The sequence below is a fragment of the Taurulus bubalis genome, assembly GCF_910589615.1.
Source record: "Taurulus bubalis genome assembly, chromosome: 1".
In the NCBI taxonomy this organism is placed as follows: Eukaryota; Metazoa; Chordata; class Actinopteri; order Perciformes; family Cottidae; genus Taurulus; species Taurulus bubalis.
In genome coordinates, this window is record NC_136589.1 from 30,559,683 (window position 1) to 30,703,861 (window position 144,179).

Consider the following 144,179-nt stretch of genomic DNA (forward strand, 5'->3'; position numbering starts at 1 on the left):
TTTTGACTTTTTGAAAATGTAATGTACTGGTGCTGATTTTTTATCTTCACTGTTTTGAGTATTTTGAAATAGTTCATTTTTCAATATTTTTCAATATTTTACCCTTAGAGGATTCATCCCTGCATCTTCTCCTTGAGCGAGGTTCAACCAGTGAAGCTGAACATCTTATCCTGTTTGTTCCTGGAGGAACTTATTCTGCTGGTATAGAGTATGAACCAGTTTCTGAAATATACAAAGGCAGGTAGGGGGCACAAGATAGAATATTATTCAAGTAATTGTTCCAATCTCAAATCCTGCACACTTAAAACGATTTGTAGGTTTGGATACCAGGGAGTTTTTTTTCCCCCTTTAAAGAAACGCTTTAGAAACATACCTCATGTCAGTTTTGATAATAATTATTAGTGTGCAGTAATGTAGTGCAGCAACTTCTAGATTGCACTAAGAAGTAGAGTTTCATAAGCCTTCCAGTTTAGTTTTAAAGTTCTCTTGTCAACTGGTTTGTCATCTGTTACTCTTAAAAGCCACGATAAATATTCTTTATTTACCTGAAGTCTGTGCATTACCTTTTTCAGCAGAGTGCTAAACTACGACTTACTGCAGCGAGCGAGTGAATAAAGTTCATCTTTTGTGCAAACAGGACATCAGTATATTTACAAATGAAATCAACACATAATATGAATACACATCTTTATTACGCCGTATTCACAACAACAACTCTCAATTCAAACTTTTTTTCCCCCACTGGTTGGAAAATTCCAGAGAAAAAAAAAAATAAATCGTCCAATAGCAAATGTTATTCAGAGTCAAGGTACAAAACAACCCCCATTCAAATCCCCAAAGAAGCATAAATAATCTAAAATGATCACATATAATTGTGTGATTGGTTTGCATATCAACCAATATAAAAGACTTATTCACTGACAAGAGAATCCAGTATTCTTGCTTGGAATGTTCAAAACCTCCCGTGTGTTATTTTAACCCCTCCCCCACCATCTTTATTCCAAAGGAAACAAGCTTTACTTCAGTTTGACTGGTTATGCAAACAGAGGAAATATTTCCTCCGTTAAAAAAAAAGAGAGAAAGAAATAAGTGAAAAAAAATGAAGACAATATATATATATATATATATATATATATATTGTTCCCTCATCTGTCTGAACAACCAAAAGTGTTCACTACTGTATGTATATGACCAATACTGAGGGACTGAAGAAGGTACTGAAGTAACAAACATGTTTACATTATCATTCACAGGAATTATGTCATTTATACAGATACAACAAGCATGGGTGTTTTGATCAAAACAGGATGTACGTTAACACTTAGTTTCTGTTGCTCTTACAAAAACCTAGGCATCTCCCTTTATGCAACTAATGAGTCAGCAAAAAGCAACCGAGAAATAAAGAATAGTAGGGCTTTGGCACATTAATAAGAATCCCTGGGATATAAAACTAGCAAAGCCAAAAATATTGGCTTTTGTGGTCACTTTAAATACAAAAACTCACAGAAATACAGTTTATCATGATATGTGTAACATGGTTTTGCACAAACAGGGGTAAGAAAACAATTTCATACTAAAAAAAGGATATGACCAAAAAAATAAGTGCAACATCCTGTGAGACTTGAGGGATTCCTTCTGCAGAACATGCCTCCTTTAGACAGACGTCTCTTTCCCTTCCTCCTTACTTCTAGTAATCTGTCCCATCTTCTTGGCACACCTGCTCTTCTTCATGGTAACCTTGGTAACCCTCATCTTGGAAATCCGGGATATAGTCACAGGCGACGCCTGCCCCGTTTTGAGCCTCTGCAACCTCTCCAGCTTGAGGACAGTACTTGGCGTCATAGATCTGCCGACCCAGGCCAAAGTTCTGGCCGCTCTGGTTTGCTCCCTGGCTGTAGCCCATCTGTAGAGACATGGTGCTGTTGTCGCACTTGTCTGTGCCCAGCTTCTGGTCGTAAATGGCACGTCTTGTCCCTGGAGCAGTCATCCCAGCCTGTGGTAGTAACAGGGGACAACGAAAATAAGGACCACAACAACATTTATATACATTTTCTCCCTTTACATATGCCTTAAATGGCTCCAAACAAGAGCAGATTTCACAGAGCTGACATGAGTCATAGAATTGTGATTTCATGAGAAGTTGGCAATAGGTTGCAGTACCTGGCTTGCCCCCTTGTTGGTTCCCATCTGCAGGCTGATGGTGGTGTTGTCCATGGGGGGCTGGATTTGAACTTTGGGGTCATACAAGTGCCTCCTGGTGCCATATGCGTTCATACCTGCCTGACTGGCGCACTTGTTGGTCCCCATCTAAAGACAGAAGCGCCACAAGAAATGGTCGTAAAGACTTTATAACAAAAACAATCCACTTGTACAATAACTGTGGTAAAAGCTTGCATAACAACAAGAACTTGAGTGACACTTAGGAAAGCAATTCAACTTGGCAAACATAACATTTTAGGTTTCAGGCAGCTGTCGAGTATGCCTACACCATACTCAAATGCTGTATTGCAAGTTTTCCCTCACTGACAAGGTATCCCTCGTGGCGACACAATAACAAAAACAGAGTTGTAACAATGAGCAGCATTTATTCTGAAGTATGCCGCACGTGACAGGCGCTCATGACAGGTTTTAAATAGTTTCGACACAAGCAGCAATAGGGGTGGGAAAAAATACATTCTTAGATGCATTGCCATTCTCTCTTGAACGATCATGACTCAGAATTCTCAACGTTATGATGGTCTGTAACAATTCTGTGACACCTGGCTGTCCGTTCCTTAACGCTGCCCCTGAACGTAACAAACATGAGTCTTGTTTACGCTCCAAGCTTGGCTACATAGTAGCAGAGATCTGGCGAGTACGGCTGAGCTTTAGCAGCCGAATATGGATTCAAGCTGACCGGCACCACCTGGTTTAAAAGCGTTTTGCTTCTTCTCCTGCCAAGAATCTGGAAGGGCGAAGCAAATCACAAAGTGCATTGCAACGTTCATTGCCACAGACTGGATATAAAAGCCAATTGTCTGTTTGGCATTGCAAATAAATGAGAAGTGGTTTAAATAAAGGAATGCGATAGTTTAGTTTCAGATCTAAAGCTGAACTGCTGCCACCTCTTACATTTTAAACCCTGCTGCTCGCCCAGGAATCTTAAAAAAAAAACTAAAACACCATACCTGGAGGCCGATTACGCACTGCCCAGCCTTCATCTTATTCTCGTCAAACAGCCTCTCCTGCTTGTCAGCGTACTTCACTCCAATGTCCACCCGTGACTGGCAGCCCCGGGTCTTGGCCTGTGAGAAAGACAGACGGTTGTCATGGTGGCTATACCTAAATCAAATCAGTCACCATAATAATAATAATAATAATAATAACTCAGCTTTCAATGACAGATGAAAGTAAGACGTCAGTCCCACCACTATTGTCAGAGGACTCACCATGCTAGCGAGTGCGAGCAGTGTTGTCTGGACCTGCGTCATGTTGCCGTTCTCAAACAGGTCATTGGCTTCGAAGAGATCATGAGGCTTCAGGCCGAACTGTATGGTGGCTCTGCTGAAGTGAGTCAGGTTTTCCAGCTAAGACCACACCAAGTTAAAACAAGATCAATAACAATGTGTGTGCACGGTTTAGAATGATGGAGGTGTGATTAGATCCGCTTGCACATTTCCTCATTAACAAAAAGCAGTCTTGTGGCTGTAAAAACAGTCAGCCAGTCTCAAATGAGGGAGTGTGTTTACTGTGACCAGCTGCACCTTAGTAAAGAAAGACAATTTCACAAGCAGCTCTAAGTGGTGGCTGTAAAGGCGAAAGAAGCTGCTGCTTTCAACAAACAAGTATCACCATGACCGAGCACGATTCAGTCTCGACAGCCTAAACACTCGAAGCACAGGGACGATACAAAAATAAGTCTCTAACTGCGTGTAACTTAATCACAAGGTTTAATGAGTCGCTGCAATCAAAAAGACACAAAGTTTGCCACTCCCTTAACTGGTTAAAAAGCGTGTCATCTAATAACTCACCTGATGCCAGTTCAGCGTCGACTGGTTGATCTTTTTCACAGAGCCTGGGGCAAGATGGTTGATGAGGCTGCGAGGAGAAAAAAGGCAAACGCTCTCGTTTACCATCCAAACCACTGGACATAATAATAAGATGATCACGGCGTTAACCGACATCCGATCTCTGCTTACTTGCACAAAATGACTCCACTCTTCAGGCCTTTCTGGAAGTCCGGGCCGATGGAAGCACCTGTGAGTTCTTCGATCCAGACCCTTAGCTCCTCCTCTTTCTGAACGTCATACTTCTGTGCGATCTTGTTGAGCAGAGAGGTCAAAGGTCACATGTGGTCCATAAGCAGCAATAATAGCCAGTAGGTGATTTGTTAAACAGTAAATGCATTCAGGAGAATTTGTCACAGGCTTCTTTGTTACCAGATTTAAAATATATATATTTATTAAATCTTTAGGATTCATAAGTTATTGATATCCACAACAGGTTAATATTGTATCCTCTAAAGTTTATTTTGACTGCATGTGTTCAGGTTCATGGTCACCCCTGAATTTCACTGACTCTACAGAGGGGCTTTGTCCTTTGTGGCAGTTATGAATAAAAGGTGACAAAACGACCCAACACACGGATATCCTGTTTGGTAAACTGCTAGTCACCACTGAAACACAGGAAGGCAGGGAGCGTTTCAAGGGGCATCATTGTTAAGGTGTTAAGATTTATTTGAGCAACATGCCACGCTAGCTCTGAAAGAAGCCATTCAGGAAGACCTTTATGGTCACGTGAAACAGTCAAGTGTGTTGTGTGAAACTGGAAAGCAGAAATGGGAGAAAAAAAAAAAAAATATAGAAGTGACTGAATTATGTATAGATTTCATTCTCCGCCAGTAAAGGATAAGGTGTTGACTGAGCTCCGTGCAAACCCACAATCAGCAAACACTCCGTCTTTGTCCCCGGGGCCAAGAGAAGCTGAGCCAGAGTTTAACCTACAACATAGAAGCTGGCTGCACTCGACTCACAGCTGGTTGTACTCTTAAGGAATGTCTGCCTTCTAATTACATTTTCCGTCAGTCAATTAGTATCCCCATATATATTTATATACAGTCACACCATACTGTAGTGCAGCCATTTTAATTACCCACAAAGAGTCAAGCTGAACACAAGGAATTTACCCCACAGTTGTTGGACAAGAGAACTGGATGAAGCAACGAGGAGAGATAAATGTGTTGGTCCATGAATTAATACAGAAAGTTGATTATTGCAAATGGTTAACTTTGAGTTTTCTGCGTCACATTTCACGGAGGAGGCTACATCACTGACAGGAAATGACACCCAAGTGTGTGTGTGTGTGTGTGTGTGTGTATATATAAATATAAGACGGTCAAGTCCCCTCAAATCTCCACAAGACAACAAGTAAAAACTCTAGATTTCCTCTGTCTGTTACCAGTGGTGTCCTTGAAGGGGGAGGGTGGGATGATGACTTGGATGGCATTTCCTGTCATCGGTGATGTAGCCGCCTCCGTGAAATGCGAGGCAAAAACCTCTTGGGCCTCCCTTAACTTTTGCTTGAAACTAATGTAAAATACAAAAAGTTGACCATTTGCAATAATCAACGTTATGTATTCATTCATTGGACCAACACATTTCTCTCTCCTCGTTGCTTCATTCAGCTCTCTTGTCCAACAACTGTGGGGTAAATTCCTTGCATTCAGTTTGACTCTTTGTGGTTAATTAAAATGGCTGGACTATAGTGTGTGTGATATATATATATACACACACACACACACACACACACACACACACACACACACACACACACACACACACACACACACACACACACACACACACTTGAACAGAAGCGGAAAAAAAACGTTATCTTTGAAAGATTAGCTTGATTTTTATCAATGGGCAAGAAAATGATGCTTCAGACAGCCGTCAGTCCCCTCGTGCATTACTTGTAGGCCTAAATAAAAAAGGAATGCGCGTATTAAGGAGTAACGCCACAGTATTAAAGGGTTATACAGCAGCTCAGTGCGAGACACAACAACTTGGTGAGGAAAGTAATCTCCAGCATCAGTCCTGGTATGTTAAGTGGATCCGGGTGCGCAGGCAGGTCCAAATAAACAAGGTGCTTCCTCATCAAGGCCGCACTCAAACAATGACACATACTAGAGTGGGGTCATGCTGGAGTCAGCACAAGGATTTATTATGCACGGTGACAACTAACGAGAAAACATGCTGCATGACGTGAGACAGAGAAGCAGCACGACACCTATCCACACAAAAAAAAGCGGGGGCGCTGTTCATGCAGTTAAAAATTTGCAATAAAAAGGACACAGGGAATGTTGAATCATCAGGATGGATGACATTCAAACCAGGGACTAATAGACTAATGCGGGTCACAGCGACGGGCAACAAGCTGCACGAGAATTAGAAAATGCTGGAAACGGGGATAACATTTTTGCCACAACGACACTTCTTTGCCAAGAGGGACAACGCCCATAGTGAGTTTTTAACTTTGTCTCCTGCAAAAGAAGAAAAAAAAAGAAAAAAAAAGAAATATTCTAGTTTAAGACGTAAAACTCGTGAGGAATATACACTTTGCAAAGTGCTCACACTTTTTGCAAAAGGTATAAAGCCAGTTTATCCCGTAAAACACTTTTAAATCTCTTCAGACTTATTTTTTTCCTACTACTTCTAAATACTTGACATCGGCACGCATATCAAAATGGAGGCCAGGTGACTCCGACGCACTATGAGTGAATGATGGGAAGAGAAGTTCAGTGAAACTTACTTTTTAGAAAATTATAAAAGAAGAATATTTACACCTACCTTGTTTTTGATTTCCGCTGATAATCCGAAGGAAGGACCTTTGTTAAAAGACATTGTCAAAGAGTTGCGAGTTTCCTATTCAAGTAAAACAAAAACAGACAGCTACTTGAGGATAAACACGGCACTGAATAATCTCCGTGTTTCTCTGCCAATGAAACCTCGAAGTGAACTAAATACTAACTTTCTCTTTACAGCCGCCAATTAGAGCGATCCCACGGTTTCCACCAAAGAGCGTCCACTCAAGAGTCAAGAGCGTTCCCTGCTGCTAGTTTACAAGAGGAACGCCTACAGGCTTATGAGTGGGGAACATATATTAACTTAAATTGCTTATTATATTTTAGTGGATTTGATTGGATCTCTTAATTTGTGTCCTGTGCCAATTTTATTGTCTTTAGCAACCTGGAGAAACTAATAATGTTCACTTTAAAACATTGAAAATACACATCATGTGTACGTTTTGGACAGAATATATTTACATTAGACTATTTATTTGTCCAATAAGGGTTAAGAAAAAGGGTTCATTTCTCCCTCTTCATATTTTATATTTCTGGTAAAGGTGATAAATAAGGCTTTAAAACAGTAGCTTGTTGGTAAATACAATTCAATACAGACAGCTACTTGAGGATGAGTAGAAAATTACAAATACAAACATTAATTCAAGTGCATCACACACCAACTGCCTCGTGGAAAGTAGTGGCCTTTGTCTCACACGAATGTATGTCCACGTCAGGCAGGCAACGGATGTGTAATGAAGATGAAGCAGGATGTGTCACAACCACAACTTAATAACTGCATATTAATTCACAGTATAAACGTGTACATTATACTTTTATCAATCCCGGAAGTACACAGACGAGCCTCCTCTCGTTTCTCCTGTAAACTCTTTGATTGTACGCTTCGTTCATCGATACTAGACTCCACCTTTCCCCTTCTCTTCCTTAGATCGCGATTGACATCAAAAACTCCTTATATGGAAGGAAACTTCCCAAATTCCTGAATGGTGGGAGTGATCCACTGGTCCCTCCCTGCATACCAGACTAGACACATTGTCGCACTTTTTTGAGTCACTCTCGAAAAGGGAAAAAAGTTTATTAGCTACTGGGGTGACGTAATGTCGGAGCTATGGGGGTTTTAGAGAACAGATACAGCTTTTCTCTTTTCACGCCAGGATTTTCTAAATCTGCTCTAGAGTAATGTCTGCTCAACTCAATAACAGCTCACTCGGCAGTATTGCTTCCTTCTTTACATATTAATGACGCAGTGAGTAATTTAACTGGTCTGAGAGTTGCGTTGAGTTTTTTTAAGTCACACTGTCTTTTTCTTTCTCTTCTTTCAGTTCCACAAAGAAGCAGAAAGTCTGCACACATCTACTTTTTCTGTAATTAAAAAGTAAATGGAACAGCACTTTAAAATACATTTCCTGGTACAATAATATACTGTTAAACTTGAATGTTACAGGTGAAAACACATTTTTCTTTTGAAATAAAGTTAAAGATGTAATTTTACACTGCAGCCTGAATGCAACCACAGTCTATTACAATGGATTATTACATTATAGATTGTAGCTGGAGAAAACATAACACGTATCACATACCAAGTTGTTTTCCCAGACCAGCCATAATCTAGTTATGGACAACAGGGCCATTGGTAGAAAGGGAGCCAGTGACTATTGGTCAGTCGGGAAAATTAAATTGGCAAAAGATGCAGCTGGTTACCTTAAAATGTACATTTGCTCCAACTCTGGTTCCATGGTGCATTTAGTTACTTTTCTGACACGTGAATTAGTTAGTGTTAAGTTTGTGGATGAACCAGAATGAACCACGTGTCCTACATACCAAAGCACACGTGTATCGTCTCATCTACAAAGCGCTGAATTACAGAACAAAGTGAAAAGCATTGTTGTGGTCTGCAGACAGAAGTGTGCTGTATTTACCAAAGCAGAAATGATTAGTTGTTTAATTAATTGACAAAATTAAATCAGCACTTTTTCAAATATTTTTTTTCAGGCATTTTTCAAGCAAAACAAAAATCATTAGATGGAGTTCTTCAAACTTGAGATTCTGATGCTTTCCTTTGTCATATATGATAGTGAAATTATTATCTTTGGGTTTTGTATTGTTGGTCAGATCCCCCAAAAAAGGCAATTGAAAACATCATATAGAGCTATTCTTTGAAATCTTACAGGTAAAACAAAAATAAGCCTCAACATCAACCAATCATGACCTAACTTAGAGTTCTTGGAATTGCACAACCTGACGTAATGTTGCCTACCTCTCATCAACTTCAAGACAAGATGCATCATTTTGGAAACTAATAATGACGAGAGCCCAGGTGTCTGTCCTCAGTCTCACTACAGCTGCATGCGGCAGGTGATTACATCATACAGGTGTGCACACGACTGATTCAGAGTAAACACACAAAGGGGGAGCAGTTACTCATCCTGATATGTGATGAAATTACATCAGCTGTCTGAGTCACGGCAGTGACGTAGTTATGATACCCTCGAGTCTGTCAAGTAATATTTAGTATTATTCTTTTATTTAAAAATAGAGGGACATATATTATTTGTAGGCCTTGAAAAACGAGAAGTCTGATCAATAAATTCCCACTGAACTGAAGTTACTCATACCATCCCACACTGATGCAGACAAAGGAGACAAATGGACAATGCGCACCCTCACATGGATGAACTGTGCAATTACAGCATCATGAAACTTTAACAGTGAAGTTCAAAACAAAAAGGCAGAAGTATACAGAGCTCAGACTGACCATTTAGTTGTAATGGGGCAACATGTTCCAAGGTTGTTGAACACAATGGCACCGCAAAAGACCCACGAGTCAGTCGACCGAGCTGAAGATTTAGATCATTTTATTTTCAAACAATGGAGAGATGTTAAACACTGAACAAATAAAGATGCCCCAGTCAAAACTCCAGAAAACAGATTCTTAATCAACCAGTTGTAGCACTTTTCCTTTATTGCCAGCTGCGTTGTTGTGCAGTTTCTCATTATCTGCAGCTTCACCCTCTCTGGATCAGTGTGTACAAAAAGTAACAGAAACGGTGCATATACCAGCGTCATATTGATCCTGCGACTTGCAATTCTCACAACTCCACGGACAGGCGTGATTTATGCGGAATCAAATCCAGAATTACCATTTACCAAGGCACATTGGTAGGGATGAATGACTGAAAGAATGAAAAGACAGAGGCTGCGCAGAAGCCAATCTTAATTTACATCATGTGAGAAAAATTGGTAGTGACTGATGAGTATAAGGGGAAATCAAAAGTAAGTATTAGTTGGTACATGGAAAATGCCAAAAATATCTGATGCACACAGCTTTCTCTCGCTCCCCATTTTATGTTTTCTGTATTGGAAACAGGATGCAAAAAGAAATGTTCCTCAAACAGCATTCTAAATGTTTTCTAAACTCTAAAACAGCTGCAAAAACATTAAATGCGTCTTAAACTCTGAATAAACTGTGGGCACATACATTGTGGGAGCATCAGTCACTACTCACATTTGAATTCAGTCAGTGATGAAATGACCAACAAGCTGTCAACTTATGAACAAGTGCATAAGAGGTGTCAATCCCGTACATTCACTAAGGCCGTTTAACTCACAAAAATATTGTGATGAAAATTCAGAAGGCAAACGATATCTCAAGGAAAGGAACAACGCAAGTCGCAGTATTCAAATATCTCTATCTTGATTTCGTCTCTAAATGCAATTATTGATCAGCACTGATTTGACATGACCGAATATCTTAAGCTTGGGGAAGAATTTGTGTAGAATTTTTAGAGTAATTCATTTTAAATAAACACCGCACTATGATTAAACCACTTTGAACCAAATAATTTTTCTGAATACATTTATTTTTGAGAGCCGAGATGGGCAGACAGGAGCTGTGTGTTGAGACGGAGAGAAAGAGGGTGGAGTATGGAATGTTAATGACCGAATGCATTGGCCAGTCTTAAAGAAAGACCATGCAAAAACATTTGTATGCCCATTAACATTGAAGATTAGACTGACAGGAAAAAAAATTAAATCAAATAACAGATCTACTGGTTTCTGAACGTCTGTTTGGATGAATGTCCCATAAATGAACTAGTCAAAAATAAATAGATGTATACATAAGAAATTTATAATTTACTCTTTATATCTCACATAAAGCTTCTTGTACCTGCCCAATATGATCCCGTATTTCATACTCTGGATTTTGCATTTTCGGCTCTACCTGTACTATGAACTCTATCAATGCCTTACTGGGCACCAACATGGCAGCATGGACAGGACAGCTAAACCCCAGCCTTTCCTCAAATGCAACCCTAGAATGTAATTCCTTATAAGAAACTAGACAAGTTTTTAAAAAAAAGGAAAAAAGAAAAACGGTATCATCCCAGTGAGACTGAAATAGAGGTACGATTCAGAACATCAAAAATTCACATCATAACACCATTTCCGGTTGCCTAGGATAATTCTATCCTCTCTTTCTTGCCTTCAGTGTTCGGATAAGCACACTGCAACTAGGGCCTCATCATTCCTGTGGCTTTCAGTTTGAAAAATAAAACAGAAACAGCCCTTGGTATTACAAACTTAACTATTCTTTTAATCTTGACTTATTTTTTTAATACCAAAATGTAATTAGATTATCACAGAAAGAGGAGGCGGCATGGGGAGGGAGTTTAGCAGACCTGGCTTTTGCCAAACTCACAGTGGGCAAACAAAATTCACAAAGTATCTCGTGTCTCTTTGGGGAGACAAAGAAAGGAGTGGAAAAAGACAGCAACCTTCCCAAGCCCCTCAGTCTAGGCAAACATATGGCAGGATGTTTAATTTGCTTTCATCCCCATGCGGGTCCAATGATATGCACTCTGTCCAATCATACCAGGTGCCCTCGGTGTCAAGACAACCATTTACCCCCGGCCAGTGCTGTGTGTGTACCCTGTCCAGTTCCCTGTCCGTCACCTCCCGACTCAAGCCCGGTAATTCCCCTACTGAGTTGTCCATCTGCAGAACATGTCTCGTCCGTGAGTCCTTGATGTCCTGTTCTTCCCTTTTCAGATACTCTGACATGAAAAAGTGTGCACTAGGGGCCCGGACCCCAGAAGAGGTGAGCACATTACTCTGAAGGTTCAAGTAGGACTGGATGATTTCATTTCTGGACAGTTCCTTCCAGTTTGTTTGATGGAAAGGGTTAGGGCTGGGACCTGGGGCTGGAACCGGGGTTGGAACTGGGGCTGGGACTGGGGTCGGAGCAGCAGGCTGTTGTACAGTGCTTTCAGTTCTCTGCCTAGACTCAGCAAGGGCAGGAGTGGAGACTTCCTCTGTTTGAGAAGGCTCTCGATGTACCAGAGGTTTGATCTGACCTGTTACAGGATCAAATGTTAATCTGCGTTCTTTTAACCGTACAGGTTTAGTTGTGTCCTCTATTTTCTGACCATCTAGGTTGACAGCGTAGTCTCTTGACCTGTACTTCCTCCTTTTATGCTCGGAGTTGGGAACTGTTGGCCCATCCGTGTCATCAGACACAGGCATTGCCCCCTCAGGTGTTGGTCTATGTAGTTCTGAGTTGTGTTGTGGATGAGATGCTAAAAGGGAAACTGATGGGGATTCCAGTGTTGAAGATATGTCTTGCGGTGGACAATGAGAGGGGACTTCTGACGAACTGGTCCAGTGCATTGAAGACCTATGAGAAGAGTTTGGCAATTTGTCAGCAGATGACGCTTGGGCTGGGGAGGATACAGGCTGGGACAAAGACAAGGGAGAGTCCATAGAAGAAGGGCTTGGGATAGGTGTTCCTTTTGGTGCATATGCCGAAGAGCGCTTGTTCACCGTTTCCTGCTTCATGCTCCTTGGACTGGAAGTGAGTCCACGGGGACTTTTGGCTTGATAATAACCCCCTCCACCTCCTTCATCCAATCTGGTCTGCTGCTGCATCACAGCAACTTTAATCATAGAGGAAGTGCTAGGTAGTTTCGCCACTCCAGGCGAGCTAGGACGAGGCTTGACAGCATTAACCGGAATTCTGTTGATTTTATCATTATCAAGGTGCTCTATCCGAGATCTGTCAGGAGACGAGACAACTTGCTGGTCAGGCGGGGCATCAGGACTGCCTGCAATCCCATTTGTGGCTGGTAGGGAAACGGACACATCAAACGAAGACATCTTGGAGATTTTTTCTGGTAAGTGCACTCCACTGTCCCTGTGCTCTGCTTGTCGTTTGCGGCTGCTTGATTTTCCAGCTTTTGGAGAATATGTGTTGTGAACATCGTTTCTGATTTTGACTTCAGGGACACCCTTCCCAGACACCGAAATGTCAGGAGGAGAGGCCTCTGTTCTACAGGGATGAGAACTGCCATTGGTAGAGCCAGGAGCACTGGCAGCCACAGCTGGCCCAGGTTCAATCAGCTTTTGCCATGTCCTTAAGAGTTTCTTCGCACGCTTCGCAAGATCTTCATTCTTGGTCTGCTTCCTTATATCATTGATCAATTTTCCGAGTCGAGTTTCCTACATAAATAAATGCTTGAGAATTAGAAACAAATGTAGCAATATAATTCAACATGAAATAGAAGTTCACATATAATCAACTGTCTTACCTCAAGTGCTTCTTTGGTGATAGGAAACTTTTCAAGACCGGAAATTACCTCCATTACAGCCACCATATTGCATATCTGCAGGAAGGACAAACAAACAAACATTGTGTATCACTTCACCTGCACACTAACCTGCACAGTTAGTGGTAGCATAATATCACCATTAACAGTTACTGATGAATGAAAATATTATTCACAGTCCTGATGAAGTCAACGCAAATGACAGATGCTCACATGATGAACAAAGTCTCATGTATTAATGTCATGGCTAGAAACGCAATTGAACCGAGCCTGCAACGTGTGTGAGTCGGGGTGCAAGTTAGCTTAGGAAACATTAGCTTGTCTGAATGCCTCAAATCGACGTTGAAAAGTAACGATGACAAAGTGTCAACTCAGAAAAACTACATTATTGCAAACACTTAAACAAAAGTGAGCAAAAACTTGAAGCAAAAAGCGATACACTTTAATTAGAGCTAGTTTCTTATTCTGTCAAAAAGTCAACCAGCGGATCAGTGTCGGCAATGTGTCCACCGCTAGCACCAGGGCTAACTGAAGGAAGGGTCTGACTATTTCCTAAAGCCTAACATAGCTATTTGAGCTAAGAGCTACTCAGCTACCACCCACACTTCAGGGACAATAAAGTAATGGCGTGAGACGGTCTACAGCCAAACCCCGGCCCATGAGCAGGAAACAGAGGATTTCAGACTAAAGGGTGAGACACACGTTTACATTGTATCATTTCAAGCCTCTCAAGCCGCTTTAGCCTCTCGGCTAGCAGCTAACGTGCTACATGCGCCAACTTGGTGTCTGACCGAGCTTCTGCTAAGTTAGCCTGCAAGCTGTCAAACCGTGAGCTCAGCAGCTCTCCACCTTCCGCAGTCACGTCGACGGGTCAGTGCCAACCCGAACGTGTAAATAACGCGTTTCCTAAAACAACGAAACAGTTAATTGACAGCTAACTTTTGACATGGCTTGTGTGGTTCAGGTAAACAAGCTAACGTTAGCGTCCTAGCCGGCTAGCTTCACTTACATTGCTGTGGCTGTCGATGGCCCGCAGCAGCCGGTCCCTCATCTGCTGCGGGGTAGCCGAGCCCGTTGTCATTGCCCGTTCGGTGAGATCCGGAGGATGGAGGGAGGAATCCTCCGAAATGAAAACCCGGTGACAATGTCGACTCAGAAGCCGCTGCGGTAACACGCCAGGCGGCCGAGCGGCATATTCTTCTGTCGCCTGTGAGGTGGACGGCTCGGGGTTTCTCACATGGAAACGTGTGCTCAGTGTTGCCCGTTGGCTGCTGCCTGCCAAGTGCTGGATCTCTCAACGGCCTCCTGCTGCATGCTGGGATATGGTGTGTGCGCTTTGACGTCTGCGCGTAACCAAGTAAACATCCCTGCCGTTCACCTCCACTCCGGGGTGATACCCACCGATGTGTTATGGGCGTATTCCACGGTTAACGTCCAGCTGATCCGCTGATATATACACTACTATTTCATATGTCGGTGGTATGAAGCGGAATTTTAAGCAGCTCATGAAAGAAAGAAAAATGCAATGTAAAAGTCCATAACACATTTTCAAACGTGTTATTTAGTCAGACAAATAGTCCAGAAACCAAGGTGTTCATTGTACGATGGTATAAAAAGCATGATAACAGCAAATCCTCATATTTTAAAAGTTGGGTCCACATACTGTTTGACATTTTTGCTTGATATATGACTTACACAATTCATAAGTTATGAAATTGTTGGTGATTAACTTTGTTAAATGTCATGTCAATGTATGGATGAGTAGACTAAGCGTTTCAGGTCTAAACTGAACAACAGACACAAGGAATGGAAAACAGGTAAGCGACATGCTAAACTCAAGAGAAATAGCAATGCTCAGATCACACATTTGTCAATCATCAATCAGTTCGAGGCCCACAGGTTTCCCTCCTCCTAGAGGACTGAATCATGTCAAAATCTGTTGAGTTATCTGTGGATCCATTTTGGCCAACGTGTCCCAAACACACAGCTTGCAAAATCTGTCAGCTATTATACATTGATTTTGGAAACTTACTAAAGGTCACTTTAGTGGCAGATATTCAAATTAAATTTGGATCTGGATGTTTTTTCCCACAACGTGCAAATTGTATGATTTATCAATATTGATGACTTTATAGTGCAGCATCCCACCAGCAGATGGAGTCATTCAGTTTCCAAAAGAGGATAAAACGGCTAAAGGAGAAGGACCAGATGGGTTGTTAGACACTATTGAGCCATTTGAGGGCATCAGCAATGGGGAAGCCCGGCAACTTGGCCTCTAAATTTGAATCACTGAGATGCTGATTCTTTGGGGGGGATCAGTCAGGCTTAGTTTTTGTGTATTCCGATATTTTTTGCAAGGTTTTCAAGTGGCTTAAGAAGAGTACATTTGTCATATTATTTGCTGGGGTAAAAGTCACTGGCTGTATGAGTATTGCCAATGAAGCAAAAAGGGCATAAAAAGACATAATAGGATGTGTCTGTTGTAATATATATGGCATAACACCCTCATGAACCCCAGTGTAGAAAAGACTGAAAACTTACTTCCAGTCCTTTTGGTTATTACTTTTGTCATACCCATCCCACATGCAAAATGTCCAGTGTCAACTCAGTAAAATTGTTACTGTGGACAGAGTGGGAGAGGCAGGGAAAATGCTGGGCGGGAAGCTGTGCAGTGGGTGTGAAAGTCTGAGTTATGCCAATTATGGGGGCTGTTGTCATCATCATCATCATCATCATCATCATCATGTAGATACTGTTTTAGTTTGTTGTTTTCTATTGCTTTTGGTACTCCACCTAATGACAAAATAAGATTAAAGAAACATCTTTTCTTAGTCAGGTATATTTATTTTTATTTAATTTACAAATAATAATGCAAAGATACAAAGACAGAAGCCTTCACACAAGAAAATACATCAGGTACAGTTCAAACAGAAGCTTAATTCATCTTTTATATAGCACACATTTACAGCCAACTTGGATTCTTTTGGTCCGATTTGACAGTTTAAATAGAAAACATACAATTTGAAGAACAAGGTTTGAACCACGTAATTTTTAAAGGGTTAGGTCAAAAAAGTACCAACTTGCCAAGCTGTGCTGCAGAATGCTAGATTTTGCATATTCTATGAGCATAATGTTTCCTGTTGCTGCGGGCGTATAGGAGGGTAGTGCACCCCTTCACGGCAGTAAAATGCATGTGCAGTGTTTGGAATAGTATCACTGTTCTCAGAAACAAAAAACATTGTATAACAATTTAGCTGCCATTGTATGAGGCTTGAACCAGCAGCGGGCCATCCCCAAAATGCACACAAAAGATTCATAGAGTGGGGAACCCACTGAGTGACTGCGCACTACTATTACTTTGTTTCTTCTTCCTGATTTAGTTTGTGTTTTAACATATTGTGTCACAAAGTCAATCTATAGATATATATATATATATATATATATATATATATATATATATATATATATATCTATAGATATATATATCTATATATAGATATATATAGCCTGACTGTACAGTATTTTTATCTGATATTTCTTATTTTATTTCTTACTCTATCTGTCATTTATCCGACAATATACATATAGTAATATTCACTACAAAATAGTGTTTGACAGCAGATTAATCAAACAAAGCAAAACTAAATACTTAATTTAAAGCAAAATACAATATGTCAGGGTATTTTCTGAGATATTTTGGAATTCAGCATCATGCCGAAAAGAGCTTCCCCAGGTAGTGGGTAGGATATGTCAGTCGCATCTCTTTAAATTATGCTGAAAGAATTTCTGTAATAATGTTCAATGTAAACAATGAATTGATACGTTCATAGTTGATCTATGAAATAACTTGTACCCAAATACAATATTTTGAAAAAAATGGTAGTATTCTCTTATTTATGGCTGTTTTGTACTTTGGCTTTCTGGTTCAACTGTTGATTAATACTAAAAGAGAGAAGAGTATACAGTGCTAATGACAGATTTACTATGAAACTAAATTGAACAAAATCCAAATATTACCTACTCTGTTAAAAAACAAAACAACTTTTGATGGCACGTAGCTGCTCAATGTAAGTAGATAAGAAGTGGAATTTCTGAGAAATGAAAATCTGTAATTTAAATAAAAAGTGCTTTCAGGGCCTTGAAATGCTTATGAATGAAGAACAAAGAAAATATAATTAATTCACATGACTTCAAAATCTAATGAAATCTATTATTTAGGGCATAGTATTGAAATTACATTACTGATTACTGATTCACCTTAAATAGCAACATAAGTTTGCTATTCTACACTGCAAGTTTATATGTAGTCTGTCATTCCCGATACAGTATTCAATGAACATTTTTTTATGGAGAGTAGAACAAACATTGCTCCGTTGTAAACTCTTGTCTCTGTAAACACTGGTATATTACCAATGGATGCCTGAACGTTGATGCAAAAAAGGTGGTAGTAACAGGCGACACATCAGAGCTATCTACATGAGCACAAATAAAAAGCAAAACAGAAAATGGACCTATAGATTTCAGGCTCTCTATAAAGTCTGAGGTCCAGCAGAGAATATCGAGCCACAATGACATTGCAGCGCAGCATTTCTCAGTGCATTTTCTCACTTTGACATCATATCACATAAAGCACGAAAAACATTAGTCCTACCATACAGCAATATACAAAGCTAGTCTAGATTTACCATGACATAATAAAACTCTGTTGGTATTGCACAGAAAATAAGCACATACAGTATATTGCAGTGTAAAACATAGTACCAAACAAAAGCTCCTACTTGTGCATAAAAGGCTGATTACCATATTTCTGATGCTTTTAGACTTCACTTAGCAGATACAATAGCCTCCACATGACGCTGAATTAAGATAGAACAAAGGACAACATTACCAAATAAGAAAAACAAAACACTGACAAACAAAGTCGACTCCACCCTTGAAAGAAAATAAAACCCAAGATGTAAAGGGGAAAAGGTGTAGTTATTCATGCCGTCACAACATTGTTAAAAAGGGGGAGGAGGAAAGAAAAGATCAAAATTCAGAAATGTGATTCATCTAAAAAAAAAAAGGGGGGGGGGGGAGAAATCTTCAAGCTCAACAACTTAGTGTTAACAGATTTGTTAACTGCCGTTTTTTAATGTACATTTACATTATGTGAGAATAATGGTGGGTTATGCTGGCACTAGAGGACCTTGACATACATCAACATAAATAATGTTGCAGCTACAGAATTACCTTTTTCATAGTGTGGAAGATTCATGAAAATCAACTTAGATTGGGCTTTTTAGAAATAATTATATCTGGACTGAATTAAAACATGTTTATCCTATCTGGCACAATATTGTGATAAAATGCAAATTTAAAATATACTCTTCTGAGAAATAACACTCTACTGTACTTGCATACATATTTTAATAATAAACGTTTCATTTGCAAATCAGTAATTAATTACACGTGTTGTTTTAGATCTATTTTCTCAAACCTGCTATCAATAGCAGAAGGAGCTGCAGCAACGTGATTGACACACCTCTGATCACCACTCTTCCAAAATACAAAATACAGGAAAACTGCAACAGTAGACCGCTAACAAAATACTCACTGATTAAGTAAAAACTCAAATTTCAAATCTGTATATGACTTTTCAAAAATAACTATAATTTAATTGAGCTTTTTTCATATTTCTTTCATATTTTTTTTACAAGAAGGCAAGTTTAATCAAAGACAGGGCAAACAGGTCCAGTGCACTTAACAGTCACGGGGGGGTATATAAACTCTCATAAATCAATCAGTGTTTTAAATGAATACATAAAGTGCAATATGAGAAATGAGACAGTTATGATCCACTCACAAACACAGAGGGGTTTTTAAAGCGCAAATGCTTAAAACCATATAAATGCAGAACCAACGGCCGGAGAAACATGGAACAGATCGTTAAAGGGTACAGACAACACGAGCATGACCAGGAAACAAATATTCAGTGTCAGTGAAGTGCCTAGGAAACAACAAAAGTCATATATAAAACAGTATGCCACATCCAAAAAATAACAGGTGAAAAATATTTGGTCCTACAGTACATAAAGGCTAGATATAAGAGGCAATGAGGATGACAAGATGGCAACAACACAGCTGTATAGATGTGACCTAAATACATTCTCATTGCATCAACAATGCTGTTCTATTACAGAGGCAGTTCAATTGTCTGGAAAAATATATATATTTCAACTACACTGAGGTCACATCTTTGGGAGTAATCTAGGAGAGCTTCTACTGTATGACACATGCACTGAGCATTTTTCTCTACACCGTACGAGTCTGAAAGAAAAATTTAAAGAGTTTCAAAAGTATCAAAAGAAATAAAACATGGCACCATCACTGTGCATTCTGTAATAAACCTTGCACATTGGCTTCCTTTTGAAATGGTTCCTTTTATCTTTTTCATTTTACAGTCCTAAACCAATCGCTGTAGTTTTGCATAGATACCATTACGCAAAATCTAATTATATTCTGTACATGTAAAATATCAAACGAAACAAGCATGTAAACATTTATTTCATAACCAAGAACTCATTAATCCTTTTAGATTTGACTGATGCATGAAAAATGATATGGCAGTGACAATGGATGAAGTAATGGACAAAGATCAGCGCACCTCAAAAGTACAATGCAGCTGTGAATTATGTAGGCCAAACCACTTGTAAAACAGTAACAATGACTTGACAATTTAATTTTTTTTCCTCATTTACATATTAGTCATCTTTGCATGAAAACCAAAATGTCAAGCTATTAAGGCAAAACAAGTATGCACAGTGATTTGTGATTTCATGCATAACCGATGGCTGCTATTTACTATGATAAAAATAAAAATTCAGCATCTCCTGAAAATAACTTAGTGGCAAAATAGTGACTCATTGTCACTCAAAACTTTGGAGGAAATTTGGGTAAAATCCAACCAGGCCTGAAATTGGTTTCTATGATAAACTACACAGGGATTAGCACTAAACTGATAGCCAAACTGAAAGTTCTGCTGAGAGCTATCAGCTCGGCACAAAGGGAGGTTACACTTGTGTTTCTTCTTCTTCTGAGTCATCAAGCTACTCAGTGTTAACAGGTGTAGGATACTGTAGATCGTTAAGGGTTTGCTCTGCAGACGTGGTTTAGTCAGTCATTGATGGAGAATATTGGACCAGGTTCCCTCTGCCCTCATGATATTTCCATCAAGCTCCCTCGAATGAAAACTAAACATCTAAATAAATCAAAATTCAAAGTGTCATTTGTAGTGACACAACCATGAAGATCATTCATTCCATAACTTGTCATCAGTCGTAAACCATCTTTCCAGTTTTCAAGGTTTCTGGTCTCCCATAACATTTGAATGCATGATGTTGCTTTTAAATGCTCTCTTTTGGGGTTTGATTGAGTTAGTTGGTGTGAAATCGATGCTCTGCCCAGACGAGGTCTTGACTAGCACACTCCAGAAAGCTGCTACTCTTGGTTCTCATCCTCTCAGATGCAAAGTCCCCCCCTCTCCCTCAGGACAGCAACATTCACACACCTGGGCATGAGGTGGTCCGGTAGTTAGAGCCGGTCGAGGCGAAAGGCGTCCTCTGTGGCGGGGTCAGCAAGGACCATGTCCGGATCATTTAGCATGTGAAGGCCATCAAGCGTCAGCGGGTCTATTTTAAGATCATCCAGCGGGAACTGGGAGTCAACATCGAAGCTGATATCTGTGGACAACGAGTCGGTCAGGTCCTTGGGCAAGCTGGGGGGAGACTCCCCGCTCACTGAGCAGAGGAAAGACAGACAATTAAAAGAATTATTATTATTATTATTATTATTATATTGATCTCTTTGAGGGATTTCAAGGGGTAGAGGGAAGATATGATTGGCAGCAAGAAGAGACTGAATGTCTTGTACTTTCTGTACCAAGAGCCATGACATCTTAATTACACATTTTCGTTAACAGGCTGCTACTTTTCACAAACAACTGAAAGGAAAAATCCTGTTGCATACAATTTGAATAGGTTTATTATTAATAGGTTTATAATTTGTTGTATACTTATGAAGGTAATTGTGGATTCACTGAAAGCTCGGTCAGGATGGTACATGTGCAAGCTGGTGAAGTGTGGGATATGTCGGTATCACAGCTATTTAGAGATTACCTGCAAATATATTACTCTCCCATTGCAGAAAAGGCAGATTAACAACAATGGCAAACAATTTAAAGCCAGTTTATTGTATATAACGGTACAATCCCATGTATTTGTAAGTCCTGCAATAAATTAGTGTGAGAGAAACTGTCACTATATTAAGATATACAAGCGAATACGAAGCACAAACTTTATTCTGAGTTGGGATTTTGGGAATCTCTACAAATGTTTTTTTAACACAGCTAAACCACTTGCTGTAAGACTTAAGTGAGCGACATCAAATGTCAAAGCAGCACCTGTGAGAATGATGTTGGGGATGTTGCCATGGCTACTGTAGCTCAGCTGCTGCTGGTCCTGAAGGTTGCAATGGCCACCAGTCAAACCCATCATAAGCGCCTGGGAGTAGTTGAGGGTGGAGGTCTGGTTATAGAGGCTGTCAGAGCTGATGGGGGTTTCCATCATGTTGAACTGCTCCAACTGGCAATCACAACATGAAGAAATATCATCACTGTCGCTGCTCCACATGTAAAAGCTCCAAAGCAAGAGCAGGCTGAGAGAAGAACTAAACATTTAGGCGTTTCCTGACACAGACAGTCTGTACCTGTTGTGAGAGAGCACTGGCCTGAATGGACGGGAGCTGCTGGTCGTAGAAGTCTGCAAACACGCTGCCCAGTATGGAGTTATGCTGCAACAACAAACACGCCAAATCTGTTTATTTAGACCCTGATAAAAAAACAAAAAGAAATCTCCCAGTGTGGAGCATCAACTATGAACATACTTCACCCAGGCTGCAGGAGTTATACACGTAACATAAATTGTGCAATATGAAAAAGACACATTCAAAGCAGCAACATTGCTGGAACAACAAATATCACCTCACAGCATCTGGAAATGGAATTCTTTGGGTTGAGTAACTTGAGTTCACCAATTCACAGCCTTCCGTTTGTGTATGATGCAATATTTGTGTGTATTTTGTAGAGAGGAAAAAGCTGTTCAAAGGGTAAAACGGCTTGAATATAAAATGATGGCACACAATCAGAAGAAGCAGTTAACAGTCATGTAATAAACACATAATTCAACTGCTTCCTTTTCAATGAAAGTATGGTGGTTAAAGTAAGAGACAGACACCAAACAGGTGGAAACCCATTGAGGAATTTGAAGCCAGCTGTTTCAATAATAAATGCAAACTAAATCAGTCCCTGCAATATTTGCAAACCATGCAGTATTTACAAAGTTTGCTGTGATATCCGCAGGCATCCACTAGCACAAGAAGTAATGCATGAATATTTCATAAAGAGAGCTACTTACAAGACAATTGTCACGTTGACAGTATTTTCTCTCAACACTTAAATATCGTATGAATATTATTGAAAACCTGCAAAAGAATGATTTTTTTGGCGGGTACTAACTAACTAAATAATTGACTAAACTAATGAATAGGAAAACGAATAAATAAGTAGGGGACTTGATTAATTATGTGAATAAGAACCATTCCATACCACCATCCCAAAGGTCACAACCGACCACCAAATGTCAAAGATCAGTCTGACTTTGAAAAGCGAACTCTTTCCATATGAGCTTCCTTTGCTGCCTGCTAGTCTTGGTGTTTTAATTAATAAAATCCAAATGGAGAGAAAATATAATCCCCTTTGTGACTTTATTCTGCCTTCACTGACTCATCCAGTGCAAGCTAATTCTCTTCAAGTTCCTCATTTGAATGTCCTCATTGAACCAGCGACAGAAATTCTCCTATTTCATCGTGGCCTCTTAATGTATAAGTAATTGGATCATATTCTCAGCCCGTGCTCCTCCTAGTTCAAAACCAAATTATCTGTGTGTGCTGCAGATGTCCCCACAGGGCAGAGCAGGATAATAGAGCATACAGCCTGTCAGCTGTGGTTTAGCCCGTGGATAACCTCAGCACTATGAGTGAGCTACTTTAGCTCAGGTTAGAACTGAACTGGGTAAGCAAACAACAGGACAAACATGTAAAAACAAATGCACACACTCAAGCAAACTCACCTGCCACACAAAGTCACACTTCAGTAAAAGCAAATGCTTATTTAAAATGCTAGCTAAGTCTTTGGTTGAGCACTGAATCTAAATCTCCCCATGATATATATTTTAACATGTAATTCAAGGTTTTATTTGGGGAATATTTTCCACAAACACTTCTGCAGTTAACAAGTTACAATGCCAGGGTTTCAAATCTCAAAATTCTTACACTGAGTCTGACACAGATTAACAACCCTGATCCATGTTTACCTTGGGTGTGTTTAGTTTATTTTAAAGCACCACCCTGCAAGCAAGGTTCAGTTTGTAGATTCAACCACAAGAATGATGAGTAGATTTTCCTAAAAATGCTTCAAAGGGGTTGGATTACCATCGCCCCTCCCATACTACCTTAAATCCCCAAGCTGATACAAAAACACAAAGATCTGATGAACATAAAAAAACAAACTCCGGTATGAGTCTTATATAGCAAGACTGGGGAGGAAACAGTGGAGATGCAACGCAAATACCACAAAAGCAGCAGAAAAGGAAGGTCGGGGACACAGCTACAGAACAACACATCAATGACACTGAGTGCTTAAAGAGACTGGGGGTCAGATCTGGGCAAAATAGGGACTACCTCATGTCTATAACATTTCTCTAATCATAGTCATGACATGGTTTTAAAAAATACAAAATTGTGATATATTATGTTTCTATTCTTTCCTTATCTCCAAGAATTTTTCCTTGCATTCTCGACAATTTAAAGCTTTACGTCCTTTCATCGTAGTGTAACTAATAACAATAATTATGTTGTTGTGTATGGTGCGAAACTCCCACTTAAAAAAAAAACCTGTGAATTACCTGCTGTGACACGTTCAAATGTCAGCTGTGAAAATGGTTGTTGGACCCTCTTGTTCACAAGATTTGTTTTATCTTTGTTTTGCCTTCCATATTTCTAGAAGTAAAGTAAGTAATTAAACAATTGCCTGTTTTGATTTGCTCAAGTACTTAAAATAAACTGACATATTACATGTTTTTCTTTGCCCAGATCTGCTAATGTCAACACAATACAAGCAGCTGTAGGGGGCAGCCACAGAGTCCTGCTTGGCAACGATAACCACAGGACTACGATGCAGGGGACGGTGACGTTTATACAGAGCGAGCCAGCAGCTCACTGGTTCACACGCCCTTACTTGAGGCGAACCTCCAGGTGAGAAGCCTTGATTGGAGACGGGGGAGGTTGGAGACTGATTGGCAGAGGATCCGACCCTACTGCGGTACTGTTGAAGGGACGAGGCCTGATACAAGAGGATACGGTGGAGTTATTCAGAGTGGCGTCTGTGTGTGTCCATGTCCTCATGCTGGGTATGGAGCTTTGCTTGTACTTCTGTAGGTTATCCAGTTTTCCTTTGAACCAGCCTGACCTGAGGAATCACTCATATACTGATTCACTGTTTTTAATGGTTGTAACCCAGCATACTGGAATTGAATGCTGAAATACAGCATCATTCAAATGTAAACAGTAATGACCACTATGTACCACATGTCACATCAATGCATTAATGATACTGAAAAATATATGGGAGACACACAGAACGCTATAGAGGATTAATTAGAGGAAAAATATTGCCAGCAATCCAAGTTAAACAAGTGAAGATTGTAAAACTGAAGGATCAGAGAGAACCAACTCTCTTTTGTCCCGTTCTTATGTCTGCTCTTTTCAACCTACTCATCCAACAAAATCAAAAGAAGAATATTTGCACATACTAAAAAAAGCAAAACAATTTCTATTCTGATCACAATATCAACTTGACTTAAGAAATACACAACCATAACTGTGCAAAGAAAAGAAAGTTATTATCATAGCAAATAACAGATAAACTTTCAAGTCACTCAGATTTAGAGGTGCACCAAATGATTAATAATCTCTAATCACTAAAAAGCCAACAGGAGTTCAGATCTCCACATTCCTAATCAATTAATAGACAGATAAGATATTCAAATATTGGTAGCATGAGATAGAGAAATAATAAAGCTGTTCAAGGTCCCTCGATACAGATATAAACTAATGTAATTATCATTTATGGAGCAGACCGGTTTGAACTCTCATGAAACCGAAAGATGTATTTTCCATTATCTTGCTGTGACTGGATTTGCTTCAGACCTCAAAACTACAGCTTAGAAATGTTGAAAAACCACTAAAGCGCCTCTGAAAACCAAGTGGTACATAATATAGGCTGAAGAGTGTAGTATTTGTGGTAAAATGAACAGAAAGTTAGATCTAAGGTGGTGTCTTGCTGCGTGTCCTCACAATGTTTCACTTGACCCCACGCTGCAATAAGTGAGACCAAGAGAGAGTCGGCCACTTCATTATTTCTGCAGTAATCCAAACACATTCCCACTGCAGCAGATGAAGAGCAGCAAGAGCCAAGATCTGAAGGACGTGCAGTGCCTTGCAAAAGCATTTTGATTCCTTGATGTTTTGCCCATTTTGTTGTGCTTTTATTTAATTAATTTGTACTTTTGACTTAGTACTGCGCAAACAAATGCAACGTAAAGAAATATATGCTTTCCATGATAAATGCACTCTGGAACAAATGCATATTGCAACAAAATGTGCACAGTGTCAAGGAGCCTGAATATTTTGACAGGTCAGTGTGTATCTTCAGGACCAATGCATTGATGCCAGCTGAAGACACAATTTCATGAAGGGAATTTGAATGCGCCCGCTGCTCACCGTGTTCATGTCCATGGTCATGTTGGCTTGTGAGGATGTCTGGTTGTCTGAAGTGGAGCAGGAGTTCATGGAGGACTGCAGCTGGACCAGACCTGTCTGCTGGAAGACAAAGAGCCGGGTTATAGATGCAGACATCGTGTAGTCGTCAAGTCTTGACTTTAGAGATTCATCTAATAAAAAATTAAGTACATCACTATCTGCTTTGATAATGTGTTGGCAGACATTTAAAACAAATTAGCGATATATAAAATGGCTACAGGCTGCATTATTATGTATACTATGAACTTACAGGGATGTTCCCGTGTTTTACTTTCAAATCTTTCAATATACATACATACTGTTGTTGACAATTTAATGTTATCAGTAAACCGTCAATATCCTAAATATCTTGGCCATGGGTTAAAACCGACTACATTGCTTTCATGAATAGATTTGAGGAATCCTCTTGTTTACATTAAGTGTTTGTCAACGTAAATGTCACGACTAGAATTTTTTTAAAGCTCAAATATTGATAACTATCACGAGAACACGACATTACGCAGAATAAAACATCATTGAGGCTTCATGCTTTAACTCCTGACCAAATCATGTTTTGAATCATTATTTTATTATTCATGAACTGCTGCTACTGTACTTCAGAGCAAATCTTCATCAAAGGTTTTTTTTTCAGGAAGTGTTGATCCGAGAACAGTTAGGCGCTTCCACATTGCAAATTGATGGATTTTAGAGCTACATCTTAATGAGCAGATTTATTTTTGCTTGTACTTTTTACATCAATGTTTTCTGGAACTCTGCATATCGTACAGACAGTGAGAGAGACTGTAACACTGTAGTATACCATCGGCTCTCTGTCTGCATATGCAGATATCAGTTTATAGAGATTATGTCTGCTGAGGTTCAACCAGGCCTCAACAATAACCTCTCAACAAGACACAAGACAGAAGCCTTTGCCCATAAAATGGTCCTTTTCTTCACGTAAATACGACTATTCCAACAGAAAAAAATACTCAATAGCGAGATTATGAGACAGCAGGGATTCAAATCAAGCTTTCCAAAGTAACTACAATGCATAAATAGTGCAATTAGATGACATTTTTGCATGTCATTTACAGTGTAGTTTAACTGAATAGTTGAGATTGCAAGAATGAAGGAACTGAGTGCTGGAGAGAAACTCACTTGCTGGCTCTGGTGGGTCTGGGGCGACGGCTGCTGGTTGAAGAAGGCGTACTGGGACAGCTGCTGCTCAAGGTCCATGGCGTTGATGGCCGCCTGGGGGAGCACAGCAACGTATAAGATGTGCTCAGTGGAGTGATTTCCCCCTTTATAAGCTAAAATGTCTCTTTAAAATCAATTATTTTATCTATACCTTGTGAAAAAAAATGCTCATTCTTGGCATTTTTACACCACAAACTGAACTTCATAACCCTAACAGAAAACAATCAATGTGACTATGAATTGCCATGAACTGTCTAAACTAAATGGTATCAACAATCCATTAAACGTGCATGATTGGTTGTCTTAGAAGAGCCGAGGTCATGGCACAGAGCACTGAGCTGTACCTGAGAGAGAGTGAGAGGCGGAGATGTTGGGGAGAGCTGCAGGTTCTGATGCTGGTGGGAGTCTCCTGCATTCAGGATGAGAGGAACCATGTCGTCCTGCCCAGGCTGCATTTCCATGGTTACTGTGGGCTGAGAGGTGTTCACTCCTACCCAGCACACAGAAAGAGATTTTTCAAAAGCACACATAGAGTCATAAAGAAATTGGCACCAGAGTGTGCTAAATGTTTCAACAAAAAGAAATCAACATCTTGTACATATCTTTGGGGAAATGCAAAGTTGTCTAGCTAAATGTTAGCAGACCACCGTCAGTGGTGTTACCTTGCGTGTTAGCCAGACTCTGTGTGTTGTTGGAGGAGCTGAATGAGGCGCCCACTGCATCATCTGAGTCGAGCGGGGTGGGCAGCGGAGGAGGAAACTGGATGTTGGTTAGGTCAGGGAGAGAACCGCCAGTGTTGTGGACTGCTGGTTTTAGTGAAGTGTTCAGCTGGTCCGGAGACGGGAATATGCTGCAGAAAACAGATGGGTGCCGTGAATTTGTTGGTGAAGACAAGCCTGATACACCCAGCTGGCTGATGTCAACAACCACACAGAAACCTAAACACTGAGCATCTTATTACTGTGCAACACTTGGAAATGTTTTCCAATACTAACAACTCCAGATATATTTGGAAATAGTGCATTTGGCCAGTGGTACTTTTGCAAATGTTTTGTACGCAAGCTCTTATTGCTTTGGCGGAGTGAATTAAAATGATGTTTAGTTACAGTCAGATGGCTTCTATTTAAAGCTATTTTGTATTCAAAGGTTTGCGTTTATCGGATGTGAGTAAATGTGCACTTAATTTGACGCAGCCTTTGCATACTTAAATACCATTTACACTTCATCATCCAAGATTAGGATTTAGGAAAACATTTCCTCACACCAGTTCCAAAAAAGGGAAAACAGTCAAATACTCACTGTATCCCTGGAACTTTGCAGGTCTCGGACCTTGAAATGTTCTATAGAGAAAAACAATTTAGGATTGTGATAAACACAAATGAAAGCTCATAGAGAAAAAAAACGTATGTGCATGTAGAAGAATCACCTTTTTGCACTCCCAGTTCTGGTTTTGTCCATCTTCATCGGTCTCTTGTTTAATTGCCTCAGCTCCTGGTACGGTGAGCAGGAGAACTGGCGAGATGGAAAAATAACAACAGAAATCTCCTTAGTCTCTTGGGTTTACAGATGTCGAGATGATTCAAGCTTATAATAATCACAGCCCACATATCCTCGGTTAATATGATCCAAGATAAAAAGCACAAAGAAGAAACGAAAGGAAAAAACTGAAAAGAGACAAGAACGTGACATTAGGAGAGCAAAAAGATATATATTTTCTTAATGGGCTAAACCAAAAAATGTCTCCAAGGAGATTTATACAAAGTCAATCAAATTGCTCCTGAAATTGAAATAATCACTAATTCACAGTTAAATTATTCAGACTCCTTTTCCTCCTCTGCTTTCAAAGCCACATTCAGACCCTGTCATCACAAACGGTAGTACACTCGACTGAACCACTAGAGAAAGCAGAAAAATACCACAATAAACAAACAGGCTGACAACAAAACAGCCCCACCCACCAGCAGCTCCTGCAGATCATAAGAGAAAAAGACCTGATCAGCCTGGTTGAGACCTGGCTTTGTAGAAGCAGACCTGACTACCGGCTTGGTTCTTACAGTCAATATGTTTTAACTGAATACTATTGAGCTTATAGTAATACAGTGTTCAATTTATCGCAACCTACTGGTCAACATTTCACCAATTTCATGTTACTGAGCATGTACTTATATATCCAGACTTCCTGGAATTTTAATTGACAACTTTAGCATGTAAACTCATTGAGAAAATGCGTACCTCTTTTTGGCTGGAGCTCCTGTGATCCTCCAGTGAAAGAGGCCTGCTGGGCAGGAGTTAATGTGCTCTGGTGCAGAGCTGAGTCAGAGTTTGTCCTGCAGCACAAGAATAAAAAAAAATAAAAATAAAAATCACAAAGTAGAATATAGTAGAATCTAAGAACAAAATACTGTCTGTTGTGAAGCACAGAAACGATTCATGACTCTCATAGAGACATGAATAGCACATCTTCAAAACTATCTTATGAGTTCAAGCTCTAAACCAGGTAGAACATAGAACTCCAAGAAATAGTCGACTAATCAATTAGTTGATTGACAGTAAATAATCACCAACTGCCTTGTTTATTGGTCAATTCATTTTTACTGTTTTAAGCCCCTCAAATATGGAGATTTCCTGTTTTTCACTGATTTATATCATATTAAACTGAATATCTTTGGACTGATCAAATTGGGATGGAAACTACATTTTTTTAACATGGCATTAAGTTTGAAGATGATCAGCAGATTAATTGATAGATTAGATTTGTGTAGAAAATAAATAAAAAATATAGAAGGAAACTCACCACAATAAGCATTATAATCAACAAAAGTAAACAAACAAGCAAATATAAAAGCAAACATACGGTAAACACCAATCAAGCAGAAACATAATAAATAATGAAAATAATTGTAAGCAGCAGCCCTCGTATAAACCAACAATTATCAACACAAGTCATGCAGATTTTTAAGGTCATGTAGTGCATAATGTGCAGCTGTCCCAAGAAAATCAAATATGTTTGAATGTGATCCTGTATCTTATCTTATCTTATAATGGTGTATGACACAAATCTAAAAGCAGCATTTTGTCCACGACAGCAATCTGTGAAAGTAAGTGTGTGATTATGCACCATGTTTCCATAAATCAGTTAGGATTATTATCATTATATTCCCAGTTTGTCTTGTATTGACCTGACCTTGCATCTTCTACCATCCAGGAAATAATACAATGTCAATAGTGTAAAGCAATCAGAATTATTAAGTTTAAATAAGATCATAAATAGTAGTAAACACTGAGATATACGTTTTTCCTTATCCAATGTGAGGGTTTAAGGACAGAAGATGTTGTACATATTGTAAAAACACATGAGACACATTTGTGATATTGAGCTGTATGAATAACATTTAATTGAATAGGGCCCGTGCTTCATCCCTAGAGGCTGTCTTACCTCCTCCAGCTGGTATCAGGTGGTGGTGACAGATATACTGAACCATATGGACAGCTGTCAATGTGAGAGCGCAGGTTAAGAAAATACAGCTGGAGACTGGAAGTCTTGGCACATTCAATGCATTCACACAAGCAGATGAAATCAAAAAGCACAGTGCTGGTGGTATGTCAAATAAACCAGCAGTACGTGATACAAGTGAGGCATAATGAGCAGTGAGCTTAACGTCACGCTCTGATATTTGTCAAGGCTTAATCTATAATACTGACCGGCTCATGCTTATTACGAACACTGTCATAATTTTGCTTTAATTCATTGCAAGCTGAAGTTGCTTACAAGCATGCAAAAAAAAAATTTCAATATTCTGCAGCTATATAAACACCTGTAACATCCATGAGCAACATTTAGGCTTTATACATTTTTATAATCTCTAATAAATTATTTCACATCAGCCCAGTGAGCCGATAAAGAAACAAGGAGCACCTGCTCAGTAACATAATTTTACATAATTAATCCACAGACAAAATCTAAATATTTAAATTATGGTTCTGATATCAATATTTGGATATTCATATGAGTTTGTTACCTAGTTTTACAGTTATGAGATGAAGCCTGCACACATCCACACAGCTATTTTCACTTATGTTGCCTGATTGCATCTCTTTTAGTATCTTCGAGTATCTTTCCGTCTCCTTAAAGATGATTTTAGGTGAGAACAACTTACAACTTTGTTATTTTTACTGCGAGAAAGAGTCTATTCAACCAGAATAATGGGAACACCTAATCTCTGTCTACCCTCAGAAGCTCCATAAACAGCATAATAAACGGACAGTATTAAAGGATATCTGGCGTCCATGCTTGTCAACAGAGAGGGGTTTTTGGTGGGGCGATGTGATGCGGCTCCGGTCCCGGTACACTCTGTCCACCAGCCCGTGGTGTCGCGTCGGTCTGTTCGTGTCCAGCCCTGAATTCTGACAAACAAAGAAAGAAAAAATTAACCAAACTGCATTACATTGCAGTTCCAAGTCACCTTTTTATTGTGTGTAAGGGCATCATGAGTCCGCTGCATTGGACAGTGCTGAATATAAAATCAAATGCAACTAAGTCCTTCCATAAGTTTTGAAGTCATTCATTTAAATAAAAATGTGTAGAAGTTCATGTAGACGATCTCCATAACACTGTCCTCGAAAATAAACCTGGGATCTGAGCTCTTGCATCAAATGAGCTGCATGTAGAACACGGATGAAAGTCAGTGGAGACAGAAAATTGGAAAATGCAGATGAAACCCCAAATGCCATTCTATTCACATGAGTAATAATTGCATGGGACATCATTCATCAGCTGATTCATGGAGGAAATGAGCCTTGATGGGGACACAATAGTGCCAACTCCCACCATCCTCCGTCTGTAAAAACATCAAGTATTTCCTCTACTTGAGTTGTGGGTTGTCATTGTAAGGGTCTCAGTCAGATTTACCTTTGTATCTAAGTCCCCGCAGCATAGTATCAAGCTTATACATTTTATGCCATCAAAGTCTACTTAGTGTAAGTCTTTTGCATCTTTCCACACATGTCATGACATTTTTCCAAGGATGGCAATGGAAACATGAAGATATAGGACAAAGGTTTTCTGGTGCGCTGCAGTACTAGATCAGCTTTTCTGTTGAAGTTTAGAAATTCCATATCTGGGTGTTAAGCTTCAATATCTTTGGATGCCTGGAGCAAGAGATTGTTGTTCTAATGCATTTTGGGAAAAGAAAGAAAAATGGAGAAGCTCTTCTCTCACAGACTTTATAGGGTTGACAGCATTGCCAAAATCCCACAGACCCTTACCCTAACACAAATTAAAGTTAGTTTGGTTATCAGCACTGGAAATAATGTGTGGAATGTGAGTTTATTGATTTAAACTGGCTCAACCACGTTTTCCACAATTTGGGTTGGACATATATTAACATTAGAAAACATGTGGAAATTATGCAGCGACACTATACCAAGGATTTAATGAGGAAAAGCAGTTTGCATATTTTTTTTTTACCAAATGAAATAAGATCATTCTTGTCATTCATTATCTGCAACCTTGAAATCCTTCTTTTTTTCATTTTTAGAATATTAATTATTACGCAATTTCAGAAATTTCCCCCACATGTGAATTTGCCATTTTAACTTCACAACCTTATTATTTCACTTTATAAACTAAATAAAAATATGTTTTGCGAACAGTTCCTTCTGTCTTTGAAACTTCTACAAAAACAACAACTCGAATTTCTATTAACTTAACTGCTATGTTTGTTCATATAATGCGTCTTAGAGACAATGAAGACAAGCACAAACCTCTGGCTCCTTCCACAGAAAATATTTACTTTTGGAGTTAAAAAAACACGCTTTATATCATACATATTAATACCAGCATCATGCATGATGATATGTGGAAGCAATATATGAGGTTCATAGTTATGGTTCAATTCTCTTTCTCAAGACTTTAGAGACAATATTTATAAAACAAAATGCACTATTATTTTGACATAGAGCTCTATTGTAGAACAGACACATAATGTAGACTGTGGGTTGGTATATTTACTCTGCCTTCTGCCATTTATTCTTAACAAAGTACTCTTGTTGCTTACATATGTAAACATGTGGAGTATTTAACCCAGGAAACAAGGATCTCATCAACCAGCTGTTTAAAAAAGCAAATGTAAACATTTTTATAGAGTGGCCACGAGTTGAATAGATATAGCAGGATATTACTTAGCCGCAGAGATGGGCAAAATGGATATTCATTTGTATGAAACAGCTGTGGATGATTACTGTAAAACAAATCCTGGCACATGTTCATTTGACAACATTCAATGCAGATGTAATACTCTGCATCTACGAAATTGTAGACAAACAAACACAGATAGTCCCTCACCTGAAAAGGCATATCCATAGTGCTGTTTCCAATCTGATTGACATTTGGCAAAGATCCTCCATAGTACTGCCCACGGTTCGGTCCCAGCTGCAAGTACTGAGTTTTCTGAAACTGCAGCTGGAAGCAGAGCAACACCGGGTAAGACGAGAGAGAGGCCACCATGTGAACTTTATAAAAGGAATAGATGGCTGTCTCTCAGTCAGGGGAAGTTCAGGCTCCAGTGACAGAAAAACAACATGTCATTCATAATGACATTTATACACCTGTAAAGTAATCCATCCTCAATCGCATGTCTTAGAATTGTGTGATAGTGTTTTACAGACGGCAAAACTGAAATGTAATATATTTTACATGTGAGAAACTTGAGGCGGGAGCAAAGCTCGTCAGAGATAATTCAACATGGAACGAACTCGCACATGGCTGAATTTCCAAAGGCAAAATGCCTTACAACATTGTTCTTATCCTAAAGCAACCTCCAGTTCCATTTCCGAACCAATAACCGGTCGATTACACTTTTTTCATGAAAGCCCACTGCTCACTGTTGGCAGAGCCAAAAAGCAAATAATAGCAATGACTATACGCTTCTGTGTGCTAATGGCTTCTGTGAAAACGACTCAGTGGAAGAGTTTTTTTGTTGTTATAAATTTGCAGTTTTGATAATAATAAATAATTCTGTAGCAGCAATATGTCATAGGATAACAACAATATTGTGCTGCACAGTCTTCTCGGTTATATATTTAAAACCATCCAACAAGCAACTGCAGTAGCTTCATGTTTGCTGTGTCGTTATAATCTGTCTCCCCATCATGCTTCCACCCAGCAGCTAGTCAGTACTGAATCCCTGCCTCCGAAGGATTTATTTTGGAGGCCTGTACTGTATGTGGCTTAAATTTCGACATAATCTGCTAGCTTCATGTTTGGTGTAAATGTCTATCGTCACGTTGCAGTGCACACAGGCCTGAAGACCTGTCAGACAGGTTTACAAAGCCACGGCGCAGACACACTTCGCCATGTATCGCTACCATCCCTCGCGCATACACTACGGAGTATTTAGCGTCACAAAATAGATGTACATTTCTATTACAGCGGGGAACATCTTTTTGATTAATCCCCTTTTCTCTGAAAGCACGAGACGAGGAGAAAATCATCGCTGCAGTTGGACGCGCGCTGTCAAATACGCATGCACGCCCCTTTGCTTTCCACTTGCGTGGGACAACAACAACAAAAATGTAATAACTTTTTCGGAAGAGGGACCCGTTCATATCTGCATCACAGGACTGTCGCCTCCTGCCAGCTCGGTTGGTCGGCTGTTGTGGGAGAAAAAGGGCTACAGCTGTCAGGAAGCGTCGTTTGTTATTGTTTACCTCCGCTGCCCGGGCTGCGTGCGACTCGCGCTACAAATGCATATTTGACAGCTCGATGAAAACAAACGAAGAAGAGGTGGGAGACAGAATAAAACAAGACGCGGCGTCGTTACCCTCGCTGCCCGAGTAATGCTGAGGTCTTTCATCACTTCTTCAAACGCCGCTGTCTCCTCTGCCTGCTTCTGGTTATGCAAAGCGATTTTCTCGCTGAATTTCCGCGGATTGTTCGAAGTCGCCATGTTTCGCTCTTCTGCTCCGTTTTCCTTCAATGGTCACTGACGAGAGACACGCAGTGAGGACACACCACTTCCGGTTAGAGAGGTTGCAATAATAATAAAAAACAGCACAGGGTAATTGCAATTTAAAGTTGTGTTCAGGTTTTTGACCACCAGAGAGGGACAAACAGTGCCACTGTCAGACTATTAGATTGTTGGGACTAAAATGCTGCTGCAAACATTCACCTGCCTTGTCTTCGATCTGTTTTGGTCTTCCCCAACTCCTGAACTCTCAACTCAACTCACTCCTAATTGATATTGCAACTTTCACATAAAAACGCAGAGTAAAACAACAGACTAAAAATCGAAAAAAGACAACAATACATACAATGTTGAAAACTACAACAATAAAATGTTGAAAGTAGTAAAAAGAATAAAATAAACACCAGGGATAAAGATTTTTAAAACTCAAAAAAATAATATCATATAATATAATATTGCTCGAAATTAAAAGCCATATATATATATATATATATATATATATATATATATATATAATTAACAACTATATATATATGTATATATACGTATATATATATATATATATATATATATATATATATATATATATATATATATATATATATATATATATATATATATATAGTCGTTAATTCCCTTGTAAGAGACAGTTTGTCATAGCCAGAGAGTGTTTTCCTAGTTTAGTTGCATAAAAACAGAATGTATTCTCCCCGGTAGTCCTTCTTTTAAGGGACAAATATATGTTTAGCTTGCTCATGAGCAACCTTCACCCCTTCACAACACTTAATAGGAAAGCTGTAGATGCAGGTATTGATACAATATTGAACTATCGAGGCCTATCAACGCTCCACCTGATCAGTTGACTGATGACTGCGTTATTATTTAGTCAACTAATAGCTAATAGAATTTGTTGCCAGACTAAAACTGAACAATTACCTTTTCTTTGCGACATGGCATTATTTTATTTTGAAGGCCAAATCGTCTACTTTCTTGTATCTGCTCGGTTGTCTCTGGTCGACTTGACGCAGCTGCCTCGGCTTTGCATACTCACGTCGCTGCGCGGGGGTGTAGTGGAGGCGCTCTGCACATCTGGACTGCAGAACAACCGCAAATTTCACTTTTTAACAGGAATTTGTTATAATAATAATAATCATCATCACCATTATTATATAATCAGTTTTATATTTTAATTATTATTGGTAGTAGCATTTCAGCAGAATGTATGTTTAGGCACTGAGGTATCTAACGTGCTTAGTGTCACCAGATGGAACATTCTGTCGAACTTTTTCACACCTAAAGGGGGTTGTGAGGAACTTGGGGAAGTGTTTAAGTAATAACCTAAATTCAGCTTACTTGCCTTTATATTTTTGGAAAAGAATGTACCTTCCTTGTCAGGTTTGGCCTAAATGTTTGTGACATTATGTCTCAAGACAGAAAGTGGCAATGTCTGCCTTGTATGTTGTATGTGCACCACTGAAGATCAAAACTGTCACAACAGTGTCTCCCTCTGCTTTCCAGATGAACAGATTCCAAAGGTGGTGAATGGACTGTCTATTGGAGACTTATAGGCACTAATTAACTCTGAGATGACTGAGAAAGAGGTATTTCTGTCACATATTTGTTCAGCATTTCCCTCAATCAATTACATGATAAATCAATTGGGAGAAAAAGACCTTTGTGTGTCCGTTCTTCTTTCCTCACTGCAGTAAGAATTTCATTTTCAGGAGCAGCAGTGTCAGCCATGAAAACAGCTGTATGCACGACAGAAAGAGATTAAAGGGATTTATATGTATAACACATGGTATATCATTTTATATCAAGTTCAGTACAAACAACACACGCACATTCAACATCTCAAACATTTGTTTTGCCGAGAGTCCAAACGCCACGCCTACAGGGATTGTTTCTTTTTTGTTGTCCTTACAGGCACTGGAGGCACAGTGGAGCTGTTTCACCTGCCATCCAGGAGACTGTGATTTGGTTGTAAGGTAACCATGGCAACATAGAAAAAGAAGTGACTGCAGGGCAGCTGGAGGGAAGGAGTCTGTGCACAACCTATTATTGCTGAATAAGCCTTTGGGGGAGGGGGAGCCTTGAAGTTGAGCCTGTTTGTAAGGCCCTGTCAAAATGAGGAAACCCACTACATGCAGCTGTCCTCCACCAGATATTGTTAATGTGTATCTGATATGCAAACATCCTGCGCTAACATTAGCGGCAACACCGAGGCTTGAGTTAGTGAGCAGCAGAGAGATAAACTTTCACTTCGCTTTCTCAGTTAAACCTGTAAGCATGAAAGTTTCCCCTCTTGGTTCTTTATTTTCTTTTTGCACCCCTTAACCACAATTTTCAGCCACTTTAATATTCCAACATATTGTTAGCGGTGTACATAAAGTTGTTGGAACAATCGTATGGGGTGTAACAAGTTCTTTGTTGAGGCTTTGGATTAAACTCTTCACTATTCTTTTTTCCCCTAAAAATGTTTTTCTCACAAACATTGCAACAATAGCTGACTTTGTTCTCTCTCCCAAATCATAATGTTAAGTTGAGTCCACTAATAACATACAAGAGCCAAATATGAATCATGTTGTGGGTCAATAAAAAACAGAAATAAACATCTTAACATCCAAGCGTCCGGTCAAGTCAAGTTTATTTAAAGTAGACAGGATTAGGATAATACATAAAAATCAATTACAGTAAACAAATGTATGCACAACAAAAACCTCAGTAAAAGCGAAAGAGGAGGGATATATCTTCTAGTCTTGACATGATATGAAGGATTAGTGACAGATGCAGCCACCATAAGATATCTGCCTGTCAGGCTACTTTAATACCATTAAGTGGTGAGAGATACTGCTTCAACAAGATCGACACTCTTTCACACCACCTGACCCCTCACGTGTGTGACTTTTGCTAACCAGCAGTGAGAAAACAACCAGACAGTTATCCTTCAAACTCAACCATTAGTTTATCAACTTTTCTTAAAAATTCTGCGGACATATGTGATGGGAATAATATTCCAAAATAGATCAAACATGACTTGGAGTATGTGGCCAGTGAAAGAAACAGCAGGGGGAGGTAAAGTACCGGTTGACCAACCAGCAAGCTGCTTGGTTGTGTTCAATGTCTATGTGCGAGGAGCTTGGTAGTAGCTGTGGGGTAGTGCTTGTTAATACCTATGATGGTTTTTCCTTATCATTTAATAGTGTGGCTTGATTGAGAGATGAGACATAACTCTACTTTCAACTTTGGATGAACTAAAGCATGTTTTGATCCCTGTGTGTTTATTATTTATTGGGATAATAGACATAACATAATTTGCATTTAACAGTGTTTGAAATAATTTAAAATAAAAAAAACACCAACAATAATGTCAGTTTATCTAAACATCTATATTACAATATAGAAAATCAAAGAAACCCTATTTTACTGATACATTTGTTGGTGCTGTCTTCAAAAACCTTTTCACTTCTTAAAATCTTTTGTTTGGTTGTTTCAGAACGATGACATTTCTTAATATCTACATTTTAATTATCTTCACTCTTCAGCCATGTGAGATCAGACTTCCTCTTACTGAACAGCAAAGTGTTCATCATGCTGCTAGTTCATCTTTGCTCCTCATTATTAATGAAGATAAGACAATCATGGCCTGTATCACCTTCAAGGTGCAAATTAGACTAAGACAATAGATGATGTAATAATAGCAATAGCAATAGCCTTATTTTCCCATTTTTTGCAGCTGCTCTGTTTCTATGACATCCCCAGGACTGTTGCTCATCAAGCGTGACCCCAATAGTTTAGACTCGCTGACCTGAGAGACATCATTGATTTAGCAAATTTAGTTAATTCTTCAGTATAATATTTAACAATATAGTTGACAATATATACACAGTCATATCATTGGCTTTATCTAAAACAAGTGGCATATATATATATATATATATATATATATATATATATATATATGGCAATAGATATAGAGAAAGTAAATGGTCATAACCGTTTCTCCTGGTGGACACCATAGTTTACCATCCTCAATTCAGAAAAATCTCCCGTTTCAGAAAATCTGTGTGTGTGTGTGTGTGTCTGTGAGTGTGTGTGTGTGTGTGTGTGTGTGTGTGTGTGTGTGTGGGGGGGGGTGTGTGTGTGTGTGTGTGTGCGCGCGCGCCCGTGTGTGCTATTAACTAACTACTTAGCATGAATATCATTCTACAATTCTACAAAAAAGTAACTGTCTTTTGGGTAAATTTGAGACTTTTCAACCATGAAAAAGTAATAAATACAGTTTTAGTCCATCACAATTATTTGATAATTAACATTGTTGTCATACAGGAAACTTATCTATTGAGTAATAAGATTTAATATAATGGGAATTCCGCGCTTGTCAGCAGGTGTCTATTTTCAGAAAGAGCTTTTACAGGAAATCTTCTGTTTTTTAGCACTTTCATTGTTCATTTCCACGATTTAAAAATAGGGAACTTCACTGTGTGTGAGGTGTTAAAGACAAACGACATGACTTCACTCTCAACTCAGCCCTTGACGCACAAAGTTGAAGCCTTATACGGTACGTTCACTGTTTTTATTGGACTACACTTGGACAGACAAATGTTTGACTTGGCTTAAAGTGCATGTTGTTTTTTATAGCATTTCCTGGAGTGTATTGTGAAGTTAATCCTTTTTAATTTAATTATTTGAAAACTGTTTTCATGTATCAAGACTTAATTACACCGCTTTTTAAAAATAAACAATAATAACAGCCAAAATACGTTTAATAGTTTATCAAGAAATGTATATTGTTTCAAATGACTACAAATAATAATTTGAGCAATGCCATGCAGTCACTCAGTTTAATTCTTTAACTTTCATACTTGCAGATCATGATTGTCAATAACTCTTGTATTGCTGGGAATGACACCGCCACATGTCCGGTCCGCAGCAACTCCCTTACAGGTCTGGCTGTTGGGCTGACATTTTTCTTTGTACTGCTACTGATCGTAGCTGGTGTGATCGTGTACAAATGCCACAGTAAAATGAGGAGTATGTTGCAGTTTGGACAAAGGAGAAGCCACAAAAAACAGGACGATACAGAGACGCCACCAGAAGTTTCCCATCACTACATCAGTATGATCAGAGAACAGTCAACAGGACCGAACCCTGTTTATGAAAACCTGACAACTCGAACGACTGGGTACACCAGGCCTGCTGTGAACAAGTAAGCTGTGCTTGAAGTATTTTCATATTTTAAGTGAAAAAAATGTTTAACAGGCATCATCTTTGGATCGTTGGATCGTTAGAAAAGCGCTATATAAGATTGAAGTGTTATTATTATTATTATTAGGATCAGTTTACAACTTTTTTAGAAGAAATGTTGAGGCTGAAATCACATTAATGAAACTGCCATGGTCCAACAAGAGAGACAGATGAAGAAACATTGCGTCTGTGGTTTGAATTTCCCCATTTTGCACAATCATTTTGTCATATATGTACACAATTGGGCTGCCGTCTGCAGGGGATCTTTCCCCTGTTGTTTCATATGATTTAGAGTCAATTAATCAAACGTGCCAGCTGATGACTCAGTGCGGGAGTTTTTTTTCTCTGAGCAAGAATAGGAACTGGGAAAAGAAATCCACACTGTTTACATAATATTTGCCTTGTGTCACAATGGTTTTTACATCACGAAAAAGTCCTGCATGATCCGCTACACCTAATTGTTTCTCTGCAGGTTGCCTAGTGAAACTGAAGAGGATGTGTACTTGCAGTGTGATTCACCAGATGATGCAATATACAGCAATGATCTGGCGTGTAACCTCTCCATCCTCTCACACTCCCAAGAAGAAGACGTGTATATTGTGCCAGATTCATAGTAGGACAGGTCTCTGTTCATTGCTCATGCAATAAATGTGCATTTTTTACAAGGCAAAAAGGGGCTGCTGCCTTTTGATAGAGCTGACCTATAAACAAACCAAAAAATACTGCAGTTCCAGTAGCATATGGATATTATACAGACTGTTTTTTCGCTATATCTTATTCTTTTAGTGTAACGTTATAGGAATTACTTGTATAAGCTGTTCTGTATATTCTGCTTACTCTGATCTTTTATTGCTCCTGTTTTTGGCAGTTACATTGGACGCACAGTAATGCAAATCACCACATTTTGATAACAATCCAAGTTAATATTGTTTTGTGCACATTTATGATATATGTAACATTCATTAAGTTTTATAGAAAAGCCACAGATCTTCTTTATGTGGCCAACATATTTCCCTCAGAACATTTTTTATATTTATCCACCTCAAAGGTTGTAGGAATCCAGCTGCATCACTGATTTAGGTTTCAATTATTTCATAAAATTAATTTTGTTTGATCATTGAAATTTGTTTTGCTGTTATTTTTTATATTACCAGCCACAACAGAAATTATGTACATTTATTCGAATTACAGAATAGTTATGGACTATTTGCGAAGATTGTATTACAAACACAAGATTATGAAACACAAATAACACAATATTTACAACATGTTAAGTTCATTTTAAGTTCAGCTATCATGTTCATTGAAAAGGCTTTAACTAATTGCCACCTGTTTGGTGTGTCTATAGGTTTTAGAAAAACATGTGAATAGAGAAAAATGATTTACTTGCTCACTTCCATTAAAATCCCTTTCAGTTATATAATATAAATGCAAAGAGCATGTACATTGCAAAAATCCACATTGTTTTATATACTATGTGCCAAAAACAAATATGTGCCATATGTAGTACTTGCATACAAACATATTTAACAAGGTCACCATCATGACTTGTCTGCACCACTTTATGTGTTTTGCAGTCAGTTTTTGAGAACAGACACGAAGAGAGGATGTGAAAACCGCTACTGTCTCTTTCCATAAACGATCTTAAGGGGGAAGAGAGATAAAGTTTTGTCCAAGTGTTACAAAATGAGAGGTTGTGCTTCTCTGGATGGGTAATGACCAGAGACTGACGGGAAGGTTTACAGGCCAAGACATTTCTTTTGCTTTTGTTTTCTATTTTTGTTCCCTATCATTCTGGAATTAATTTCAGCAATAGTTTTCCTGCAAGGCTATGTGAGGATTAAAACCAAGAGAAAGCCAAATAGTGGCTAATGAGTTCATGCTGTCACACACAGAAGGTCCTTGATAAATACTGTCCCTAATTATTTTATACTTGTATACTTTGGGTGGTACTGCAACTCAGGACCTTTCAGAATCTAAGATTGAGGACTTTTATATCCACCCTCAATTGTGTAATAACTAAGGATGTCATCCCTGAAACAAATAGTAACAGGACAAAAACAAAGAAGTGAGTGAGCCGTTTCTCGGCACAGGTCTAAATTTACCTTAAGAAAAGTGTAACTACAGCTCGCACTTGTGTCTGCAGCTCTGATTAATCACCTATTTATTTGTCTGCCTATTTATTCAGTTGTCCAGGGTCACTCAATACGCCCCACTCTTTAATGCATCTACTTTATTAATTGTAAAATAACTTGTTCATATTCAAGTGACCTTTACCCAACTACTTATAATTAAACTATAAGCATTTCTGAGGGGCTTGCCACTAATTTCTGTTCATTTCAGTTCACACACTTCTCATCATGGTGCTCTGTTTATTACCAAAACTCTGAGCTCCATTTATGAGCTACTTTTTCTAATGTGAATTAGTTTTTCTTGTCTTGGCGATCATACTTATCGTAGGATATCACACATAATCATTTGTTCTTTTTCTAATAACTTATCTCAACAGCACTTGAAAGTAAATATTACAACAAAAAGCTTTGATAATCTGTAATGAAAATTGCATTTACAGTATCGTCATTGATATCTAATCTGAGCAGTCTGAAGTTTACACAACATGCAGCTTTTTCCTATTTTCCCTTTCAAATTAAACCAATGATTTGTTCCTCGACTGGTCTTTGGCCACAGTGAACAAAACTTCAAGGTCATTAATGGGAGATAGAAGTTATCATATCTTTACAGGCGGATTTCTGTTCACACCGGGACCTTTGCAACCTACAACGGTTGATAGTATGTCTTTGAATAGATGACAAATATGAGAACGTATCATGCTCATGTGTTTAGTAGGAAATATACAAGTTCATATATTCAAGTGCAACAGTTTAGTGTGAATAAATCAAAATATTTATTTATGTTTTCACATCATTATTGAAATGTACAAGACAACAAATTAAATATTAAAACCATTTGCCTCATAAAACAATACAGTATTTCAAATAATCACAATGACAATAAAATTAAATAGGACTAAAACATGCTGTAACATCAAACAACGACAATGATAAAACACAAATATAAATTTAGGTCCATAAATAAACTTGAAATAAATAAAAACTATGCATGAACAGATCTACTGCTTGATCCACAATGCAAAAATAAAACAGTGGCTCTGTGCCGCAGTAACACTTTTTACTTCAAAATAAAGTGGATTTTGATTTAGTTAACCGGTGAAAAACAATGATTATGCAGCTGTAAAACAATGTAACATATTTTTTAGTGGCTACACTCTCCCATAGGTTTAACTTTAAAAAAAAGGCACAGTTCCTCAGGCACAGTGACATTTACTGACAATCAAGTCGTCGAAAGGAGTCAGCGTCAACTTTCCCCTACTGTCATAGTGCATTAGGACCATCGGCTCGTAGGCCGCCGGCACGCAGCAGGGCCGAGGTGACTCTCCTTTGGTAATCTGATGCAGCCGAGACTTCACCTGTGTGTGCATGCTCGCAGGCTTGTAGTTGTGGGGGCAGGTGCCGTCGCAGAAATGCATCGTGTACTCGGTTGGGGCCACCACCCAATCCGTCCAGCCAATGTCTTTGAAGGACACTGTGACAGACTTCCGGCAGCACCATCCTTGTTCGTTGCAGACGTCTTCCTTGTTAGAGCGAGGCAGCCTCGTCTTCCGGGTCGGTTTGGGCGGTGCGAGGCCTAATTCCAGAGAAATGGTTGGGTTTGCCTTGAGGGTATCGTTCACACCCATAGCTATCCCCACATCCACAACTAGTGCCTCTCCAACATCAGTCCTCAACCACCTCTCCACCTCAGGGCTGATGTCCAGCATCAAATCTTGAGTGCTTGACACATTGGTACGTATTGGAGAGTTTATGTCTGTCCATGCAGCAGAGTTCATCGGTCTCATCCTGTTGACTTTAACTTGAATCGCTTGTCTCGTCTCAGGCTGAACTGAAGTGGGTTTATCTAAAATCTGCTTAGAAATCTTCAGCTCAGCCCGAGTTAGTGTCAGTTCAGTTTGGATATTGTTTTTTTTGTGGAAAACAGCTCTGTACCACTGCATGCGTTGGCCTGAATGTGGGTGTGGGCGTCTTCCTCTCCAAACCGCTTTTATTGACTCCACTAAAAAACAAATAAACATAAATAAAGAAAAGCTTCATTAGAACTGAAGTTGGCAACATCCTGTGATGATTTGACATTTGGGGAACATCATGATGTGGAACAACTGAGAGTGGAAAAATGGATCATACACTTTTATTTTTAATTCCAATGCTCTCTTGAAAAACATGTGCTCAAAGTGTAACATCATGTGTGAGGTGTGCCTATCACGCTCATGGTTTCTAAAAGCAGGAATGTGTTTGCTTTCTTTACAGGACTCTTTGATTTCCAGCCATTCACATGTGGTTAAACTATGCACAGACAGCTTCCAGGAAGTCAGAGATCTTCACCTGGAGCATGAACTGTAGGGATTTTTCACAACCACACTGGTACAACACCTTTTGTCTGCATCTGCAGACGTAGATTTCTTTAACTAGTCATGTAATTCTTTCCTACTCCCACTCTGACTTTGCAAATTGGCTTTTCACATCAATCGTGGCAATGACTAGATTAGGCCTAAGTGTCTTCCTGATGTCTGATGTCTAACAAATGTATATATCTCACCTGTAGCTGGAAAGAGCACAGTCGACATGGTGGATTGCCAGGTTTCCTTCATCAGCTGGCTGGAATTTCCTCTCATCTCTCTCACTTTTTCCCTGTAGAGCTGATACATCCTCCTCCGCTCTTCCTCCGAGGCCCTTCGGGTTGGCCTGGGCTCCCTGTCCATACCCAACGAACCGAGGATCCCGGTCTTCACCGCCTCCAGAAGCAGCTCCCTCTGGCTGTGCGTTCTGTCCACATCAGGTGTGCCTTCGTGGGCCACGTGAGGCCGGCTCTCGCCTGAGCTTGAGAGGGAGACGAGGAGCAGCAGCATGCAGGAGATGAATTGGAGGAGTGGGCGTGATCTGTGCATGGTGAGTCCAACAGGTAGGTTTGGTTTGAGACTGCTGCAGCTGGGGCTTGTCCATGTTATGAATGAAATTCTTGACATGCTTTTATTTATAGAGCTTCTGTGTTGCCACACCCCTGGCTAGTCAGGTGAGCCTGTGATGGGCTCAGCTTGGGCCAAATGTCATTATGTGAATACATTTGTCAGCAGTGTGTTATGCGTTAACAACACGTGACTTATGGAATTAGAAATCTGTGAAATTAATTTCAACTTTAGCAGCTTTTTTGTTTGTTTTAGTACATCCGTTAGATATTATCCAGATAGGTGAGGCATAAAATAAAGGGAGTTCTGGATGAGATTTGGTTACGTCACTAGTACATGGTGTGCACCTCAGCATGCTACGTCACCATGTCTAGTTATGTGTCACTTAATCAAATAAATGACCATATGTCTTACAGTTACCAGTTCAAAGGAGGAGGACAATGGTCAATCACATTAGCTGCTCCAGGGTTAATAATGTTAATGTGATAGTTTATTGATCCCTATAAGGCTGCGTCTCTCTTTTCCCTTACAAGTTGGCCAGATAAGGTCAGCAATTAGGTTCAAATCATAGAGGCATTTAGAGTCTCGCTCACACGCTGAGTAGACACTGAAACCTGAGGGCAGATCTCCAAATGCTATCTTCTTCTTCCAGCCAAAGATTGCAAGTCACTCTAAGAACAGTCCGGCCTCATTTTTCCCCTTATCAGCTTTGCGTGACAACATACAATTACCAAAGACAGAAAAAGGTGGTGAGAGCTGATTATTTGTATTAAATCCTTCCTGAAATAAGCTCACAGAGGAAATGCCTCAAGGTTAAAAAAAAAGATATAAACAAACAAATAAGTTGTCTGTTGAAAGAGGGAAGTGTCCCGAATCCACTATCTTAATCTACTATTGCCGTAATTACATCATGATTGTGATTTAAGGAGCTGGTCAATGATGAAATAGAGCGCCCTGTGAATGTGCTCTGTTTTTATGATGATTAAATTAGACGAATAACATATCTGATCTCAGATGCTACTGTCCTCTAAAGTTGGATAAAAAAGCAGCATTCCTGTTCTTTCAGTTGCCGTTGTTGGGACAGACTGAAGAGCTGAACATATATGCGTCTGCACCGGGGAGCTTTGCCAAGCAGTTATCAGTTTGTGAAAACCCTCACTTCTATCAGTAAATAGGGTCAGTGCCCTGCTTAATTACGTCTGTGTCATTGACTATTCTTTGAGGGCATTCCCCCTACTGCGATTGTTGACTGATAAAGATCTCATTTTATGAAAAATATCCATAAAAGTGCATTTATGGACATATTTGGCAAACTGTGACCTTGGAAGAAAAAACAGATAGTAAAACTGTTAAGTCATTAAAGGTTTAATACAAATCTAATTAAATTATAGTATGTACATTATAATAAAACAATACAAGTGAGTGACACACAGCCACAACATGTATGATGAGGGTTTGTGAGATGACTAACAAAAAAGGAACGAATGAAAAACAAAACATCTGCTGCAGATTATTTTTACTGACTCTTGTCTCTCTTTACATGTGATATCCGGGAGACTTCCTCTTTTGGACTAAATGAAACAAAATCTTCACCTCTCGTAGACATAATGTAACATGTGGTGGGGGGTGGAAAGGGGCTATAAAGGTTGGCAACCAGAGCTATAGAGTGCTTTGCACAATATAAAGAATAAATTGTTAAATTAAAAGCAGGGCATTATTTGAGCATGTGGGGAAGGAACCAAAGAAGATGTGTGTGGATTTCTGAGCCATGAGTCACTAAGGTGATGACACAATCATGTGGGCAGGTGAACCTACCTTGCAAGTTGAAAGTGTGTGAAAGGTATAAAGTGACTCATGAAAACGGTCACAGTTGTTTAAACTGTCGCTGAAGACTCTCACTCTCTTCTTCTGTCTATGTCTTCTTTTCTTTTCATCTCTTTTCTCACTTGGGCGGGACAAAGAGGAAAATGAGAAAGTTTCTGAGCAATGAAAGGGAATTTCATCATGCACACTGGTAATAGACAGAGACACTAGCTGTTAAACATAAAGCCAGATAAAGATGAAAATGACAGCTCTATTCTCACGGCATTATGCTGGTGCTTAGTTATGAGTTGAATAAGAGGTAAAGATGATAGGATGGAACAATGAAAGAAAATGTTACGTATGCTGTTTGTTGCTTTTTGCGTGTTCTAGTTTTACCTCTCCAGGCCTGTAAACATGATTTAATTGTAACAATCTAAGAACTGAAACCCCATTTTTATTGAACTGCTCACAACTCAAGCATGACTGTGACAAGGGTTCACAATTCGCATGCCTTTTTATTAAGAGGCCACAAGCAATAAAAGGTTTATATCACTTGCAATAGTTCATTTGTATCTTTGCCAACATAGATGAATGTGTTCGTGGTGAATAATGGGGAATGGGAGCGTGACTGGCATTAAACTATAACCTTCATTTATTCTTTCTTCTATTCATTTGTTCATCTTTTTTTGCCATTTTCTCCTTGCTTTACTTTTAATTATAGTGGACTGGTGAGGGTCTGAACCCTTCCCAGGGTGCACAAAGCAGAAGAGAGGATAATTTGTCCTCTATGGTTAACATAAATAGACCAATGGCTCCATTGCGTCCTCTAGAGGCCTTAAAGCTGAAGTACAGACTTCAATAAGCTAAATACAGCTTTATTCTGAGTCAGAAGGAGCATGAACAACATATTATTAGTATGAATCTGAATGATTGAGTTGAGATGAAGAAGTCTTCAGCCAGGATGTAAGAGGAAATCCATTGTTTGCAAAAAAACTCAATTAACCCTTTAAACCCACACCCTAACCCTAACCCCTAATACTATTTGTTGTTTGAGTTGTGTTTAGAGGTTGTACATGGGGATTATATATTATTGTAGCACTGTTTTTTTAGGGGGGACGGGTGGTTATACCATGATTTTTTCTTGATTTTCCTGATATAAAAGGGTCCCCTGATCAGGTTTGAGCAGGTCTGACCAGGTTTGTACAAATTTAACCCCTAAACTAAGAAACAGTGCTGTTGATCACAGATTAAAATAAATTGTGATTTCAAAGATAAACGCAAGTAACATGGGGTATTTTTAATCAGAGTTGCTTGTGTGTATGTGTATTTGCTTAATTTTATTTAAAATAAATCCCCAAATCCTGAGCTGACTATTAGAAAACTCCTATTTCTGCCTTTCAGCCTTCCAATACAGATAAGTGAGCTACGATCAGAGATAGAAGGTATAAGGAACTCATGGCTGTTTATCAGGGCAGTAAAAAGAGGGCTGACTTTCTTGCCTGACTGGTTTCACAAATGAGCATGCATGGACCATTTGAAGATGATCTATGCTGGAGTACGCTGGAGCACAACAAAAGGACACATACAAACTCTTTATTTTCTATTGTAACTGCAAACTCCACCATCAGTCTTGTGAAGGGCAAACTCTAGATATATGTACATGGACAGAACTACTCCCTTTGTGGTAATAAAATACCCTTACTCTAGATGCTAGATTTCCAACATGTGAAACAGTTTCACATAAACATTGAACTACAAGAGAACAATGAAGGATTCACGTCCCTCTTGCCCACATACCATGTGACATCCCAGGATAAAAGACTCGCCATTGTTCTATATGGAAAGAAAATACATCATGGTACCACTGAGTGACAGATCAATCACTGCTATTCAGCTTGACTTCAAAGCACAATTGTTCTGCATCCTCTCTGTTGCTCCACCAGGCAGACACTGTGCTAGTTTATAATGGGTGAATATAGATTAACTGCATGTACCACGCCGTATGGAAACTAGTAGATTGCATTAGTTTCTGGAGGGTTTAGTGCATGGACAGCTTTCCAGTTGTAGTTTATTGCTGCCCGTTGTCATGGTATAGCAATACCACTTTGTTATTAAAAAGATCCACCATCAGACTGAGGCTTTGCCAAATTGGGAAACAGGGACCTTAAGAGAACATGAAATGATGAGGAATCTGATGATCTAAAAATGACAATTACACCCAGGAGAACCTGTGGCCTCTTTTGCATTTGACAACTGTTCGAAGAATGTCAATAAAAGGGTGGGGTCAACACGCCTTCTCGCTTCATTAATAGGTCGTGGAGTGGCCACGTTTTCGGGGACGGCCGTGCAGCTCGCCCCGGGGAGGAGGGGGTGGTGGAGCAGCATCCGCGAGGAGGACTCTACCGGCTCCTGGGGAGCGGACGGAGCGCAGCATGGGCTAACTGATCGGAGATCCGCGTTGTTGTTTTTGATCGTCTTCAATGATGGATGAGCCGAATATCCTGAGACGTCGCGGTCTACAGGTAGGCTAAATGGGGTGTCATGTGTCAGGAGGGTATGGCCGTATATGATGGTGATGATGATGATGAGCCATTGGCGACGATGCCGGGGATTCCTCCAAGAATTGCTTTGGGTGAAGCGGTTGATTCTCCATTAAAATCAGTGACATTTATTCTTTGTTCTTTCTGATAAATATATGACATCGCTTGGGAATGTTTATTATCTGTACTGTTCATTTCCTCCTCATGTCTCGTGTCCATTATTTACAACAAGCGGTGACCCCATCATAGATTGTGGCACATAATTGGTGCACATAATTCAATTAGTTAATGTGGGTCTTATGTGTTTATTTTGGAGCTGTCCATTGGTTCTTTCATGAAGCTGGTTGCCTTGGTGATAGCTTAAAACCCAAGGGTGCCTGTATGATTGGCAAACACATACAACATGTTTATTAATTAGGAATGTTCAGAATGGTAATAATTCATATTTTCTCTCCTCCTAGTTAATTAATGTGTATATTTGTTTTGTTGTGAAAGTAATGAACGCTGCATTGTTTCTCGCCATGTTATATTGAGATAGGGATGGAGGGTTTGTGATGAAAGTCTCACTGGTCCAAACTGGGTGTTCCCATTGAGTTGTTGTATCTAGTTTCTTTTCCGCCATAATTCATCTGCAATTGAAATGTAAGCGCAGCCTTGTCATTATACTAACAATGATAATGATGGTTATAGCTAAATTATTCTCCTTTAAATCCCGTCTGTTGTGAAAAAGACACATCATTGTGTTAGTGTTCATTGAGCCCACAAATTGATATGTTTTGAGTAGTGCTGAAACTTATACAGTAATTAAAACTCCTTTTCTCTGTCTTCGTTTATGTATGTTTTTCCCCACCTTGTTTTTAAATGTGTCTGTGACATTAACCAGTTCTCTTTCAGTCTAGCAGAGCAGCACCCTTCCGTAACTTTCTAATCCTGATTGGCAAAAGTAGTTTTGCAGTTGGCTGAGCGCAAGCGCATTAGCTATGGGCTAGAAAGGATTTGTATCCTTGCCATCAAATTACTTGAAGGCACTTGTCATGCAATAAACTAGGCCATACGGCATCTAATGATATTCACACTGCATTAAAAGAAAGATTTAGGGAAATGTATCCGAATAACTGTAGCCTTATTTAAAGAATGACATGTTATTAATGTAAAGTGCTGTTTTGAGACAGCTAAACATCTTCACATTCCTGCTTTTTTACTCTGAGCAGTGTGTTTGTGTAACAGTTGACACATACAAACATATTAAAAATTAGAACTGTACCCTGATAAGAAAGTAATATAGATTTGTGAAGAAGTCTTTTAGCCAAACAATAAATAGCTCTCTCTGCTCAAGCAGCAATAGGGCTGCTATCTGCATTTCAAAGCATTGTTTGAGAAGAAGAAGAAGAAGAAGAAGAAGAAGAAGAAGAAGAAGAAGAAGAAGAAGAAGAAGAAGAAGAAGAAGAAGATATTATCATTTAAATATTTCCTATCTTTTCTTTTCTAGAAAGAACTGAGTCTTCCTCGCAGGGGAAATGTGTAAGTATTCTTTAATAATATATCTCACTTTCTCCTCCTCAAATCTGCAGACTAGCCAGGTGCCTGTCACTTATCAGCTTTATTATGCAGGCATGCCACATGTCACACCAGTGTACAGTTACTTAACTTTTTTCTGAGAGGCAGGAACCTTTGAATTGTCAATGAGAATTATCGAGAAATTAGAGCCGTCACACCGCTCAGGCAGGTTTCACATTAACTTAGAGAGAGAGAGAGAGAGAGAGAGATAAGCTGCACAGTTCCCACAATGTGATGACAGTGGAAGACCTACTGCATGCATGGATGTTACAGCTAAAAAATAAATCATCCTAATTGTGAATATACATTGAATATCTGAAATAGTCACAGCAAAGTTATTAATGGTGTCCATAAAATATGTGAACTGAGCAGACAAGCTAAAGCTCTTAACTGCTCAGTGGTGTTTGTTTGTTTCATTGTGTTTAAAACAAACTTTTATCCTGTTCAGAATTCAGAAGTAATAGTTTGATGATTAATGGGACTTTTACAAAGAGTGACAGGTCATATCGAGTTCTGTAAACAGAGGAGTAACACACATGAACCGCACAAAGGAGTTTGCTTGTTAGTTTCCTGCTCAAAGGGCGTTGTATTTCGAAGATCCATCTGTTCATTGTCTTAACCTGTTCAGGGACGTCCCCTGGTCTTTAGACAACATACTACACCATTCTACTGTAGTTTCTCTGTGAGCCATATTGAATTATTGCACTCACTGGGAATAATACCAGCAGATCACAGGTTATGGATTTAAAAACGAAATATGGTAAATGTGTTTGTGCTGCTCACAAACTGCTTTTCCTCTGCCAGTCAAGGTAATTGTCATGTTAGTTGTATTAAGGGCAGCATTGCTGTGCTGCACCCAGTATGTCTGAATGATCAAAAATGAAATCGATTTTAAATAGCTTACTTATTTAGTACTAATATGTAATTGATAAAGGTGAATGGTTTCTCAAAAGAATAATTCACTCAAATAGTTCTGAAGGGACTTGTAGTGTGTCTGCGGAAAAGTCCAGTGATCTAAGGGATTAGGATGGTGTATTAAACTGCTATATAATGTGGCTAATAGCCTACCAGGCCTGCATTACCTCAGTAGGGGGCTAAATTAGCAGTGGGCCCCTTTTGACCCGCTGTTGGTATTCATTTAGTTTGAAAAGGCAATATGCGCCATGTACATTTTGACTCAAGCACACAAACAAATGTACAAGTAATACAATTACCTCTGCTTGTGAAACTGTGAAGTTAAATGCATGGGTGCTGGAAATGAGGCTTTGAGAGATTGCCGAACCTCAGATCCAGGAGGAGCAATTACAGATTCTGTCCTGATCATGAAAAAGTGGACAAGCTCTTTACCCTTGAAGGTTATTAGAGGGGTCATGGCAGTTTGCTCATCAAGTCTACACATATTTTGTGGTTTGGAGAAGGCTTTAAACCGTGTTCCCCGGGGATTCCTGCAGGGCCGGGCTATGGAAGTATGGGTTACCGAAGCCGTCACAATTGAGCCATTTGTTCTTATACAACCGGAGGGAGAGTTGTGTCCGTATTCTCTGCAGGAAGTAAAAAAAAAAGAAGAAAAAAAAGAGGGTGTCTGGTTTTGGGCCTCAGCATGGCTTCTCTGCTATTTGCAGATGATGTGCTTCTGTTGGCGTAACCTTGAGTGGAGCCACAACCCCCTCACATCCAGAGTAGCTAGTTGAGGTGATTTGAGCATCTGATAAGGATGCCTCCTGGATGCATTCCTTAGGAGGTTTTCCGGGCCAATCCAACTAGTGGGAGAACCAGAACAACCTGGAGATATTGCATATCTCATCTGATTTGGGAACGCCTCTTGGTCCCCAGGAGGAGGTGCAAAACGTTGCTGGAGAGAGGGACGTCTGGACAGTGTCTGCGTTTTAAAATGCAAGAATCTCATAAGGATCTCAATATTACCTGATTAAAAAAATGCATCCTTCATACTCCTTTAAATTGTATCCTTAGTGCAGCTAGCCATACACATTTTACATTTATAGATGCTTTGAAAGATATTTAGCTGCATGCATTTTATCGGGGTATGAATGCCGATGTCGCTGGAAATACTCAATTCCTCAGTCTTCTTTCTGTTTTTCTCCGGGCTCTAGGTTGTGTTCTAGTCGTTAACTCCTATGTTTCCGGCAGTACTTGAAGGCATCACTAGTCCCTCCTCCCTTGGGCGCGTGCTGACGCGCATGCGCGTTACAGCGTTGCTGGTGCGACTGGAAAGTTTGTATCACCCTCTATTTTGACAAAGATATCGCTCGATAATGTCATATCCCGCGGTAGACAGGCTGTTTCGGAAATTTAGCTGGTAACGGGGAGAAGGGGGCAGGGCGGACATGGCCAATGCAGCCGCTCACCATCACCTAGCTGCCGAGCCGCGGGTCTGGGGTCAGTTTGTACCGAAGCTAAATGGGGTTTCCGCCGTTGGACACTGCGTACTGGCCTAACCACCGCCAATGATAACAACTCCCCAAGAGAGACAGTTTAACATGATGCTCCCACTTTAACAAGAGGACCATTCTCATATTCGGATTTATTTATCGGTCACCACCATCAACATGTCGGACCAGAACTACTATTGGACCGTGTTGCCGAGCTACAAAACTAGTTTCGTGACTGGGGCCATGATGAAAAGGTCGAAAAGGTAAATAAATCATTATAGCCGCTCTGGATCAATCTGTGCCTGTGTGAAACAGCGACACAGTCTTGTCTGCAGCAAAGCGAAAACGTCTGCTACGCCTGTAATTAACGTGAGTTGACATCAGCTCCCCGCTGAGCTGAGCCGCTCACTGTCTGACAAAACAGCAATTTGTTGAACGTGTATGTTGAGCTATTTGCCTCGCAGCAAACCTCAAACCGTGTCCCGGTAACGTTATCGGCGCACAGACTGATCGTGCCATTGTGGTGTCTGTGATAGGCGTACGTTACTGTACGTGTCGGCTGCTACATCCGCCCTAGTTTTTGTTTCCGACAGAGAAACGTGGCCATTGTAGAGTGTTGTGTATGGGGGCAGACTGCATTGTCTGCTCCCAGCTGTCGCATAAAGCCACGCAAAGTGCCAGTGCGGATCGATACGCTGATGTGGTCAGTGGGACTGTAGCGTTGTAGATGCGCTTTTATCTGCGAGATAAATGCAATCAGCCCTCATTAAGTAGAGCTGTAAGATTCGCCTTTTCATGCCCTGTAGGGACTTCGTGTGTATTTGGCAATCAATGCGTCCGTAGTGACCTAATGGTGATTTATGGATTTTAGATGGCATTTGTCATCATGTCACATTTCTACTGCATATGTCGTTTTGTTGTGATTCTAGTACACTGTGCATATGTTGTAGCTGCTGTCAATGGCATACACTGCAACACAAATGATTACAATGTAAGAAAACCTCATCTTTTAAATGAATGCAATATATTTGTACTAACCATTAACAGTCCGCTAACGACATTCTGTGGAGTATCAAACTATCCACTTTTCCCCTGTAGCGTTGGTTCAGTGATGTAACTCAGTCAACACAGCGTGACTTTGAATGGAGCTCAGTGAATAAATGCAGTCCTTCACCATCCGCAGCCATGTGAAGCATGCAGGCCTGCATCTCAGTGGCCTACATTCATCATGCTATGGCTGCCTGCACGGTCCCTACAAACTGCTATTGTTAGTCCCAAATATGAGTGCCCTTATTACTTATTACCAAGTGTTGATTGTGGTCATGGTGTAATAAATTGATGCTTAAGTTTCATGCCATTTTTTTCACCCAGGCTCTATAGTTTGAAAGGGGTGTCAGTTTATTTATTTTCCGATAGGAAGAAGGAGATGATGGTGCACATTCACAGCATCTTTCTGTGGTTGGTCTGTCGTTGCAGCCAAAGACAAGCATTTATTGGCTCTCCCTTCTCTCTGTTGCTGTGCCCTCGCTGCCACTTTGAGTCTTTTTGACCATATACTGTTTTGAATCTGCCTCGGCGTCGACCCAGAAACGTCAGGCTTTGTTGTTCTCTCAGATCCTTGATTATTTTAGGTCATTGCCAGAGAGTGAGAGAGAGACGACATCAATATGATCTGGATGAAACGGAGAGCATGAGCGGATTATATACAGCTTAGTGGGGAATGTAAAAGTAAATGAAAAACAGAGCCCAAATTCTATTCTGTATGTAGACTTTGGCACATATAGAGTGAGCACCCAGCATACAGAGGCCTCCAGGCACCATATATGCACCCATATGTACAGGAAATGGACAAAGTATCATTTGAAAATAAAAGTAAGAGCATCCTAATTACACTGGCATCTGTGTGGATGACTCATGCTCAGAGAAATGCCACCTAGTAGTTTCTGCCAGCTTTTAAACAGGTCTGCTAGTCATCACTTGAATCCAGGATTTTTTCTAAGAAAAAGGTTTCCTAACAGGAGCTCCATAGAGTGATTGGCTGATTTTTAGATTCATCAAAACAGCTGAGCAGTAGCAATGTAATTAATTCTAACAAAATATACCACATTTCAACAAAACTGGTCCAACAAAGTGGTTGCACTGGTTGCAAGTAAAACAGGGCAGAAGGAATCAAACTGTCATCACTATAAAACATATGACCATCTTAAAAACAACAGTTATGTGTTTTGGGGAAAAAGTTTGCATCAAAATGTTCATCACCTACTGAACCAAAAACAATCTGGTCATTGATTTTCTTGCCTATTGATCATCTTGTGTTGTCTACGTGTGGATGCAGGTTGTGTTCATCTGTGGCGATGGATCTTTAATGGAGTGGACAGTATATTATGTCATGGGAGTCATTGGGTCCACACATTTCTTTGCATTTAATTGTATAACAACCAGCCAAGGCTGTTTTATAGGATCAGCTGCTCCCACTGGTACAATCACAACTCTTTCCAGATGTTTCCCATATTCTCATATGAAAATACTTCCAGACACAGGAGGCATCCTCTGATCACCATTGATACTTGAATGGAATACCTTCCTACATAGTCCATACAACTCATCATTCACAGGATGTTGATTTATGCTGGTACATCACACTTATTTTGGTTACTCTTGTAGTCAGAAACGTTTTTATTCTCTTAAATATAAAAATATCTTCAATAAATAACATCAAAATGTGACCTGTTTAATTAGTGTTGGCACATTAGTCAAATGTACCAGTACATTCAGTTTGATTGTGTTTGTTAACATACATATTTTTAGCTTTGCGTGTATTTCTATGTATTAACAGCACTATTAGTATGATTACAGTTATCAGTGTTTTCCTTATCACGATCAAAAAATCAGGTTCATAGGTGGACTGTTTTATTTTACTGCACTGATAAAAGACTGTTGCTCAGTGATTGTGTTTATAATTCCCGAGCATAAGTGAATGCTTTCTCTCTGCTGTTTGTTTTGTTCCTCACAGTTCCCGTAACAACAAACGAAGGAGTTTGGCGGTCGGGACCCCGTCGCCCACGCTCTCACGGCCTCTTTCGCCTCTCCCACTTGCCACAGGTACTTGTGTGTTGTTTATAGTTGCGTGTCTGCTCGGCTCAGTGTGTGATACTGTTTGGCATTTAAACTAGAGGCTCATAGACATTTACATAGACATGGAGTACAGACAAGCTGATGAAGATAGAATGAGGAGACCACCACATTAGCTTTTTTGTTTTGTACATGTGCCTTCAGCCTAATTTTAGTCACACAACTTGCACTGGTTTCCCTCTGGTGTGTTCATCAAGTTTCCATTGCTGTTAGTAATAATGTGCACGAGATACAATAGTTTTCCTCATGATGATATCTTTCAATTAGGTTCCTCAATGCTACTAATTCCTTCATCTTGGTGTGTGAAGGGCTATATTAGAGACTCATTCTTTCTCACACACATTTTTTTTAAGTGACTCAGGGTGTGGCTGTGTTTTACTGGCATGAAAATGGTTTCGGGACCCTTTCAAGTGGTGTGATCAACACCAGGAGTCCCGGCTGTCTGCTGAAACTGAGATTATTTGATTAGGCAGGGAAGAGGCGTAGTTAGCCTTTGTGAGGGTGTCGCTGCATAAAAAAAGGTTTTCAGGTTGAGCTGTGAAGTCAAATCGGTTACAAAATGATCTTCGAGCATATTTCAAACTGATCACGTAAAACAAGGGGACAGATAGTGGATGAATAAACACACACATAGTCATACACATAGTGGTTGCTCATTTTCAAAGTTTGTTACTGTTTTGTTTCTACAGCTGGCAGCAGCCCTTCAGAAAGCCCCAGAAATGTCTCTGCCAGCACCTCTGCCAACTTCCAGTTTGCCCGCAGGTAAGAATGAGCTCAAATGCTTTTTAATATGAAGTTGTTCTAAGGCACTTGAGCCTAGCCACATTACTGCAGGACTATTTTGCCTGCCTAGTACAATAACTGTAAAAGTGGTAAGACTTGCTTGCTTGCTTGTCAATAGAAAATTGTTGGGTGGGTTTCTCTGTTGGATGATTTTTCAAATCTAGCTTACTCTTGCTTGTTCTCAAGATTACCAACCCGAGCTTTAACATTAGAGTAGGTTCATTTGTAAAGATGACAAAATTCTAGTCTGCTTAAGTTCAAAACACAAGAAATAAAGGCCAATATTTTCGAGCAAGGTTAATGCCTTACTTCTCCAAAAACTAAAAATGAACCAGAGCATAATGGTTTTCTATTATTTGAAGCTATCGAATAAAAAACATATGCTAAGAAAAAGCACAGATACTTTGCTTTGGAGGAAACTACGTTGCATGAGTAATGACTATACCCTGGCTGGTTCCTTTTGCCCCTGTAGTTGAATTGAGGCAATGGAGAAGCACGTCCAACCATCAAAAAGGCCCCAGGGCCATTTGCTGGACATGGACCTTGGCATTTGTTAAGCCAATTAAGGCGACAAGTCGTTGCAAACGCTCATTACTTGGAGAGTCTGTGATTATGGGGAAAAATTGCAAAGCTTGCCCTCTCATCATGCTTCTTCAAACTGTGTACAGACTCACTGGGATTTAGAGGAAACGTAGCTGTAACTAGAACCCTCGTCCAGTAGCAGGAAATATTTTGCGGCTTCTCTCACTGAATGTACTTTAAATATAGAGGCTGCTTATCTAAAATATCGTGTGTTATGAATTATCATTTAATGCAGCGGTGCATTACGGCATATTGCACTAAAGCTGGAGGATGGAGAGGGGAGGTCTCCTGATAGAATTGCCACGCACAAGCCTGTATGACTCATCTATATTTATTGAGACTTTTTAAGCTGCCAATGTGGAGACAGATGCGGTGGCTGCACTTTTGAGTGCTCTACTGGGTTTATTTGTTATTCACACAAGCTGTATAGCCCTGCTGTTTGAGCAATTATTTTATCATATAAACATGGAAGAGTCAGACACGCAGAAGTTGGCACACGCGTAAAGATTGTGTAAATTTTAAAAGTTGAGCTGCAGCTCCCTCTTCACCATTAAATATCCTCTTTTTTAACCTGGAGGTTTTAACCACTTTTTCTTCTCCTTTTACACCCCAGGCATTGATTCTTATATCAATTCCAAACTGTGTTTTTAACTTTAGTTTCTTTCCTCTTCAGACTTGCAGGACCTTACTAAAACAAGCTAGCATCAGTAATAAGGCGTCTGATAACACACAGCAGTTGCCATACATATCGGATATGAACCAGATGAGGAAACACTGACTAATCCTCAGATGTCAGTCACACTTGTAGCAGAACCGTCCAATTGTATTGTGTCACCCCAGATTTAGCTGCATGTCCCCCAGAGCAGGTTTGTGAGAGAAAACATTTGGCCATCCTTGTCGTCACAGATTGAATCAGTGAGGGACTCTATGCCACGTCCTCAGAGTGCCATATTAAGTGGAAGGGCAATGGATATAGAGGTGGGGCAGGGGTGGAAATTTCACACCAAAAAGTTTAGCTTTTCTGTAGTCGTAGTTCTCTCATTTGAGAGTTTCATAATATATGCACTAGGCACTGTTTGAGTGTGTATTTTGTTGGTGAATGTGTGTGTCTGTATAATGAGTCACGAGTCAACTCTCAGTGGGTCTCAGTGCTGCAGTATGAGGGCAGCTTGGCAGGTGTTCAGCAACAGACTGCCACCGGCTGCGAGCTGTGACAGACAAACAGTGCTATGACTGACAGCCAGACTTACTCGGTCACTATCATTAAACAGTGTTTATTTTCTTTCTCTCTTTGTGTCTCCGCTCACCCCTCTTCCTCTCTTTCTCACTCTTCATTTGTGCCATCCTCATGTTTGCATCTGTGTAGCCAACTGGCACGCACTGAAAGGTAAGAAAACAACAATCATCTGTTTCTTCTTTTTATTGACACAGTTTTAAGCATCAGATGTTATCGAGTTAAACTTGCATGGGTATATTTGTATGAAATGAGATTTGCAGGTTTAAAAAAAGAAAAGAAAAGGAAAAGCTTTGAAGATTGGAGCGAGTCAACCGGATGTGTAGGTTTCATATCTGATGGGGAGCTACCACTGAACAGTTTGTTACTGTTTTGTGTCTGCAGAGCGGATGGGCGAAGGTGGTCTGTGGCGTCAGTTCCTTCGTCTGGATACTGCACCAATGCACCCAGTTCATCAGTATCGGTAAGCTGAGTCTCTTTCTGTTCTCTCAATGTCTGTCTTCACTTCCCTGCAATCGTCAGTGGCAGTGAGGTCTGTCTCTTACCCTCATCAGATATTCGACCCCTTTCCAGACTACTGTCATGGGACCATTTAGCTTCCTGTGTTACTTATAGTGTATCAATCAGTTTACAAGACCAGGGTGTCTTGTAAGCTTACAGTGCTGACTGACTGAACTGTAAATCCCATCAGATAGCACACAGTGTAGGAAATAAGTCCACCTTTAAATGCTTGTTGATTTACAGTAAACCCCAGTGTACAGAGTGAGTTATATTATCAAAGGGCTGTGCACCTAAACCGTAGTTTAGATGAGTTGTGAAAGCGGTGTTTTATACCTTGTGACAAAACGCTCACAGCAAAAGACTGCAAGCATATTTATTGTCTTGAGTAAAGTGATGCAGATTCAGCTTGTCTTGAAAAAGTCTATAGAGCCTAATGGAAAACTTAGAGGTAGATAACGCGAACGAGGAATGTCTTTGGCTGTTTTGATCCAAGCTGATCACCGCCTCTGTTCTTCAGAAACAATCTACAAACTTTTTAAACTGAGTATCCAGTATCACTCACAGAGCAGGTGGCTTCTGCAGACAGCATACAGTTGAGATCATATGTTCAACAAATGCGAATAGAGAACATTTTTAAAGGCAGGTGGAAAACTTCCCGTCATTACAACACAGTTACTTGACAGTCTGCTTGACCACACTCTTGATTGATACAAAACAGCTGAATGGAAATGTGTGCTATTTAATGACATAGTCACAACAGGATTTGTCCAACGATGATGCATTGCTCTATCGTCAGCCTTTTATTGCACTTTCCACTACAGACAGGAAATGGAAATGAGTTTTCCTGCAGTGATTTATATTATAGACATTTTTATACAGACGTGACAATTAAAATATACGCAGAATTTTACTCCATAATGTGTGCTTTTCTGCCTGAATTCAACAATAAAGTATTTTTAGTGGAAACAAAGAGTGATTAAGTTCATATTTTAGCATGTGACCATCCTTATAAAATACATGACTCCATACAAAAGTATTTGAGCTGCCCCTTTTGACTGAGGGAAAGTACAGCAATTATAAGTCTTTTCACTAAACTAACACGGGCCTTGTTGAAATGCATGGTTCCTTTTCCTGGATGACTACACACAGGAGTAGGGACTGTACAGTTTCAGTACAGTACTGTTTCACATTTCTTCACTTGGCTTATCCTTTTGGGAAAAGTCAACAAAATGCAGTGTGCTGCCCAGCTACACCATCAGCTGTTTGTTGATGGTTTTTGTGCTGATTACCTTGAGATTTTGTCTTGAAAGTCATCACTGAAACTGCAGTTGGCTGTAAAAACAATATCTGTTCTCCAATACCACGGCTGTAATTTTGTATGGCCAACCACATGGCTTGGAGACGGTGAGGTCAGCGCTCCCACACAATGTCCCTTTCAGGCCCGCTGTCAGTGAGGTCTTTATGCTGCTCTCGCTCGCTTCTGAACCGTCTCTGGTTTCCTCCTCAGAGTATCTTTCTCCTTCTCCCCGCCTATGTTCTGTTACTCTGTGTGCTTTTCTCTCTGTTTTCCGTTCACTTTTTCCCCTCTCTGTTAGGCTCCTCTCTTTTCTACAGTCAGATGAGCCACTCTTCTCTTTGCTCTTCCTCCAGTGAAACACAAGGCCCCAGCCAGATGGAAGTTCTCATAAATTCCAGGCTGCGTGTCACACATTTTGTCTCGGAAAGAGAAAACTAATGCATGCATGGCCAACACAACAGCCGTTGCTGTGGGCCTCAGGGCATGCTGCAGCAGGGGAACGAAATCCTGCTTTAGGAGAGCAGAACACTAAAGCTCACAGTCATTTATAAAACTAAAGGGATTTATTATCTTTTACTTAACTGCGGCCTTGTAACAGCGCGTCCTTGTTGTAGTGTTCCGATCTATGGTGGAGCACGAAAGCCTTAAGACTCTGAGCATTAACAGAATAATGAGTGAATCTGAGCAAGCATTGGAGTGGCACAGGATGTGATGTCATCAAAGCAGCACAAGCACAACGTGATATGGATACAAATGTGCAAATAAAAAATAATGTTTTTATTACATATTTACAATAAATTCCAGTACACTGACCTGTGTGCACATTTCTTTCCCCCCAGTCGTCTTCATCCCAGGAGTTATTGCACCAGTTGCCCTTTCAGCCCACGCAAGATGATCTCCACTTCCTGTTCAAACATTTCCGGAGCACGGAGAGTGTGGCAGACGAAGAAGGAGCACCACACGCCTCCCCACCTGCCAGGCTCCGCTCTCGCAGTCTCAGGTAGCTTTTGATTTGAACTGAACCATAACAATACTGTACAGGTGAGAGGTGGTGCTGCACCCTGGTAGTTGACTAATTGGTCGTTTTGGTCTTCGTTGACTTAAGATTTCTTTCATCGATTAGTCCTTTTTTCTGCTTTTTTAATATTGAATTACTTATTTACTAGAAAGTTTTGAGCACATATCTGATAAACACAAGCACATGATAATGTGTGATAAGCACATATCTGACAGAACTGTAAAACCGAGTGTGACTCTTTGTGGAAAAACTCCACAAAGAGTTCTGTCGATGAAATCAAATTATAAATTAGTCCACAAAATGTGTGATTGAGTGTTATTAGAATTGATTTAGTCATGGCAGGGCCCTCATTCTAAGGACTCTTTGTCTTTGTCACGCAAACATTTCTGTAACACTGACATCCACTTGAAGAAGTGAGAATGTGATCAGATTAGTTTGGTTTGAATGGCTTGAAGCAAAAGAATAATAAGGCATACTTTATTAAAGAGCCACACCTCTACTAGCTAATATTGTAGGTAAATGTAAAAAAAATAAAAAGAAGAGTGCGAGTTGGGCCAGAGAGAAGAGACCTGTCACTGCATTCTAAAACTAATAATAATGCATTTTATTTTTAACGCACTCTTCTTTCAAAAGAAAGAAATATATAGTCAAACAAATACAAATATAGTTAAAACATAGTTAATGCAAACCATAATAAAAAAATTAATAGCTGACAATGAATTGTGTTGCATTTTTTAAATGCAACACATTCTAGCACTGCTTGCATCACTGTTAAATAAGTAGTGTGATTACACTGTCAAAGTACAAAAATACTCTACTGTACCCGCAGTAAATGTTACTGTTTACATAAATGTAGTGTTATGTTGACACTATTTTCCCACAATGCAGTGCACAACAGGAATGGAGAAGCTACTCACAGCTCATAAAAGTAACACCTCAGCAACTGAGCTTAAGTGTGACTAAAACACATTCAAGCCCTACTGTACGAGCTGGGTTGGTTAACGAGTTAGGCAAGCTAACTTTCTAGTTGATACAAGTATGCGTGTAGGCCCATAGTCCAATAGGTAACTGAATAGCTACAGGTGGAACATCAATGACATGAGTTCAAACCAAAGAGGAGAAGCAAAGTCAGGACTGCCATTTGTATTCTTCATTATTGAACCAAAGTTTCTCGTCTGCCGTCATCATTTTCCTATTAGCTAACATTCAGTTGTCAGTTTTTTGGCCCAGACAAGAGGCGTGTCTAACCATAGCTGCAATGTGCTTCTGCTTTTGCTCCACTTTGCTTGGAAACTTCTGCTGTAATAATTGAAGATGCTAGCTGTGGAACACATATAAAGACTTCCACCTCCAGATTCTTAAGGAATATAATGAGCAGTACTCTACTGCTCATTTAAAAAAAAGACCCTTGTAAAAAAGGATTTGAATGAGGTGCAATAATTATTTTAGATGGTTCTGGAAAAATAGCCTCTGTGATGGTTACCCTGGATAAGCATATCTAGGGGATCATGTTGCCTCATCATTTAACATGTTTGCTCTCATTAAACACTTAAAACAATCCCTTTAAATAGCTGTTGTGTTGAAGAGTGCTGGATAATTTAATAATGGGCTGTGAAGGGTGTTGGCAACACATTGGTGTGATTGTTTTTTTCTGTGACGTGTCTCTGCCCATATGTGTTATTATTTTTATATATATATATATATATATATATATATATATATATATATTCCACCTGACTTTTGTAATACCATCAAAAAAACATCTAAGTTACTGCACATATTGAATGTGCCAAAGGAATATTGACGAGGGTCTATGTTACTCTAAAATAGCTCCAGAGGGTGTGTTAGGCGTTTCTTATTGCCCTCAAATAGTTCCCAAGGGGTTAACTGTTGCTATTGCCCTCAAATAAAACCACTGCTGAGCAACTGCAACTGTTGTGTCACCCAGAAATAGTAAAGAGCATGTCACAAGTTGATATTGTTATTTGTAGTATGTGATGTATAGAGGCTATTTTCAACATTTGTGATGACAGTCCATTGATTTGTAATGTGTACGGACAGTTTTAAAGGTGCCCTCTCGTAACTGAAGCCCTGTGCACACAACAGATGTGGTCATGGATACTGCAGATGAGAACCTGATCTGAATCACATTAGTGTAATATTCAAACCCGGGTTTATGACCCGGGATGGCAGTAAACGCTTTCAGTCAAACATTTGCTATTTACTCGTAAGACATTTATGGATTTGATGTAGTTTTAACAAGACAGTTGTTGAGCTTGACATTGTTTTAATATATAAACTAGTAACTTTTGACATACTTCTGTAATGGAAGCGCTCTTCTCCCTTCCTCTAATCTGTTTGCAAATACATTTTGTTTTGTATGATTCAAATTAGCATCCATAAATGATGAACTATATCTGTGCAAAAATATGATCTTTAATGTTTTTTTTCCCTTTCTTTTACCTGATTGTCATCCAGCCCTGGACGGACCTGTGGAATATTTGATAATGAAATTGTCATGATGAATCATGTCTACAAAGAACGCTTTCCAAAGGTATAGTCGGTGCTTTTCTCCCCACTGTTTTCCTGTTGTCTTTCTCTCATTGCCTTTTTATATGTTCAGCTTGCAAATACAGCTCCATGTTAAAAGATTATCCACTAGCATGCCCATGAGCTTTTTTACTCATAGAAACCAGGACAGGAGAGTTTAATACTCCTGACAGTCAAAATCTTGACTCAAAGGGATTGTAAATACAATACTGCTGTCACGGTTTGAAATGAAGTTTTCCATCTTGGTTGTTTCCCAGGCGACAGCTCAGATGGAGGGTCGGCTGCTCGACATCATTGCAGAGTGTTCCCCAGGCACGGTTCTGCCCCTGGCTGATGGCGTGCTGGGATTCATTCAGCACCAGCTGGTGGAGCTCGCCAGAGACTGTCTGGACAAGTCCCAGAAAGGCCTGGTCACCTCCAGGTACTTTGTGGAGCTGCAGGAGAAACTGGAGAAGCTGCTGCACGAGGTGAGTGTTGCTCATCTCTAAAAGATGAGTTTCCATCTGACTCATGGACTACTCACACACAACTTTGTTTTAGATTGTTATTCAGCCGTGCAACTGTTCAGCCAGTGTTTGTTCTTTCTAAGACATCATCAGTGGATTTCTGATTGTTGGTTGCTCCGATAACCCTCCAGGACATTATGCTGTAATGTAGCTTTACTGGACACTTTACATTGAAATGTACAGTAGGTCATGTAATGGTTATTATTCAGTGTTGTTTCCAGTTCATTGGTTAGTCATTGTGTTGTCATTTTATATACTTCCTTTGATCTGTGCAGTGGTCACGTGTTGTATAATTATTTTTTACATACCCTCTAATAACAATTGTACTGCAGCACATGCTGCCTTCTGCAAACCAGATGACAGTGTCTGTTGCAGATTTATCAGCTACAGTTGGTATAGTCAATGCAGTGCTTTCTTGTGTTCATCCAGTCTCTTAGTAGCTTAGTTTATCCCACAGTACAACAGGGATAGACGTTATTTTGTCTAAAATTTCCACTAAGGCCACAATTCTGTAATTATTCTTCCATCTTGCCATTAAAGTGGTTTTCCAGCTTTGAGAGGGAATTTATTTTAAGCGAATGGTCCTTGTTGTCACATGTTAAAATGTTTGAATTTGTCCCTGTGCTCACTAGTTCTTCTCTGGAATTATAATTGCAGTTTCGTAACACTGTTTTTCTTGGCAACTTTTGAAAGACTATACCTTTTCTAGAAACACATCTTGTCCCAGGTTTTACAGCGTAAAACACAGAGCTTGTTTCAAAATGGTCAGCTGTCTAACCTGCTCTCTGACTGAAATCATTCTTACACCACCTCTAACACAGTGACTCTGAACTTGCTGTTTGGCCAAGGCAAGGCAATGTTAGACTAAGATATGGAGACAATGAGTGTTAATAAAAGTGTATTTGCAGGTGTTTTCTAATATTTATAAATCTGACAAGGCAGCAAACAGATGCTGATGTGAGATGTTAAAATACCAGCCCAGATCTATTGAATGGATTGAATTGCCAGCAGATGATGTCAAAAGATTAAATGGATGCTAAAAATATTATGAGCCAAAGTGCAGGCACAGCCTCTGTGGATGGGATGGGATGCGCTGCCTCATGGCTCGTGCCAATTGGATTTAGTCAAAAATAATAATCCATCATCCTTTGTCCTTTCACGATCAGGCGTATGAGCGATCAGAGAGCGAGGAAGTAGCCATCATCACCAAATTGGTCAAGAAGATTCTCATCGTCATCTCTCGGCCTGCCCGGCTCCTGGAGTGTTTGGTAAGACTCACTGGCAGACACAGAAGGGATCATGAGGACAGCAGTGACACAATATCAAAACGATGCTTGAACAAACTGTCTCTCATCGGTGACTCAAATACACGAATGAGATGGTGAAATATTGATAGTTTTAGCTGTTATCATAACACAGTTGCAAGTTTATCTTGTCAGACAGGATGATGTTGGGAGTTGTTGTCATTTTTAAAAGCAATATCAATATTTGATATTGGCAGTAGGTGTTTAGTTGATAATTTAGTTGTTTAGTTGATAAATCCTAAAGAGAAACACACTGGATTCCCTTTTTCAACTTTACCAATTCTCTCATCACATCGCAATTGTGTTTCCTGTGTTTTCATAGTGTCTAGTTTGCAGCTTTTTCTGGAACTATGTGCATTTATTTTGGAACACCTTCCTGCGCTATTGTAGTATTTTTGTAGCGTGTGCTTTTTATTTTTTTTTAACTAAATGATATTTAAAAAAACGATAAAATCACAACACAGGAGTTTGATCCAGAGGAGTTTTACCAACGTTTGGAGGTAGCAGAGGGTCAAGCTAAGGTGGGCCATGGCATCAAGACTGATATTCCCAGATACATCATCAGCCAGCTCGGCCTCACAAGGGATCCCTTGGAAGGTGCGGCGTTTATTCTTGTATTTTACCTACTAAACTGTCTATTTGGACATTTTAGTATACTTTGTTTTAGATTAATTGTGCTGCTTGCTTATTTTACCAGAATAACATGATTTTCAAAAAATCTGTTCTCTTGATTTGAGAACTTTGTTCAACAAATAGATTTTTACCAAGAAACGGTAATGTTAGTGGCACTATTCCTACTGACATTTTTTATTGTTGCAGTAATTATTCTTAATTTTATGGAGAATTTTATGCATGATAACATTTTATTGTTTCAAATAAACATATGGCACATCCTTAAATGTGTGATGAAGGCACTTACTTTATGTTTTATTCCACTCACTACTACTTGTGCTGTCTTTTTGCTTGATTTTTAGTTTTTTTTGTATCTGTTCTTATAGTGTACAAATGTTGCACAGCTTTAAAATAAAATACTCTCCACAGTCAGTATTGCTTTGTATGATATCCAAGTCGAGTAGAGCATAATTCAGCTGATTTGGAAACATTTAATAAGTGAAAAGAACAGAAACATTATAAACTAACGATGTAACAAATATATAATATAAAAACATGCTTTTATACAGTGAAAGTTGTAATTTTGTTTTGCATCCTTAGACAGTTTGTATCATTTGAAAACAGTTGAATAAGCACTTACTGTCCTTACTGATGTCTATTTAAACTGAAAGGCGTTTGATCAGTGTGTCTGCTGCTATTTCAGAGATGGTTCACCTGGAGCAGACGAGTCCGATTCACAGAGTGACCAGCAGAGAGTCTGATGACACGGGAGATGCAACATCTGGCCAGGTATAAGCTTATATTAAACAGTGGTGGGTGACGTAATGTTAAAAGCAATGGCAGTTGCACTGAAGAAATATTAAACATGGATAGAGGGTTGCATGGATAAATACAGTTGATGTGGGGAATAGAGCATTTGTTAATCACAGTAACATCATAACGTCATGCTTTTCCGAAGTGATGCAGCAGCTAAGTTCCTGTTTTTTGAATGTGTGTGATTCAGAGCCGAGCAGCCTGCACCCCTCCTCGCAGAAAACCACTGGAGAGCGACTTTGAGACTATCAAGCTCATTAGCAATGGCGCCTATGGGTGAGTGAAACCGACTTCTTTGTTTGCGTCCGACTGACTCAGACTCTTTGTGGGCAACACAGAGAGCCCAATAAAATCAGAAAAGAAACTAAAATGAGGATGTGTTGTTGTAGTATTTTTGTGCATACACTTAGAATTTGTCTGGGCAATTTCATTTCAAGTCTGAAATGATATTCCCTAGTAAGTGATTTGTATGTTTCCTCATCTTTTTCCCCGCCTTATTTTCCCTGTTTATTTGCTCAATGTATCTCCTTTCGTACCCGTCATTTCCTTATAAACTCCTATCCCTGCTTGTCCTGTAATTTTCCTTCTTTCTCCCCTTTTGTCCATCTCCCTCTTTTCTCCTGCCATGCAGGACTGTGTTTCTGGTGCGCCACAAGGAAACCCGTCAACGCTTTGCCATGAAGAAGATCAATCGGCAGAACCTGATTCTTAGAAACCAAATCCAGCAGGTGTTTGTGGAGCGAGACATCCTCACCTTTGCTGAAAACCCATTTGTGGTTTCTATGTTCTGCTCTTTTGAGACACGGAGGCACCTCTGCATGGTCATGGAGTATGTAGAAGGTAAGGTTTGAATTGTCCATGTATATGTCCATTTATTTGCCAGGAATATATCACACAAAACTAATATGTATTAGAATGTAGAAATTATTTACTTTCTTTTTTTTTTTTTTTCACCCACTGTAAATGCAAAAAAGCCACAGACATTCAGAGAGCCTAAACAAAGCTTTTGACTGTCTTTGCACTTTAAGGTGGGGATTGTGCCAACCTATTGAAAAATATTGGTCCTCTGCCTGTGGACATGTCTCGGATGTATTTTGCTGAGACTGTCTTGGCTTTGGAGTATCTTCACAACTACGGCATCGTACACAGAGACCTGAAACCTGACAAGTGAGTCCTCATTTCACATATTACATTTTTCCTTTCTCTGCTTTGTATCGGCACCGAAGTGCTTTCAAGCTTTAGTCATTTTTAGACTGGCCCTCATCTTTAAGGCAATCATTTTTAAGTTGGCGCGAAATATTCTGAAACAACCTTTTGATATTTTTCACCAAGTCTGAGATCTATGCTTTGAAGTTAGCGTTTGATCTACTATGAAACATTTCTGTTTCCATCTTTCATAGTTTGTTAATCACCTCCATGGGACACATTAAGCTGACAGACTTTGGGCTGTCGAAGATTGGTCTCATGAACATGACCACCAACTTGTATGAAGGACATATAGAAAAGGATACCAGAGAGTTCATCGATAAACAGGTTTGTCTCTTCTCATCTTTTCATCTTGTCAGTTGTTTTTCTGACCTTAACTGACACCAATCTTTACTTTTTTTGTCTGTTTTTTTTCTTTCAACAGGTGTGTGGCACTCCAGAGTACATTGCTCCAGAGGTGATCCTGAGGCAGGGCTATGGGAAGCCAGTAGACTGGTGGGCTATGGGCATCATCCTCTATGAGTTCTTAGTGGGCTGTGTGCCTTTCTTTGGAGACACACCAGAACAGCTCTTCGGTCAGGTGGTCAACGGTAAGTGCATCGCTACTGAGTCACCACATCTTTCCACATACAAATACAAAGTTTAATTATTTTGTTTATTTTAGTCTTGGGTTATTGGCCTCACCTCAGGTTTATACAATGTTTCTGTGTAATTAAATCCCTTCTTTGCATCACTGGTATGTGCTGCTTTGTCTAGATGACATCATCTGGCCTGAGGGGGAAGACGCTCTGCCAGCTGATACCCAGGACCTTATCACCAGACTGCTGAGACAGAGCCCCCTGGAGCGTCTGGGAACAGGTTGGTAGCAGAGTGACCTATGGTGATTGGGTGGACAAGGCCCTATAGAGTACAGCCGGCTATGTCCGTGATGCACGGCACGGTTACCGTCTGCTGGCCAAGAAGAGGCAGGATTTATTGTCACCATGGTAACCATGCACTTGGGGATTTACTGGAGAGGGATAGTCAGTGCAAGTTGTATGTGGATAAATGTCAAGTGTTGAAAGTTGCCCTTTCACCTTCAACGATAGAATTCACCTTTATGCTTCCATCAAAGCTGTGAAAATGAGAGTTGATATCTGGAGTGAGGCAGAGCTGTGGTAAACCAAGCTGTGATGACTGATGAAAGCTCCAGAAACTATTAACTTGAGTATTTCAAAGAAGGGCGACTTTGGCTCAGTGGTAGAGCAGGGTCGTCCTTCAATCAGAGGATTGGTGGTTTGATCCCCGACTCCGTTAGCCAATGTCGATGTGTCCTTGGGCAAGACACCAAACCCCAAAATTGCTCCCGTAGCTTTGCGTACAGTGTATAAATGTGTGTATGAATGTTGGTTACTCCTGATGGGAAGGTGACATCTTAGCCCCTGTCATCAGGGGGTGAATGATGACAAGTAGTGTTAAAGTGCTTTGAGTGGTCGGAAGACTAGAAAAGCGCGGTACAAGTACAGGTCCTAAGGAGACACGTGCAGAAATTGGCTGAGCAGGGGCTGTAAACCAGGCCCAAGCTGGGCAGATATGAAAGCCAAACGTATTTGTCTGATTTATTTATTGTTTTTTTCCAGGTGGGACCACTGAGGTGAAGATGCACATGTTCTTCTTGGGTTTGGACTGGAACGGCCTCCTGAGACAGAAAGCTGAATTTATACCTCAACTAGAGACTGAGGAGGACACCAGCTACTTTGACAGTAAGTGGAAGAGCCGTTAGATTTATGGACAAGTACACACCTTTCATGATACAGTTTGGGCTCACCTAACTACAATACAAATGTGGGTCTCTGTCTGCATGTACACAGACAAACCTAGTCACACATTTCCTAGAAAAACAGAAGGACACAGGGCTAAGAGAGGCCTGCAGAGACTTAATTGGACAGTAATGCCTCTTGTCATCAGTTTTCCATTATTTAATGCACTATCATTGTGTTTCCTACAGCCCGATCAGAGCGCTACTGTCACCTGGACTCAGATGATGATGATGATGATGATGATGAAACCAATGATGATGAATCATCTCTGGAGCTTCGACAGTTCTCGTCTGTGGCCCACCGCTTCAGCAAGGTACTTATTTATCTTCACCTATAGAATATTTCACGCATTATATTTAGATATATTATTAAAAGACATATCTTCCCTTAAATTCTGCCGCCCAGAGCTTTTTTTTACAGATTTTTCGATAATGAGGAAGTGATTTTTTTGTTTTTACTCAAACGCTTCTAGATCATCAACCACAGGTCCGATTTTATAAATTTAAACGGCTAAAGTACTGTAAATCCTTGTGAGAAGAGAAACGATGGACTACATTTTTTTTAAAAGATCGTTATATTTGTATAATTATGTAATTACGAAAGCTCCACAACATGACTGAGCGATTATAACGTTTCACTATTTAGCTAATTTAGTACCCCTAACAAGTCGGATTTTGCTCATAGTACCACGTGTGTAACCGTAGAGACTGTACGAATCTTCCAACAGTGGGTAGATCACTGTGTGTAAAGTATTGACGTCGCAAGAAAGCAATGGCTTTTTTTTATTTCTGAACTGAAAAACATGATTTTTGGACTGGAAAGGCTTGAAAACATGTAATTGCTTGTGTTTATTGTGATTATTAATCTTTCTAAAGAGTTGCAGTATTACTCTGGAGCATGATGGGAAGGCAAAAATACAATAAAAAAAACTCTAAATAATAAATATTCTTTTTATTTTTTTAAAGGCAAGGAGTTGCTGATTCTTTAGAGATCAAGGACAATAGGGGCCGGTATTCATATCAAGCGCATATGAGCTATAGAACACCTGTAGAAGCCCTAGGGTCCCCCTATAGGGATACACTAGGGCTGATGAGGTTAACTTCTCTTTGATAAAATAAAACAAAGGTGTGGATTTTGAGAAAACGGCACTCTCAATTTCTTGATTAAACATCTACATTTGCTTCATAAACTCTAGGTGTACAGCAGCACAGAGCACCTGTCCACCTCCACGCCGTCCAACCAGAGCCTGTCGTCGTCAGAGCGAAGCCACAGTGAGGAGAAGGAGGAGGGAAGGGGAGTCCTCTCCCCTGGCGATGGACACAAACACTTGGCCAGTGGAGACAGGAGGGCAGATGGACACAGGGGGAGGTGGGAGCATGAAACGTGAGAGAGTGATATCCTTATTATGAGAGGAAAATAATTACCGCCAGCCCTCATTCTCGCTTCGGTTTTCTGAAATATGTGAGATTGACGTGTCAAATTTTCTCTTGTGTAATATGAAGCACTTTGTATTCAGAATGAGCATTTTTTTTTAGAATAACACTATACTGTATATAGTTATTCATGGTGAACACTGTACCTTCACACAGGGTTGATCCTTTCTATATGGAGTGTTGATCTGGGTTTTCTCTATAAACTCTGACTTCTTCCGCCTGACATGCTATCCATTCAGTGCACACTGAGAAAGGTTGCCCTGTGACGCTAAATAGTATTTCATGTCTAAATAGACTGTTAGACATGAAACTGACATAACCTCTACTGACAAAATTGTGATGTTTTAGGAGCTCAGCATTTCTAAAACAATGAATACATTTGATAAAATAACTAGGTAATGCTTTTTCCTCAAAACGTATGGAACCAAATGACTACTGGTTGAGAAACATACCAGAGCTCATTCACCTGCTCTTCAGGAAATGCAATGCAGACTAAAACACATTGTTTATTTATTCCATAGATTTTCAATTGTTGTTTTTACAGGGAAAACACTGTTATATAAATATGTATATTTACTGAAATCCTGCACGTTTACTGTGTTTTCCTGGCAGTCTGCGTCCTCGTGCTTCGTCCAGCTCCTCCCAGTCAGATCGCAGTGCCAGCCCACTAGTGATGAACAGCACCCAGAGCCTCGACATCATGCCTCGCTTCGCCATCTCTGCTGAGGAGGAAGGTAAGACTGACACACACAGATCTCTGTACATTATCTTCTCTTGTTATGTAGCAATTATGAAACACCAGTGCTCACACTCTGTACCTCCTGATTCTAGATGGGATGGTTTCCAACTTGCGACGCATTCGGCTCCGGAGCAACAGCACCGGCACCAGGCCATCCTTCCGAAGAGGGGCGTCCCGGCGCATCGCCCACCAGCTTGAGACCCCAGAGAAACCCAGGCCCTCAGCTGGAAAAGTCCCCAAGTCTGCCTCTGTCTCTGGCCTGTCCCTCATCATCACCCCAGGTAGACAGAATGATAATGACTACTTATGTGTTTACAGTGCCCTCTACAGTGTGATGCTGGTTAACTTACCCACTAAACACACAAACTATAAATACTAATACTGTGGCCAAAATAAGAATAACGTCACTTGACTAATTATGATGTTATCCCATTTAAATGGTTTCACTAAGAATGACACATAGTAGAATAACCTTTATTTTTAACATTAGTATTATGGTAGTTTTGTGGAAGAATACTGAGCGATGCAAAATGTAAGAAAATATCAGACATACAATCCATAACCTCTCATCCGTTGACCTTTTATAATAATCCTCTCCTAATCCAGATGACTCAGCAGGTCCTCCTACGAGCCCCAAATCGTCCTTGTCCCTGTCGTCCAATCCCTCGTCCAGAGATTCGTCCCCCAGCAGGGACCTCTCTGTGAGCATCAGCTGCCTCAGGCCTCCTGTGATCATCCACAGCTCTGGGAAGAGGTTTGGCTTTGCGTTGCGAGCTATCAGAGTCTACATGGGAGATAGTGACGTCTACACGGTTCACCACATGGTCTGGGTACGTGTCCTCATCTCAGGAGCTGGTGGGGGTGACAAATGTTGTATAATCAAGGAAATTAGAGTGTAATTATGAAACATTTAGTTCTATAAATAACATTAAAACAACTTTTATGGTCTTTAGATTTTCTTGTAAAATGGCCGTGTGTGTGTGTGTGTGTGTGTGTGTGTGTGTGTGTGTGTGTGTGTGTGTGTGTGTGTGTTCGTGTGTGTGTGTGTGTGTGTGTGTGTAGTGTGTTGAGGAAGGCAGTCCAGCACACGAGGCAGGATTGAGAGCTGGTGACCTCATCACTCACGTCAACGGGGAATCGGTCCAGGGACTCGTCCACACCGAGGTGGTGGAGCTCCTGCTCAAGGTACGAGGATATCTTGAAGATTTTGATGATTTGCAATGCGTTTTCATGGGTAAAAGTCTAATTGTAATTCTGAGTCTTTCTCACATATACTTTGTGTAAGTGACTACACATCATTTTGTGGCTCTATTCTTAAGAGAAAATGCCTCAAATGCCGGTCGGTGTTTATGTTAATGGTTTGTTTTCAATAGAGTGGAAACAGGGTGACCCTGCAGACGACTGATCTGGAGAACACGTCCATCAAGGTGGGCCCTGCCAGAAAAGGGAGCTACAAGGCCAAGATGGCCAGACGCAGCAAGAAGAGCAAAAGGAAGGACGGACAGGACAGGTACATGAGGGGAGAATGAAGTCATACCCAGCTGCATTACTGTTAGACATTAGGAATGCCTGTCAAAGTATAGTATTCATTTCAGATGTCAATCACCAACGATTGCAGTTAAAGTAATAAAATTCTATTCTCTTGCATATTGGACTGTCTAAGAGACTGCAGCGGATCAACCTTTTGTAGCTTGACTTTAAATGGTTCTGCGGCCCAGGTTCAAATCCATCTCATGGCCCGCCGCATGTCCCCTCTCTCTACCCATTCCTATGACTATCCTTAGCTGTATCTAAAAATAAAGCCCCCCAAAAAACAGATGATTTAAAAAGAGAAATTCTCTGATGAAGCTTTGATAATTCCTTTTAATATAAATTAAAAGGAATTTAAGTAAAGTACAGTTCAATTGATGTTTCTGGAGGTTGTGTCTTTTCCTTTGGCTGTTGTTTTTCCTCATTGAAAGAGACTCTTTGTACTCAAGTAAGCATGCAAAGAACACTATTACAGACAAAACACACACCTGACACCTCTTTCCTCTTGCGCAGCAGACGACGTAGCATCTTGAAGAAGCTGTCTAAGCACACACCTCCTCCGCCCATGCAGAGTAGTCGTAGCTTCTCTTCGGGTTTCCATCAGTCATCTAGCGACAGCCTCTCCGGCTCCCCCACGCAGAGTCTCTCTCCTGGGCCTTCTACGCCTTGTCGCTCTCCAGCTCCTGATTACTCTGGAGGTGAGTTGCATCCCAAAAAGGGAGCTGTCAATCTCTTTGGGTCTTGTGAAAAAATATCTACTAATGCAAAACTTTTTTCCTCTTTTTTTTTTTTTTTGTCAGATTCAAGTTCCTCTCCTTGCTCCAGCTCCCCTAACTCGCCGGTCCCACAGGCCCGTCCCAGTTCCCTACATGTCATGGGTCGCTACACCAAAGCCGGCCGCTGCAAGTCCACCAGCAGTATCCCGCCTTCACCGCTGGCCTGCATCCCCCCTCCTCAGCCCCTCTCTCCCCAGTGCTCTCCATCCTGCCTCCCCAGTCACCCCAAGTCTCTGCAGGGTTTCCATGGCAAGACATTGTCCCCTCCCACTATCACCCGCCATTCTGTGCGTCCCCGCAGTGCAGAACCGCCGCGGTCACCGCTCCTCAAGAGGGTCCAGTCAGCAGAGAAGCTGACGGGAGACAAGATGACAGGTGGGTACCATGGAGATAGGAAGGCCTACAGCACCCGTCGCCACACCATGGAGGTGCCTCTGTCTGAAGGGGAGGGGCTGGAGGACATGGAGGGGGACACCTCCACCGGGTTCGTCTGTGTCGGTGAGCATGGCCGTCAAGGTCTGTACAGAGGAGGGCAGAGAGGCCACCAGGACACAGCCAGTGGAGGCAGCGAGCATTACCGCGCTACCGCCTCGCCACAACACCGCGGTGGCAACCACCACTCCAAAGAGGTGGTTGTGATGAGGAAGCTGGCGCTGTCGGAGCGAAGGGACTCCTTCAAGAAACAGGAGGCCGTTCAGGAAGTGAGTTTCGATGATTTGGAGGAGAGAGAAGCGACGCGGAGCCCAACGCTTCCTGTCACGGAGCAGAAAACGTTCAAGGCATCCTGGATCAACTCGGCCCAGGCAGAAGCCTCTGTGAAGCTGGAAGGAAGTGGATCACAGGGTACTAAAACACCTCAGAAAGCCAAGTCAAAAGACAAAGAAGGGTTTTAGTTTAGTCACTTTGCCATGGAGTCTGCGGCGGAGACTGAAAAGTGAAGATAAGTCTTTGACCTGCTACTGTACTTACAATTGAAGGCCTTGCATGTGTGTCCAGAAAACTGTGACCAAGACCCAAATCATCACAAGCAACTGCTTGAAGACAGAAGAACAAATTAACATCGATGTATCTCAGTAATATATGCATCCTGCAACACTGTTAACAGAATAATGACTGCCAAACTTTGTTTACTTCCTCGTTGCTTGTTTTCTCTCTTGGTTCTCAAATCACTGTGGCACCTGTAACTGATGTATTTTGTAAATATTTTTGTTTTAAATGAAGAAACTTATTTATGACTTTATGTTCATCTTGTTTTTCGGTTGCTGAAAATGCCTTGGATGCTTCAGCTGCTCTTAGTTCAGGAAATGCACAAAAGAAAAGCCACGCAAAAACCTTCGGTGTGGTTTTACAGCCGGTGCAGAAAAAGGCAGGTAACATCAGTCAATATCGTACCATATTTTTTTTTTATACCTCAATGTCTGCCTATAACTGGGTGTTGTTTCATGTTCAGATTGGGTCTTTGAAACAAATTTACAGTGTTTTTCCTGCAACATATAATGTATATTATAGCATTTCAGTGTGCTGCCTTTCTATCACAGATTGTGGAGGCAACCATTTGAACTAATCAATCCCAAACTTAGGCCTTGTATAAACATTTTTGAAAGACAAAAATATCAACATTCTTAATACTTGGAAGTCTATCTGTGGTGCCAAAGCATGGTTTCGCCATAGAAACCATTTGATAAAAGGTACTGTAGTTGTATATAAGAAGCTACATGCATGCATGGGCTCTACTTTCACTTCCTGTCCTTCCTGTAAAATGGTGTGTCACTCCTCGAGCAGCGGTTTAAATCATAACCTGATCAACATGCAGGTCTGTAGATAAAGCTTGGAACGTGAAACCAGGCTGCTGTCGCGGTCCTCCAACTTGTTGAATCAAGCCTCCGTCCAGCTCCCTAAACTAGTCTAGCTAAAGTGTTTGCACAAGTTAAAGTAGCCGTATAACAGTTAGAGCACACTCATATTTCAGATTGACTTCCTTCTGCATAGGAATCAAAAATTGTATAGTGGATGCAACAAACTTGTTCCCTTGGCAGTTTTCTTTTAATGCGTGTTGTGAATGAATGTTTACATTTTAGTGCAAATATGTGTGGACTTGTCATTGTTTTTGTTAAATTATTATCAAAAAAAATGAATGAAATTCAACCTGAGGCCCTGAGTGGATGAAGGAATGAGTAGAGATGATCTCCTTTTGTATATTTTGATATGGAAACAGTCTTGTTGCAGTACTAATAACCTATGCTGTGGATGTATGTTGTATAAACAATGGTGGACCTTATAACAGCTGTTGGTGTGGTTTGAAAGTGACCTTGTAACGGTAGATGGACTCAGATACATTGTGTACTGTGACAGGGTCTTAATCTCATGTTGCGATCAGCCTCAAAGGATTGTGCATGCTTCACATCCCAGTATAATATTCCCACAATTTTGTAACACATTTAAATTTTTTTTGAAACGCTCGTGGAAGTTATGAATCCGAAGAGCCTTGAATTCTTAAATTTGATGCTCAGTAACTGATTGGAGCTTTAAAATGAGAGTTTAGTTAATACATGTACACATATTGGATTTGTTTTTCAGCTATGTATTCCTTGTTTTATAGTTTTTTGGCCATTTTGAAAATCTTTCTTATTGTTTCCATTCAGGAAGTGTTTTTTTTTACAAAGAAAATACTTTTGTCTTGTGTTCTTAAATTTTATGATTGCACACATTTGTATTTTGCCGAATTGAGGAAACTTTTAACGTGGGAATTCTTAACGGATGTTTAGCACACACTAAGCCTTGAAAGGTAGTTATAGATTATGGGGGTTCAAGTTGGGAGTTAGAAGTTTGTTCGTCTGCTTAGGGGAAACTAAACGGTGTCTGTAGGATTTATCCCTGAATTTCTGATGCAATATACATCTTGGTATGTTCTTATGATTTGATGTTTTTATTTTGTACCCCAACCAAACAGTCATAGTATCTCTTGACCATAAGTTGTATCATCAGTTTATACTTTTTTAAGTTAAGACTTCATTGTTTGGAGATCTCAGCAGCAGTCCATACCAGTGGTCAGAATGACTCTCCGCATCTCTATTTTTGCCAGCACGTGTGTGATACACTCCAAGTCTTCATAACTGTCATTCTCAATCATGTTCGTCATGTCTTCCACACTTGTTTTAGTGTATGAAAAGTTGTTTCCCTCCATTCGACCCCTTGTGCCCAAATGTCAAACTGGCCTTTATGAAATTTCTACCATGTGGATATCTGATGCAGACTGGTGTGACATTGTGTTTTTGTATTGTCTTAACAGTGCTTGAAATAAATGCATTACAAAGGGACTTCAAAGTCCAGGACCACAACATGTTGTCATTTGTCCCTCATTCAACAGTAAATGCATTCATCTAAGTGTGTGGCACCATAAACCATAATAATCTTTCTTTGGTGTTGCGGTGATCAAATATTGCACTCTACACTGATAAACACATATAAATACTACAATAATGATCACTATGTGAAGAAATACTACATTAGGTAATGTTTGACTCACTCTTTAGTACACAGATATAATCCATGTTTTAGCCTTTGCAGCTTTCCATATACAGTTGTTTCCATATTAAATCTAAAACAGTCTCGGAGCCTAAAATGTAAGAGGAAGTCGATGAGCTGGAATAATCTTTGAGCCTTGAGGAACTAAGATATTATTGGTGAAAACAAAAGAGACTGGAACTGAATATGTAAGACTTTATAATAGATCACCTCTGGCCAGATTCCCCTTCAATTGAATCAATATCAAATAACCCTAGCACTGCTTTTGTCATTTAGTTAGCTCATTTAATACCTATTCAATTTCACTGTATATACTTATATTGTATATACGTTATATACACTGTATATACTTTTTATTTTCTTAAATGAAATATGTTCTGCTCTGCTATTTTATTGTATTGTATATATTGAGCATTTTTCATACTTAATATGTGTATGTTTACTCTGTAACTTTGCTTGCTGCTGCTACTGCTTTTTCATACGATCAGGATTCTTTGCAATAAAAGAGGTCTTAAAGTAGACGCAAGCAGCCTCCCAGTTTAAAGATTGTCAGGTTCAAATTTCCATTATGGGACGAGGCCATCCGGTGACCCCTCACTAATCGTTCGGACTTTTCCGCTCGGCTTCGTCTCTTTCCGCGCTCTTCATATTAGTTCCCACGCACTCTCCTTCCCTGCGCCGTGCTGAGCTGGAAAATGGCTGTGTAGGGGAGCAGGGAGTCATGAACGGGAGAAGAAAGAAAGAGCGAGAGAAAGAAGGCGAAGCGATACACGAATAGGAGGATTGCTAGAAGACCATTGCACACCGATAAAGTATCGTCTGCAGATGAGGCACCGCACGGACTCTTGTCTGCAACTTTGAAGTGTTTGAAGCGCCGCAGCCAGAAGTGCGAAGAGTCAAGAATTATCCGCGGGTGAGTTTTTCTAAGTTATTGCACATTTCCAGTACAGCCACTGTACTGGAAAATGGTGGAAGCGCTGCAAGTGTGCTCTGCGCACGCAGCTTCATGCTGTCGACTCGTGCCCTAGTTTAAAAGTTTTAACTCAATATTGTTTTTCCCTGTGTATATATATATATATATATATATATATATATATATATATATATATATATATATATATATATATATATATATATGTGCATGTATATATATATATATATATATATATATATATATATATATATATATATATATATATATATATATATATATAGATAAAAATATTATTTGTGTTTGTATAACGTTAATAGCACGTTGCTCGGTGCTCGCGCTTGTCGACAGTTGGACGTGTATTCAAGCTGAGCCCGTTAAGTTCACGTTGCAAAGCATTAACCTTTGTTTTCTAAAATTTGCTTCTGAGTTTACGTTACGTATTTTGTTTTGTCGTTCATTCTTGATACGTTGGTTGATACGTTGGTTGATACGTTGGTTGAAAACAAAACTTGTAATCTCAATTAGCTCTCGTGCAGAAATTAAACCTCCAAGTCAGAGTTAATGGCTTTTTTTTTCTTCATTTAAATATTTTATTTATTTAGCTTTTTAGCTTAATTCTGAAATTCAAAAGTTACTAAGATTTAACAAGTTGTAGTCATAAACACAGCAAATACTAATAACCCTAACTTTGCATTGTACTCCGTGTGTACAACATTGATAGTATGTGACACGAGAGCCTTTGCATTGACTGCAGCCTATAGAAGCTGTGTGTGCATGTGCGTGTGTGAGTGTGTGTCTGTGTGTGTGTGTGTGTGTGTGTGTGTGTGTGTGTGCGCGCGTGTGCGTGTGCGTGTTATAACCCTGGTTTGAGGATTTGGCACGCATCAAGGAGTTAATAGACATTGTGCTACTTGGATAATAAGACAAGCCACTCAAGGGTGTGGAGATCCCTCCTCTTTCTCATGTAATTATTGGACACAGCATTATGCAATCAAATGTCAATCCTTCATTATACTGCTTTATCAATGTGAAGCATGACTTGTGGCAAAGCCTTCATTCTTCCTCGAAATGTCTTCAAATGGTCAGAATGACTCGCAGGGCTTGTTACATTAAAACTTCCTAAAGAAGTGGAGCAATCGCAAAATGCCAAGTGTCACTACTCAACTTCAAATTCCACCAGACACAGTACAGCTGTGGATATTTTTGTTATATGTCCTTCAGCTGGGGGACCCAGTTAATTATGTTATTTAATTGAAATGGCAGCAGAATAGTCTTTAGATACAGTTTAGACGTGGCTCTGCGAGAAATCCTGCAGATGTGGGGCTGGGATTTATACCCATGAAAAACCAAACAGCTCATAGTTAACAAAAGTTTGAATTTATTAAAGGTTTTGGGAGATTAATACGGCAAGATGCACAACACACTGGGTACAAATCTAGTTAGACACTCGTAATACACTTTTTGAAAACCTCTATCCTGCATGTGACCATGTCACTAACTTACTGACTGTTTTCGCTCTTAAGAATCAGAATAAGCTTTATTAGCCAGGTATGTGTGCAAGAAATCGGACTCAGTTCTTTTGCATTTCTATTGATGCATTTACACAGAAATAGAAATAACAGCAAGGGGTTCCCATGATTTTGACAGACTGAGGGCCAGACAAATGCATCAATTGCTATTACTTCATCACCAGCCAAGTCAAAGTGGTTCCTTAATAATCTCTCTGTGTTGTGATGATTAGTATTTGACTAGACTCGTCGTTGCTGTGTGTTACACTGTATGTTACCTGTATTTATTCATGTTCAGGCCAAATAGAATGGGTCTGGGTCAAGTTTCAGGCTAACTAGCATACGAACTACGCAGGAAAAAAGCTTGTGGTATTTTTAACTGGTCAAGACTTCTCAGATTTAATTTCTTTGTTGCTGTCGAAATGTTTTAATTTAAAAGCCTGGTCGCGTGGACTTAATGTCGCATGTTAAACCAGCTGAGCCGTTGAATTACCTGCATCTTGTATACCTTCTGATAAATACAGTGAGTCCTCTTTGACTGTAGAGCCTTTTGGTGTAGCCGACTTTTCAGAACAGTGCCGTCTCAGTTATACATAATCTTTGTAGCAGATGTTTCTACTTAGCGAAGTGAGTTTTTAAACTTCATTAAGGACAGATAGAATTCAGGTGATCATAACTCAAATCATATACTACACAATACTTTAGCCCCCATTTTAGGTTGAAAACCGAGTCCTCACAAGCTCCTGTGTGGCCGGTTGGCCTGTCCTCGCTGCCTGTGGCGCAGTTGATTTTTCAGTTCCATGTGGACAGATGGCCCGAGGCCAGGCTGCATGCGTGGTGGCTCTGTAGTCAGCTCCTCACCAGCAGGTCCGTGAAGGGCCAACGCATACATCACATTTAAAGCAATAACTGTGTGTCCACGTAAATGTCAGAATTTTGTTCAATGCATGCTTTTGTTTCGATAAAAGTAACTTAAAAACAACAGAAAACTTCGGCCTTTCTTCTCTTAATGCATGAAACCCATAAACTGTGTCTCTGAGACATACAGCAATTTGTTAATTTTATCTTTTTATTTATAAAAAGTGTAGATGCAAAAACAACATTCGTAAACTCATTAAACCATCAACTTTTTTTGAAAAATAATCACAGCCATGGGCTGAACTGCTGCTGATATTTGGCCTGGATTTGCCAGGGCATGTTCCCCATCAAACCTTCAAAGAAATTGTTAAAACGACGGGTTCACTGAATCTTACACTGACAAACATAGATGTGACTTAAATGTGAAGTCACAATTGATGATGATGATTAGTAGGTTGAAAAGTGAAAATGAACAACCTCAGGTCTTCAGAGAAACGTCTGCATTGGTAGCTGATAGCTGGGTGATAGATTGACAGGAGAACTACATTACATACATGATAGAGGTATGTTTTATGTCGGTAATTAATATAAAACTAGACCTATAAATTGTCCCGGCGGATATATCGGCTGATATTAGCTTGTTGTAGATATATTTTAATTGGTTTACTGTCAGTCGGTACAGAAACTCCAAACAAAGTGTGAGGTATAGAAACCGTGTATATAGTGTGTACATCAGAGAGCACTGTCAAGTTCCTTTTTACACTTTAAAAAGTCACATATACACACACACCAAAAATCGGAGGGATTTTTATCAAGACTGCCTTATGTTGAGAAAAGAATATCTATACTGGGATCAGTGTTGACCTAAAAAATGCTGTATCAGTCGGGCTATAATAAGATAAAAATAATGTTTCTGTGATTTTCTTTCCTCCATATTTTTGCATCAAAGTATGAAGTAACTTGATCCAATCTTTACTTTGCTGGATCTGCCAAAATGGAGTCCTGGCTGGTTGTTTAGTCCACTGACAGTTTGGATTCTCTAGAACAGTGGTTCTCAAATGGGGGTACGTGAAGGCACTCCAGGGGTATGTTATTTAATAAATATTCAATCAATTATAAGTGTAAGTTCATAAACTGAATTGTATATATTCTATATTAAATCAGACACTGATGGCACAGCGCTGGGTATTACATCTTTTTTTCAACTGGGGGGTACTTGGCTAAAAAAATATTTCACAGGGGTTCATCACTGAAAAAAGGTTGAGAACCACTGGCCTAGAAAATGTACTGTACCGTCCATGATCTATCAATATTACATTACAAAATCATATAATGTGAAAGAAGACTTTATCCATATCACTCACTCATGACATATACATAATATAAATAGTGTAGGGCTGCAGCAAACCTTTACTTTAAAAATCAATGTATCTGCCAGATCAAAAGATCCAATTCATGTTTTTATTTTTAGTGCGACCAACAGTCCAAAAACCCACAGATATTTATTTTACAATTAGATAAAACAAAGAAAAGCAAGCTAATTGTTTCAACTCTTAATTAGTACTTGTTTTTTTATGTCCAAATCTCATAATTTGCATATACATATTAAAAGACTAACAGTAAAAAATAAAAAATCTATTGAAATCCAGCAATGCAGTATAACCAGATCAAAATGAACAAATGGTTAAACAAATAAATGTACATTTTGGTCTTTAAGCAATGGCAGTAGCTCCTGTCTCACTCGACTGTGTTAGTGATGCTCTGAATAGCTTATTTTTTACATTATGCATGCTGGTGTATAACGAACAGGTCAGAGCTCCACTAGCTGACTCAACACAGCGAGAGTCCTTTGATGTCTGCAGACAGCGGAGGAAAATCTAGATGCCATTTTTAGTTCTGAATAACATTAGAAGAATTGACAGTGAAAGTATTTATCTGTGTACATTATAAAATACAGAGCTATGTTTATAATGCACAGTTCTTATGTATTTACCACAAAGTGTATTATTTACCTGTAATTTATTGGTATACCAGCAGTTTATAGAGCATTTTGTCATAGTTTCTCACTGTGATTCTCTTTTCTATATCCCAGAATGTATTTATCTTTCTTTTTTGGGATATGATCATCCCATGTATCATCCTGTTCACTCAGAAAAACAAAAATCATCTCTTTCATCTCATTGCACCATTTCAACATGACTCATGGAATTCCCTCCAATCACATGCAGCCTTCAGTTTTTCCATGCTATGTTTTTCATCATTATTCTTGGTCAGCTTCATTTGGTTTAAATCATAATTTCATCAATAATGATGAGCAATCATCAAGGTTGCAAAGATGAGAAAAGTCAAGTGTGTGGCAAAAGGTGTAGTTGTTTGTGTCCGATGTTTGATCACTGCCTAGATACATTTTCTAATATTAGAACATTTCCTTGATTTGCCCGGCTTCTCTGGTGACTGGGGAGCACATGTCCAGAGCAGCAGCCAATCAGAGCGCAGGATTAGCTTTCCCTCTCTCTAGCAACAGTGAGTTACTTGCCGCCTATTCATTAATTATTTTCCTGTGGTCTCCCTCAGCCGTTTGGACTCTGCTGATAACAAAGTGCTCCGTCTCGCAGTCTCACTCTGTTTTTTTTCACTACTTTCTGTCGCCCTCTGCTCTGATTGAATAAAAAGTATTAAAAAAAAAGAAGGATGGATCCAGTGGCACTGAGCTTGCCAGCTGCTGCTGCTGCTGCCCTCAACTGTGAGTGACTACAACACTAACAGACCAAGACTGTAACAGAGATGACACTTCTCTCATCTCGTACGACTTTTTCTGCTCTGGAACTAAATAATAAAGAAGGATTACGGAACAAGAGCACTCCCTGCACACTGCTTTTTCTTTTACTTCGTCTTCACCTTGTTTTTGCCTCTTTTCTGCAGCAGTGCTCTGCCTGTAAACAAATAGAACATGGCAACTGGAAAAACGACTGGACTTTTTCGCTGGCTGAGGATGGGGGGGGGGTGGCGGGGGGAGTTGGAGGCAGGACTGTGTGTGTTCGGGAGCTGGGTGAGTGGGGGGGGGGGGGGTTGGGGGAGCAGGTGGAGAGAAGAAGGAGGAGGGAGTTTAGGGTGGGGGGTTATGGTGGTGTGAGGATTGCGGGCTGTGGTTGGGTATGCCAGTGCCACGTGTCTAGCCTGGCACCTCTTGCTTCTCGGCTCGAAGGATGTTGGACCGAGAATCTGGCTCAGCCTGTCCGGCTTCTCTCTGTACCAAAAGTGGGGTGAGTGTTGCACTCTGCTGCTTCCTGTCGTCACGATAACTCTTAAACCTTTCGGAAAAAGATGATATGGTTACTCACAAAGGTTTGCAGTGTATGTACGTTCGCTTTTCGAATGTCGTGGTGGAGGGCGGTGGGGGGTAGAGAGGATAATCTAGAATAAGGTCCGAAAGCATACACTTTGTCATTCAAAGATGCAAAGGTTTATTTTTATTTTTTTATGTTGTAATCTAGAATTATTTAAGCGTCTATAATGCATCACTCAAAACATTGTCCTTACAGAAACGTAAAAGAAATGATTGCACAACATCGGGCCTCGCGACCCAGGCCTATGGTTATTTAGATTTGGATGTTTTGAGAAATTGCCCCAAATAGCTCCTTACTCCTGGCATACACGACCAGTACTTCCATCCACCGTCCTGTCTCCGTCACTCTCTACCTGCTCCGTCTCCTCACTGACATCCTTTCATCCCGTCCAGAGAGGTTAACTCGACCATTGTCCCACGTTGGTCCACAGACCACAGATTCACTTAATCTGGTGGAAACCCTAATCTCTCTCTCTTCCTCACTCCCTATTTCACCTCTCAGTATAGTTTCCGATTTTCATTGGAACTTTGAGGCATTTTTATTTTATTGTCCCGCTCAAATATAAAATGGCCCAAAAAAAAGAGACATTATTTTTTCCATATAATGATAATTACGCACTTGTGCATAGCATTTTATTTGGCCTTGGAATAATCTTTATCAGAGACTCTTCGTTATAGGTACACAAATGACCCCATTGCTGTATATAGATAATATTATACAATTGATTGTCATGCATGCAACATTTGCTTTTAAGTGGTATTTTCTGATGTTGTGCCAGTCTTGACTGTACATTCGGTATTCTCATCAATAGACTTGGTCCAGTATGATTTAGCTATTTTAACAGAATGAAGCCAAAAATATTTCTGAGGCAACACAGAGCTGCCTTTTTTCTTCTTCTTCTCTCCTACGGAGAGAGAACTGTTGCGAAGGGTTCTGCATGTTTTAGAAAATCCTGGTCGCCCTACAGCCGTGATGCAGGTCCTAGTTTCCTCTTGCATGCTCATTCTGCGAAAAACGTTTTCCTCGCCATTTTGCATGGATTTCTTTGGTCACTGCAAATCGCACATGTTGTTGTGTGGGAAGTTGAAGGGACGTTTATTTCACAGTGAAACTTCTTGTTCCTGTGGAAACTGATGTGTCAGTTCAGGCTGTGAGTGTGTGAATGTAGAGTGGAGGGATTGGAGGCTCCTGTCCAGGGACCCAGTCTGCTGTTGGTCATGACGCAGCAGCATCATCCGATCTCTCTGTCCTAACCGAAGACTGCACAAGTGCATGGAGCTGCCGCAGTTCGCCATTTTCATGCATCGCTTTAAGCTTCGCTTCACATCGATATGTGCCGCTTTACTTATGGTTATTTATCGAATAGAAATAACATATATTGGTGATTCATTTGTATATTTACAATTGTAGTTTGTTATATTTTTTTGACTCCTTTTTTACGTCATGCAGGTCGGTCACAATCCCTCTTCGGAACATGTGGGAGCCTGAGAGAACCAAAGAGGATTAAAGACCTTTCCACTCGTAGTCCAATCAGGCGACTTCATTTGACCGGAGAGCCAACAACACCGGGCCCTCGACTGGCAAAATCTTTGAACCAGGCTGCTCCAAAAGCCCCCAGCCAGCAGTTTTCTGCTGCTTGAAAGAGCATGTTGCCAATGCTCTCCCTATGCTCCATCGTCTGGCTCAACCGGGGTATCAAGCTGAGGAAAGTGCATAAGTCCACCAACACCGGTCAGGTCTGAAACCGCAGCCTCCGTAGACATAGCAGACATAGCAGCAGCAGAACGCTACCTTATCGACTTTTAACAATGCGTCTGAGCTTTGGGTGACAACCCCCCTCTCCCTCCCCTCATTCCCCGACCCCTTGAGCCACCGTACCAACATCAGTGTTTAGTGACTCAACAGCCTTTTTGGTTTCTGAGGAAGATTTCTGTACAGGCGAACCCTGTTGTTGCAGTGGGACTCAGGCTGCACCATCTAATCCTCTATTCAGTAGCCATTTTGATTTGTCCTCCCTAACAAAATGGCGACGGAAGGTTTTCAGTACCTTGCCCTCTACACATTTACGAAGGACCAGGAAGAGGACCTGGATCTGCAGCCTGGGGACCTTCTGATAGTCAGCAAGGCCTCTCTGCTGTCCATGGAGAACTACCAGGAGGGCTGCGTGGAGCAGCCTGAGCGCCTCGGCTGGCTCCTCGGGTACAACGAGCGTACTAAACAGAGAGGCGACTTCCCAGGGACGTATGTCGAGTATGTGGGACCCGTGAAGATGGCACTCCCATTGAGTCAACCCAGGTCCCAACGACCCCTCCCTGTTGCTCCAAGACCAGAGTCGTCTCAAGGTAAGAGCCTTTTTGTAAAAAAAATGCTCATTACACATTATTTTTCACAGCAGAGTAGCTGCACGGCAACTGCAATTTTTGTATTGTATTGTAGAGAACACTGATGCACTCGTAGCACGATACCATTATTTATATATTTCTTTTCAAATTATAATTGAAGACTTTCATTTTGTTAGTGAGCCCTTGGTTCTTTTATGAATCTCTCTGGATCTGTATTTATTCTTGGGAGGAGGTGTAGTGATTTTATTTTCATACACTTTATTAGTTTGTTTTTACATAGACTTTTTCTTATTTTGCAATCAAGACAGCAGGTTTTTTTATTGCCAAAGTTTTAAGCACAGGACCAGACCATCAACACAGACGTTGGCTGTAGGTCGGTGCAGTGGTTGTGTTGCTGGTTAACCACCCCTGGAGTTTTGATTGGGCTGTCACTTTTGGCAGTGACCTCTAGCTGACCCTTTAATCTATACTTAAAACACGTCATAAGCCTTACCTCTTTGGAAGTACAGCTAACCAAAAAGGCCTAATCCATCTACTTAGTGGAGTCTCCTGTACAGGTCTGGCATTGATTCTGCTGTCTGTGTGGCCCCCTTTACATGCAACATTAACATGTGTCTTTGGCATCCAAATTGCATTGGGGCTTATCTGCTCAAAAATGCTTGGCTCTCCTCCACTGTGACTTGTTATTGACCTTCTACTCAACGACGGGGAAAAAATCACACTGGCAGGAGGGGCTTCAAGTACTTTTTTCAAATAAATGTTTTAATCGCTGTGTTTGTATTTTGTGTTCAAGAAAGGTGCTTATTACAAGATTTTGAGAATTTCTGTTGCTTCTCAACATGGCGGTGAGGCTTGCAGCTAACGGTGCAAACATTGCAAACAAATGCAGAAGTGCTGGCAGTATTTACCTGAGGAGGAACTAGAGGGTGGCGCTACGCTTTTGCAACAACGCTTTCTGTCAGGATGGCATTATCAGCTATAGCTGCTGTATGAGAGCAGAGCAGCAGCTGTGAGCTAACCACGCATGGCTGGCTTGGCTATGTCAACAAAGCAAGGAGAAGCTCGGTTAACAACGCGAAATTATTCTCTGCTCAGGTAGACATTACTCCCCTATATCTTGACTTAGACAATAGTTGTTTGCTGCTATATTAATGCTCTGAATGTCATATTTTGCATTACAATTTCAGGGAATACAATATCCCATGTTTTACTCAGAGATAAATGCTCTGTTCTTTCACACCTCTTTTCACTCCTGTAACTCTGGGGAAAAAAGGCACGACTGATATTTATTCATAATGGTGAGAGCCTGCTTTCAGCTGCAACAGCGTCCAACTCAAACCTACACTTGGCTTGGATTTGTCAACCTCAGCAAGTTCAACTTCAAGTAAAAACTTTGAATTGTTACCAAAGTTCTTCCACACTCGCAAAATTTCCATAACTTTCTCCTCATTAGCACTCCCTTGCTTTTGGCTTCAGCTGGTTAATGTATTGCTTCCTTGTATGGGATGCCAGAGGAAATGGTGCTAAGGGCCAGTTTTTATATTCTTCCACGTATAAAACCATGCATTTCTCCTCTGTCCAAAGCTGTATTCTCTGTAATTCCCCTGTGCTTTTTTATGACAGATGGGCTAAGTACCACTCTGAGCATGTAGGCTGTGAACTCTGAATTACCTCTGGTTGAGACAATTGACTATTCATTGTGTACAACCGTACACTGGGCCTCATTTAAATTCATTAGTTTGAATTTGTTTCTTCTGAAAAGTCCTAAAAATACAGGGAATGTCGTCGCTTCAGTACAAACATCCTCAGTTTTCTTATCACATGAGAGTTCTCCGTGCCAATAATATCATAAAAGCTGAGAGTGAATGGGATGTATTGGTCCGTAAGCACAGGCTTAACTTTCCCCAGCAGAAGCAGGTGAGGAGGACAACAGTATCCTCGTGGTTTGATGGACAGTGAAACAAACCAGTTGGGCTGCAGGAGTTTGTGTCTGTGATATGGAGAGACAGGGGCGGAAGAAGCAAGTGAAACCCTGAGATGGGGTTTAGAGGGGAGGGGGTTGGGTGGCAGGGCTGAAGGAAGGATACTTTGGGTTTGCACCAAAAGTGCATTGTAAATTAGAAATGGTGGAGCCCAAATTGAACAAATCTCACCATCATTTCCCTGAAGCAACCAAGGCCCTGGACATTTTCTGAATAGAGCCATTGTTAGTGTGGCCCATTTATATACGCAGGGATTGTAACAATTGGTATTGAGAGGCAGCACCACAGCCCGGCGGTTGGGAAAGTTGACCACGATACAGGTTTTATTAAAATGTCCGTCCTGTAACATTTAGCTGAATGTTTGAGGAAAAACTGACCACCTGCAATTTAGCATTAATTCATCAATGTACTATAACCCACACTTTCTACCCAGACCTTGATGATACTATTTGAGTTTTTGTTGTTTGTTCCTGGTCAGAGCATTTAGACTGACGAGGACACTGCAGGTACTGGCTGTCATGAGTGTGAAATCTGTGTGTGAAATTGACTGATTCAGACATATTTATTTTAGTTTCAGTTATAATCAGACATTTGTATTTAAATATTTTGATATTGATGTTAATTTTCTTCTCTGCACCTGGACAGCAAGACTCAGCCTCAAGTCCTTTATGTTCAAATGCATTCACGTAAAACTCTCCTTATAAACCCAGTTAAGTGTACACATTGCCAAAAGATTACGTTTCTTTGGCAGAAATCTTACTGTTAACTGTTTTTTCCTTAATCCTTTACCCAGATTAAGGAAACCAGGTTTCTCATTTGCATTTAAGAAATCAGGTTACTGCAGAATGGCGTCAACAACCCGTCTACTTTAGTACATGTAAATGTCCCAATGTTACTCAGTAGCTGTCAAAATGCAAAACCTGTATTTCTCAATGGCCAAAGGTGCAAATGGTTCAGCTTTTGTGGGTTGGCCGGCCACCTCATATTAGTGTGAATATTTGGACTAAATTATAACAGTCCCTGTCATATCGATGCGGCACTCAGCTACTCACAAGTGATAGTCTGGAGTTTGTTTATGTGCATACAAGATGACATATCTCTGTGTTAAAGCAGTTTTTTTGTTTTCTTTTGGTTGTTCAGCCATAAAACAGGCCATGCTTTATATACAACAGTAGTGTTTATACATTGAAAAATTGTTTGTTAGAATGATTTTTGGCTGGTAACCTAATGCTCATCCAGCGTTGTGGAGCACATATGGTGTCAGTACAACTTGGAGTGATAGATTCAAGTAAACATTTTGAGACAGTAAAAAGTCTGCTACGACAAAAGAGTTTCTCAACTTTCAGCAGAAATAATTCTACAAACCCAGAGAGATTTTTTATCCCCCTTTCCCTGGCCTCACTTTAACTGCCTGCTGAAGTGAACCATGGCTTGGCATGTTTGCAAACTCCTCCCTTCGTTCTCTCTCACACTCGCTCCCTCTCTCCCCCTTCTCTCTGGTACTCCCTCCTTTTTGCAGTCTCCCTCCCTGATTCACATACATGTCTGATACTGTCTCTGGGCAGCTATAAACCATGTTAGCGGGCCCAGTTCTCAGAAAGGAGAGACCTCCTCCGTTCTCTCTCTGCTCCCTTTTCCTTACCAGGAAAACACTTTCAAAGAACCAATGGAGGGGGGCAGGAGAGAGACAGTAGAGAAAGTGAATGAGAGAGATATGGAGAGGCTGAAAAGGGAGGGAGATGAGGGCTACAGTGTAAGCCAAGGCCACCCTATCCAACTGCAAATATAAGAACCAGCTGTATTTGGTTTCTCTCCTGGCTGTTGTATTATTCTCCTGGAGTTTAGTAAATTTAGCATGTTACACATTTTATTTTCTGGGGCATTTATTAAGTGCCAGAGCAGTAAATGAGAACTCATTTAGGTCTGAAGTTTTCTTACTAAAAGATTAACGGCTTGAGGGAAAAGTTATGAGAGAAATGTACAATTTGTACAGTTGCTTGCTGTTGGCAGGAGTAAAATAAAATGTTTAAACAGAATGATACCATGAAAGCATTCAGACTAGAGTATTATATTTGTATATGATGATATGGGCTATGATGATAATCATGCAAGATAAACTATAAACCATATTTTATTTGGCATGGTCATTTTCTTTTTTTATTTGGCATGGTCTTTTCTTCTGAGGGCCAAATCTCCAACTCAGCATTGTGTGCTTCAATGAGGTTACAACTTTTCATATATATATTTAGGTATAGGCCGACCATGTCCGAAGGCAAAAGTGTTTATAGCTTCTCAAAATAGCTACACTAAAAGATGAAAGAGACGGGTGAGCATCTCCTCAAGGGCATTGTTGCTGTTGCATACATACGAAAAGTGACTGAAGATGGGGGGGAGCTTGAGAGAGAAGTTCAGCTCCTTCCTACTTTATCACATCTGCACAGCTGGCCAATAGCTGTGTGAAGTGGGTGTGAATGTTATATTGATGCTTTTGGAAAGTTACAAAATGTTAACTTTTTTTTTATAAAATAATGGGCGCAGCTGCCCAAACTCCGACATGGGGGATGGGGATTTCATAAAGTGTTCGAGCACTTTGCAACCATTACTTTTAGTCTGTTGAGAGTCATGTAACACTCCATTGATCACGATGCTTCATCTTACTATTATGAATGACAATTCACACACAAAAAGCACACAAAATCCGACAGAAATACAAATGATCAAACACTCAATACATAGTCAGCTCGAACGTGACTAAAACACAAACTTTTTCTCTATAAAAACACAACCCTGGTGTTACTTGAGACCATTTTTGGCATAAAATGGTAAACTTCACAGTTTTTGCAGAAGTGTGTCAAATTACATTTTAGAGTCATACATTGACATTTTAACACAAAAGTTGTTCCCCTATTTTCCCACTACAAACATAAATAATCTTTAGTCACATTGCATTAAACATGTTCTCAATCAGCCTGCTATTACAAGTTTTCTAGAACATTTCTGCATTAATGTTCTCCCCAGTGATGCCTGTCGGCCTGTAAAACCAGCGTTGTGGAGGGAGAGAGAGAGAGTCTGGTTGCAGGGACTCACTCGTACACGTGTAGCTTTGGAGCGTGCTGAGGCAGAGGAATGGATGGGGTGCCTGGTCATAATGCATTGCTTATCTACATAGCTGGAATGCAGTGAGTACATGTCCTGAAACCTGACCAGCAGCATACACACTGTTGCACACGATCTGTGAGCCAGACACCAACTGGCCTTGTCACCACTGTACATAAGAAACGCATGCTTTAAGTAACCGACATGGTTTGGAAATGTTTTGCCAAAGTTGATCCTCATTTGTTGAGGAAGGCGTTTACTTCAGTTTAGCAAGGCAAGGCAAGGCAAGTTTATTTCAACAACAAAGCGATTCAAAGTGCTTCACATAAAACCATTAAAAGCATCAAAACATAATGCAGATTTAAAACAGTTAAGAAAACATTAAAACAGTCAAAAAGCAAAATAAAAAATAAAAGTTGAATAAAAGTTGCAGTGCAGTTTAAGAAATAAAATGCAGTAGTAAGATGCAGTAATTGAATCTGGTTCAATTAAAGGCCGCAGCAAACAGAAAAGTCTTCAATGTGGACTTAAAGGAGCTGAGGGTCTCAGCAGACCTGCAGCTTTCAGGGATCTTCTTCCAGATGTGTGGAGCAGAAAAGCTGAACGCTGCTTCTCCATGTTTAGTTCTGACTCTTGGAACAGAAAGTAGACTCGTCCCAGACGACCTGAGGGGCCGGGATGGTTCATAAGGTAGCAGCAGATCACAAACATACTTAGGCCCTAAACCATTCAGTGCTTTATAAACCAGCAGCAGGATTTTAAAGTCAATTCTTTGTTTGACAGGGAGCCAGTGCAAAGACCTCAGAATTGGAGTGACGTGATCCACTTTCCTGGTCTTAGTGAGGACTCGAGCTGCAGTGTTCTGAATCAGCTGCAGCTTTCTGATTGACCTTTTACAGAGGCCTGTGAACACACCGTTACAGTAGTCAAGTCTACTGAAGATAAATGCATGGACAAGTTTCTCCAGATCCTGTTGAGACATAAGTCCTCTAACCCTTGATATATTCTTCAGGTGGTAGTAGGCTGATTTTGTAATTGTCTTGATATGGCTGTTCAGGTTGAGGTCTGAATCCATAACTACACCTAGATTTCTGGCTTGGTTTAAGGTTTTTAACATTAGTGATTGAAGCTGAGCGCTGACTTTCAATCGTTCGTCCTTGGGACCAAAAACAATTACTTCTGTTTTATCTTGATTTAATTGAAGAAAATTCTGGTACATCCAGTTATTGATTTCTTCAATGCATTTAGCCAGCCCTTGTATGGGACTATAGTCCCCTGGTGATATAGTTATGTAGAGTTGTGTGTCATCTGCATAATTATGATAACACACATTGTTGTTTTTCATAATCTCAGTCAGTGGAAGCATGTAGATGTTGAACAGAAGAGGCCCCAGTATTGAACCTTGGGGAACACCACATGTCATCCTAGTCACCTCTGATGTGTAGTTAGCTACCGACACAAAGTATTGTCGGTCCTTCAAGAAGGATTCAAACCAGTTAAGTGCTGCGCCAGAGAGTCCTACCCAGACTTTCAGTCGAATAGTAGTATGACATGATCGACCGTGTCGAATGCAGCACTGAGATCCAGTATTACTAAGACTGAAGTTCTGCCACTGTCTGTGTTTAAGTGGATGTCGTTGAAAACCTTAACAAGAGCAGTTTCAGTACTGTGGTGCTGACGAAAGCCGGACTGGAAGACATCAAAACAGTTATTTTTGGCCAAGAAGTTGTTCAGCTGTTGAAAAACCACCTTTTCCATTATTTTACTTAAGAATGGGAGGTTTGATATTGGTCGATAGTTTTTCAATATTTCGGGCTTGTGGGAAGACACCTGAGAGAAGGGATGTGTTTACAATTTGTAAAAGATCAGCGGTCATGCAGTGTGAAATATTTTTGAAAAAGTGTGTTGGTAGAATATCCAAGCAGCAGGAGGATGTGTACAGATGTTGTATAATGTTTTCTAGGCTTCTTTGGTTAATTGAGTGAAATTGTGTCATGATATTTGAATGGAAAGATGGGGACAACACATATCCTGTGGTTGTTGTGGAGCCACCGACTGCTTGTCTAATACTCTGAATTTTATCAGCAAAATAGGAGGCAAATTGATTGCCTCCTATTTTAGCCTCATGTTGGAGCATTTGGAAGACAGGGAAACTATGGGAAGTTAGTTAGTTATCTGGGGAAATAATGCAGATAAAAATCTGGATTTTACATTATATAGTTCATTTTTGAAACCTCCACAGGAAGTGTTTGTTAGCAAACAATTGTTTTTGGTGAACTTTTTTTTCTAACACAGATGATGTTGAGGTTTGACTTTATTCAATCATATCTGTAGAAATTCAGCAAACACAGTCATGAGATCTAGCCTCTCACAATGAATGCATGCACTTAAAAGGTTCAAACGCACCAGGCCGTACCTGATAAAGTACTGTGCCATGCTTTTTCTCTCTCTCTTTCTTTCTCTCTCTCTCTTTCTTTTTCTACCTCCCTCTTCCTCCCTCTTCCTCTCTTATCTGTTTCTCCCATTGGCGTCGTCTCAGGTCTTGTCAAGTCATAAGCCTGCCTGTCAGTGTGCAGTTTGCCAAGGAAGTGGTTATATTTGACTAACAAGTTGCTGTTACTCTCTCTGCTTTTAACTCTTTTTTCCATACCTTTCCAAAACCTTGAGACGACTGCTGGGCTTCAGCTACTTTTCGCACGAAAGTCAAAGTTTTTTTTTCTTTACAAGTGAAGAGACATGTAAAATAAAGTGTTTATGTTTGTTTACATGAAGGAGTGACACACTTCTTTCCTCCTTGGGGAAATATGGCAATCAATGTTTTCTTTCTTCCCTCCCCAATTGTTGGAGGGAATTCATTTTGTGGTTTTATAGCCTATATTTTAACTTATTTCTCTTTGTTATTTGATTTCCATGTTGTATTACCTACATCCTGCCTTAACCTGTAAGAGCCCCATGAAGATTGGCTTGTGCTCTCTTGTACTGAATCATTTATATACTCTGCTTTGCATTTGGCTACATCTGTAATTATGACAATCCTGTCTTACTGAGAAAGTGTGTATTTATTGACAATAATATGTCAATGAAATGATGGCATTTAATTAAGCAATACGAAGAGTAAATTGGTACAAAGTGTTTGTGATATTTTCCTCTTCTTGTACGTCATTGCATTTTATAGTAATGTGAAAAGGCAAAATCAATTTAGGGGTTTGACGTCACCGAAAAACAACAACAACAACAACATGGGTAGATATTCAAATGCCTTAAATTCCCCTTGTGTATGTTTAGATTTCTAGTGGCATGTACATTAGGAGTCTTGCCTATCGGGAGCGAAGGCACTGTGGCATTGTTATACTTTAAAGCTGCAAAACTAAATATATAAAACCATACTCAACTTTTACAACATCATACATCATCAATAATGTGGTAGCTCACATTCATGGCAAATTTGTTTGCATGTCTATTAATTATGTTAACACCTGGTATTTCTGCACAGTTGTCGATAAAGATTGGGCTACACTACTATTATTAGTAGTGTATGGATTATTTCCAACTCGTGTTATCCAAACATTTCCAATAACTTCAGAGCGTTTATTGAACAATATAGATGTATTCGTTGTTTTTATCTAACAAATATTCTGATTTAGTCCATATTTGTTGGTGCTTAGCTTTTCAAAAGCAACATTTCACTGCATTAAAAAATCTGTTTCCTCTCCCACTTACTCCTGCGTTGTTTAAATGCAATGCTGTTTTTGGTCTGAAACCCACATCAGGGAGGAAAGAAGAAGAAACTGTTGAGTGCATCCCGTTTGTTTTTAACCAGGAGCACAAACTTACCCAAAGTATCTTTTATATCTACAAATAATTTAATAAAAGTCGTACATTGGTTTTGTTATACACTACACTGTGTAAAAACTGTACTGCACACCAAAGAGCTATGTGATGAGAGCAGAGGGGGGAAGGGCCCTGCCAACCAAAATGGCCAACAGGGATAAAGAAGAGGCAGAGGTCTGTCTGTGTGCTTGCTAGAGAGACCCTGCCAGGCAAAGTTTCCTTGTTCAACTGGCAGAAACGAAGACACAGAGGGAGACAGGAAAAAGAAAAGGAGAGATTACAACTTTCTGTAAAAGAGACCAAAAGGGAGAAAAAGAAAGATAAGGAGCAAGAGAGAGAAAAGAAGAAGAAAGTCCAGCAAGAGCAAGAATGCAAAAGACAGAGAGAGGGAGCGAGAGGGAGAGAGACAGCCAGAGAAACTGAGAACAAGAACCCGAGAGAGGGAGAGAGAGTGAGAGAGAGAGGGGAACGGAATGTGCTGACGCTGTGTTTCTTGTCTGAACTCCCCAAATTAATAATCAGCAGCGGTTTAGCCGAGCCGTGCCAGGAACAGGAGTCTAATGCCAAGCCCCGGCCAGGCTAGGCCCTCCCTACTCCCAGCGTTACTCCCACCCCTCACCCCTCACTCATACCCCCCCAAACCCCCAGCTCATAGCCCTGCTTTGGGGCCGAATAGGAGGCGCTGCCTGTCTGGGCCGGGCCTGGCACACTGCCACAGGGCTTTTGCTTGTTCAGGAGTTTTGATTAAATCCTTTATTGTGCTCCACTCACGCAAAGAGCTAAGGCGAAACACCGAGCAGGACGGAGGGGAGGAGAGAAAGCGAGAGGGGAGAGAAGAAAAGGGGAAAAAAGAGAGGGAGGGAAATGGGATCTCTCTTTTTTTCCCCTCTTGCTTTCTCCTTTTCTCTTTCTCCCGGACTGAAAAGATGTTTGATTTGGTCTATGGGGAGTTGTGAAGTAGATAAAGTTTTTGCTCGCCATCAGCAGTCTGTTTTTTCCCTCTTTTTTTATTTTCACTCCTCCGTATAAAGCCTCTTTTCATTCTTTTGTTCATTAAGCTTTATACATTGTTCTGGTTTTCTTATCTCATATCTAATCAGCTCGACTTCCAGACTTCCAACTACCACATTAAGATGCATCACAAGCTTCAAGTGCCCGCTGTATTGGGAGTTGTTTTTTATTTCAATACTATCAGAACAAATGCAACACACTAACTGCCTCTGTGCTTTTTTGCCAAACAGGTGTGCTTCTTGCGGAATGGATATTAAAATCCACCTCCTCACATTTTATTGTGTTCCTCACAGATTTTATACATGCTCACAACATTATACACGCTCTATATCTCCAACTGCTCCTAGTTAACTGTGCCCCTGTCGGTGCTGCAGCACCCCCAGTGGTCTTTCAGAGGCTTTGTGCCAGAAGTGTAACAGTGATTTGTGTTGTTGTTTCAGCTGTTTCTGTGCTGGACCTGAGTGAGCAGTTCACACCGCCAGAGACGGCTCCCCCAGCCCTCGCCAGCCTGATCCAAGCCATAGAGAAGAGAGGTACATCCATGTCAATCGGCCAAAGTATTCATCTGTCGTCTGTCTCGCCTCCCCGTCTCTCCGTATATGTGCGACTGTCTCCTTCTCGCCATGTGCCTCTTGCTCTCGTGCCAGCATTAGACACAAGGACATGTGGATACAGTCAGGCAGTCACACAGATTAGAAGTGCACACTCGCAGTACCTCCTCTGTCGGTGAGGGACTTTATATGGATTTCCTACATTGGAGTTTAAAGTGGTTTAAGTCAGAACAAGTTCTCACAGTGTCCTGCACAGTGGGTTTGATACGCACTACTGTTATTAACAAATAGCGCTCAGTGGGACTCCATTCACAGTTTTGAGTCTTTTTTTACCTGTCTTCCTTTTTAATTTTCTCTCTGTTTGTCTCTCTCTCACACACGCGAATAGATTTGTGTGACTACAAATTATAATTGTTTTCATCACTGATTAATCTGCAGAATATATTCTTGATTCATCGATTAATCATTTAATGTTCAAAATGTCAAAAAATTGTCAGAGCCTAATAAAACGTCTTAAGATTCTTGTCTGCATTTTAGCTTGAATAAATTGATTATCAAAATAGTTGCTAAATCATTTTCTGTAGATTGACCAATCGAGTTCTTCTGTTTTTTTAATGTACGCAGTGTGAGGATCACTTAACACGTGTCCCAATTCCATGTAATTCATTTTTTATATTATACTGTCTTTTGAGTTCCATACTAATTAAACATTTTATACAGAAACTGCAAATTTTACGTCACAAAGAGAAAACAAAACTTATTTCTTAAGTTATACTTACTAGATTTCCAAGATATTTCTGTCGTTGTCTCACCACCATTTGCATTTATTAAAATTGTTTGTCTTTGTGAGTAGCTTCTGCAAATGTGCATTGCATTGTGGGATGAATGAATCATCAGCAAACAAAAAAACTATTGTTTTTAACGTGCATTCTCACTTTTTCCAAGTATATTTGACTCAATGACTCCAGTGTGAACGCACTTTATACTCTAAAGCTAATTAGAAATAGTTTGTATGGAAGTGGTGCTTTAATCAAGATTTTCATTTAGATTATCTACTTAAAGGGCGACGGAAGGTCTGTCTCTGAATGTAAATAATATAGTGTAGCACTAATATTGAATTACCTCCCAGTGTTGGATGCACATACGCTGTGACTGCATGGTGTGGTTTTCACAACTACCTGAGAGACAGGCTAGTCTCAAGGAATTGCCCCTTAGATGCACGCTGTCTAGACCCAGTGTTCCTATGTCTTTTAAGCCTGGGACCCAAAAGAGAAATTAATTCAGTAAGAGTTCAAATGTTTTCTTTAGGAATGTTTGTGTGAAATATTTATCTCTGTAATGGAACAGTTTTTTATGAACAAGGTCCAGATTGGTATGTTAGGATGCCCGTTTCCCCATTATTGAATTAGAAAGGTTTATTTTATTGTATTTTAGTTAAATTTCATGATCCAGGGTCTCATTTGAGTTTCACATGACTTTGCTCTGTCGGTCACTAAATCAATTGCACATTTTCCATTCAGAATAGAACAAACATGCATATGTTTTGCTCTTAAATGAATGCTTGTCCAAAAACATTTGATGACCAACTCTCCACCAATTGTTTGATCCCCTTCTCTCTGTTGATGGGTGTGAGACTGGAATGAAAACAACACACAAAACAAATATCTGTCCATGTGCTTTGTCACATACAAGTTGGTGCTTATAAATTGTCCAGCCCGTAAAATGTCACATTTTATTCAACAGCTCTTTTTGTCTTTCTCAGGTCTGGACTGCAAGATATTGTACAGGACAGATGTTTCCTCAGGTTCAGACAGCCCAGTGTACAGCCTGAGTTCTGGTGAGTTAGTCTGAGTTAGAGATTTATACATTTTAATCTTCATTCTTTCATTTTTTTTTCAATACCCTTTATTTGTGTTCACATTGCAGTTGAGTTAGACCAAAATATTGGCTCATTGGAGCTTATGGCAATATACTGTATTGGTGTATATGTCAGATAAAATTATAGTTCAGGCAAACTGGGTTTGAGATCACTTAGAAACATTGACACCGTTACATAGTTTGTCCACCACAGAGCACCAATGAGTTGATTTTTCAACCGCGCCTCAGTCTGTTTCTTGGTCAAAGTTTTGCAAAATACAAATCTCCGGGTCTGTATCAAAATCAATGTTTATCTTGTGTGTTTATGTTGAAGGGGTTACCATCTGTAAACATATTGTTTCAAGTCTCAAATATCTATTTCAGTATTATCCTCAAAAATTATGTATCATTTAAAGGGCCAGTGTGTTGCATTTCGGGGGATCTACTGGCAGAATATAATGGTGATTACGGTAGTATGTTTTCTACAATATATAATTACCTGAAAATAGGTTTCTTTAGAATTCGCAGTTTATTTCTACATATGGTGTGTGTCCTCTTTATGGAGTCGGCCCCCATGTCTAGATAGGGCCATTTGCGTTTTTGCATCATCCACCAAAGGTCTCCTACACTCTTGGCACACAATAATGGGTCATCCCAAGTCTCTTAATTGCATCTCCGTTTCCCTCAATTGCGTCTTTTCCTTGCAAGGAAACCATGCGAGGAGAGAGGAAACGAGGAAATGTGTTTTAAGAGAAATGAGACGTCCTTTCCTCGAAAGCGTCTCGTGAAGCGACGTCTGTTTCTGATAACATCTGGATCAGCTGATCACATCTGGATCAGCTTTCAGTCGGCTTTAACGGCTGGAGAGACTTTTGATCACTGTACTTATACTAATAACGACACAGCTATCATTTCTGTCAGAGTGGAGATGTTTTCTCTCTGTAGTCTGTTACCTGTTAAACAAACTGCATTGAGTATTTATACACAGCGTTCTGTGTCCTGCTTAGCGCACATTTCTACCGGCAGAATGCATTTAGTCTTATTTTTGAATTATTTGCATTTGTATGTATTGAAATTCTGATTGTGAAGTCATTATTAAATGACCAAGAATATGATTATGGTTTCTCTTGCACACTGGAATTAATTTTTTAGGTTCAATGTTTCGGGGGAAATTGAGGGCATAATTTATCAAACCCGACACTCAGGAATGATCGGCCTCTCGTGACTGAATAGAAATGACGAAAATGTTGGAGAAAGTGTTTCTGCTGACAGACAGACAGGCTCTCCAGCTCTATCTGGCTATAATTGTATCCATAATAAAAGATATTGAGGGAATTAACAGATCATGAAAAGACAAATATTTTTACAAACGTAGAAAGTTGTTTGTGGTCCTTTTGTTGTTCAGACCTACAATGAACATATATTTTAACCAGATGGTGAATCAGAAAACAAATGTAATATATAACTTTATATGATCTGTGATCGTCTTCACTCTGGTATGAAACTCCAGCGATCAGTCCGATCAGCTGCAGCGTCCAATCAAATAACTGATGAACAATGAGGGGGCGTCTCGGCAGCTAAAACACTTTCTGGAAGACTACTCTCGTGCGTCCTCGCTCATGGGACCTCAGAGATCCTTCCTTGCTCCTCAGAGCAAAAAGAGGAGCTTTGGGAGCACAGAACAACAGGGCAGAGGAGCGAGGAAATGACAAATAAGAGACTTGGGATGTACCCAGTGTGTTTCAGTTGGTTGCAATCTGCAACCTCATCCCTAGACACCAGCAGATCCTAACATTAGACCTTTGAGCTATTCAGTGCATAGTAAAGTGAATTACAAAACGTTTCCCTGATATTTACTGAATGGAGCATGCAAGCTGTTTTTCAGCAATGCTCTTCATATTTCATACGGTTCATATTTAACGTGATTGAAAGTACGTCTCACCTGCTTCATACAGTATACATTGGGAGAGAATTCAAATTACAACAGAACAGAGCCTTCAGATTCAGTTTTTTTGTGGAACTTTTTCGTGTCCCTAAAGGTCTTTGTATGTGTCTTTGTGGGCTCCAGAGAGTGAGATGTGTCAGAAAGATGTGGGGTACCTGTCCGAGTGTGTGCTGAGCTACCTGAGAAACCTACCGTCACCCGTCATCCCTGCCTGTTTCTATGCTCCCCTTCAAACGGCTGTCACACTGCAGCAGCAGGTCCTACAGCAGTCAGCAGGTAGGACTCATCTCATGAATGCTTGAGTTGATACTTATATTGACTTAACGGCCAATTTTCAATTAGGAACTGGTGCCATCTTCTACGTAGCTCTTTATGGTCATGGCAGGTTATTAGCATATGAGCGCTGGAGATGTTCTAAAACAGTATTGAACTGATGATCTGTGTTGTTGCAAAATTAAAACCCAGAAGGCAAACAGTAAGTAAACATAGAGTTCAATGTTAGAACAAAGACACACCAGTGAGAAACTTGAAACCTTCTGCTACTTTTGCTAAATAGTCAAGCTGACTACATGTTCTCTATGAAGGATTATCCATCTCAAGGGAGATTCAAGTCTCTGCAAGATGTTCATAATTTTTTACAATGAACTGAAACCAGTGGCGCCTGTAAAATATGCATTTACCATCTAAAAACGGTGGTGTGTTCTGGAAAATGATCTATTAGTTATGTGACGCACTTACAATTTGCAGTTAATGGGCTTAAACATGCAAAGCCACCAGTATGGTCTTTTAAAAGACTAACTAACGTTATATTGTTCTAAATCTTGATGAGGTTTTTATTGCTATATATCTAGTATCATGGAAATAAAGTTCTTAAGATCTTGATCTGTGCTTGAAACAGGTGAAATAATCTCATTCTGTTTGTATATTTTTGCTTGTTTGAGAAAATATTTTTGGATCAATTTGTATTTGTCTTGCCAAAAACCTACGTGTTGTTTAATACTTAGAAAGGCACTATTCATGGCCTCAACAACTGTAATTTTAGTAAAATAATTGCACAAGACCCAAACTGACCATTATATGCAGCTGATTGAGGTCAGCTGCTTGTCAGCGTTGAGAGAATAGAGTAGTGTTGGGAGCAGATGAGCTCACTGAGGCACACTATACATTCTTCAGCTTGTTCTTCTCTGCAAACAAAGGACTCCATGATTTAATTCCAGATCCTATTTATTTTAGGCCTATTTACAAAAACATGCATTGACTCTTTTGACATTTTAGCTATTTATTAAGATGAAAATAAAAGTAGGGAGCATAATGTCTCATAGCAGGCTAAACAGTATGTACAAAAAACTAATTCAGCATCATCTGTGGTAAAACCTGATTAAATTGTTACAGTAGTTTATCATCTTTGTGGTTATTTGAATACCTTTTACAGATGGTGCAGTTGCTGGGAGCCATGACAGGGAGGTAAGCCTGGTTCTTGAGAGCTCCACTTCCGTCCCTCTCCATCACCGTCTCACACTGCAGTACCTCCTCACACACCTGGCCAAGGTCACTCAGGCGCAGGCCAGTAATGGCCTGGACACACACACGCTGGGAAAGATCTTTGGACCACTGCTGATACGAACAGGTCCCTCCACCGCTTGGTATGTTTTGGTTGACTGAAATTTTACCCAAAAATCGATGCAATGTATTGTATGAAGTTTAAGATTTGAGCGCCTTTGATCTGTCAGTTCTGGAAAGCACAACGTGACTGAAGTAAATCTAGAATTTCAATTGATCAAATGTGTCAAATTGGGAGTTTCAGCCAGGTATTTCTAAACATGCTATTGATTTGATGTGCAGGTTGTCGGTGGATGAGGAGTTTCCTGCCCTCGTGGTGGAAAGGCTTCTGATAGAGAGAACGACGGAGCAAGACCTCACTCCTCCAGGTATGTTATATTTAGTAAGACTGCATAAAACGAATGTTATACTACTGTACAAATACTGTACTTTATACAGTACACGGTATTTCTGACATACTTTCAAAAGTTTCTGACTGACAACTCTATGGTAGGTAAATCATTAGCAGTTTCCAGGGAGTGTTTAGTGAATGTTGTTCGGATCCATTCCATGACTAAAATGCTTTTAATGCTGATCTTTGAGTGTGTGTATGTTACCAGTTCTTCCAGCAAAGCCAGTCAAGTCACAAATGGCACCATCAGCCATGACAGACACAAGCAGCCTGCTGAACGATGCTGAGTGGTACTGGGGAGAAATCTCAAGGTAAATTTGCTTTTATTTATTAGTATTGGATAAAAAATGTCATAGGTATCTATGACATTGGTTACATGCAACAGCTTCCAGAAATAAATGTTCCTTCTTTTACAGATTTATGATCGTGGGAATTATGTTATTGTTTTGCTGTTAAATTGCAGCTGATCACGTTTTGGGCTCATTAAGTAATTACTGCATGTCATGGTATTTGCAGAGAGGAGGTGAACGAGAAGCTGCGAGACACCCCAGATGGCACCTTCCTGGTTCGAGATGCCTCTAGTAAACTGGAGGGAGAGTACACTCTCACCTTGAGGTAAAGCAAAACCACTGTCTCCGACACCATGTAGAACCACAACGGAATCAGAAGAAGAGTCACTTGTGAAATAAATAAATGTGACATTCAATGAAGAAAAAGCTGACTTTTGCTGAAAGTTAACGTGTGCAGCCATATGTCCTGTTGTTGTCTTCTTGTTCTCATGTGGCTCCTGTCTCCCCCTGCAGGAAAGGGGGTAACAACAAGCTTATAAAGATTTACCACCGAGACGGGAGGTATGGCTTCTCTGAGCCTCTTACCTTCCTGTCTGTAGTGGAGCTCATCAATCACTATCGCCACGAGTCCCTGGCCCAATACAACGGCAAACTGGACACCAAGCTTCTGTTCCCTGTCTCCAAATATCAACAGGTTGGTGACTTTTTTCATCAAGCTCAATTGCAAGCAAACTCCCTCGGCAAGCTTCCTTTTGATATAGAAATCCTTGATTCTTTTTATATATAACAATAAGTAGGGCCTGCTTGAAATGTGTTTCATTCATACAAGGGGTGGTTTTTCTCTCTCCTGCTTGTTGCACGGCTCAGTTGGTGAAGGAGAACAGCATAGAAGAGGTGGGAGAGCAGCTGAAGGTCTATCATGAGCAGTACCAGGAGAAGAGTCGCGAGTACGACTCTCTGTACGAGGAATACACACGCACCTCACAGGTATGACTTCAACACACGCACACAATAGTACGATAGATAATCCACTTTGTATCCTGTTTGTATTCTTCTTATACTGAACAAACAAATTTTACATATCTTGAAACCAGTCTTATTAAGTATTGTCTTACATCCGAAATATAAGAAAAAAAATTATTCTACAGTGGAAATTCGGTTAAATCCGTTTATAGCAAATACAGCAGTAATAGAAAACATAAAGAAACATGCAGATGCAACAGTTTTTATCAAAATGTATTCAAAAGATTACATGAATATAAAATATTAGGAAATACATTTTGAATATGTGCAGAAATAAAAAGACGGAATCGGTGTGGTATTATTTTTACAATATAAAAAAATCGTAATGCTCATTTTAATACCTCAAGTATAAATTTAAATATTAAAATATAATAATTATATATCTGTAGCATATATTATGACCCTGATGAATACTTAAGTGTTGAATTTAAAGCATTTTTTGTGTATATGATGTCTTCACAAGATGTATCTGTTACATTTTATATTACACCACAGTAGAGGTCGGAGACTGGATATGTGATATCAGCAGCTGCTAACTAATTGAAATACAATAAATCATCAAATGGAGGTTTCTCTGTCCCTGTTTCCTGCAGGAGCTGCAGATGAAGCGCACAGCCATTGAGGCCTTCAATGAGACCATCAAGATCTTTGAGGAGCAGTGTGAGACTCAGGAGCGCTACAGCAGAGAGTCTCTGGAGCGATTCCAACGCGAGGGCAACGAAAAAGAGATTCAAAAGTAAATTCAAGTTTATATATACATAGGATTCTTGACAATCCTGGTTTAATTCAACTGCAAAAGCAAGATAGCATGAATACTATTTGTTTTACATTTGAACAACACATTCATAGCCATTCTCTCAAATCAGGATTCAGAGCAATTCGGAACGCTTGAAGTCTCGTGTAAAGGAGATCCACGACAGCAAGCGTAAGCTGGAGCAGGACCTGAGACAGCAGGTCTCTGATAACAGAGAGATCGACAAAAAGATGAACAGCCTCAAGCCGGATCTCATGCAGCTCCGTAAAATCAGAGACCAGTACTTGATGTAAGAATGCATTTGAAGATTTACTCCATCTCTGAAGTACATACACCTTTCTCTGTGCTTTGATTTCACTTAATGATATATACAATATTTACAAACACACACACCAACACACATATATAATATATATATATATATATATATATATATATATATATATATATATACACACACACACTTGTTATATTCATATCTTGAGAATGAAAGGTGTCAGCATTAAATCTGCGGTGTTGTGGCTTTGCAGATGGCTGACTCAGAAGGGGACAAGGCAGAAGAAGATCAATGAATGGCTGGGCATAAAGAATGATGCAGATGAGTAAGTGTTTGAGATGAAGTAACAGCTCAGCAACTTGTGCTGTGGTGACTGGATGCTGCAGTATCTCCACCTGTAATTCAGGGAGTGGCTGAAGCTCCGTGCTTCAGTCGTGCTATAACATGTGATTGAGTATCCGCTGCTTTAATTCTGTGTTTCCAGATCCTACTCACTGGAGGAGGATGAGGGTTCACCCCACCATGACGAGTGTACCTGGTATGTGGGTGACATCAAACGCACCCAGGCTGAGGAGATGCTGAGAGGCAAATGTGACGGTACCTTCCTCATCCGTGAGAGCCAATCACAGAAGGGCTCCTACGCCTGTTCTGTAGTGTAAGTTCTATTATATAAAAAAATTCTGTAATGCTCTATTTCTTCATCTACTTACAGCTAGGGTCGGTAACATTGGAGAAACCATCAAGAGTAAGCTAGATTTGAGAAATTATCCAACCGAAATCCACCAATTGTTTTCCAATTAAAGTAGCTGGCAGCATTAGCTCCAAAAAACTCAAAATATAGCAAGAAAATTGCCATGTCAGCAACACTGACCGCTCGTCCCTTTGGGCCTCCCTCCAAAGCCACTCCCCCAAAACAAACATCATGAAAGTAAACATATCATAATGGACAGAAACAATGAAGAAAGCTATTGTCAGTACAGGTAGGACGTCCGGTAAATACATTCTGCCCGCATTCAATTATTGGACGGGTTTATTACAGTCCTGCGACGGCCACAGATACACCATTTATTTTTCTTTTTTTTTTGTCAGAACATGTTTATTAATTAATAGTTGTCGGGATGTAAAGACAATTTCAACAAATATAACTAAAATTTATAAAATCCATAACTGACAAATGTGCACAGTTTTAGTTTGATAGCAATAGTATTATATTTAATGTCATTGTCACAATAACCAGTAATCTTCAAGCTATAATATAATAACATCGTGCAGTTTATCACCAACCTGAGGCTTAATGTTGTGATTAAGAGTGGGTTATAGCAAGTTTCCAAGCAAGCAGAAAAGTTTAAATGTCCTACACAGCCAAAGCAAGTTGCAGGTTTAAGAAACAAAGAGCAAGGATTATTTTTCTGCAGAAGAGTGCAAAGGAGCCTCAAGACACAATACATTACACAAGTGTCAAACTTGAATGATTAAATGATCAAAAGTTCTCTCCCTAGTTAACACACAGTTACGACCATTAGTACACATTTTTTCACTTGGCATTGCAGGAAAAGCACAGATGAGAACAATGGCTCAGTTTAATCAGTTGCCCCAGTGAGCCGGCAGACCAACTCACCTAAATGGAATGTATTCGGTTTTAATGTCATCAGTTACATCTGATCTTTTCCTTCTACAACAAGCCAAAATGTCTGCTGTGAGAAAGTGTTGTATATATTGACAACATATGACAATAATGAAATAATTGAAGGCCAATGTAGGACAACAGTAAACATGATCCCTTTCCTTCTTTCCAGTGTGGAAGGGGACACCAAGCACTGTGTCATCTACAAGACAGCCACAGGTTATGGATTCGCTGAGCCCTACAATCTGTACTCGTCCCTCAAAGACCTGGTGCTCCACTACAAAAACGTCTCCTTGGTCCAACACAACGACCATCTGAATGTAAATCTAGCCTACCCAGTCCTGGCCCGCTCTCAGAACCAGAACCAGCACCCCAGATGAATTATCCACCAGCAGTGTCGGACGCCAACCAGGGTGGGGAAACTACATTTTCACTCGTGGCATTGGGAAAAGATTATCCTCAGAACAAAGCTTGTTCTTGTGGCGAAGAGAAATAGACTCAACCACTGTTTTAAATTAATGCGTTTTTGGCTTGAGGCTGGTGCTAATTTCCCACACCAACTCCAGTCCAGCAAAGAGCACTCCTTGCTAACAGCATGGCTTCAGAATAAGCACACTATCACCAGTATGGAAGCGCTGTACAGTGAGCCTGGCTGACGCAGTGAGTTTTAACTTGAGGAGAGAGTCGCATTAGCCAGCCTTGACTGTACAGTGTCAGTTATAAAGCAAAGTGCGAGAAATACACATAATACCTTTAATTACATTTAAAAAACTGTAATGTGTTCAAAGAAGTCAAAATAAGCACACAAAATGTTTTTTTTCAAAATCGTGGAGAAGAGGAGAGAAACCAGATGGTGGGATGACTTTAGTCTTTTTTTTTTTTTGCCTTGAACACATGCTGACTGTCCACAGACAAAGGCCCAATCTGTCGTCCCCAGACTGCCTGCTCACTCTACGTGGACAAAAGCCTGAGCTGTCATCCACTGAAAGGACTGGCTTGGCTAAACCAGGCTGCTCGCTTCACACCTAAAGGCGGCTGAAAACCTGTGGACCAGGGGTGTAGTCACTGGAGCCGAGGCGGGGTGTGGGGAGGGGAGGGGAGAAATTGCTGGGGTGGATTTTTTATGGGTTTCAAAAGGATTGATGATTAAATTTAAAGCTTGCTGAAGTGCCATAGTAATAGCTTTGAATGACCACAAGCCTGTGTCACTGGAACAAGGGGGCACGATGAGGTTGAAAGAAGAAAGGAGGAAATAAATGTCTGTAAAAATAGACAAAGCTACAGCTTTAAAAAAAAATAATACACACGTATAGGTATATTTTTTATGAATTTATCTTTATTTCCAACTGCTTTAGCTTGTTGCTCTCTCTCTTTGGGCCTCTTTTGTAATTGACGAGGTACAACATACACTAAATGCTGTATGACGAGAGAAATGCATGGTACATATTTGGTATATTGTGAATATATAATTTTACTCACAATACACTAGATGGAGAGGTACATTATTAAATGTAGTTCCACATGATTCAGGTTTCTTTCTAAATGGAAATTGTGGAAAGACTCGAACATCAAACGTCTCTTTGTTTCAAACATCTTCCTTCTTTTTTCATCTTCTTTGATACTGTAGCACCTGTAGCCATTGACTTAAGGCTTAACTGTTAGTGCTCCTCTTATGTGTCTTTTTTCAATATGCTTAAGACACTTGTAGAGCATCGGTCTTTGTGATTATTGTATCTTTGGTACTGTATTTGCCTTCACTCTTGTTAGATTAGACTGTTTTAGCGGTACAATGTCCTTGCAGATGTTTATTGTTGTTTTGTTTAATGCAGATTTACTCACGGTACTTCCTTCCCCCGCGCGCTTTACTGTTCATTTCATCACAAGTTTGACTCACAGAGCTGTAGAACCTTTGTGTACAAAAAAAGCAGTAATATAACTCATGTACAGTATATTTCAGACACACATGCGGTCCGTGTGTATGACTTTACAGTTTCATCGCTGTGTTTCTTTATGTTTTCACAATTCTTGCTCTGCTCTTAGATTCTGTTTTAGGATGCCCAGTATCCAGCTAATGTGAGCCAAATGAAGGATATCTTTTCATGTAGCAAGAAGAAGAAAACAGGCCTTTTGCCATTTAGCATGGCCTCTGTGGTCTGAGAGATTATCTAGGACAGTATGCATGGAGTCCTTCATTTGGGTGGTTGTTTTTCTTTTTTCACTTGGCAACAGTGGTTGGTAACTTTTTGTAGTGCAAATACAGTATGATGTGTGGTAGTACTATGCACAACAAAGTCATATGTGGAAAATAGGTTTTAGATTGACTGAGATCGGTTCCCTCCCTCTGTTCTGTGGCAGTGAATTTCAGTTTTCCTCATGTTCAATTGGCTTGAGGTAAAGATTGTACCATCGTTGTTCTATGTCACTTTCAAAGCATAGTTCATTTGTTTAGAGGCAGTCATTGTTGTGTGGTTGATGAAAATGGAAAGAGGCGTCACATCATGCCTCTTTTCAATTTGATTTACACAGTTGATTTATTGAGAATGAATGGATATGATTACTCTCTCAAATTTATTACATAGACTCAGATTGCCAAAAAGAAGAAAAAAAAAGTATTTTTGTAGAAAGATATAGAAGAGACAAACATTGTTGGCAATAGAAGGTTTTAGAAAATAGTGCACTGTTTTAAAGGTTGCACATTTTGGATTTGTGTTTTATTCTTTTTTAAGGAGGGATAGAAATTGTAGTAAGATAATCACCAAATCTTCTGGTGAGGAAAGTAAATTATGTATATTTCTTCTGAAGACCGAAGCTTCCAACAAACACAATGCGTTTGGGCAAAGTATCATTTCTGTTTTTGAAATGTTCACAAATTTCAGGTAGCAACATTTTTCCAAACAGACCAATCACACTTTCAAATGAAACCTAACTAGGCCTGAAAAGTTTGAATCGAGACGTCATTTTGATTTCAGTCAGGACGAATCAATTGTACTGTACTTTGCACAGTTCTTGGAAAGTAGAAATTCCCAAGAATTAAACTAGAGGTGACGGCGGTGCTTCTGATTAGAGGGCTATAAACACATGTGAGTGAGGAAGATTAGAAGTGCCTTTCGTCAATGTGATGAGCTCGTCTTCTCCTCGTTGATGATGGTGCCACCACCACCTTATGATGAGCCCCGTGGTTCACACATTTGCCATTTATCAAAGACTTAAGGGTAACTGGCAAATGAGCGTAGTTGTTTTGTGTGTGTGTGTGTGTGTGTGTGTGTGTGTGTGTGTGTGTGTGTGTGTGTGTGTGTGTGTGTGTGTGTGTGTGTGTAAGTGTGTGTAAGTGTGTGTGTGTGTGTGTGTGCGTGTTAGAGCAAATCTGAGCATGTTCAAGATTTTAGTTGTGCCTCTTTGTTGTTACATCTATAGTTGTTACATATTCCTTCTTTCTATGGTGGGGCTGTACAGTAGCTTGGTGCTCTATCTCACTGCACCAAAGCTAGATTTCCTTGGTGTGTTTTTGTTAGTTTTTTGTCTGGTTTATTTTTGAGAAATCTCAGATAAGATAGAAATGTGAACCATACACATCCGTGGCCCAGCCCAGTTGTTTGAAGCTCACTCAATAAGCTCTCTAGTTAATGCATGCAGCATTTCTCAGTGTTTTATATTAAGTCAGTTCCTTTTGCGAACAGGCAATCTGGTTGAGTCACCCGCCACTGCTGACGCATCCATTATCCAGTTTGTTGGACCAACACTTTTGTGACTGCACTTTTTGTTCTGTTCCACACACTCAATAGTGTGTTTAACGCCCAACAACCATAAACTCACAGACAGTGGTGAAGCTCAGTTGTCTATAGGGTTTTTAGTTGATACAGTTAAGGTCTTTCCATACGGTATATCGGGAGTGATCAACAGTTGTCTTTATGATATTGGAGTATACGTTGTACAGTATATGCTTTTGTTGTTTTCGCGGTCAACAGCTGTCATGTAATTCTGATGCTTTTTGACTGATTGCAATATTTTTATTATAAAGTTAGTTTTACTATATGGACTGCATACACTCTGTAATACTTATCAAACCAACTTTAAGGAGAGCTGCTGGCTCATTATGCAATTTGTGTCCACACAGAAAAATTGTGACAAGATGAATAACATTGATTTTCCGAAAGGGTCAGTTCCCCTAAATTACAATAAGACATGTTTTCACTTACTAATATTGATATTTAAATATGCAGATAGATGAGATTTTGAGAAATCTTTTTAATTTCTACTGAAGAAATAGTCCTGAAAAAACCTGTTGACAGTGAGGTCTGTGTATTATCCAGAATAACCAAAACATTGTTTCTGAAAACACATATTGCTGTTGAGTACTTCAATGAAAGTTAAACTAAATGCATGGCTAGATACTGCTAGGTGAATAAAAACGTTGTTGTCATTTTGTAAAATCAACCATTTACAAACATGTCTTGGGAAATCATGCCAATGGATTGCAGTTTATCCTACAACAGGTCGGCTTGTTTCAAAGACCTCCTGAACCAGCTGGTTCTGCTTCCAGTTAAGCAATTTGCTGGATGTCTTTAGTTGCTCAAAGAAGAAATAGAAATGTAGAGCTGGATCGCTTGCTGCGTCACTTGTTAAGATTAACATTTTTACAGTGCAGCTAAACACTTATTAAATGCCACGTTAATCACAAATGTTTAATAGCTAGAAGCAATGCAACTTTTGTAGCAATGAAACCTGGTCAGGTGGTGAGACGGGCAGAAGATGAAGGCTTTATTGCGCTTTGACCTGGAGTTTAGACGTTGAGCCTACTTTTGGTAATTATTCTAAAACTCAAAGCTTTTATCCTGCTCATCTAGTAGATATGCATTTGTGTCGGAGTTTCTTGAAAAACATTTTTTATATGACAATTGATCATTCAAGGAATTAAATATTTTTTCATCGGCTTTGGTACACTGTAAATGATATTTCTTGAAATGTCCTCACACACAAAGCACATCTTTCACTGACTACAAAGAAACACATATATTTGGTGTCTATTAAAGTTTGAAGAATGAGAGACATAATAGAGAATACATATTTTGAAATATATACTTAGATATCTATATTTTTTGATGATATAATTCTGATTTGGACTGTGCTTGAAACGAATCAGAAAGAGGCTTTGATGTGAACGTGATCTTTCGACTTGCTCCTCGGCTGCATTGTACTCCAGCAGTTATTGAAATGCAAGCATTTTTACTTATCAGCTGCAGAAAGCTTCATCATGATCAGCAACAAACTTTGTGGTCACAGTTGATCAACATACATGTAATCTTTTAAGCATGACTATCAGGTGCGCTCAGAGGAAGAAGCAAGCTCATGTACATGTGTTAATATTTACAGAGCTGAGTCTATATGTTAAACGCAGTCTTGGCTGCTTTGCATTTTATTAAATATTAGAGAGTTGTTTTTTTTTTTAACATGAGAATCTGTTTTGTCATTTGAAAGATTCAGTTTTTGTGAATAGATTGAGTGTTAAAGGTGCACCACAAAAGCAACACTTCCAGTAGGATGCTGCCACAGAGATCCCCACAGCGTGGACACTGATGCTGTAAGTCAGTGAACCATCTTACACTGTATCGTCCTTTGGCAGATCTCTGTGGTTGCTGAAAGTCAAAGAGAAGCCTGGTACCCGGACAGAGTGAAAAGGTACATGAATAGTTTGTGATCACTCCGTTACGCAGATCTTTGTACATGGAACAATGATGGCATTAGAACGTGTTCTTTTATGGTGCCTAAGTATGTTTTTGTATTTTTTATTTGGCTTTAAAAAAAAGCTGGTATATGTCAGTCCAAGTGTTGGTTAGTTTTTGTTTGTTTGTTTATATCTGTTAATGATAACCTTACAGAGCCTGTAAAGAAAAAAATAAGCTAGCTTGAATTTTTCCTCCGTACAGAAAAAAAAAGAAAATACAAATGTTTACAATATGTAAATAACCAAATAGTAAATATGCATTTGAGAATCAATCTGTCTGTTCCTCAAAGTGGCTGTAATAGATTGATTTATATTTCTTTATTTCCTCTGTCATTTTAAACTTGAAAATGTTATGACTGCTTGTTCTGTTTTTTGTTTTTTTCTGTTTTGGTTTGTTCATCTTTTTTATTTTGACTCATGAGAACAGTGCTCCCTCAATTTTCAAAATAATAGCTCAACAAGATTTTTTCCTTTCTTAATACATACTTATTAATCAGTCTTTGTCAGGCTTTACCTGCTGAGTAGTTCACCTCTGAGCACTTCACACTGAGCCTTGTTTATGCAGGACTGAATCCTAACTTGAGACGCTGTCACATCTTTTGCTTTTATAATGTGTACAGTATGGTGGATTGATAGAAGACAGCATGACTCTGTCGGGTGTTTTCTGGTAAGGACTCAGTTCAATGGGGTGACACCCACATCTTGTGAATAACAGTAAAAACACACCACTTGTTGAACATGCTTGAGTACGTTTTATTACATAAACAGAGTCGGACATTCTGGAATAACTATCAAGAGGCATCCTGATCTTGATTTGCACTACACAACAAATGATACTCACACTAAATAGTTGGTTAAACTCATTTTTTCAACCAAATCTTACCCATAATAATTTCAGCTTGTGTGACTTTCATTTAAAATGTTATGACATCAACAACTGCACTTTCATTTCCTCTCTGTCTGCATGTATCCAATCTTCTCACACCATCACTTCTCAGTCTAGACTTTGACCTAAAAGGTTGCCATTGGTTTGATTATTCTGATGTGAATGTTGTAGTACTTTTCACTGGTGTACAGTAGTTCATATTCAAGACCCAACTCTGAACGTTCGAGACAAGATTGGCAGCGATCCATTTCGCAACAGCATGGGCAACATTAAAGATCGGCAACAATTTAAAATGCGCATCAACATTTTTACAGTAATGACAAGGCAACGCCTTGCCTGCTTTGCTCTCCCATGTTGTCCAATAAGTTGACTAATGTATCACTGCCTCAGCAGCAACAGATGCACGGTTCTTAATGCATAGTTAACAACAATCCCTTTCTTTCAAAAACAATGAATGGAAATGAATGAGGCAGTCAGATAAAGCTACTCTACACCAAAGTGCAATTGAACTCAGAGGGAGCACTGTTGATTCAGCCAGTAGAGGCCTATTGGTTGAGGTGTGCCCAACCCTTGTGCACGAAAATATGGTTATTCTTTTTCTCTTCTCCTGTGTTATCCTCCCTCCTGTTGGTCTGCCTTTATTCAGATACAACATTTCTTTCTTTCTCTCTCATGTACAGCTTGCTTCAGAGTTGTTTGTCCTCAGACTGGTACTCTTTCATCTGTACGGTTCTTTCTTTAGGCTGATGCAATGATTTTAAAAGACAATAAAAGATATATAAAACGACGATTGCTGCTCTCGGCTTTTATTTCCTTGGTTCATCATTTTGAGCCAATCATCAATTCGTGACACTTTCATATACTCATATGTTCTTAGTCCTAGTTATATTCTTGCTAACTTTGCTGGACTTCAACATTATGGCACCCCTCATTGGAAACACTCACTGAAATGTGGTTTATTATTTTGGGTACACAAACTTGAAGTGTATCAATATATGAATGTCAGTGATTTACGGTACCATTCTCAAAATGTCGGTCTTTGTTTTGCCATGAGCTATAAAGAGAACGGTTCTTTCTATTGCCTTTGTTCAGTTTGGGTTGGTTCTCCCAAATTAAAGGCACCATGGGGAACTTTTAATCACTAACACTACTATGGAACAATGTTTTTGGAAGTGGGTCACCATTTTGTTTGTTTCATGCACACACAAATGGCCAAACACATAACAATCCACAAATAAAGGCAATGACAGCAAGCCAACAAAGATGTAGACAACATGGGATAGTACTTCAAGGACACTAAGAATGCATTTTAGTGAGAAACACAATGAGAAACCTCCACAAAAAAAATCCCTTTCTTACTTACTTTTAACAGTTTTATAGGAACTTTTTTCCTCGAAAGCCGCTCTAATGAACACTGTTCTGAGATCTGTGGTGTAACCAGAATATCCACAACCTTTGTTTCCTAAAAAGATAGTGTTACTGATTATTCAAAAATGTATTTGTTTAATTCTGTGAGAACCACACAGGATAACGTGTATTCTCAAAAATGTAATTAGGGTGGAGACTTAAACGTATAGAAGTAAGCAATGAAGACCAACATTATTTGAAGGCCAGATACCACAAGAGGGAAGTGAGAAAATGTGACAAATGTGTTTGTGACTTTCTCATACATTATAACATAAATGTTCACACACTGAAGGAGAATATGGAAAAAGCAAACACAGGTAACATATAGCAGAGATGAAGTACTTTACTGTACTGGTTTAGTTTTATATGTAACCCTCCAAGCCAAAACACAGCAAAGCAGACAGGAATCAGAGTGAATCATGCAGTCTTTGTCCTGTCAGCTATTTTTGTCTCTTATCCTGGTTTGAGAGGGCAGCTAGGAGAGATCATGTGAGAGTCACCAGGTAAAACCTTCCATAATGTTCAAGGGTTTGTGATGTTTTGCAGCAGTGTGTTCTCATGACTTTTGGACCGAAGAACTGAACTGAGAAATGCAATAGTTGTATAATTAGCCAGATGATCTGTACAAGTCATACCAAGAATACAATTCTCATCATCCAATTACTCCTAAAAGTATTTTAAATGTTCTTGTTCTCTTGTATCTGTGCCAGATAATAATATAATATAAAGGAAGCTACATAGGAACTGTTTTAACCTTGTATACAGAACATGACAGTCCTGGTTTTGAACTCAACCAGACTTGTACAATTGATATCACCCTGACATCACTTGAGTTGTATGAGTTATATAAGTTTGTATAACTGATATAACTTCTGATATATTCGCAGAATACACTTGATCTAGTTTATTAGGTGTTAATTTAATAATGTAATGAATACAACCCGTAGCATACAGTAGTGTAAAACCAAAAATTGTTGTGAAATATTAGTTAAGTTTCAAAATGTTTTGTGATAAAACATTCAAAAAAGTCATGCTTAAAGTGTTTTTCCAGTGCATTCCAAGATTAGTGAAACCTTTTGTATTGTCTACCAATTTAGTCATCTCTGGGAGACATAAAATAAGGTTGAAAGCTGACAAAACTATTGCCAACAAAATGTTGTTCTTCAGAATGTGAAAACTGGCCGACACAAGTCTCATGACATTTTGACTCGGGAGTTTATTATTTCCCCAAACCAGCAGCTGTCTGCATACATCTCCCCTGGTTACAAGTGACGCTGTCTTGGTCATATGATCGTCAGCCAATCAAAAAACAAGTAGCCTCCACGAGGAAGCGTCGGTGGCGTATTTAAAGTGGCGTCGTACAGAGTTCCGTACTTTGTAGGTGACTAAAGCCTCGCGCTGCAGGTGAAGATGAAGATCCTGCTGCTTCTGACTGTTGTATTACATGTCCAGTGCGCTCTCTCCTCTTTATGTCTCCATCCTCCATCACAGTGGTGCTCGTCTCTGGACTCGGCTCTCCAGTGCGGGGTAAGATTAGTTAATGATGTGCGGAATAACGCTTGTCTGTTATCACGATCCTTAAAATGCTCTTTCTGAGGACCATGACGTCACTGGACACCCCAGATACAAGCTAGTTCCGGTTAAAGTTTATCTAACTTCCGTTAAATCACTGCCCACGGGTAACAGTTTACAGGTAACAGCAGGTAGTTATAGCAGCCGTATCCAGCCATTCACCCCGACGTTACTTTTTAAGTTGGCGTTAACGTTAGCTAGCTAACTTTCACTGGCAAGAGAAAATACAAACGTAAAAAAAAACAACTTCAAACTCTCGCGACATTTATCGTAGCTTTACGAATGTTAGCGTTCTTCTCCCTTTGCCTCGTCCCGAACAGAGTTAATAGGCTCGTTCGTTCACAGGAAGTTACAGAAAAAAGTACTTCCAGTTAGTTCCGAACTTTTGTCTACTTGTAGTTTACAGATCACGTTTGGATTCATTCATGTATTTGTAAATATATATTTATGTAGAAATGTATGTGTAGCTGCATCCTTTGTTCTCTTTGTGCTCTGTCTGCCTGTGAAATACATTACTACTCATTTTGATATGTGTTATATAAATACGATTTTGTATTATCAACCACACAAGATATGTTTTTAGATCAAACATGAGAAGGATAGTCAACAATCCAGCGTTAAGTATTACAACTACACATACAATAAGGATTTTCTCCAACATGCCAGCCAGCCAGCCAGGCGTTTCCCATCATGCACTGCGCCACGCAGTCCGTGGAGATCTACTGTGGCGGTTAGCTCTGAAATCGACGGCCGGCTTGCTCTCGTGAGAGTATCGTTGATTACGTGTGCATGACATCAGAGCAAGTCGGACACAAATCTAACGGCATGCATTGCGCGCCGATCGCCGCCGATTGATTCTGCGCAGAACTGGCTCCTCTCGAACGAGCCTGTTATCACTGGGTCGTCATGTCTTATCTGGCGCCGTTGTTGGCGATTAGCTCAGTGTGACAGGAAACGGATAACGTTGACCACATACATCATGTGTGCAGATTGGACCACTTGAGAACGGTTGACTTGACTTTGCCTGTTAGTCACACAGTAGCTTCTCTCTGTCTCTCTGTGTTTGTCTTGTGCAGGTTTTGAAACAGTGCCTTGAGTCTAACTTCACCAGGTCCCGTCACACAACAGATCAAGTGGAGGTGGGGCTTTACTATGAGAGTCTGTGTCCCGGCTGCAGGATGTTTTTCACTGAGATGCTCTTTCCCACCTGGCTCATGCTGAAAGACATCATGTCAGTTACTCTGGTGCCCTACGGCAATGCAAGGGTGAGCAGTGGCCCTAACCCTGGGATTGTAGTCCCTCTATACACTTTACAGTGGGGTTGTCCTCAAATCATGTGCGGTGATTATGCTTTCTCTTGAATGTAATCATTTGATGTGTCATAATCTCGGTTGTTTTCTTTTATAACTTGTGAATCTGTTGCATTTATTGCACCCCAGGAGAAACCTGATGGACAGAAGTATATTTATGAGTGCCAGCATGGAGAACAGGAATGTCTGGGCAACCTGATTGAGGTAAAGTTACACTCTAAATGAGAAAATTGCTGAATAATACTGTAACTACACGTCAGAAAAAATCTGTGTTATGAAAGTGCCATACTTGCCTGAAGAAATGTTCAGTCTAAATGCTTTGCTTGTTTTTAAATGGACTCAGTATTGGCTTGTAGTGGTGTCACAATGCGGCCACTCTACTATGATTAATTGATTTCCTTGTTCCTCTCAGACTTGTCTCTTGAACATGACAGATGTCGCTTACCAGATTATCTACTGCATGGAATCCTCCTCTGATGTCATCAAGGCAGCCAAGAGCGTAAGGATGTGTGTCCAGTGTTATGCTGGTGTTTGTTAGTCTACCTCCTCCTATGCACCATCTTTTCAGTCTCTGGCACTTCTCCAGCATATTACTTGTTTTACTTTTATTTTTATTTTTTTTATTTTTTTCTCTCTCTTCTCCATTGGTGTTTGCAGTGTGTGGAGCTCTACAATCCCCAGCTGAGCTGGGACAGCGTCATGAGCTGTGTAAAAGGGGACGTGGGAAACCAGCTGATGCATCAGAATGCCATGAAGACCGAAGCTCTGAATCCTCCCCATCAATATGTTCCCTGGGTGACCATAAATGGGGTATGGCTGCAGTACAGTCAGCAGGAAAAACTATGGCTTCTGTGGAGAAAAAAAAAAACACAACTAGGAGACCGCTAGAAACTATAAAGCTTCAGACACAAATAGATCACATACTTTCTGACTTTGCAATGGCACTTCCACCTTTTCATCCTGACTTGCATTAAAGCAATGCCCCCATTCTGCTAATAATAATTAACAGGGGATGCTATGGTTACAGCGAGGATATTATTTTGACACTATCTGCCCTAAAGCTTCTGTAAATTTAGAGAGCTGTGACTGTATATGAAGCTACATCTTGATGTAACTCCACAGCACAACAGATACTACTGCGTCCATGCCGAGCCACCTTAAGCAAAGTTAAAAATAACGCTTCAGTTTGCTTGTCAAATATGGCGTGAGCAGAACATGAATGCAGTTTTATAGCACATTAATATATCAGTATTGCCCCATGTAAAAATAAATATTGGCGTTATTTTACGTAGTAGCTATTTAATCCCCCTGCTGTAGTTTTTATTTTTTGTATTCATGAAAATATTCCTTCACTTGGACTCGCATATGAAATAATTAGATCTTAGTGGCCAAAGGTCACTGACCTCGCGTCCGTCCAGTTATCGTGAATGTGATATCCCGTGTAGGGAATTTCATTACATCTAGCACAAACTTCCATTTGGACTCGAGGATGAACTCATTACAAATGCTGTGGTCAAAGGTCACTGTAACTTCACAAAACAAGTTTTAGGCCATAACAAGTCAAGAATGTATATGCTACTTGTGACAATTTATATTATTCTAGTTTTCGCATAATGTTCTATCAGATCTGCTGTGTAGAAAGTCAACAATGTTCTTTTGGTCTTTGTCTAGATGTTACTTTTATTTTACTTGGCCTTTGGGATACTCATCTTTTATTAATTTGCAGGAGCACACAGAAGACCTGCAGGACAAGGCCTTGAACTCTCTCTTCACTCTAGTCTGCAGCATGTACAAGGTACAGTTTATGTCGAACAAGTTGACTCATTCATTGACTCTTAGTGAAGGACTTTTGCTGTATGTTATAGAAGCACAAGTAGGTCACCTCTAACAAGTGTTGTTTTTTTCAGGGTCCAAAGATTCCAGCCTGCGGGGGTGAGAAGAGACACTACAGAAGCTACTGCCACAATGAGTGAAGGACTGCACATGTGTGCTCTGTTCCAGGTGTGGCCACTAAATAAGGAATACTGAGGAGTGTCATCAAATATTTTTTTACTATCCATTTCTTTAAAAGGAAAAATAAAGCCTCCATTTGATAATTTGAGCATGAATAAAATGTACTTTTATTAAAATGTGTCATTATTGAAATGCTATCTACTGAAACCATAAACACATTTTGTACTTTTTTGACTCATTAATAGCATTGTAGTATTTTCAGTGTCCATTGCTCGGTCTGGTCAAAGAAACAGTTCTCACAGCCCTTTAGATGGCGCCATATCTCACACATCCTCTTCTGTTAGAGGTAATGTAAAAACAGAAACAATAACAAACTGCTACATGTGCCTTAAACTACTGTTTTTAAGAGTGTGATTTTTTTTAGCACATCACGGCTGAACCTTTGATTTAATGTTCAATAACGTGTTTGTCATAAAATGGAGAAGCAAACCACACATTAAGTAAAGCCACAAATTTAGAGCTATTGAGTCATAACGGACGTTATGCTTTGAATTGTATTTCGTTTTTAAATCTGCCTTTGAGTGTGCAGCTGATGGGTCATGAGAGTTCACAACATCCACATAGAACCATACTGAATGTTAAACATGGACTGAAATGCACTTCGAAAGGGCCAATCCATCCAAAGTTGTGTGTTGTATAAAAGTTACAGGTTACCACAGCTTGGTCACAGTCAGAGTCTTGCCTAACCAGAAGGTCTGGAGGCACGTGTTCAGGCCCGTAGAGAGGGGGGGGGGGGCTCGCAGGGACAGGGGGTCTCGCCTGGCTATATATATATATATATATATATATATATATTTTTTTTTTTTTTTTCAACTTTCCGCGACGCAAGTAACGTTTCACAAAATCGCTCGTAACTATCCTTTAAAACAACGGATTTCAATAATAAACACATCTCCGTGACCGTGCGGGCATGTAGGAGCCATTTAGATCCTTACAGCCACCAATAAGTAACTTTAAATTCCGTAAACCGTCGGAGATTTTTTTATTTTACATTTCTGGGTCCAGCATTTCCCCTGTCAAATGGACGATCTTTGATCCACCTCAGACGGCACATGCGCAGTCTACTGAAGAGAATGCACCCGGGCTGGCTTCTGGGAAATGTAGTTTTCTTATAGAACTTTGACGTTTTTCATTTTTTAACCGATTTACACAGTTTTTCCCCTGAAAAGCCTTCAAATGACCCCGACACTTTGTTTTTGTGTGGTTTCATTGCATATTCGGGTTCTTTAGGCTCTGTTCTTTCTAACAAGGGGTGCTCTTAGTGTTATTGGTAAGGGTCTGAAGCACACATTTTGAACATGTCGGAAACCGCTCAAAAAGTATTTTTCTGCCATTCTTAATTAGATCATGCTGGATGTTCATAGTTATGATAAAAATATGTTATAAAAGTTTTTTTTTTAAATATACATTTTCTTCACAAGAAAATTCTGAAAAAAATTATATAAAATAATACAAGTATTAGAACTCATTTGTGGTTCATACGACTATTTGAAAACTTAATCTTGAGACGCTCCCCCAGTACCGGGGGAATGGGTCTTCACAGTTTGCTATTTGACTGTTGCTATGTGAACGATGCCTGGCTTGTGTACGTTCCAAACTTCCTTTGCTTCCCGATCTCTGTGGCCTTCAAAATAAAAGTCCCATTCACCGTTGACACTTAAATCATATTCTGTGACAGAGGATAAGGGAGAGCCAGGCGTGCGCCAAGGTTCTGCGAGTTCAGCGAAGTCAGGATGCAGTGAGGAGTCAGGATGCAGTGAGGAGCCAGGATGCAGTGAGGAGCCAGGCAGCCGTGAGGAGGCCTCGGGTAGCCGTGCGACAGAGTCAGATGAAACTTCTAATACTACACTTTATACTGGTGACCGGGCACATTTCCCGGTGGATATTACTGATGCTGACATGAAAAAGTTCATTTTAAGGCAGGGACCATGTAAATGTGAAGGTCCGTATCCTAAAGATAAAAAGGGGAGATGTTTTTTAAAACGTGTCAAAAAGTGTCAAAAAAAGGAACCAAGATACAACGCAAATGGCTGTGTTACTCCCCCAAAATTGACAGAGTATATTGTGAGCCCTGTTGAGACTACGGGAATAAATGATTTGCAAGGACTGTCTCGAAAAATAAAAGAGCACAAACACACTCGCTCACATACCTGTTTGTTTATCTTTGGATAATGACCGCCAGACAATACATTATCCCTTACATATGGGGGAGGGGCCTCTCAGGGTTATTCTGCAGGGGGGCCTCATGTGTTTCCGTTACGGCACTGCACGTGTTCCACTGATTCTACAGTCGGACGCAAATGAATAATGTCCTGTCATGCAGGTGGCGACACCACTTCAATCTTAACAACCAGCTAAAGTATTCATTTCTTGTGGGTTTAATTTGATCACAGTCTGAGAGGTCACAAAAGAAGGTTAATGCAAACTCAAATAAGAATGGGTTATTACTGATCTAATGACGACTGTGTTGAAGAGGCGTGGCAATAGTAGTTCTTTACTAGGAGAGTATAAGGAAGTGCTAGTGCCACAGACTCCTTCATATCTGATCTTACATGGGCCGTCTGTATCCTCCTCTTTGGTGTGTTCTTCTCAGTTGTCTCGTTCCCATGATGCAGTAGCTGAAAGTATGAAGAGAAATAATTCATCAAAATTGTTCAACTTCACTGAGGTAAGGGTAATTAATTAACCTTTTAAGAAATATCAAAAAGAATCATGTTAAATTAGAAATATAAATAATTTCTGTCACCTATAAAAATCATAATTGAAATTTACCTAAAAACATTATTGACCGTTTTCACATAAACATAAAACATGACTTGGCACACTGATCTCTTGTGCTTGATCTAATAACGCTAATGTGTTTTACCATTGCGAAACAGTTGTGGACGCGTAGTTAGGATTTTTTGGAGGTGCGCGTCAGGCTACGGCGTAGGGGTCTGCGTCGACGGCGTAGCTACGGCGTAGGTACGCCGTCGACCTGACGGAGAACCATAAACTAGGCTTTAGATAAATGGGGCCTTGTACATTAGAAAGAGCCCCATCTAATTTAAAGTTCAGGTTAATAGCCATAATTTCCCAGGAATATAGTTTTTTTTTGTTGGTCACTGAGAAGAGAAATCACTTAATGGCAAAGAAAGTCAATGTTTTGTCACGAGTATCTTGGTCAAAAATGGTCAATAATATCACACAGAGTGTGTTGACAATTATTTATGCAAAGGTGGAACTCCCAAAGAGATGAAGAGATAAGGTCACAGGGTGCAGCAAAAAATCTTATCTGCTTCTTCTCAACACTGACACTACAAGAGAGATGCTTTGAGAGCTAAATCCTAAACACTATCTCACTGTGAGAGCCATCAATTGTGTCCAAAGTGATCGTGTGTGGGTCTCGGGACCTTAAATCAGATAATTCTTCCAAAAATAATTCCTGACTGGGCTTTTACGTGGCATATTTTTGGCAACAGCACAAAAACAGCCCTGTTTGCAGCTACCTTTAGGTCTCAGTGAATCTTTTTGTTTTTGATACTGTCTCCTCAAGAAGTTGAACAAAGGCTTGACCTTTTTCTAACGTACTTGTTTCTGAATAGTTTAATTAAAATGAATATTCTACTTCCGCTGCAAACACAAACACACACTTGTTTCTTTTTTGTGATGAAGCGGTGAAAGTATCCAAACTGAAAAAACCTCATCACATAGAAACAAATATAACTAACACCAGTGGAGCTTCAAGAGTACCTGTGAGTCATTCACATATCAATGAAAAATACATTGTGCTAACACACGGTGAAGCCAATACAAAGCATATTGAGAGACAGTAGGATGGAGGAAACTGAACTCTCAATCAAACAAATATGAATGGGCAAATATGAAGCCAAACCACTGATGTCAATAGCTGAACTTTGCTCACTCAACTTCTTTATGAAAGAAGTGACCTGTTATTTACTATCTATGAAGCATCTAGATTTCACATATCTTCATGCTATCGCGGTTGTTATTCTCTAGATTTAGAAGCATGTGATCTAATAATGTAACCAACCTGACCTCATTGAAATTACTGACCTCCTTTGCTTTGTTTCTTCTGCCGTCCAGAGACAGTGGGACTCTTCGGAGCAGGCTTCCTGCATCGAGCTACCGCATGACCACGGCATCAGATGTGCTGTGAACAGGCTCTTCTCAGGTACCCTGCAGTTGCCCAGACTCTCCTGCAGACCCTCCTCCACTCAGGATGGCCCCCAGTCCGGCCCCTCAGCTCGTAGCATCAAGCCCTCCAGGAGCCTAGGGACTCTGACCAGCTATCTCTCCAAAGCCTTGTGAGTCGGTGATGCTATGTGTTGTTGTTTCTGCAGGTCACTGACTAACACCTTTTTATTTTTCATCACTCTCATCAACACTTTGGAGTCATACAGATACTAATTTAACCTACTGAGGATCTTTTCCCACTTTAAAGATGTGTTGATATACAAAAATAGATTACATTTCAAACGTTAAACTTAATTTAGCAAACCCACACAATTCCTTTGGAAAAAAAACTATTTTTTCTAGCTTAAAGACAAACTATGCAGGAATAGTCGCTTACAGTTTGTAAACACAACATACAAAATGGCCCCTCCTCTGTCCCACCTCACCATCACCAGATGTGCAGGTCCCTTGACCGCGGTTACCAGAGCCCTTTTTTTTTATCTGCAGCATCGCATCAAAAGAGTGAAAGTGAAATTAATTTTGGCCGCTTCCTCTTGAATGGGTGCTTGCACACATTCATGGGGGCTGTACCACAACTGCCCAAATGCTGACGCTCAGAAGCGTCCAGAACACAGCAAAATAAGAAGATACAGGCAGAAGGCAGATACGGACACCACTACTCACCTCTAGTGGGTCATATGTGATGATTGAGAGGGATTCCTTTTGTATGAGTCTCTCAATATTTTTTTTTAGAGAAGTCCTGTATTTGTGGGCTCTGTGAAAAGGAGTGACTTATTTTCCTAGTTCTCAAACAGTTTAGCACATTTTCAAGATGAATGATTAACAATATGTGGTTAATCAATAAGCAACACCTCCAGCTTGTTGTGGTCCTGTAAGTCAACACACGTTTCTGATAACTTTGCACGACTGTTCACCAACTTTGTGTCTTGTAAGGTTTTGAGTATTCAGCAGAGCTCGATGATAATTTTTTGATTAATTTAGGTAGAAAACGTGGATTAGCTTCTTAAGCATATGATTCAACAAAGAGACCTGCTTAAGGCCCTCTGTCACACTGCTGAAGGATTATCACTAGAAGAGATCAGGCAAACAAGGCTAAAGTCTTCACATGTCAAAGGAACGCAGACAGACCGGTTATTTTACGTAGGGAGTTGCAAATCAGAGGTGATCATCAGATTTGACAAAGACACTGTTGCGTCAGTGGCGTTTTCTCTTTTCTAGCAAACAAACCTTCATTGTGATATTAATAATTTGGAATAGGAGCAGAACATGCATGCTGTGTTAAATTTGTCTAACATTTGTCACAGCAAGAAACCTTGAATGCTTGGCAACATATCCTTTCTGAAGTGGAATTCCCCAGTTTATTTTTCTTTATTATTTATTTAACCATTATTTTTCTCATTGAGATTTGAAAACAGGTTCAACGTTCCACCACCCAAAACACAGATACCAGACTTCAATTTAGAAAACAGCTCAACTTAAAACATAAAAAGATTACATAAAAGAGACGACAGACTTAAAACAAACAAGCAAGTTGCATCAAAGACTTTCATTCAGTGCTCAAATGATCCTTTATCTTGTTTTTATAACCATCCATACTAATATTCTATATTAAGATGTCTCTGTAGCTCACACCAAGATGAAGGTCCAAACACATTAAAAGCTCTTTAGGGCTTTAGGGATGAGATGCATAATTTGTTTTTGCAGGATTGGAAGTTGCAACGACTGAGTTTTTTGCATCTGTAGAGGACATAGATAAGGAGGTATTTAGGTGTAATATGGCTTATAAAGAAAACAAATAGCAGTGTTCCATTCTATGGTTGTAACAATCCAACTTTCTCAAACAAACTACAATGATGTGTGCTTACGCACCATGATATGTTGTAACTTGTTTGATTGCATAATTTACTTTTGTTTTGAAGAGCAGGAAGTGCTTTTACTTTGAAGGCAGAAAGTCGAATGATACGTGCTAACAATGTTAATGTTGCGTGTGGAAAATATATACATGTCGGGTGCAAGAGCGCGTTCTCAATCGCTTTAACAGTTTGTAAAGCTGCAGTTCACCAGTAAAGTGATTCCGTTCATACAAGACGTGCTTTGGTCCTCATTAGAAGCTCCACTTCATTACATGATATAGCAAATCTAACATTTTCAAAGAAGATGAAATTGCATGCATATATAAAATATCCCTGTAATCCATTGCTGGTAGAAGGCTCTCTTGAATAATTATTTTCCTTACAGCAAAAGGAAAACAGCATTTGTTTCAGATGTTTTTTGTTTACAAACGTCTTCTCGAAAAAAAAAAAGAAGGTATTTATTCGTTCAGTATCCTTATTATTTCCGTTTATAATCTGATAAACATCATCAGATGGCTTATTTGGTTTTGTTTTGTTTAGTAAAAGTACAAATATGTTTTCTTTTTACTTTCAGTACATACTGCAGCAGCGCTTAAAAGTAGGTACTGTTGCATGCAGTGTGCTTTCAATTGGGACATACTACTTCCTAAAAACATTACAACTTAAACCCTTTTACCCTCTTTCTTATATTTCTGCTGCACAGAGGATTGTGGGTCAGGATAACCAGAATACCATGTTGGCAAACTACAAAATGTAGCCAGATGGAGTAGAATATTTGGGTACTTTGGACATACTGTATTTGACATTTGACCTGCATATTGGGATGTACAAAATATTTTTCTGGCATACTTAGTAATGTGGTAAACAATATTTAAAGCAGATTGCAGTTCCTCTATCATACTCGATAAAAATGAGGCAGAAATATACATAATGATGTCGTTGGCATACAAATTACAAGTTGTATTAATAAAATTGCAACACAGATTATTAATATTAATTATAAATACATTAGGACCTCATATGAACCCTTGTGGGACACCATACTATGATTTTGCCTTCGCACTCTTTTAGTTAGGCTCATTCAGTGTGCCAAGGCAAACACACTGGGATGTAGATGCATCACATTTAATGTGCTGTGGTCTAAACTCTACAATGAAGCACTGGAAAATAAGATCCTACATTGTGATAATCAGGCTATATTTATTCCATTTGTGTTTATAAATCCGCAGGTATAAAGCAATAGACATAACTCCAACAATGTTGATGGACTAAAAAGCCTTCCATTGTGTTCCTTCTCTGTGAAGAGGGCCATGTGCTGGCCTGTTTACAAGTTGGTAGTGCAATTTTGATGCAGCGCCAGATGAATTACTTATGTAGCAGCATTTAAAGCTGCAGGTTGTTTTAAAATGACAATGCCACATATGTTAGCAACATCTAATCAACTGTTACTAAACTAGTTCATTATGATGTCACTAATTTGATATCATTATATATCTATCAAAGATGAGATTACCCGTGGCTTGAACACTGCCTGAAAGTATGAACTCCCTAATGGAGGACAGGCAGTTGGGAACTCCAGATGGACCAGCTGGAGGCAGTGAATCATATTGTCTTCAAGTCCTGGTTTGTTTTCCCTGTGTGGCTATTTTATCATGGGCAAAAAAGAGAGATGAATCCGGGAGGGAGCAGAGGGCTTCTCAAAATCATACGATAGACATGGTTTGCCCAATTGGGAGTTATAACATGAAAGGCTGTAATTCAGTCACAGAATATGTCTCAAAGGAGTCTCAATATGAATTTGACCTAAGCCATGAAATGTACCTCTTTGGAAAGCTTGAACTCTAGGTTGATGGTAGCATTATTAGAGGGTGGTAGCTCAGTAAGAAAGGGAACAGCAAGGTAGACTTTATCACGCAGACTATTACGATGCTGTTTCAATGACTTGTTTATGCACGCGGAACGTGTTATAACGTACAAATAGATGCCGTCTCACATTGCTGATCCACCAGAACTACCCCTTGATGAACTTGATCAACGCCGCTCTAGGACCTGTGTTAGGGCTGCTACAGGAATGTACCGTTCTGGCCTCCCTAAATCAAATTGGGAACTAGGGAGCCCTACCTCTACCTCTGTCGTCCCCATAACTGTCACGATGATGAGCTTCAATCACGATGATTGGTTTGGGCCCAGGATTATCCTCAGATGTGTTGAACTCCGGGAAGAGAGCATCTTGACTGTCTAGGCATTTGAACAAAGCGATATATATATCAAATGGGTTAACAATGTGGGCCTGGCACAAGTTTAACTGTGCCATACAGGATTTAATGCAGTGATATAAATATGGCTAAAAAGGACTCAAATTTATTTAAAAATGGTTGAAAATGAACGTAGCAATCTTCTGATAATTTAAAAATGTTAGCAAAGCACAGAAGATTAAATCAGTATTAACAGATGTTGTGGACACATGGGGGCAACATTACATGTTGACATATTATCACCTTAGATATGGCAAACAGTTGCTTATTTACCCGTTGAGCAGACATTTGAGCAGACAATTAAAGTCGTGATTGTGTTCACGCAACATATGTTAAGTCCAACATTCACTCTACTTTTAGCTCTGATTTGGTCTCCGCCAACTCCCGAGAAAAACTATCTGCCTCTTTTGCTGTTAAATGTTCCACCAGATAGTTGCTAACTTTGCTTATCTGCTGTTTTACGCGGAGCAGGGAGTGAACACTCGGTTTGTAGAGTATTTTTGCTGAAAACAGGTGCCTGAAAAAGGGTGCAAAAACCAGCTGAAAGGCCCCTAATCGCTCATATGAGTAACACTGATGGAGTTCAGTGATAATTCTGTGTTCATCACTACAGAGAGACACTTTTCACATTACACATTTAATTGTTAATACAAACATATTGCGTGGAGCTCTAAAAGATGGTTGATACCTTTTGCCAAATTAATGTACATCTGCTACTTTAATTCATTTATGCCTTAAAGTACATTAGTTGTGCAAAAAGCTGCTGTACAGTAGAACCACGAGACTGGCGAACAGTTTGTACCCGCAGGCCATCAGGCTGGTGGACATTGGACATTGTAGCAATGCATAGTGCACTTTATACACTGAGCAATACTATTATCATATTTTTGTGTAATACTGTTATATCTTTTATATATTGTGCCTTATTTGTATTTATTTTTTAACTTAAGTTTATTCTAATTCTGTGTGTTAGCAGGACCCAGCAAAATAAGCTTGTCATTGTATAGAATAACTGTCTGTTATCTGTGCATATGACAGTAAAAACATCTTGAATCTTGAATCTTAAGTGATGAGTGAAATAGAAGTTGTCGACTGGAAAGGACAAACCAGAATTCACATCCGGTGTGGACAAAAATCTTGACATGCATTTGACCCCAAAAAAACAAGCTTACATCTGCTGTGCTACATTTAGATTCAAACTAATTTCTCTGCATACAAGTACAGTACTGTTGCTCCATAATACACACAGTACAGTAGCTATGGGTGTAGACACACAAAGCCTTTAACCAAAGGAGCTTTCTTCCCTGCTTCTCTTACCAGCTGTTGGTCAGCTCTATGTCAGATGTTCCAGTGCCTGAGGTTATTTCAGTTGCTTTAGACTGCACCGGGGCTTAGCTGTGATTCCTGCATTGCAGGAGGACCTTTCCTCACTCTCCAGCGATAAACAAAGAGATGGAGTGGGGGGGGGATGATGTTGCCTCTGGTAACAGATAGAGAGTGCCATCGTGACAGCACCCATGCTCTCTATAGCTTTTATCTACCTCTGCTTTTTATAGTCAGAGGCCCTTCATGTGACTCTTCCTGGTGCACTCTGAGCATGTGAGAGGCAAAGAGGCTGTCTCTGAAGAGCAACTTCACAACAAATCGCACCTCTGGGACCAAAGGAAAAGCCTGAGTCTGCAAAGTCAGTTTGGAGTGAGCATAAGAAAGGCGTGCTGATGGGCCGAGCCAGGCGACAGCTAAATGTTTATACACTGGAGGAAGTAATTATGGAGCACAGTTTGAAGTTGATGAACAATATTCTCTGTAAGATTAGGAGTGAGGGAAGGGGGGAAGGCAGAGAGTTGGAAAGAGGCAGAGAGAAGCAGGCGGCGGTGGTCTGTTATGCTTCTCCTCCCTGTAAATCAGACGTCCATATTTAGTTGGAGAGAGGGAGGGCCTAGCGCTAATGTAAACAAAGCTTGGGAGAGAGAGGCAGGGAGACTACATCAACACTACGGTTTGAGTTTATTGCCCGGCACGGCATTCAGCGTGGTCCCTTGGAAAGACAAGAAAGGGGTTGATTGATTTAAAATAAAGATAAAAAGTCTGATAGAGAGATTGTTGTTTTGACTTTTTGGTCTTTTGGTATTTTGAAAAAAGCATCCTGGAGAGTTTTAACAGGAGAGTTTTGGAGTATCATCAGTGGGCCCATGTTTAGTTGAAATATGTGGGAGCAAGGGTTGGACCAGAGGCACTAGCATTTCCAGGCCTTGGAAAAGCAAGAGAGACAGAAACTGACGGACATTCCATGTGCCATGTCGCGAACAAGTCCTGTTTAAAAGTTTTTTTGAGAAACTAGAAAGAAAGAGATCCGAAACTGTTCCTTGGACCAAAGTCACCGAAGGCAGAACGAGCAAAACGACTACCTGACTACCTGGTCACTGACCATCCTCTGTTCACCATGAGCGAGCTGTGCTCTGAGAGCTCTGAAGAGGAGCATGCTGAGGTTGAGGAGAGGCCTCAGGACCGAAGGGTGACCAGGCTGCCCCTCATTCAGCTCATGCCCAGGTCCAGAGGGGGCTCCCCAGGAGGATCCCCCAAGGACTCTCCACGTGGGTCTCCCCGAAACTCCCCGCTGCTTTTCAGAAAACTGCTGATGAACCGCAGCATCAACCTCCAGAGGCGCCGCTTCACTCTGGCCCACACGCCCAGGTAGAGTCCTTAACTTTGAAGCCAAGATGGCAAAGATGGCAGTGGTTTGCTACAAAGCCACAACAGATTTGAATTAATATCCCAATATGAAAACATATGGGTAGACTTGTACTTTACGCTGTGACCTGAGAACAAACCCTTTACAAACACTTAAACCAATATTTTTAAATGTACAACAGTTTCTGTTTGGGTTCAGTGTTCCTTTCCAATAATTTCTGGTTAATGTTTCTGTGTGTTGTTGACGTTGGAGATGGTTCGTGTCACATGGCGGAGGGTTACTTTACTCAGCTGGAGAAAAATGATGTGTTTTGTTTTTGTTTTTAAACATAAGCTTAAGGTTGCACTTAAGCTTATGTTTGGAAAAGGATCCTGACTACAAGATGCCCACATATTGTCCTCTACCCAAACTAAATCCGCTGTTTTTTCAGGGACGTTGTTCTAAATTAAATTAGCATAATATGTGTAAGGTAAAGTTTCTGTTTTGTTCTCTATGAAAAGACCAGATAAGGAGATTGCAGTTGCTGTTGATGCTTCATATGCTCTGTCTGCTTGGTTTATTTATGGCTGCCAAAAACATTCACAAGGTGCCCCAAGTGGATTTTTTTGAAAAGCAAAGGTCAGTGGAAAGAGTTGGATTTTAAAAGCTCAGTTTTAGTGCTTAATTTCCTACAGGTGAATGTGTTTTTCCAGAGCTTTTGTTTTCCTACTGAGCGGCATCATCTCAGTAAACACGCAGCTCAACGACATCCCTGCTGTCAATCAGCAGTTTGTTGTTCCACTTCTTTGCCAAGCAAGTGCTTTGTTCTGTCAGTGACTGAAGCTTTTTTAATGCAGCACACTTATAGCTTGTAACAGGATATTTCCTGCTTAGCTAAAGCATGTTTCATTCAGTCTTAATGTTGTATCTGCAATAGTGGCCTTAACTGTAGTTTGTTATGAGTACAGCCGTCCTGCTGTCTGCCAGCTCCGCTCTGTTACCGCTTGAAAAGCTTTAGATTTATGACACGTTATTGCATCAGATCTGCAAATTAAACATTTACTTGGTAACGATGTCACAGCAAGAGTCGTATGATCAATCAAACCTTACTTGACCTTGGAGAGGAAGAATAAATAGGGCCTCACACTTAGTGTGCAGCATAAATATGCAGCTAGTGTTCGTTTTTTCTTTCGAGGGGACAGTGTATTTCCTAAATATAGTTTTCTTCACACTAAAGGCCTGTTTTACAGTAATAAAACTGTAAAATTGATGTCTATGTAAATGTTGACTCAACACTGCTGAACGTATAATTTTATAGCAATCCGGGTGTGCTAAAAGGTGTTAACTTGTTGCAGTGATGTTAGATCACATCCACCTCCGTGAAGTCAAATTAAAAGCATGGGATATCAGCGGACTATGCAAAATCCTGGCTTACTTTTATTGGCAAGAAATGCCAATCACACATTCCTAAAGAAGCCTTCTAGAAAAAAAGCCTTCTAGAAAAAAAAAGTTAATTCACCTTTCTAAACATGACAGACGAAATGGTCAATTTTTCTTCGCCGTTTACTGAAACTTTAATTTTCAAGGCTAAATCTGGAAAGTAAGATGCTTGCAGACATTCAACCTGTCAGAGCTTTTATATTGTACAGCTCCTGAGGTCAGGCCACTGGAAGTGTCCCTCTGCAGGGTATGTGCATGTCCCATCATGTAAGAGCTGAAACAAATGGATGGAGATGAGTTATTGCAGGATGACTGGCAAGGAGGAGAAATTAAACAAACTGGGGGTCCAGCGGAAAATAAACGTCACAGGGAGCTCAAATATAGAACATACCCGCAAAGTTATTTTCACTTACTGTCTTAAGTTGATGAAGCCTCTTTTTCCACTACAGTGACTGCACGTCAAATGGATTCTTTTGTGAATAACAGTCACTCAAAAAAAATTTTGCAAGCCAGCTCTAGGGTGACGGACAGTTTTATTTCCATTATGTTTCGCTTATTAGTTTAGTTTTTTTAAATGATGTACACACACACACGCACACACACACACACACACACACACACACACACACACACACACACACACACACACACACACACACAAATAGTGTGTTTATTCCTTCTTAATAGGAAGAAACGTAAAACATGATATAATTATCAAAACATTAATATATTGACACATTTTCTATAACATAATTAGTTATACAAAGTAATAAAACACAAGTTGTCAAAAATAATGAATTCAAATATTACAATAGTTATAATTACATATATACTATACAGGTCATCAAAATGGCAAATTAATGCTGACAAGACTGGTTGCTTGAAGTCCTTTACCTTCACCTGAGGCAAACCTTGAAGCTTTGCTTATTCGCTCAGAGCAGAGCTGAACAAATCTCTTCAAGCAGCATTATGAATTATTTAATGCACGAAACGGACTTCTGAATAGAAATTGATTTGTCAAATCTTAAAATGTATATTTAACAAGTATATGACATTGAGGGTACTGTCATTATTTCCTTTATGAAGTTTATGAAGTGACCTAATAGGTTTTAAGGCTATTGTTTGCCAGAGACCAGCATGATAGACGGTAACGTCAATAAGAAAAAGTCATTACATTCCAATATACTTTAGGGACTTATTGTTAAGGAATTCCGAATACATCCAACAAATATTAGCTATGGTATATTCAATACGTGGTACATCTTTTTAATATGCCTTTTAAATGTGAGAGTGGGATCTCGAGTGAGTATTTAAACCCTTAATATTTTGTTTCTTTTGTCCATTGACATAAATATTTGGAAAAACCCCTCTGCTTTTGTTTATTCAAAGAACAATAGTCACTGTTTGCTCAGTGTTCAGACTGAGACATGAGTAACTGAGCCACTTTGCAACTTTTTCCATTGTTAAAGACAATTCGGCATCAACTTGTTCAGTGTCTTTTACGTTAGCGTCTAAGCTACGCAATGGTGTTGGAATAGAAATAAAAAGACGGTTGCACATAGAAAGCAATGTTGTTTGTGTAGCTCGGAGGATGGGTTGTTTGCTGATTATTAGGTTGCAGCTTGTTGTCTACCCAGTTGCAAAAAGGCATCGTATGTGTTCTCATGAATCTCATAAATCCTGATCTCATGATTAGGAGCTCTTTTCTTATTATTATGAGATAGTAACTAGAAAATGTATGTGTAAAGTGTATACATTTGTTGTGAATGCAATGCGCTTACATACGTTAGAGTAGTTAAAGATTTTTTTCAACGTATAATGATTCTGAAAAAATAACCTTGGATCAACCCTGCCTCACCCACTCAGGAATATATGTTCTGTGTTACTGAGAAAAAAACAAAAATGCATTTCCTGTTCTTTTCCACTAGAGGCTGCTGTGCATCAGGAAGATGTGTTTCTGTTTCTGTGTTGGTCAGGGAGAAGAGGAAAGAGATATTCTTCTTTGGACTAATACTATACTATACTATACTAATTCAACTACTGGCATCAGCAATATTAGTATCTCAGTTATGTTGGCAGCATTTTCTTTTATGATGCTATAGCTGGCGAATTGTAGAGAAAATGAGCAAACTCTGCACAGTAAATTTATACTTATACAAAGTTTTTTTTGCACCAAATATTTCATAAAACCATGTCAATGCGAACATAAAGAACATCCCCTGTAGCATTACAGGACACCGCTATTAATCAAATATTATACAGATATAATTTCAGTAACACTTATCTGGAACCAACTAAGGAAAACATTAGTTACAACATGTATGTATGTACTTTTATATACTTTCAAACATCCTTTTAAAAATGTATCCAGATAAAAGGCTTTTCCCCTCATCTCCAAGTAGCTGTCGAAAGTTATGTTTCACAGTGGAAGCGCTGAGTTTTCTTTAGGCCCAGCTTCAGGTTAGGGTCTAGGTTAGAGACAGTTTAACTTGATGGTTATTATGGACAGTAATAAGCCTCAGATGTGTTATATTGGACACTTCCTGTCTGCTTTCTCACTCACATTGTGAAAAATGTAATATTTGTTCACCAGTGAAGAGGATATTGTGCGAATCAGATGAATTGTATGATGGCATGAGAGGAGAACTCAATATTAAACAAGGAAAATGGAATCACACACACAATATTGAAGTATTGATTGACTGTAGCACTATTGTTGCTGCCGGCATGAAGGCAGGCTGGTTACACAAAAAGAGAAACTCTATACACTATCATAGAAAAAAAAAAAACTTGTACTTGTAATACTAAAGTAATTGAGTTTTTTTTACTTTTTTTTAAATTACATTGTTTCTTCTTTCACCTCACCTCTAGTCTATACTCTAACCCAGTACTGTTCACACTGGTCCACTTGGAATGACATGTACTCTCTCTTCATGTAATTTGCTCTCGCTCTGACTCTCTCTCCACCACCCCACCCCTTCACAATCTCTCTCTCTCTCTCTCTCTCTCTCTCTCTCTCTCTCTCTCTCTCTCTCTCTCTCTCACTCTCACCCTCAGGGGAGATAGTGTTGTTGTTTGTTGTTTTAAGCCTGAGTTTGGTCCCACCATTCTCAGGAGAGAAGAGAAGAGAAAGCAGAAGTCTGTATATGTCCCACTGACAGGGACTACATGGGACGGCCCACTCCAGGGAGCATTTGATGGGATTATAACACTCTTTCCAGCTCTCTTTTTTTTCTCCCACTAAGAATAACTCTGCTCAGTCTGTTGGTGGTGCAGCATCACAGAGGCAACCTTATGTTCAAATGGACAGCTTTGTGTCAAGTTTTCTGGACCTGATTTTTAAAGACAGAAAATACCCGGTAGCCATTGTTGAGGAATTTGGTTTGCAGCTTTGGAAGAATTCAAGCTTTTTGTTTCCCGTTTAGGAGTAAGGGGGAAAACAAAACACTCAAGAGAAGTGTTTGTCTTGGCTAGTCTGTGGTGAGCTGAAAGGAGATCAAGTGAGGAAATAGTCCCAGATGAGCACTGACAGCTGACACCATCCTTAATTTCACTTGATTTGATTCAGCCCCATATTTTCACTGTCAGTGAGATTATATGCTAACTGGTTTCTAACAAGACTCTTTGCCTTTTTAGGCTGTGCACACACATGCACACGCTGGGCTAAACCGTTTTTAATCTTCCTTTACTACAAAACCAAATGGACATATTCTTAAAGCCGGGACCAAAAGCTGAACTGCAAATTTCATTTTCACTGAGCTGGAAGTGAATTGCTCCTCGCTAATAACTTGTATCTTATCAATAGAGAGAATACTCAGCAGGTCTGACTTTTTCTTTTCGTCTGGCTCCAACTAAGTGCAGCTGATGAGACTCTTGTGTTTTGCATATTGGTGTTATTTTACAGTTGTCATTCTTGGACCTGTTTTTCCTGCCCTGTCCTGTCAGAGGGACCGGTCTCCCATAACTTGTGACAACAGACAACATAAAGGAATTTGGACAGCTCTCCTTTCCAATTCATGACAGCATGGGGGTTTTGGCCGCTCCACAAAAGTTCAATTTGTTTATCCCTCGTCTGCTTTTTTGATGCCTCTCTGAACTCAACGCAACTCTTTTTGAACCGCCAATAATATGATGAATAAAGACTCCCGCTTTTCAAGGAAAATGCACGGCAACTTCTCCACACGCAGGCACTCGTGCATTGGGTATGTATCCAGTTGTGTGTTGAGAGTTTTGTGAGTGTGATTACAGTCACTGACGCTACATGATACATTTGCAGATATTCAAGAGGTATTGGAAAGCTGATTCTACTTGTTTCTTTATCCAGAAAGTACCTATACTCAGAAATATAATCAACTGATGAGGAATTGTTTGATACTGCTACTCTGTTGCTGTGTTTTATAGCAGTATTGCATTTTGTTGGTGTTTATCGGGTGGTTTTATGTGTTTTATTGTGATGTTTTAGGCACCAGTCTTAGAGTACCATTTAGATTGCACTGAATATAAAAAGTTGTTTAAGATGGAAACAATTTGACATGTAAACTCTCTGACATAAAAGCAGTGGTTTGGTTTGCTTTAATGATCTAGTGGTGAGTCTGCACCGCTAGCCTGTTTAACTTTTACCTTGTCTGTCGTCAAAAAACAAAGCATTTGCCCAATGGTCTAATGTGTGCTGCGGGTGAAGCCGGTGGGTGTTGCTGTTGGTGTGCTGGGTATTGTGGTTGGCGGTACAGGCCTCGGGATGGATGCCATGGTGGATCGATGGCTCTATCCATTGATGGCCCTCCATGCGGTCCATGGACTTGAGCCAAGCCCAGGCGTTCATGTTCGGCACGGTATGACTATCATGTGGTCCAGGAGTTTCATAAGAGGCCTGCAGATATATCGGTGCATTGTGGAAAATTGTCCAGATGCAGCAGATTTGTATCTCTGTTTTCTAACTTGTCTTTTGGTAAACAAAACAGAGAGGAATACAAAAATGATGTGTCAAATTAATTCCCTTCAGAGTTACATCACAGTTATATGGTCTCTTGTCGACACGCTGATGGGACTGATTAACTTAATTGAAGTTGTAACTGTGTAATCAACAGTCCGAAAAAAAAAATCTACTACAGCTGTCATGAGAAACCTGCAAGACTCATTGTTATGTAAGTTCAGAGACTAAAAACAGAGGCTTGATACATGAAATACAAGAATACACACAGTAAATGTGTATACACACAGGAATCCTATGCATTGGTAATTCACAATCAGAGAAGCATCATTGAAATGCATTTGAAATGCTGCACAGATTCATAAAGAATCACTCTTCCTTCTTGCACTGAGAGAAAAAGAAATGTCAGAGCTGCTGTGGGATTTCTTTTAGTGCAATGTGCAGTACTTTTCTGAACTCTGGGCATAAGGCATGTGCTTCACAAGTGTCATCTGAACTCCTCTAGCCGTGAGCCTGTTTGGATCATGAGGAGATCAAAGCAGGAGATTTTATTGCAGACGGGAACAGAACAAGCTTCTATCCTCTTTACCTGATTTGTATACACTGCTTGCTTGCTCCACAAAAAAACAATACTGAATTCAGGATCTTCTCTTTTTTCATGTTCAGCAATGATTTGTTTATTGTATGGTGATGGAGAAGATGCCATTGGTGTGTGTGTGTGTTACAGCAGTTGTGGTTCTTAGATTAGCTAACGTAGAAATGATTATCTAAAATGTAATAATTTTCTCTGCCCTTGTGCAACTGAGACAAAGCAGTCTCTTGTAGTCAAGATCTGTCCATCACAATAGAGACCGCTCTTATCCTCACTTGTACTAACAGTACCAGGACACGATTCATCCTCCAACTACCACACACACACACACACACACACACACACACACACACACACACACACACACACACACACACACACACACACACACTACCCCAACTCCTGGTAACATTCTCAACAATGCTTCTTATGGCTTCTCTGGTACATTTAAGCAACACGGTGTCACTGCATTTAGCTGGAATAGCTCTTGTATCGGTACCATTAGAAGATAGTTGATGCTGCGTCCACTCAGTTTGTAAAGGTTTGAGACGGTGCCATTTATCTTCAGGAGAAATGATGGGAAGAGACGGAGTGAGGATGACGGATACAACGGCCGACCAAGTGGGGAAAAAAGATAATTTAAACAAAGAGGGGAAGGCACAGATAAAAGGGCGGAGAAGAAGTGATAGAGAGGATGTAGGTCGAGATAGTGCTGCTCTCAGCACAGAGATAATGACAGGAAGGAGAGGGTTAGACACAGAGACAGAGGGGTTAGAGGGCAAAAAAGAGAAGATACTTGTGAGAGGCAGAAAGACAATTGTGGCTCAAAGAATAATGAGGAATACAAAAAAAAGTGTCACGCGAGGCCATTCAACCAAAGGGTACAGTGTCAATGTCAGAGGTCCCGATATAGCTGCCAGCCCCCCCTCCTCAAACACACACCCAGATTAGTCAATAGAGCCTGTGTGGCTGCGGCGGGCTGGCTGCTGTGTGCGTCACTGCTGTACTCCATATTTTCAGCATGACTGATTTCCCCAATCGCCTCCAGAGCCTCATCGATTCCTCAGGCTGGCAGCAGCAGCAGCAGCTAGGTACAACACTACCAGTGCTGACATTCAAATCGAGTAACTCTATTGTAGCTCTGTGAGAGAAAAAAATATGAATATTACTTCAAAGGAAGTGTAATTTTTGATGATTTTTCACAACAGTGCTATGTCCCTAATAGATCAGATGTGCTGCTACTTTAGTCATTTGTATCAGTCGAATTAGGGTTGTAGACTCCGACATTAAATTATGAAAAAATGATTTGGTTAAAAAATGCTCACTACTTGAAGGTCTGATCAGAAATGGTAAAATGTGTCAGACACCTCACCAAATAATAAATACAAATGTGTGGCTTTGTTTCATTTTGTTATTATCAAAAATGCATTTTAGAATGAAAGATTCTTCACATTAGTTTCGGACATTTGTGCTGAGTGTTATCTTTGTAAAACAGCAGCATCAGGATCAATGTGCATTACAACCACTAGAGGGGGAAACCGACTAAGTTATGATGCTCAGAGACTGTTTGAGAGCAACAGCCTCCTCCAGACCAAGCAGTTGTTTGATACAGTAATAAAAACAATCGATGGATTATAATTATATTTTAAGACTACTGGAAAGAGGCCACATATCCCTGATTAAACTGTAATAGTGCTGTGGAGAGTTAGGGTAATGTAAAGCCATTCTTTGAAGCCATTTAATTTAGATGTTGTTCTTTCACATCAATGTGGGGAGGAATTATAAGTTATTTTCCTTAGACACTATAAAATTCTTCGGTACACTTGATAATTATTTAATATTATATTTTGTCCTTAATTCACAAAATATTGTTATTCTTTTCCATCATACCGATACACATTGCTCTGTATATATGACATATAGTGCACATCTATTCATGCTCAAGTGTGTTGTAGCTTGATCTCTGATGTAAATACAATTGATTTGACTTGGCAGCTGGAGTTGTTTGTACGTCGGCCACTTAAGGGAACAGTCTACAGTGGATGTATGCCGTCACAACCTCAGACACACATTTATTTTAATCACAGACATGACACATTGATTGGATGACAAGCATAATAACCTTTTTAAATTAGTATTAGTATAAACACTGAGCTCACCTCCAATAATGAATACCAATAATTCTTCAAACTCAGATTCAAACTTTCAGTTTGGTATTTAAATGTGTCTTCTCCCATACATTAAGTTCCTTTTGGCCCGTGGCAAACTCATTCATTATCATATGATGCCACAACGGAGGATTGATTGTTTTTCTTTCTATTTTTTTGTATCTGACGGACACTACATTACTGCACATACAACTAGTCTTACTCACACCTACTATTTCATGTACAAACTAGGTTGCATTTTTTCAGAAATAAGTGGTGACGTGGCTTGCTGCATTTCACGGCCCTTATTTTTTCCTACAAACACTTCTCTGCTGAAGAAGTGGCCACTTGCCATCTGGGTGTGCGCACAGATCTGAATGCATCTGAATGTCCATTTAATGTGTGCCTACGAGTGTGTGTCCATGTCAATGCACATGCATCCATTAGTGAGTTCCCATGTGCGTATGTATTGGCCTTCTTTGTCTGTGTGTGGTTGTTTACATGTATGCATGCAAGTCTGTCATCCACCCAATCCCCAAATCAGGCGAGCCCCAGACCCCTCCGTCATGCTAGCAGATGGCAGCCTAATGAATCATGAGGCGACACACTGATAGCCTTTACTACATGCTGTAACACAACGTTGACATCAGGAGACTTAGTTAAATATAGTCTGCTAGCAACAGCCACATGCTGACACCTGGCATTGCTGCTTTGTTACGTATGCACTATATTAGATGTAATTTGTACAGTGAAGAAAGTTGTTGTTTTTTTTTTAAAATGTTTGGTCTGTGGTAATCACTTTTAATTTGAAATAACCAGAACAACTGCAGTGCTTGGATGCTTTTGAAGAGACGTAACGCGCTACAACGCTGTACTTTGTAATGTAGAAACAGTATTGCTGCATCATGTTGACTGGGAGTCTGTTTTTTCTTTCTCAAGAAAGCAGACATTTTTTAGGATGATTCTTCCTGGAGATCCTGTTACAGATGTAGAAAACTTCTAGTGGAGATAAGCAGCCTTTGTTCATGTAAATATGCCTGTGTGTGTGCCTTATTCTTCTGCAGCTGCTTTTTTAACCTCTGGACCTCTGCTGTGCCCAACACTGGGTCCCTCTACAAACTCACCCGGCTGAGCGCGGTCTAAACAAACACGTTATTATTGTTACTTTAAATTTCTAGTGGAGATCCCAGAGTTTCCCAAAATAGAAAACATGCTTAATTTAGGAAGAATATGTGAATAAAACGGCACAATTTAGAATATTTACATTTTATGTAATGATGCAGCAACATTGTCTGAGGTTGATTTATTAATGCTTAGTTAAATAGTATTTGTTCATATTCATTGTGTGGCTACACAAATTACGTATAATACATATTTTAAGTAATTTTCATGATATACGGTGTGAAAGAAGTTGGTGTAAAATGTGCAGCTGTTTTTAATTTGTTATGGTGAGACATGAGCAGCATTGAGAAATGAGAGGCTGTTTCTAAATTGCTCAAAACCTTTTGGAGTGTGAGAGGAAACTGTGAGAGTATTTTTTGACTTGGTTATATTATTTCATTGCTATCTACTCTTATATAGCCTTCCTAAACAGTTCCTAAAAAATTGATTTAAAAAAATACTGTATGTTATTGGTTTCCTTAATCTTTCAATGTCAGTAGCCGAGAACACTTTGCTGCACATTAATATCTTCACTGGTTGTAAATACACCAAATTGAAAACTTGTTGGTGATGACTTCAGGAGAAGATTAGGGGACAATCAATTAAATACTCTGAGGCTATCACTCGAAGAATAATGTGCTCTTCAATGTTACAACTCACATATGTCTTTACATTTTGGACTTAGTTGTCATGTCACTGTAAATCTTTTTGAATGAGCTTGGGCCAAATCACAACCTGACCAGTTAGATTTGACTTTCATGCAAGATTTCCTTTTCCCACCACATTGAAAATTCCACATTTACTTTAATTTGAAAAAACATCAAAGTGTTTTTTTTTTTAAACTAACACAATTATGAGAGAACATGGATATATGTAAATGTTAATATTTTATTATTGGCACAGTGTTGACCTCTATGATTGTCAGACAAAGAAGTGACACCAAGTTGGATTACAAACAGGTTTGGTGTTCATTAACATTGAGTTAACACTGACAACAGCTCGGCACACAGCGCTCCTCACTGACTTCAAAACAGCTCGTTATCCAGGAACGCTCACCATGCCGCCATGAAGCCAACATATGATGTCATGAGGCCCCTTTGCAAATAGCGGACTATTAAACCCGAAACTGAGGGGTCAGCCAGAATTTATGATGCCTCCCTATTTTATGATCTGCGTTTTAGAGTACGGCTGCCGAAAGACAAGATGTGAAGATACTGAGCAGAACCAAGCATTTAATGTCGATCTTTCTTTATACATCCACTCTCTTTCACCACGGTGACGCAGATACATGGAACACTGTGAAATCCTCTGGTATACTGCCAACCTGTGTGTGTGTGTGTGTGTGTGTGTGTGTGTGTGTGTGTGTGTGTGTGTGTGTGTGTGTGTGTGTGTGTGTGTGAGAGAGAGAGAGAGAGAGAGAGAGAGAGCA

At 39.8% G+C, this 144,179-nt stretch overlaps 8 protein-coding genes across 11 annotated transcripts in view; 4 read left to right on the forward strand and 4 right to left on the reverse strand.

Moving 5' to 3' along the window:
* Window positions 1-673: 673 nt before the first annotated feature.
* On the reverse strand, window positions 674-6,965 carry cnn2 (calponin 2). Its single transcript, XM_079227769.1, has 7 exons — window positions 6,828-6,965; window positions 4,179-4,300; window positions 4,011-4,077; window positions 3,429-3,566; window positions 3,168-3,284; window positions 2,161-2,307; window positions 674-1,993 (listed from the first exon to the last, which is right to left on the reverse strand). Exons 1-7 carry the CDS (start codon window positions 6,879-6,881, stop codon window positions 1,688-1,690), a joined length of 951 nt encoding a protein of 316 aa, XP_079083895.1. The 5' UTR covers window positions 6,882-6,965; the 3' UTR covers window positions 674-1,687.
* A 4,664-nt stretch (window positions 6,966-11,629) lies between these two features.
* Window positions 11,630-14,524, reverse strand: crsp7 (cofactor required for Sp1 transcriptional activation, subunit 7; the record flags this gene model as incomplete). The annotated part of the gene is made up of 3 exons (XM_079227711.1): window positions 11,630-13,336; window positions 13,426-13,500; window positions 14,453-14,524. The coding sequence occupies 3 exons, from the start codon at window positions 14,522-14,524 to the stop codon at window positions 11,630-11,632; spliced, it is 1,854 nt and encodes a 617-aa protein (XP_079083837.1).
* A 6,491-nt stretch (window positions 14,525-21,015) lies between these two features.
* Window positions 21,016-35,486, reverse strand: crtc1a (CREB regulated transcription coactivator 1a; the record flags this gene model as incomplete). The annotated part of the gene is made up of 15 exons (XM_079227757.1): window positions 35,355-35,486; window positions 33,878-33,994; window positions 31,805-31,938; window positions 30,971-31,024; window positions 29,767-29,861; window positions 28,961-29,046; window positions 28,834-28,874; window positions 28,197-28,384; window positions 27,879-28,024; window positions 27,496-27,588; window positions 26,320-26,418; window positions 24,776-24,880; window positions 22,189-22,272; window positions 21,884-22,064; window positions 21,016-21,221 (listed from the first exon to the last, which is right to left on the reverse strand). The coding sequence occupies exons 1-15, from the start codon at window positions 35,478-35,480 to the stop codon at window positions 21,016-21,018; spliced, it is 1,755 nt and encodes a 584-aa protein (XP_079083883.1). The 5' UTR covers window positions 35,481-35,486.
* Window positions 35,487-43,978: 8,492 nt separating this feature from the next.
* On the reverse strand, window positions 43,979-45,765 carry gdf15 (Growth differentiation factor-15; the record flags this gene model as incomplete). Its single annotated transcript, XM_079214302.1, has 2 exons — window positions 43,979-44,876; window positions 45,417-45,765. 2 exons carry the CDS (start codon window positions 45,763-45,765, stop codon window positions 44,071-44,073), a joined length of 1,155 nt encoding a protein of 384 aa, XP_079070428.1. The 3' UTR covers window positions 43,979-44,070.
* Window positions 45,766-54,250: 8,485 nt separating this feature from the next.
* On the forward strand, window positions 54,251-76,781 carry mast3a (microtubule associated serine/threonine kinase 3a; the record flags this gene model as incomplete). The annotated part of the gene is made up of 27 exons (XM_079229338.1): window positions 54,251-54,336; window positions 57,087-57,175; window positions 57,895-57,967; window positions 59,937-59,957; window positions 60,189-60,267; window positions 62,442-62,602; window positions 65,099-65,174; window positions 65,428-65,637; window positions 66,843-66,944; window positions 67,445-67,577; window positions 68,296-68,381; window positions 68,596-68,681; window positions 69,037-69,245; window positions 69,434-69,572; window positions 69,806-69,938; window positions 70,036-70,201; window positions 70,368-70,469; window positions 71,231-71,353; window positions 71,599-71,723; window positions 72,606-72,778; window positions 73,456-73,577; window positions 73,675-73,863; window positions 74,189-74,412; window positions 74,645-74,767; window positions 74,956-75,092; window positions 75,626-75,810; window positions 75,913-76,781. 27 exons carry the CDS (start codon window positions 54,251-54,253, stop codon window positions 76,779-76,781), a joined length of 4,221 nt encoding a protein of 1,406 aa, XP_079085464.1.
* An 11,302-nt stretch (window positions 76,782-88,083) lies between these two features.
* On the forward strand, window positions 88,084-108,974 carry pik3r2 (phosphoinositide-3-kinase, regulatory subunit 2 (beta); the record flags this gene model as incomplete). Its single annotated transcript, XM_079226776.1, has 15 exons — window positions 88,084-88,402; window positions 98,763-98,855; window positions 100,636-100,710; window positions 102,799-102,951; window positions 104,108-104,318; window positions 104,518-104,603; window positions 104,835-104,937; window positions 105,143-105,241; window positions 105,430-105,610; window positions 105,784-105,903; window positions 106,533-106,675; window positions 106,806-106,982; window positions 107,224-107,295; window positions 107,455-107,625; window positions 108,767-108,974. The coding sequence occupies 15 exons, from the start codon at window positions 88,084-88,086 to the stop codon at window positions 108,972-108,974; spliced, it is 2,211 nt and encodes a 736-aa protein (XP_079082902.1).
* Window positions 108,975-117,999: 9,025 nt separating this feature from the next.
* ifi30a (IFI30 lysosomal thiol reductase a) lies at window positions 118,000-121,616 on the forward strand. The gene is made up of 7 exons (XM_079219633.1): window positions 118,000-118,136; window positions 119,258-119,446; window positions 119,621-119,695; window positions 119,904-119,990; window positions 120,149-120,301; window positions 121,218-121,286; window positions 121,399-121,616. The coding sequence occupies exons 1-7, from the start codon at window positions 118,020-118,022 to the stop codon at window positions 121,462-121,464; spliced, it is 756 nt and encodes a 251-aa protein (XP_079075759.1). The 5' UTR covers window positions 118,000-118,019; the 3' UTR covers window positions 121,465-121,616.
* Window positions 121,617-124,130: 2,514 nt separating this feature from the next.
* The window catches only part of pde4ca (phosphodiesterase 4C, cAMP-specific a), a gene marked incomplete at its 5' end in the record, with an annotated part of 50,257 nt that continues 30,208 nt past the window's right edge, over window positions 124,131-144,179 (forward strand). For 2 of the 4 annotated variants that reach the window (XM_079221638.1, XM_079221639.1), the window contains one exon: window positions 132,253-132,503. In XM_079221638.1, coding sequence (XP_079077764.1) covers window positions 132,253-132,503 — 251 coding nt within the window. Of the gene's footprint in view, window positions 124,173-125,590; window positions 125,812-132,252; window positions 132,504-144,179 lie in introns of those variants that run through there. The other 2 variants (XM_079221640.1, XM_079221641.1) reach the window with 2 other exon arrangements.

Bases quoted from the DNA above. Each gene is read 5' to 3' on its own strand.
- cnn2 (XM_079227769.1), bottom strand. From the start codon at position 6,881: ATGTCTTTTAACAAAGGTCCTTCCTTCGGATTATCAGCGGAAATCAAA. The intron at 4,078-4,178 runs GTAAGCAGAGAT...TTCTCCTCGCAG, and splicing joins AGTGGAGTCATTTTGTGCAA to CCTCATCAACCATCTTGCCC. The intron at 3,567-4,010 runs GTGAGTTATTAG...GTGTGGTCTTAG, and splicing joins CGACGCTGAACTGGCATCAG to CTGGAAAACCTGACTCACTT.
- ifi30a (XM_079219633.1), top strand. From the start codon at position 118,020: ATGAAGATCCTGCTGCTTCTGACTGTTGTATTACATGTCCAGTGCGCT. The intron at 118,137-119,257 runs GTAAGATTAGTT...TGTCTTGTGCAG, and splicing joins ACTCGGCTCTCCAGTGCGGG to GTTTTGAAACAGTGCCTTGA. The intron at 120,302-121,217 runs GTATGGCTGCAG...ATTAATTTGCAG, and splicing joins CCTGGGTGACCATAAATGGG to GAGCACACAGAAGACCTGCA.